The following is a 127,969-nucleotide window of genomic DNA, read 5'->3' on the forward strand; positions in this document are numbered from 1 at the left end:
AACATTTCAGGATTTCTAAATGTGGCTGTGTGGATGGAACACAATTCCTATTAAAGTTCCAAGTGTGAACGAAGGAGATTGATGCTGTGAAAAAAAATTCCTATTCAATGTGCAGGTAATGACAAAGGTTTAAGTGTCTAAGTCAAATCTTCATTTCAGATGGTAATGAAACTCATTCTCTATTGTCAAGATAATATGCAATGCCACCCACATCACAAATGTGGAAGCCAAATGGCCAAGGTCTGTACATGATTCAGGGGTGTTTCATGAGTCCACCTTGTACAACAGCGCAGTGCCACTACAACCTGGCTGACTGCAGGAGAAGAGCCAGAGTGGAGATGACCATTGGCATCCTCAAGGCCCAGTTCCACTGCCTGCGTGGGCTCAGGGTCACTCCAGAGGGGGCATGTGACATTTTGGCAAGTGTGGTGTTACACAATATTGCCACAATAAGACGAGAAAGATGCTCACCTGCAATTGTAGAACAAGATGATGCACCCCCCTGCCACCTTCCTGACAACCGAGATGGCTGGACTGTGAGGGACATGATTTGCAACAACCAGTTCAACTGAGTGCAACATCACCCCAACTGCAGTTTTTTTAAATTTTTTTTGTGCATGCTCAATGAATACAGCAGTTTGTCAGGAGGTTCTAGTAGTATTTTCATTTTATGATTTCAGTTAGAGACATGGGTGATAGAGGCATATGAAAAGCTATTCTTACTGTGCTAAGACGTTCTCTGGAGTTGAATAGATTCCTCCCCAGGGGAAGGGGAACAGCCAGCCATGGTCTGACAGGACAATGACAAGCAAGATTTTAATCTGTGACCAAATAATTAGAAGTTACCCCTCTCAGAATTTAAGGAATACCTCTATGGGCCTCTCTGTAAATGCTGAGAGTCTCATCTTCATCCTCGAACACAAAATGTTTTACATGTAGGCTGCTTGAAACCTATGCATTAGGCAAAATCTGTTGAAAATGAGGCACTTACTGATAGAAGAATGTCCAGAAGATTGAGGACTCCTTCAGTCACTGGAGATTAAGGTGGTTAGATGCAAAAGTATTCATCAGCAATCAGCCTTTATTCAAATATGATAAACCTACCATTTATATAGGCGCTTGTGTCCTGGGGAGTAGTTGGCCCTGATGAGCTACCCCCCTGGAATGCCATCCATAAATGGTCTTTCTGCATTCTGGCTAACTGCCAGCTCTTCAGCCAGGGTGAAAGGTGATGGTGGGCACCCTCCACCTGTTTTACGGGCCTCTACCTTCTTCTTGTTGGCTACAAAGTAAAACCTAGGCCTAGGCCTACATTTACAATTAAGGAAACAAATTGGCTATAAAGCAAATAAAATATTAATTTTATTTAATACTATTAAATACAAAGTGCATTTCACATCACTGGGGTTACATTTGATTCAAAAACATAAAATGCATTCAGTATTATAGTGTACAATGCAGGCAAAATTACATTTTCTCAAGTTACTTTAAATACTGAATGCAACATAACTACTTTACACAACTTGATAATCTTATGTCAGCAATTATTTTGCCACGCCATTTCCCTTTCCTTTGCTGCTGTCGCCGTATTACTTCTCTTTAAGAATATTTGCCGGTAGTCTTGGTGTGCTGTCATGACTACATGACCCCCCCCCCCCCCCCCCCCCCCAAAAAAAATCCATTTTCTCATTCCATTCTTCTACAGTTTAGTGATAGAGATTGTAACATGGTATATGTTGAAGAAAATGTCTTCTATGATTTGTTTTTGAATTTCTCTAATTGCCTAGTTTGCCACCACCATGTTGAACCAACACCACCAACATATTGAAATATTGATATATTGGGCTACAATATCCAGTTTTACATGTATGTAAAGTACTATGCTATGCTTCATTTCAGTTGATCGCTTTTTGAATTCACCTACATGCTCTTGCATATTGTATGTTACTACACATAACAACACAGTGCACAACAGAGCAGATCACTGGCTAATGTCCCCTTACCTATTCTTATTTTAAAATGTCCAAATAAATAATGGTCACAGTGAAATGGCTCTAACTGGACTGCACCTGCTGTTCTAGCCTGCCTCATGCTCAACCTGTAGCTGGTGAAACAATCACTCAGCACTGCACAAATGTTATTGTAGTAGTTTTACTGTCTTTTGGTCAAGCTCTTTCTCTTCCCCCTACCACTTCCTCTGCCCCTCTCTACTCCATTTCATTGTTATTCAGTAAGGAAGAATTCATGACCCCTTTTATTCATGACAAAGCACTGACAGTTATTGAATAGTTCAACATTCTGAGTATGCAACAGGTGAAGCCTGAATTAGGCCAATTGGTAATTAGAGTTTGGTATGTGCCAGCATGTTTCCCAAATGAAGACATGACGCTTCATTTTGAAAACTGTGCTGCAAGTCGAGCTGTATGTGAAATGTTTCACAAAACAATGACATGGAATTGCAATACGAGTAAATACAAGTGAAATGTGCTTGTAGTTTTGCAGCAGTGGGTTTGGGCACTGATTCTCAATTCTGCTCCTGTGGGCCCCCTGCTCCACATGTTTCCCCTGCTCCATCTTTCCTTGCTCTACCCACCTGACTGAACTCATCAGTGGCACTTTTGATTAGCTGAGAACACCTGACGAGAGCGTGTTAATCACACTACTTTCCATCAGGTGTGTTTAGAGCAAGGATGGATAGAAGATATGCAGGACAGTGGGCCTCCAGGAGTAGGATTGAGAAACACTGGGTTTTGATGTATGAGCTTCAGCTTTTACTCTTTGTGTGTATACTTGCAGTCACTGTGCATAAATAATTGAGAAAAAGTATAATGCTGAGGATCACTTCCTCTGATTCACACAAAGCGAGCAAACTCTTGAGTGATGTTAATTAATGCAGTGCAATTTTACATCCAGTTAGAGTGCATGTTATTGTAAGATAAATAAATGATATATTTACCTAAGATTCCAAATGAATAGATTAAGGTGTCTTCATCTGTATCATCCACCACTGATCTGAATGCAACAAATACATGTCATTTAAAAGAGTGGTGGTCATTATCTTGCTTTAAGCTTGATATTTCCCCCTAACTTTTTTCGGTTAGAGCGAGAATAGAAAATTCTTGTTTACATCATTATCCTGAAGAGTACATGCTGTACAAATAATGTGAGGATGTGTGTGCTCCTGTGTGTACACCTGTGCGTGTATTGCATGTTATGTCTGTGTATGTGTGTATTTGTTTGTGTATGCATGTGTGTGTGTATGTGTGTTTCCCTTCAGGAGGTCCAGGGCACAGTGAGGAAGTAAGGAATACCTCTCTGTCTCCCTCCCTCCCATCCTTCCCCTCCCTCCCCACCTAAAGGCTAGTGTACCCAGGAGTTCTGAATCAGGATCTTCCATCTCTGGTTAGGACTGCTCAAAGCAATCCTTCACTCTCTCTCTCTCTCTCGTGCTCTCTCTTTCCCACACACACACAATGAATATAGTTACATGTACACAAAGGCATGCAAACACTCACGTACACACACACACACATGAAAATATGCACACACATACACACACTGTGGTTTTCCCAGGTCTTAGCAATGGCTAGGTTGGTGCAGGTGGGCCGAGATGACCTCTGGACAAGGTTGCATGGCAGCTGAAGCATGTCCTGGTCTCAGGTGATGCCCCTGGACTGTATGAAGAGGCTGTGCCCTCTGGTGACCTCTTGTGACAGGATGACACAGCACAGCCCTGACGGTCCCCAACAGAGGATGATGGAGCGCTGTCTGGACAACTCACACTGCAGACCAACACAGCCTGCAGAGCTCATGTACCCCAGACCTAGCAGCTGGCAGTGGGCAAATTGACCTCTGGATCATCTAAGAGACTGAGGACCATGATTTCCCCTGGTTCTGGGCAGTGACCCCCTGGTGGCTGTGCCACTCACAGCTTCCCCAGTCTGAGCACACAGAGTAGCTATGGTTAGCCTCCCCACAGCACTCACACCAACGATGGGCATGCAGACATGTGCCAGTAGTGAGCTAGCTGCTTGCAAGCTCATCACATGGATGTGATATTCTGTACTGTGCACCAGTACAGTTAGTGATACTGATGAGCACCATGCAGTTAGTGATACTGATGAGTTGTAAGGTTATTGAGCATGTTATACAGTGAGATAAGAAATATAATCTTGTCCTGGCAACCCCTTTCAATCTGTGGCTCAATAAAAAGTCAGCTAATTAACTGACCATACCGTAACACAACTGAAGGTGGGTTGGTGGATTGCAGTATTTCTTATATCTCAGCACAACTATTAAATCCATGTATGACTTATTGAATACCCCTCGAGGGTGTTCAGGGTGTTGTGTTGAACTTAGTGGCAGCTGGTGAGCTGGAAACAGGGGAAGCTGAAACATTACCTTTAAATCTATCATTACTTTCAACCTGTTCCCCTTTATCCTCCTTGATTAACAATAAAACAAAAAATTCACAGAATAACTGACACCAATCGCGTAAATGGAGTAAATGATTATGCTCGCGAAACAGCGCAGATTGTCTGTAGTTTGTCTACTTTTGAAAGGTACAACGTGACATTGTTAAATTAACAAGGATGGCATTTATCAATTTAAATTACGTTAAATGCTCATGACACAGGTCTGTGTTCTAAACGATATTGTTCATTGCACTCAATCTAACCTAAAAGTTTATTCTCAGTAATTTAAATCGATCTAACTAAATTTAGCTTCGTTTTGTAATTTGAATTTTGTAACACAAGAAACCTATAATGTGCAACATTTAAGAGAAAGCTTTGGGATTACTTTCCACTTAACTGTTCAAACTGCCATCCTTGTTAATTAAACAAAACCTCATGCTGTAACTTTCACAATAGCACACAAACTAGACAATCAGCGCTGTTTCGCGAGCATAATCATTTACTCTATTTACGCGATTGGTGTCAGTTATTGTGTGAATTATTTGTTTTATTGTTAATCAAGAAGGATAAAGGGGAACAGGTTGAAAGAAATAATAGATTTAAAGGAAAAGTTTCAGCTTCCCCTGTTTCCAGCTCACCAGCCGCCACTGCAACTTTGGGCTGATTACTTCAAACAGCGAGAGGCTATGACTTCACTGTGAGGTTCACCTTGTCTCTTTGTTTTGTACTCTGTAGCACCATCTGGTGGTGAAGTGTGCTTTTGATAATTCTGTAAAAATGCAAGATGCCAGGCAATCAGCTACAGGTTATGACTACATCCATGTCTGTCTGTTTTGTGCTCTGTAGCACCACCTGGTGCTGAAGTGTATTTTTGATAATTCTGTAAGAATGCAAGGCTGTACCTCAGTACCTCAACCCTAACTCCTTAACATGGTCCTGCTCCACTCTGTGGGTTTTATAGCCTCCACATTAGTGACCTGGGTCTTTTGGCATAGTGGGCTGAGGGACTTATTTGATATGACACACTGTATGTGTGTGAATGCAATATGGTCAATCCCATCAGCTACGCTGGCTATTTTGGCAAATATTTACTAATATTTTTTTCTGCTTACTTTTTCTTAGCATCAGGAAGGCAATCCTGGCCAAATTCCCAATCAGGCACCTAGTTTTATTGCAATTTCCCAGATAATTCACTCCCTCTCCACATCAGCTAACGCATGGTCCCCATTCTGACACAAAATGGCTGCCGTGCACCACACAGGTGGGTGTTAACCCTTTCCTGCATACAGGCAAACGAGTGTGATCATTCTAGAGTGGTCCGTAGAGTGTACAGTCAAACTGGTGTGATTAGAACACTAGATTAGAACAGCTATTTACAAGTGATGTACCAAAGCAACATTCGTTCTAAACCAACTGCTTTTTCAAATAAAAACATTCCACAAATGCAATATGTTTTTTTTTTCCCAATGCCAATTCGCATAAGTTGCAACATAAGCAGCATAACACAGTTCTGACTCCCAAATCTGAAAAAAATCTGGCTAATGTTAGCGGAAAAAGTATATGAATATTTGCTATATGAAATCTATATCATATTATGCATTCTTAAAATTATATTTTGAAATGTTATTATGATGTCATAACCAAATTCTTGAAGAGCAATTGTGCACAAGCTGAACTAAGTCATGCTGGGGGGCAGTTGGAAACATTTTAGAACTTATGTGTGAAAATGATTGCTTTCTGACACTGTATCACTGCACAAGGGTACCAATTCAAAGCTCCAGTCACATTCTATAAAAATAACAGAGAGGGCGGGAGAAGGACAGGAAGGTGATGCTTTTTGTCAGGGTGCAGGCGCGGACTCAGACGCAGAACGCAGACCAAGTGAGTACGGGTTTCACAGGCTTTAATGAAATCGCTGGGCAGGCTCGAGGTAGCAGTAGACAGTTCAAGTAAACACAAACCGGGAGCGGGGATCAGGAACGGGAACAGGCTGGGTCGGAGCCAGGTGGTCAGTCAGATCAGGCGACCAAGGCAGGAGTGGCAGGCAGAGACGAGGTCCGAGGTCGAGCAGGAGTCAAAACAGAATACAGCAGCATGGAAAACAAGCAGGTACGAAACAGTGAAAAACACTGGAACAAACTAGCAACAAGACAGAAACAAGCAGGATATAAATAGGTCTGGGCTGATGAGGCGATGGGATGCAGGTGAGCAGGCAAGCAGGTGGATCTGGAAATCAGGTGGGCAGGGGGAGGGCGGATAGCGCCACATGTCCGGTGATTCACTGGTGTGATACCACTTTAATGCATGTGGCCACCAGTGTGTGACAGCTGATACTCAACCGGTCGCCACAGGGTTGTTTGCTGATCCGTTGTGGTCCCCAGGGGAGGGGTTTTCGTATCACCCTCCCCGACACTCACGTTACCTCATCAGTCACAGACTGTTGAGGCTTTTTGTCCCAGGAAAGAGGGTCAGCCATGGCTCACACCTCCCCAGTCAGTCTCCAAGCGAGTGTGTAGTGATGCATGTCACTCACCTGCTAGCCCCTGCCTTTGGTAAGGTGCTGAAGGTAAAGTCTCTCTGAAGATGGATTGTATGTCTACCTGCAGGATCAGCTGAATGCGCTCATCAGCAGAACTTAACTTCCCACTCAGGCTTATGTGTCCAGTGTCATTTGGACAACAGGCATTTTACAGTCAAGTTCACAGTTACAATATACTGGAACAAGATATGGAACAAGATGGTATATAAAGTACATACACACACACACACACACACGTGTGTGTGTGTGTGTGTGTGTGTGTGTGTGAATGCATTCAAACACACAGGGCCCTCCACATTTATTCAGAGCCTTAATTAAATAAGAACAAAAACTATAACAAAAAATATGATAATACTGGGTCATTTCTTTTCTGAAAAGTTTTTAAAAGACAGAAGCGCCAACTGGGATCTTGTCTCATGGCACTCCTCAAAGTTGCTATGGCATTTAAGAAAGATTAGGGGTGTTAACCCAGGTGTCTAGGTTACCCTCAAGCCCCCCCATCACCCCCCCCCCCCCCCAGCCCACAGTTGATGTTTGCATTCTGAGCCCATCTTCATTCCCCAACCCGTCACTGCAAAAGTGAATGGAGTCCGCAGCTGACCCTCCTATTTAAAGGAAAGCTAAATGGAGGCAAAACCAGAGGCAGTGGGAGTCTGCCGTGACAGAATGCACAGACGCAGTACCCTACCTCCACTATTAATCATGACCGGCTGTTTCAGCTCTTCCCTGTTCACTGCCTACGGATTACCTCTTCCACACAGGTTTCTTTGGCAAACAGCAGAAATTACCAGCAATACCTCAGCAGGCTGCAAGCGAGGGGCCACAAAGCCTGCGCTAACCTGCTTCATCTTCTGACACTAAGCAGGGCAGAGCATGTGTACTGGCTCAACTGTTGTCTTTATGGAATTTTGTGTATCGCTTTTAAATGAGCGTTACATTTATTTTTATTATTAATAATTACTAGTAACTTACTAGTGCTGCCAGAAAATGGAAGATCTTTGCTGAACTGACCTGTTAATTAGTTTGTAAGGGCAGAAAATTCTTTTGTTTCTGTGCATCCAGCATTGACAAAGCCAAAAATATCAAACAGGTCTAAACCAATGTATAACAGTAATTTAGCAAACACTATTATTCAAGTAATCTGGAAACCATCTTTGTCCAGAGAGACTTGTATTACGATAGGCACTAGAGCTGATATGTAGACTTGATATGGCTACAAACAAATATTCACAGCATATTGCATAAAACCTTGAGGTAAAATTACACAATGCAAGACAGTAAACAATACTATAATGACACAAGTTAAAGCCCAGGGGTCTGCTTTGTTTTCTGCATGGTGGACTTGTCTCTGTAGATCTGTGGGCCTGTCAATGCCAGCATAATTGAGGGTGCTTTCTGAATGTGCTTCAAACAAAGGAATTTATGTATGAATACAACACACACACACACACACATGCCATTTTCTGCCAAATAACTATCTGCTAAAATCTTTCTCCCATGCAATCTTGAAAAAGTGGGTTGGGAAGTCTGGGCATGCATACCTCTAACAGCTCTATGTATCTCTGAAAATGGTGTTATTTCAAGTAGGGGTTGAAACTGAAATTGAACATCGACTGAGATGGCGAATCCTCTGCATTTTAACTCAGATCTCACTAAAAAAAAATATTTTTGAGCTTTTGGAAGCCAAGCTTGGATGTACTTTGAGGATACTGCAGCTCTGCCAAACTTTAATTCAAATGTATGTTTTATACTATGAATACAGTTCATAAATAAACTTCTCCCTGTTGGTTAAATGCAGTTTACCCAACGACAGTAAACAGGTAGAGCATGGGTATGTGCCTCTTGCTTGTTCAGATCTGCTGTTTTCAATCAATTTTATGGTTTATCAAACTGTAATGTTCTTAATTTTACCGTTTCCTATGTCTTACTCGCTTGTTGGCCCGAGTTGTTACCAATGCTACCGAAATGGAAATGTATGCACCTGCTGCCTTAATGTTACCGTTTCAATGCAACATCAAAAAGCAAATTCTTAATAAGTGACTAGTGACTATTTATTGTCTACCAGTCGTTATATACAACGTTCGACATGGAGAGCAACCTATTAGGCTATATGGTGGGAGCAGGAGTTGCAAAGACACGGTGTTGTTCTCGGATTCATTATCATTACTTAACGCTTTGAAAACCCAGGGGTCATTTGAACACAGTTCAGTGTATTCGACGAGCAGAACCTACACCTGCAATTTGGGATGAGGGATGGGTATGGGGCTTGTTTGTTGGTGTAGGCTACCTCAACAAGCCTGTCTGTATGCGCGTTTGCGTATGATCTATGTTTGAGACTGCGTAAATTCCATCCATGCCAAAGCTGAATCTTCATGTGTTGTGATCCGTCACACATCGAGGACAAAAGCTTGTTTCATTGCAGACAGCTATTTATGTCGTCCCTCCTGTGCCCCGCACCCTACTTTTTTTCCTCGCTCCGTGTCATTTTTGTCTTTCTTTTCATTAATTTGTTGTTCCTCACGTACTCCCACAGCATCTCCTCCTCATTACTTACTGCGATGACCTGGCTCCCTCTAGAGCTTCAATATCCCTTTATGGCTCCCGCGTCGCTTTCTCTATCCCTCTACTTTCTTTTCCTAATCCGACAATCTCCCTTCCCCTCCCCTCCCCTCCCCTCCCTCTCTCTCTCTCTCTCTCTCTCTCTCGCCCTCTCTCTCTCCCTCCCTCTCTCACTTCTGTTCCTCTCTCTCTCTCTCTCTCTCTCTCTCTCTCTCTCTCTCTCTCTCTCTGCGCGGTGACGTCATTCTCCAGAAGAAGATGGCGGCGTGTAAGAAGGCGGAAGGTGAGGAGGATCCAGGGTTTCTTATGCTTCTTTTTCTGCTTTGCTTTTATCTATATTTACTGTCACTATTACCCGACTGGCTTTAGCCGAGGTTCCGTTTTGTATGCGTTTGTGTTCCACAACAGGATCGTGTAATTTCGCTGCGCTAGGAGGCATGCTAATTTATAGAATATTGGTCGATATGCTGGTTGGCTATATAAATAATGAAATATGATAATTTGAACGGGCACCATCTGAATTTCTATCGCAAATAAATGGACAGAGTCTTGTGTTATGATGGTGCGTTAATGGATTAATTTCTTGGGTAATCACCCATGCAATAACTGTTGCCATTAAGATAGCTAATACTTAAAATGGTCTCTGTCAGTCCACCATGGGTAGCTGTGTGAATTGATCCCTTCTCTGCTGGCGATGGGGGCTCCAGATGGAGGGGCACCAGCTTACGACAGGCGCCGGATCGGGCCTATGTCAACGACTGTCTTCACAGCAACGTGTATATAAACGAGTATGAATATTATAGGTTGACATCGTTTGCTAGCGGGCTAGCTAATGTCGCGTGAGTAAATTGACTGACGCGCTGAGCATAAATTAGACGCGTGCGGTTTTTTTTATTCCGGTCAGTTTTTTCCCCGTTTTCACACAAGTTATCTAGATAGGTAGCCAGCTAGCTAACACAGCTGCACCTACAAGCGATTGTTTAAATGACAGCACCGATCGAGCTTGTCGTAAATATTACCTAGTGTCATTCAATAAAACCACAGTCTGCTAGCTATCATCAAAACATCGCAGAGGCATTGTTTATTTTGCTCTGATGTTTTTGGCAGGCTGATTAGCTCGCTAGCTTGCCGGGTAACTTATCTGATGTGTGTCTGTCCAAATAGAAAGGAAATGTTCAAGGTATCCGACCGGCTAGCCTTTAGATATTTTCATGTGTCAAGTCCCGTTCAATGCTGTTTCATCCTAATGACAGGAAGGTCGCGGGTTATAGCCTACGTAAATTAGACCCAATGGCTCTTTGGAAAATGGTGTGTACTGTCTCATTACATACAAAATTAATTTGTATGGCTGCTTTACAGATAGCTGTAATATTCTGCTCGGGGGCGTTTCTTCGGTCTGATTATGTTCTTGTGAACAGACTGAGAAAACATTTATCATGGCCAACTGCGTTTAAAGTGTTTTTACTGTGTAGTGTTCACTGAGCAGGGGCAAGTGGTTGATATTTTCTCGTCGCTTATGTCATTTATCTGTATACCAAGACCTATCAAGTAATTAATAATTTTTAAATAAGAATTTGTGTTAATAATCACAAGCATGATTATACTTGTATTATTTACAAATAAGCAACACTTAACAAAAATAAAGTCAAATGGGAATAATTTTGGAAATTATAATACTATAGTACCCATGATTGGCCAATGGTCAAACAAATTTAATTGCTTGTTTCATTATATTACGTGACTACAGAGTGAAACATTTTGATGCAGCATTTGAGAGGCCAGACTGAAAATGCTGCCAAAGTTGATCCATAAATCTGTGAACATGAACATGAACATGAGTTAGCGCTTGCAGATCTCTTTGGTCTTGCAATATAGTGGACATCAACAGTGAAATGACACTGTAAATTTTCAACATTGTCTTATGAAGGGAGTGCAACCAACAGGATGGGAATCCTGCCACATCTGTTTTCCTGGATGTGACGAGGTGTCCCAGAATGCCCTCTTTGTTCACATACCTGTGAAGGGTGCTTTGAAAACCTCGATAGGCAACAAAAACGATAGTTGGTTGGAACAATAGATATGTGAAACAAGCTTGTAAAGTCACTGGGAGATTCACCCTGACCACTGACCACTGTTCAAGAAGACCACAACACAGTAACTGGTGGACCGCAACAGGCTCTCATGACAGTTGTCTTGTTCAGACATCAAGGGGTGGCAGTGAGGCATAGTGGTAAGGAGTGGGGCTCATAACTGAAAGGTTGCTGGTTCAGTTCCCCACTGGGGCACACCTACTGTACCCTTGTGCAGGGTACTTAACCCACAATTGCCTCAGTAAATATCCAGCTGTATAAATGGATAACATGTAAAAATTGTAAACTGTGTAAGACAAGCTGGACAAGAGCATCTACTAAAAGACAGTAATGTAAATGTACGGGTAGTGGATAAAATGACATTGATTGCAGGCTGTCCTGATTGTTTTTGTTGGAGCTATTATAGGTAAGAAAAGGGCGACTAAGCTGGCTGTCATTTTGTTTGTTTCGTGATGGTGACACTACCTGTGTGTGTGGTACATCAGCTAATTGACAGAAGAGGATAGAGTTACGGTGCTGTGAGGTGAGCTGTCCTCTCCTTGTCGTTCGGTGTCAGCGTGTATCACGTTCGGCTTTCATTAATGATTCAGACCAATGCAAGGGTGCGATGCGGTAACTGTCGCACTTGCGAATGCCTCATAAATTCACTTTATACCTGCACTGTGTTTGTCCTTTTTCCTTATCGAGGTGCTGTTGTGATTCCTTGTTCAGAGTGAAATGAAGCACACGCACAGTGACCCAGCTACAAGGTTTCAGTAATATGCCCTATGCAAGCAACTCATTAATGCCGAAAGCGTTGTCTGGCTGGCCAGTGTTGTCTGTTATTTACGAGGACCATATGACATAGAGCCTAAATTTTACATAACAGACAAGGTAATAAGGACACTTTTCAAATCTGGAAATGTTTGCAACAGCACCATTGTAACACGCTTATTTGTAGTGCATGCGGTGAAGGTCAGGATGGGTAGCTGGAAGTGGAACTCCAATTGCAATGTGGCATGAACCTGCCACTGAATTTTAGAGAGTTCAGTGTGTACTGGTGAAAATGCCCCTGTGGGGCGTTTGCTAGACTCTGGTTTAATACTGTGTGTAAATGTGCTTTAAGGTTATCAGTGTCTTAAATGACTTAAAAGCAGGTAATTTCAGGCCAAGTCAGACTGCTTGCAGTTGTATTCCTTTTTAATGATGTAACCTGTGTTCTAAGATGGAATTTCATTGGAGGAGCTGAGCTGAAGTGCTTGGCCAATCGCAATAGGAGCAGCGCTTGCCTGTGAAGGCTCGGACTCAAATCCTCCAGTCCGGAGTACTGTGCAGACTGGTTGGAAGGGCTATAAGCAGGTCCAATGGTGTCACTTTGTATGCAAACGAACCAACTCAAGGGGAGTTAAAGATCAGCGTGCATGTGAGCAATACATCGTCATACACCTGAAAAACGTAGGATGACGGTTTTTTTCCCAAAACCAAGTGGGGTCCAGCACTCTCTGCTGTGTAACCCCCGTGCTGGCACTGCTGTTGAGTCACAGTTTGACTCATTTCCTTCCTCTGCCACACAGGCATGGCAAGGAGACGGGAGGGGAGGGCAGGGGAGGGGAGGGGAGGGGGGTGTAGTGGAGACTCGATTTATCGAGATGAAAATTTAATCTAAGGCAGAAACTGGGCGGCGTGGCGTGACGTTACAGTACGCGGTTTCGCCGTGCTATTTGCGGAGACGGGAATGAGAAATGAAGCACATGAATAAATTAGAAGGCGGCGGACATTGGAATTAAGCCAGCTGCGACCCTCCTGCCCCCACCCACATCCTTGTCCCCAACCCTGCCACCCAAAAGTCCACCAATCATGTTCATGTTTGTGGGCTGGCCCCTTCCTGGGCAAGCTGTTGCAAAACAAAACCTCATCGAAACGTTACAAACTTCAAATGGGGGTCAGGCGAAAAGGTCTGACACGCGGTCAGAACCAAGGTGGGCGGCTGTGTTCTTTCCTTCTACATTATCAAGCCTTCTCTCTCTCTCCCACTCACTCTATAAAGGGCTTCACATAGTTTAAACACCAGAGCAAAATGGAGGTCTAATTAGAAATACTTCTCATGTTCTGTCATTTAAAAACTGGGTCAGCTCGGCTAATGGAGTGCTGTCATTTCCGTCCGGATCGTGCGGGGTGTATGAATCAGTGGGACCTGGCCCTGGCCTCAGACGGTTGCTGTCCAATGTCTTGTCCTTCCTCTGAGGTCAACCTCCTAATTATGCTAATAGTAGCCTCAATTGAATGAATTCATGCACTCTTCTGCACTCTGAGTTGAAGGGAGTTTCTTTACCCTCTGCACATTTGGGTGAAGACAGACAACTTTCGTTCTCTGTGTAAATCAGATAAAGAGCTTGGAACAGGAATAAATGTGAGTGTCTGTTGGCTGACATGAGACAGAACACGTAGATTTCACCACAACATGAAGTTATAATGGTTGTCAGGCTAAGCTTTATCATTGGACAGCTTCAGGACCCCCAATGGGGAAGTCAGACGTCCACCCTCATTATGGATAGCTAAGAGCTATGTGACACTTCAGGGTGCTGCCACTAATGGTTTTTAACTTTTTTTAAGTGGCGGGTTACTTCCTGCTTCACATGTGCAGGCTGCTTGCCTCAGATTGGCCCTTTGGCTAAATCCCACCAGCTTGTTGAGCTGACCGAGAAATGTCAATCCACAGCATGGTGCCATGTTAGTGACTGTGTGATTGTACCCTTTGTAACTGTACAGGATCTCAACGCACGTTCAAACCCATGTTGCGTCTTCCCAGAGTTCTACGTGTTTTGAATGACATCTCAGACATGTCACAGAGGGCTGGGCTGCATGTTGATTTTGTTTCTGTTTCATTCAGCGTTCAGTTTTGGACCATCATTAGGGTTTCAGTTTTTCACCAAAGGGGGACTTTATTTTTCAGAATTCATTTTGATCCCTTGAATAACGCCAACAGGCACATCAAAAGAAAAGATCAAAAGGAAAATCTGCAACAAAATACTTTGAAACCCGGGTGTGTGTTAAATCCGGCTCATTTGAATCGGACAAATTTAGACTCTCATAAATTAGTTGGAGGGAGATCTTGTGTGCCACTCATTCAGGACCTCTGGTCTACATCATCCATCACTGAGTGCAACAAGCAAAGCCATACAGGGTAATAAGATGAATAATTTTGTGAGTACAGTATGGCAGTGCAGGGATTTTGTGAAGGGAAAATCAACTCACTGGGGCCTGTCAGATCTGGCTTTGCCAACACTTGGCTGTAGAACCCAGAGGATTTGCCAGTGTGCTCCATTTTTAGTGCTGATTAGTAGTAGCAAACTGTTGAATAGAGTCGCTTTGGCATAGCCATGAACTGTGTGACTGTTTACTGTGCCATTTGGTTGGGTTTGCTACGCGACAGTCATGTGTGGCTGGCTGTTTGGTAAAATGTTTTAAAAAGCTTGTAACAAAAAGCCATGTCAAGTTAGCAACCTTTTTGATGAAGACTTTGAGACTGTAAGAAGATGCTGTGAAGACTTGAAGAAATGGTTAGAGCTGGCTATGGGAATTGGGCTTGGGGGGAGGGACAACAGCCAAACAAATTATCCAAGTGGAAAGATGAAACGTTACAGTCAAAGGGGAGTGCAACACAGCAATGCAGTTGCCCTCGATTTGGGGGGGGGGGGGGGGGGGAGTTTGGACAATGGGATTCATAATTGACGAAATTGATTAATTATGGCAGTATTGTGCCTGTAGTTGTTGTGCTTAATGTACTCTGCCACTCACACGCCAGCTTGAGGGCCTAATTGGGCTTTGACAAATGACAAATACAGCATCAAGACCCCACGTTGCCGGGGTAATGGCATGGTTAGTGGCAGTGTTGTAATAATACGGTAATTGGGACAGTGTGGAAATTCAGGTTCTGACTCAGAAACCGACCCAGTTACCTCTGCCTCTGTCATCCTTACCCTCATATCCCTGCTCTTTGGCACTTTTTTCCCCTGTGAATTGGTATAGCTCTGTACTGTGATACACTTGTGGCAGCAGCCGTTGTGGTCTCCCTCCCTCTTTCTCTCCCTCTGTCTCGTCTCTCTCCCTTCGTCCTGTTTTACTTTTTTCCTCAGTGACTGTCTGCCCTTACATTACATGGTGTTATTGTCATTTAGCAGATGCTCTTGTCCAGAGCCACTTACAATATTATCCATTTATACAGCTGGATAATTTCTGAGGCAGTTGTGGATTAAGTACCTTACCAAGGGTACAGCAGCACTGTCCCAGTGTGGAATCGAACTAGCGACCTTTTGATTATTAGCCCTGCTCCTTAATACTATACTACACAGCTGCCCCCTCCTTCTCCTTATGTTCTCCTCTCCATCATTCAGACCTATTCAAATGTCTGATGATTTGCCTCAGTGGCACGTAGAGTCCAACAGTGCCAGATCTTTCAAAATGGAGCACAGAAATGCCATGTAACATGGCGAGGAATGGGTGGACTCCATTCACCCGCCCCCCTCTGCCTCCATCAGATTCCTCCAACATCCCTCCATCCCACAGCTGACACCAACTCACCCGCGCCTCATATCTACACTGAGTCTCTCAGTCAGTGCTTATCCATATTCTCCTCCCGCTGTTTGACTTGCAAATGCGATGCATGCAGAGAGTCCTCAAGTTGGATTGCAGTGGTATTGCCCACACACACACACAGGCTGACAAAGCAGATATCAGTTTGAGAGTGAAAGTTATTCATTTAATTTTTTGGGGGATGGAGGGTGTTGTCATGGTTACCAGTGATGCTGTGCATCAGGTCCATCAGGTCTTTTTTTTGTGTTCACTGGGAGGCATCAGGGTGCATGTGAGACCTTGGCTGCTCTTTAAGAGGTTTTGCGTGTCAGCTGAGGCCTTGTTTCATGTTCCAGTCAGCACAGCAGCAAAGGTAGTGGCAATGAATACAATATCTGACTTCATCCATCTTGCTGATGCACATTGAATCGTGGGAGCAAGGAGGACTGAAACTGTTATGTTTGTGTATATGTGGCACCAGGGCTGCTCTAGCACCTTAGAACCTTCCTCTAAGATAACATTGTCCCTTTGAGCTCCGTATCACGTGCATACAGGGTGTTATTTGCAGAGGAAGCTAAGTAACATAAAATGTCACGTTTTGTTCAAAGCCTGAAGAGGAATCATCAAAAGAGTTGCATGGGTGAGCCTGTATCCTCAAACTGTGAGCATCTGGCGTGCGTGAGTTAACTGCAGAAAGGATCCTTGGACAAACAAACTTCATTTTCTATGCTGTTTGAGTGTTAGAAATTCCAACGAAATGCAGATACCAGCACTGATGCAGACATGATACTACTATAAGGTTTCAGTATCTGGGGGTATTTTGTATTTGTTACCAAAAAAAATAACCCCTGAAATTACGGGCAATGCTGCATTCTCTAAGAAAACTCTAGTGTTACTGTTACTGTACTGACTGAGCTAAGTGTCCAAAGACTCTTTGGGGTGTGGCACAAGCATGTATCACATTTATTCAGCGAGGTTGTGAAAGTATTTCCTCTGTCTTCTCATCTTAGCTTTCTCTCTGTCTCTCTTCTTGTTTTTTATGCTCTTAGTTCCTCCCTGTGTTATTTTTCATTATCTATCTCTCTCGCACTCTTGCTCTCTCACTCTCTCTCTCGCAAAGACGTGGGAGAGAACTCCGGAAGATTCTGCACCTACCGATGTGGTATCTAGGCAACAGAGAGCAATGGAGAGGGTTGGGGGGGGGGGGGGGTGGGGCGTGCCAGGATGGAGAGTTCTGTAGGCTTGCTGTTCTTTGGTGATAGTCTGGACCGTACATTTCAGGACCCAGAAGGTCCCTGTCTTTACATCCACATGAATAGGCCTAAACTAATTTTACTCAAATTCCACTGATGAGGAACTCCAGTTAAACTGGGCCTGAAAAGAATTCTCAACATGGAAAGAATTCTAAAAGAAGGAATTTGCACACATATATACACATACACACCCGCATACACATAGATCAAAGCAATAAAAATAACAAAACTAATTTAGTTGCTGTATCAGTTTGCTATGCTGATTTGCTGAACACATTGAGCTTGTGGCTGCCATTTTTTCATTCATGACCCATCATAAGCAGCCCTTTATCGTGTTCAGCTTGTGTGACAAGAATGAAAACGAGTGAGCGGAGGTGTGGTTCGAAATAATGGTGCCTTTGTCTCTCTTTCCCAGCACACGTCAATAGTACTGAGACCAACGCGTATCTCAGGCAGCCCTTGCCATTTAAACGCTGATGTTTAACCTCCCTCCCCACTCTTTCTCTGTGTCTGTGACAGTGTCAATGTGCGGGCCACCCTGGAGTGTGTGAGCGCCCCCTGCTGCCTGGAGGAGCTGGGCGTCGCCGCTGCAGCTTCACCATGAACAACAAGGAAAGCACGACCGAGTCCGGTGAGACTGGGGAAGGGAGCGGTGGCCGTGCGCCGTCCGCATGAGGAAAAGGCGCGTTGCCACAGTGATGGCGGTGTAAACATCTTGTTTTTTTTTTTCTACTCCTGTATCTCTGTGCAGAGAATAACAGCCAGATGAAGGTGTTTCTGCCCAACAAACTCCTGGAGTGCCTGCCACGCATCTCCACCTTACCCAAGGAGAGACTGCGCTGGAACACCAATGAGGTGAGGAGGGGGGTGGGGGTCGGCATGGGAGGGGGCATGGTGTAGATGGGATGTAGCAGGTTAGAGGGGTAAAATAAAGGATGAGAGAGATTGGGGTGAATTCAGAAGGGCAGAAGAGTAGGTGACCAGGAGAAGGAGAGGGGGAAGGAGGCAGGGAAAGGGAAAATAAATGATAGAAGAAGGAGAGGAAGAAGAAAAGGGAGAGGCTGGAGGTAAGGAGAGAGAAAGCAGAGAGGAAGGAGTGGAAAGGTGAGACCAGGCCTTAGTCTAGGCCCACCCCCTTCCCCCTTCACTTAGGCCCTTCTTGGCTCCCCTTCAACGATCTGAAAGGATCGGGTGGGTAGCAGCAATATGGTAATAGCTCCACCCAGACCTCTGATTGGTCAATTGGATAGGTGAAACCTATCCAACCAGTCCTTTCAGATCTGTGAGCGGAAATCCTGTGGGGCCAATGGGGGGGGTGTTTCTGGACTGGGCCTGGCTAGTGTGAAGAAATGGGTCGGTCATTACGGCTCCAGCATGGCGAGAAAGATCCTGCTTCCTTTTGCGGATCTATGTTTTAGCAGCTAATTTATAGCTGCAGTCCTGACAGATGTGAGCCCTATCCACACAAGGGACTTTAACAAAGGCAATTAACATTGGACGTGGAATAAAAAGCTTAAATTCTCACCAGCTCATGCTGAGAAAGGAGGACCGTCTCAGTGCTTCAGCTGATTGGTTTCAGTCATTTTGAGAGACAGGAAAAAGGCAAGGGCAGATGGGTTTGCTAAACTGACCCCAGATCAGTGTGACGGGTGAGGGAGAGAGTGGTGCGGGGGAAGACGAACGATGGTGAGAAAAGGGCCTAGTGTTGTGATAGCAAAGCCCAGAGGACTGTTTACGAGCTGCAAGTGGTGACAGCAACTGGAAAGTAACAGAGCAATCCACTCTGCACTTCAGTTAATCAGTTCAGCACCTCAATACATTCTTTCAGATGAATCTTGGGAATGGCTAAACGATACTATGGCATCGGCTATAATGATGGAATGCTCTGGTGGTATTATTTGTAGTTGTGTGAGAGAAATGGTTCAGTCAACATAGTGCAGTGAAGACCCCAAAGTCTGTCAGTAATATGCTATTTCTCACCTTGTATGTGGAAAAAGTGCTGAGAGAGAGCAGTTGACATGAGGTGAAAAGTGCAGATATTTGTGCCTGTGCCATGATGAGTCAATGACTTCCACAGCTCAAAACTAAGTATAAACTGTAAATATAAAATGCGTCCTTCTGAAATTGAGAGTTTGTAGTTGTTTGAAATTGAGAGTGGCGCAGTTGCTGAGGAGGAGGGTGTGACTGTGGTGGGGCCGGCTGACTTTGGTTTGTTTTCGCAGGAGATCGCATCCTACCTGATCTCGTTCGACAGACACGAAGAGTGGCTTTCCTGCACACTCAAGACCAGGTGACCGCCCATTCCCGTAACCCGTACTCTGTACCCTATCAACCCGTGTGTAGATGACGCTGTATGCAGCAGTCACCTGGCAGATTCATTGGCCAGTTTGTAGCACTTTGAATTCACGTAAAATTGGCGCCAAAAGTAGCAGAACAGCTAACAATGCGTTTTGGCACACAGCCGGTTTTGCGAACGTCGCTGTTAGCCCCAAATCTGCCATCCGCACCGGGTGATAACCCTAGGCATGGTAGCCTGGAGGGCATCTCAGCGCTTTTGCATACGACGGGAAAGCATTTCGCGGTAGAAGGTGGACATTTATTCTGTTTACCTCAGAACTAAAGCATTATACCTACGGCAAAAAAAGAATGAGTGGGTTTGCATATGTTTCACTTCAGAAGAAAACCTTCCGTGGAAATTTGATCTGATGCGTCCATGGGGAGAAGGGCAGCGTGTGTGCACTCGCTTGCTTTTGCAGGCATATAAATACGATTCAACAGCAAAGTGTTTATTAGACTCACTCATAAAAGTTGCTTGTACTGTCTGTCTTGGCACAAACCACTAAAAGCAGATTAGGTTGAAAAATAATGGAAGTCTTTAAATAGCACATTCGATTTGAGTAGGGATTTTTTATATGTGATTCGAAAATGTGCGCATGTGCGTTTACTGCAAAAGTGGGCAATGATGAAATTGATGGGCAATAAAGTAAGTGTATCATGTTAAATGACCAAAAGGTTTATGTGTTTGAGTAAAGTTTTGCTTTTGTTCTGATGGCTAGAGGGAAGCTTCCTATTTTAGAGCCCAAAGAGAGTGCCTGAACAGTTAAGGTAGAGCGAGTCCATGAATGCAGGCTCTAGATCCGGCCTTGTTGTTCATCACCTCTTTGTTATAAAGAGAAATCTGTTTCTAGTCCAGCACATGGGGCTTTCTCTGAGGTTTATGTACCTCTGTCAGCTGCACGCATAACAGTCAATCAGGTTTTGAGAAGCAACACTATAAAATAATTCACCTTGCTGGCAATAAAATTTTAAATAGATTGTATGAAAAAAAAACTCAGAAACGTATAGGCAGGCCAACCGGTGTTCAGGCAGGAGAGGAGAGCGCGTTGAAGGTCGCGGTGAATTAGCGCGGGACACCTCTGTAAGAATCTAATTACACTGGGTGGAATTGATTCTCCAGAGAGGAGCTCTGTCTGCAGCTCCCTGCCTCTGGTGTCTCGGCCCTGCTGTTTGGTGCAGGGTCACACACAGTATGTTCTGTCCTTACTGCTCCCCCCTGTGCTCCCTGTGGAGTGTAATCCCTCTGTACCGACTCTCTCTCCCTCCCTGTGTCTCTCTCCCACTTTCTCTCTATCGCTGTCTCTCTTACTAGACACAGATGTTGTCTGTTGTAATGATAGGGTATTTAATTATTTTTATTTATTTTTTTCTTTTGGGGGAGCAAATGTGATACTTATGTTTTTGTATACATTTTAACCAGTGTGCGAAATACCCGGTGGCAATCGGGGAGTCCCCCCTACCCATACATGCCAACATTTAGGTATCAAATACCGGAGGTTTTTTCGCCGGGGGGGTGAACAGTAAATAAGTAATTGTATGTAGTGTGTGGATTGTGTATGTAGATTGTGTTTCATTGACGATCTGGCAACTTGGGTAACGTCAGACAAACATACAAAACTTATGGATCCATGTATGACAGTTATTCATAATAAAGTTTTTTATTACTCGACATTACTCGGATTACTCGACAACGCTTTGTCGCATAGAGAAACAACTGGTATCATCAGAAAGGGTGAGTTCTTCTGCTGTTTATTTTGATATGCGGCACGTTGTGAAGCGATAGGGACTTCGTGACTTATTCAACCGAGAAGCAGGAGTGTGAAAAAAGGGTGAAGAAATTAGTTCAGAAATTACTTTGCAGAAGTTTGATCTGTCTTCATACGTGATTACTTCGGTATGTGTACAAATATGTGACTACTGTCATTACAAAGCTCCGGTTCGGCTCTTTCATGTGATATGTGCTCCATATCTAGCTATGCAATGACAAGTTCATGAGTAATTCAAACAAGAGTAATGGGTGTGGAGATGGGCGCAGAGCTATATGCAGATTGTAACTGTGATTAAATTTGATGCAAGTTCAAAATTATTTTGAATGTATCTCTCCAACACTTCGTTGCATAGACAATCAACTAGCATCATTAGCAATGAATACTTTGTGAGCAATTCAACCAAGAAGAAGGGATGTGAATTTGGACGTGGGCTGCATCTGTCAAACTTTAAGGGTTAAAAGATATTTTTAGTGACAATTGCAAGTGACAAATAATTTTTTAACGATTTTTCCAGAGACCCCCCCCCCAAAATTTTGCTGTTGAGGCTTTCAGGGGGTCTCAAGTGTCAATCAAGGGGTCTCGGACCCCCCCAGGACCCTGTGTATTTCGCACCCTGATTTTAACACTTTGATGGGTTGCTCCTTTTGGGTGGTCTATGTAATGTGGCTGTTTGTAAAAGTACTGAGTACTGAAAAAGTACTGAAAGTACTGAATCTTATGTTTCAGTAAAGGGGCATTGAAGGTCTCTCTCTTTCCCTCTCCATCTCTCGCTTCCTCTCACTCTCGCTTGCTCGCTCTCTCTCTCTCTCCTCCCCTAGGCCCCTGAATGGCTCCATCATACTGTACAACAGGAAGAAGGTAAAGTACCGGAAGGATGGGTACTGCTGGAAGAAGAGGAAAGATGGGAAGACGACAAGAGAGGATCACATGAAGCTGAAGGTGCAGGGAATGGAGGTGAGCGCCCTCTGCTGGACAGACCAGGAGGTCGCATCAACGCTCACTTGCAAACTGATACTCGATGCTCTCTGTTCTAACCATGATGCTTCTGAAGAAGGTTACGGGGGCACACAACAATACGATAGAACCAGACCCCCCTTTCAGATTCAAACTTAAGCCATGTACCACATTAAGAAAACTCCCAGTTTGAATTATATGCCTGATGTTACTGCACGTAGTTATGGATTTACAAGCTGTACACTAAGAACAAAAGATCACTTTTCATATTATTGGAAAATTTTCAGAAAAGTCTTGGCCTTCAATGACACAGGCAGTCCTGAAAGCTAGATTTGTATTTGTATAATGTGATGCAAAAATTTCTTATGTTTTTTTAAATTTCATTTTGATCCTTACAGTGTCAGGACTGCAATGCCGGTTTATAGGCAGCTGTAGAAAAGTCAGACAAAACTGTTGACTGAACATGATCAGTTTCTTCTTTGAACCATTTAATTATTTGGATGAAATCAATTACCTACCAAAGCAAACTGATATTGCTTATATATTAATAACAAGATAACTCTTACTATTAAAGATGTGCCTTATAACAGTAATTGTTTGGAGGTGCAGGTCAGAATAAAACTGCCTTTGTTGGGTAACCTCAGAATTACACCCAAGACACTTTTTCGACTGTATAGAGAGAAGTCATCATGGAGATTGCTTTTTATTACATTGGCTTAGTCAACACCTCCTCTAGAGGGTGCTCATTTCATTTCACTTTGAGATAATGCATAGTAAGTAATGGAATATAACTAGATTAAAAGCCAGGCAGTTCTGTGCTATTAGTATTCTTCTTGATAGCTAGGTTTCACTAACACAGTGGGGGAAAAGTTCTGAGTTGTCAAATAATGTCTTCGTGCTGCTAGAGTCAGGCCCAGAACTACATGCTGAAACTGAATGAGAGATATGAGTAAAAAAGAATTGAATGAATGAATAAATAATTGAATGAGGAAAACAAGTTGAACTTTAAATAGCATGAAGACAGAAGCTTGTTCAAAAAAAGTTCATGTTGATATCACCCTGACTGAGAGAACACATTTACCTTTAACTGCATAAAGTAGCTTGATGTGTGCCCTTGCTGTAAGTCCAGGCAATGATGCAGGGAGGCTTAGTGTTGCAGTTGCCCTGCTTGGAGAAAGAGGCTTGATTTGGGCACTTCTGTGTGTCCAAGCGTAATGTCACATTGGGAAGTGTTGTGCACAATGGAATCCTTTCGGAGAACAGTGGTTGAATGACACATGTGGATCTTAATGGAACATTGGTCCAAAATTGTCCTCTGTCTTCCCCCCAGTGTCTTTATGGTTGCTACGTCCATTCCTCCATCGTCCCAACATTCCACAGGAGGTGCTACTGGCTCTTGCAGGTAAGGGACGTGCACCTCATTTCCTACACCAGAAGTAAGCCTAACTCCTCCTGTAGATTTACATGCACTGAACTCCTCACAGTTACCGTGATGTGTCCATCTGGATATGCTAGATTGATTTGTGTCCATTTGTTGATGAATGTAGTTGTTAACATAATGGTAGAGCATGAACTAGAAATGTTGAGGTTTTTTTTATTATTTTTGCCTTTATGTGAATGGGCTCTTGATAGTATTCATGTAGTATTGCAACACTAAAGTTGTAATGGCCGTAATAGTACACTGTGCTTATTATGAAAGAATCCTGTGCAACACGATACACAACATTACAGTTTTACATAACATGCACTCTGTTTGAAACTATGTTACACTGGCAATTGTATAGATTAGGATTGTTTTATACATTATCTATTTATATAGCTGGATATTTACTAAGGTAGTCTGAGTTGAGCACCTTGCCCAAGGGAATTGAACTGGCAGCCTTTGGCTTAACAGCCCTGCTTCTTATGACTGTACCACACTGTTGCCCACCAGGATGATATACATGAAACAGGAAATAAGCCACATGGGCAGAGGTTGTGAAATGGGTGGAGTGGGTGTGATTGCTGCCAAGTGATTTGCAAGTTACTCTTTCAGTAGAATCTCGCAGCAGACCTGGTTTTAGGCGGTGTGTACAAACATGTAGCATCCTTTTGTGTTTCCCTATCCAGATGGATGGAATATCAGTTGAACCTAGTGTACCACAGTATGACGTCAGCGGGTGTCCACAGCTGTAGGAATACTCATGTTGCCTTGCGAATCTAAGAAAGCAAATGATTTTCAGTTGGCTGAAACAAACATTTGTTGTCATCATATTCAGCATATGGTGTCCAGGCTACTCAGACAGGACAGGGCTGGGTGGCAGACAATTTGCAGTAGTGTAATGGCAGGAAAAAATAAGGTGTAGCAGGAGAAGCAGAAAAGGAGGAAGGAAATTCCGCATTGCCCAGATTTGGCCATCTATTATCTGGCCCTACGAAGCTGTGACCAGACTTGTGTTTAAATGAGGTCTGGACAGAAGAAAAGTAAGCGTTTGCAAGTGAGGACTAAAAGCTGATCAAAAATACCCAGGTACTTTGCGGTGGCAGGCAGTGTGAAGCTAACGAGTAACTTAGGTTTGTTACAAAAAGTGCGTAACAGCACAGTCAGTGCGGATATTCTTGCTTTTGTCGCAGCAGTGGAACACAATGGACAGCACGTTAACTAGGTCCGAGCATGAGAGCACATGGGGACACAAATGTTTCTCAGTGTGTAAGGAGAACAGGGGCAGCAGTGAGGTGTAGTGGTAAGGAGCAGGAACTCATAACTGAAAGGTTTCCCACTGGAGCGCTGCTGTTGTACCCTTGGGCAATGTACTTAACCCAGAATTGTCTCAGTAAGTTGTATCCAATTGTATAATTTTAAGGATGAAACAGTAACCTATGTAAGTCACTCTCGATAAGAACGTCTGCTAAATTACAATAATGTAATGTAATGAGAATGAATAATCACAACAATGCAAGCTATTAGTTTTGACATATTAACATTAGTAATCTGATCAGGCATGAAGACACTTTGTAATACAACAGGAATAGCAGAATAAATTGTTGGTGTGCCAATGGAAAAAAGAAGTTTTATTGTCAGACAACAATACGTATGGTAGCCCACCTGAAAAAAATGTCACATCTTGAACAGGCCAACAGGTGCTTACACCACAAGAAAGAAGTAGATATACTACTGAACTGATAACGTGAAACCCAATAGTGCATGTGAAGGCAGATTGTTTTATGTAGTGTGCAGTGGGCTGACCTGTTCAATGGCAGTATTCCATGCCATTTTACTTTTAGTGCATCGTAGTCTGTGCCTAGAATGTTCTCCAGGGTAAATCTGAAGAAGCTCAAAATACCATTCATGCAAGCAAAATGTTGAGGGTCAGATCAAAATGGGCTTAAATCCTGGTTTTGTATACAGTCCCAGTCAAAAGTGTTGACGTACCTGATAATGGGAAACATGCATTCAAAGAAATTTTGATCTAAAGACATGCTTAAATATTTGAATTTTGTTTCTTAGGCTAATAGTAAAGTTGATGCCTATGTAGGAATTTCTTTCCAAAAAAGCTTTATTTTTTAAAAAATATTTTTTGGCTACTTTGAAGAATCTAAAATATAAGATTTAACACTTTTTTGGTCATTGCATAATTCCATTTGTGTTATTTGATAGTTTTAATGTCTTTACTATTATTCTAAAATGTGGAAAAAGGCATACCCATGACCCAAGCTTACACTCCTAGACGCAGTAGTAGATCCAACCCAGAATGTCGTACTACTTTGCTCTCAATAAATTTTTTTATTGAATTTTTCAGTCACCCTGGTAGCTATTACAATGAGCTGTTCTCTTTAACAGTGTGCCAGAATAGCTTGATGTGTACTGATTTCACCTTGGACTACCGCAGAGTGCTAAGATGTTAAAATTTGCAGTGGTAGGCATTGGACTGTTAGGCTACATAATAACGATCTGAATTGGTGTATAAGGATTTTTTATTGGTCCAGCCTAGGTTCTTATAGCCAGCCAGACCCATAAAAGTTTAGCTGCTATAGTTTTGTATTTTTTGAATTATTGTACAATGGTCCTAAGATCTATACTTTTACTGTCGCAGTGCTACACTAATACTATTGAAAGGTTCACATGCCGGGTTTGTTAACCAAACGCATAGTGTAGCGCGGATAGTCTAAAGAGAAGGCCCAATAATGAACTGTTAATGATAGAGCTTGTTATTATATGACTGTGTTTGGTGTGCAGTAGTGCGGTGTAGTGGTAAGGAGCAGGGCTTGTAACTGAGAAGTTGAAGGTTTAGTTTTCTGTCGGGACAATACTCCTGTCCCCTTTGGCAAGGTCAGGGCTCCAGAATGCAACCAACTGAGCCAGTGAAGAAGAAAAAGTACTACTTTCAACCACAGTAGCTAACGCAGTACCCGTGGTTGCAGTACGAGAGAAACTTAATGTTCAGATTAAAATATTTTGCAAATATCAAGTCTTGAGTCACTGTCAATCTGTACATCAATGCAAAACTATGTTATGCAAATTAAGACAACTGTTCATCAGCATGCAAGGTCACTGATTAATACCATGCTCCGCCAAAAAAAGGGTGTGACCAAATCATGTGCTGGTGCGACCAACTGAGGAAGTTGGTAGCACCACGGGCGCCTGCAGCTGTACGGCTGTACGCACTGTGTGTACCATGAGATTTCTGATTTGTGAGCACTCCACGAGAGAGAGAGAGAAATGTGTATGTGTATATTTGTCATGCCAATAAAGCTATTTGGAATTGAAATTTGAAATTGAAAATTGAGAGAGAGAGAAAGAGAGAGAGAGAGAGGTGTGTCAGAGACATTAAAAAGGAGGAGACAGACCACTCATTGAAATATGAATGACATTGGCCGTAATGCTCAATGTGGTGGTTGTATCAAGGGATGTCCCGCTTTTACAAACGGCCAATCGCTTTGTTGGTGAAGGCGTAACCCAGAAAAAGGCAGGCCTATCGTATTCTTAAGGCAAAAAATGAATGCTCACAGCCCACTCTACTGTCACAATTATAGCTACACAGCACACAAACGGGGCAAATCTACACAATGAGTAATATTAGGTACCAAGCTAACGTCCTATATAATGTCTCTGATAGAGATCGGCGCATTAGTGCACCAGCTTTTCCTCCAGATATTACATGTAAAAGACGACACAATTGTATCTGACAGAATTAAGGTATAGACCATTTTTGGATTGTATGATTGTAATAGCGTGAGAATTTATTAACATTTGGAATTTATTGTGCTTTATTCAATTTCTAACGAAGTAGAAATTAGCTTGCTAACTAGGTGGATCAATTAGCTAGCTTGCAAGCTAAAGTTAGCTTACAGCACACTGGAAAAGTAGCTATAAAACAAGCAACAAACTGTGATGTACCGACTTTATTAAGTACCAGGCATAAGGAAAAGGCTTAATGTAAGATAACGACCATATTCCTTGGATTTCGGTTTTGATTTTTTGATATGTGAAAGTGTTTATGGTAAGAGCTGTGTGAGAGAAATTTGGACTTCTTTGATCGATGTTTAGGTAGGCTACATCAAGCCACGTTAACCCTGTTTCTTATAATGGCAGAAAAGCAATAAGGAACATTAAGGCAACAGTAGGTCTACACATTGCTGATCATCACCCCAAGTGTGTGCCTGTAGCTGAAGTGATGTAATGCCGGGTTCAGAGTTAGACTATACGATTTCAGCCCAATTTTGACACGATTTTGTCATAGGCGTCAAATTTCCAGCGTCGGGCCCAAATGTGAACATCGAGAATGACGCTGAACGACGAGCGGGTCTTGTGATGTGACATAATTGACGAACAGCGATGTGGCGTCTGGGACGCCCCACGACACCCTGGCGAAAAGTCTAGCATGTCAGAATTGTTTTTAGAATCTCCTACGACGTGTTCCGAAGTTGACCAATAGGATGACAGAGTGCTCTCTGCAAACATGGAAATTAGGAATAGTAACAGCATATTAATGTTAAATGTCAGTAATATTATTGTAATTGTGGTTACGCATAAACTGTTACAGTAACTGTCAGTTGTATGGTGTTACAGCAATAACAGTAGTCAGTATTATTATTATCATATTTGTCAAACTTACAACTATATTTACACTAGATGTAGAAATTGTGTACTAGAGACGACGAGACACATTCTGTATCTGCGATTTACGAGCTGATAGCCAACACTCTCCAGCAGTTAACGTCGCCAGGACAACAATGTCAACAATAGGGAAATAAGCCACATTAAAATCACATTCATCTAGGGACAGGATCGCTGTGAATGATCTCCAGCTACACTGTATATTCACTGTCACTAACAACTTATTGATCAATAGCAAATTTATTTCAAAATAGAAAATGTTACACTTCATAACGGATTATTCATGACACGAGGTATGGGCTGGATCCAGATTGACTTGCTGTTCGGTCCAGATGCAGATCGAGGTCCGGACTTTGAGAAGCCCTGCCCTAGGGCTATGTGACGTTTGTATGTAAACTTAACGCATATGCTGTCACTTCAGGCGGTGGTCAATGAAAAGAACTACAGCTGTATTTACCGTTTTCTTGATTTCAGTTATAGTGATTCCACCTGATATTAAAACATATCTTTGTATCTTCATTTACCAGAGAGAGTATACAATTGCCAAAACCCAATCATTTTTCCTCCACGAGACCTTCTGTGTACAGCGAAAGTTGGTTGGTCGGGGTCAAACTTGTAGTGTTGCCAGTCTCCCGACCAAGACACGGCAAGATTTTATGGTACAATGACTGCCTAGTCTGACATGGTGACTGTTGTGAAAGACAAAAAAATTGTGTGGTCTGAACCTGGCATAAGAGGTTAAACATGAATATTTGCGTTAAGCTATTCCCAATGGGCCAACTGTAGGGCAGCCGCAAACAGTGTCTTTATAATGCGTTTCTTTGGGGGAAACTTCAATGAAAACGTCAGTGTTTATATTAAACCCATGGGGTCGTCGTATTGGTTCTTGAATGTGGTCATGATCAGAAACGTGTTAGAGAAGTGTAGTCCTGATAAGTCGCTGTTTTGGTCTATAATTCTATGTTAAGATTTTTCCTTATAATGGGGGTCAATGGAGAAGAAACGGCTTAATGCAAGATAGTTACCCCTTTCATTGGATTTCAATTTTGCTTTTTTGATAGGAGATAGTGTTTATGACATGTGAGATGTCAGAAAGATTTGGTGACCTTTGATCACAGTTTTGGAACATTAAGCCACGTTAAGCGTTTTAGAATGTCCCGAAATATTTCTGCTCCGGCTAAACGCTCTTCAATTAGGGTATGTGATCAAAGGTCTGTGAGGAAGTGCTCAAACAGTTCTGTGCGACCGGGAGAAGGAGAGTAAACTTCAAATAGGTATGCCAGATTTAATTATTCATTAATCAGTCAGTGGCGTTTCTCTCTCTCAGCTCTCTCTCGATGTGTGTGTGTGTGTGCGTGCGTGCGTGATCAAGTTTTTGTGTGTATCCTAAGATGAAATCCTGCAGGCGCCCCTGGGTAGCACCAGTGCTACCAGTGGAAAAGTTAGTCTGGAACCCTGAAGGTACTTTGCCTCAGTAAATATCCAACTGTATAAATAGATAAAATTGTGACCTGTGCACATCACTCTGGGTTCAAGCATTTGATAAATGTCAGTAATGTAATGTAATGTAATAATGGTGTCTGGCTCATTCCAGAACCCGGACATCGTGCTGGTGCACTACCTGAACGTGCCGTCCCTGGAGGATTGTGGGAAGGCGTGCGGGCCTCTGCTGTGCGCGGTGGCTGACCGGAGGGATAGCCTGCGTTGGACTCGAGAGGAGCTGCTGTCCCAGCTCAAACCCATGTGTGAGTGCCCCCTCTACTAACCCTCTGTCCTAATGTGTGAGTACCCACTCTACTAACCCTCCGTCCTAATGTGTGAGTACCCACTCTACTAACCCTCTGTCCTAATGTGTGAGTGCCTGTTTCCCTAACCAATGTGAGAGTTTCCACTGTCTTCCATGACATCCAAGCAGCTCAAAAGGTTCTCAGAGGAGCAGTCATCCTAGTTCTCTGGTCCGTCTCACACTACATGGTGAAAGGTGTTAAGTGGTAGTATGATTTCAGCATGCATGCTTTTAATTTCTGCAAAAAAATAGTAGCTTGTCACAGCTGTTTACAGTGATAAGTAGGGGTAAACTTTTGATACATGAACTACACTTTTAAGTGAGATAGCATGATAGCCACCTTGGTGAGATGTGCACACATCACCACTTGCAAAAATTTAAACCTCTTGCCACCTGGGACATTTATGAGGTGACCTCGTATTTTTGAGCCTTGGACAATCAGTACTTTGAACACTCATTACAATGTAGCTTTCACTAGCTTCAAAAGATTAACATTTCTGAGTCTGACAGGGAAAGGCTGTCAGTGGAGTGTTTTCCGCTGAAGAGTTCTTTTAGACATATGCTTCAAACATTAATATCACTGTTGGTTATAGTTACCTATGCGGTAGAAGTTGTTACAGGTGGAGATAAAAAGATCTCTTTTTATCAGTTAATATTTTTAATTTTGATAATAAAAGTATGAAAAATATTCATCAGTCTGACTTGAGACAATAGATTAATTTGGAGTGGGGCTATTGGGAAGTTGTCATCCTCCATCTCTTTGTCTAATTACCCACAGTTCCTGGTGATTTTCACGTATGCAGCCATTAGTTAATCTGAATTAGGAGCAGTAATCCTGAATATGATATTTAATATTCTGATGTGAGGAATACCCCACTTCCCTCATTTGGAATTGACATATTCAGAATAAGCTGTTCATGTGCTCAGGCTGAGTGAATAAGGCAGTAATGGTAAACTTCATTACTGTGCAGGTTTTTGATGCCTCTGTACGTGTGTGTGTGTGTGTGTGTGTGTGTTTCTGTATGGATGTGTGCATCCATCTCTCAGTTCACAGCATCAAGTGGTCCTGCAGCAACAGCAATGGCAGCTCGGAGTTCTCCATTGAGCAGCTGGTGCAGCACGTCCTGGACTCCCAGCAGACCAAGCCCCAGCCACGCACACACGCCTGCCTCTGCAGCACTGCCCTGGGTGAGCGGCGGGTGAGGGGCACATGAGGGGTGCTGTGGGCTGTTAGAGGGGAGGACTGGACTACAGGCAGAAGCGCTAATCTAGCATTAGTACTGCTGTTTACTTTATAATGGTCTAAGTTATAAGTGCAGTTGGGAAGTTTGAGTCTGAGTCAGTTTCTGCCTCAAAAAGAGACTTGGTAATTGAGGAAGAGAGGGGTGAAGAGCTAGAGGCGTGAGGGAGGTTGTGACAGAGGTTGGACAGGATGAATTGTCTGGGGCGGGAGAGAGAGGGAGACTATGGAAGGGAGTAGGAGCCGGAAGGAGCCAAGAGACAGTGAGAAGAGTGTGAGAGATGAGGGAAGAGATGGGGCAAGGGAAGAGGGAGATAGAGGAGTAGAATGGAAAGGAGGAACAGGTATGAGAGAGAGGAGAAAGGAAGGATGGAAGAGACAGAGAGAGATGGTGAAAGTTCTGGTTAAGGTCGTCAGGAGAAACGTCACACCTACACCTGCCTGTGAAAATAGCACCTTGCGAGAGGAGGCAGAGCAGGAGGAAAGGTGGAAATAGAAATGAAAGAGAATGATGTGTCTCTACTCATCCCTGGTTTTTTCCCTCCTTCACATCCAGCTTCCCCTGGAGCCAACATTCCTCACCGCTGCAACAGCACCAAACACCGCATCATCTCCCCAAAGCTGCCGGCACGCCCTTCCCCGTACCCCGCCCTCACAGAGGTCCAGAACCTGGCAACGGCTGAAGGGGCGGGCAATGGAAGCGGCCAGGAGGGAGGGCGTGGTGAGCTACTGGGTGGAGGAGGAGGAGGTGCAGGGATGGGAGGCGATCGGAAGGGCGCCCCCCCTCTTAACCAGCCTCAAGCCCCAGTGGTGGCCAAGCTGGGGGCACGGAGCCCGGCAGTGTCTCAGGACAGCGTGGGGCTGACAGGGGTGTCCTCCCCCTGCTCTGCCTCTTCCTCTTCCTCCTCCTCCTCCTCCAGCCCGCCTCAGCCACACCGAGCCACGCCCATAGCGCTCAGCAACGGGGGTACTGCCTGCAATGGTTTCTATGGCAACCAGCGGGGGCTAGCAACCGTCGCTCTGCCCCAGAATGCCGTGATCGTCATGACAACCGCCATCGGCCGGGGCGCGGAGGACTCAAAGGGCGAGCTGGGCTTCAGCGGGACCGGCACAGCATCGCCCCGCCTCTCGCTCACGCACTCTGGCCGCCTGGTGCTCTCCCCCATCCCCCCCAACCCCGAGACCTCGTCCCCACCCACAGTGGCCACCAGAGCCGCCCTGGCAGCCTCGCCGGCTCAGACCTCCGTCACGGCCACCGTCCCCAGCAGCGGGGCCGGCTCCCTTCCCCCATCCAGCGCCCCCGCCGCCTCCCACTCCATCTCACCCACCCCGGGCGTGGCCACTCTCAGCCTTACCCTGCTGTCCAGCCCTGTGGTTGGTGGCCTGCTGCTGACGGACAGGCTCATATCGGGGGCCGACCCTCCCGCCCCCTTGCTGCTCCCGCCCAGCTCCTCCCCCTCATCCACATCCCCCTCCCCCTCCCTCCTGCCCCCACCGGCCACGTCAGCCCCATCCCCATCCCTCCTCCCGCCCCCACCGTGCCCCCCATCCCCATCCATCCCCTCACCCAGCGCCCCTCCTGCCTTCGACCCAGACTCCTTTCTCAATAGCCCCAAGCGGGGCCAGACCTACGGCGGGCCTTCGCACCCCGACTCCCACCTGTCCCTCCCCCTTGCCACCTCCTGCTCCTCCCCGTCCCCGCCCTCCTCCTCCTCGCCGCAGCCCCCATCCCTTGCCCTCTCTCTCTCCCCCACCTCCCCCCCATCCTCCTCCTCACCCCCCTCCTCCCTCTCCTCCCTCTCGGCTGAGATGGAGCGTGGGCGGAGTGGGGAGAGGGAGGCGCCCCCGCTGGCCGCCCGCCCCGCCTCCACCCCCTCCTCCTCCCCCCTCTCCCCGTCCCTGTCCCTGTCCCCTTCCCGCTCCGCCGCGCCCCTCCTGCCTCTCTCCCTGGAGTCCACCCTCGGGCTAGACGCCCTGGGGGTTCTGACGGGCGATGCCCAGGACCAGGCACCCGAGAGGGGGCGGGGTGAGGGTGTCCTGGGCCCACCCCTGTCCCCGGGCCCAGAGGGCGTTCCTGCCGGGCCCCCCCTCCTCCAGTGCAACCCGCGGCCCCTTCCACAGACCCTCTGTGCCCCGCAGCCTTCACAGTTCCAGGGAAGGGCTGAGGGCAAGGACCAGCAGCAGAAGCAGCAGCAGCAGGTGCTCCTGCTCCGCCCGAAGCAGCTGCAGCAGCCCGGCCAGCCCCTGGTCCTGGTGCAGCCCGAGCAGCACACGCAGATGCTGCAGCCGCAGCTGCTGCCGGCGCAATCCCTGCAGCTGAAGGGCGGGCTCCTCTTCGTGGCCAGCGGGCAGGATGAGGCGGCGGCCCAGCCCGCCTCGCCTGATCCCCGGGTGCAGGTGAAGGAGGAGCAGTCGTCGCCCTTCTCTCCTTCCTCCTCTTCCTCCTCCTCTTCTTCCTCCTCGGGCCTGGGCCACTACGAGGCGGAGGAGACGCCCATGGACACCAACAGCCCTGGGGAGGGAGCCCAAGTGCACAGGGCGGAGGACGCAGACATCTCCGCCCTCATCCAGAAATGCGGGGGCAGGGCTGACGGGCCAGAGGTGGGGGGCGGCCCCCTCGAGATCTCCTTCGACAGCCAGTTTCCGGACCTGATTTCCGAGTTTATCGCCGAGGACGAGGATCACAATGTGGCAGGCTCCGCCCAGGCACAGGCTCCACCCCTGACCCAGACTGCCACCCTCTTCCCCGCTGGGGTGCGCTACATGGTGCCCCCCCAGCCATCCCCGGCGTCCTCCTTCCTGCCCTTCCCCACCCTGGCCCCGGCTTCCCCATCGACAGGCACAGGGGTGGAGGTGCGACGGCTGGCCACCATCACAGACTTCTCCCCTGAGTGGTCCTACCCGGAGGTGAGTCTGGGAAATAGGAGGGGAGGAGTTATTGGGTGTGTTGGTAGGGTTACTGAGTGTGTGGGTGGGGTTAATGGGTATGTTGATGGGGTTACTGAGCATGTGGGTGGGGTTAATGGGTCTGCGAGTAGGGTTTCTGAGTGTGTGGTTGGGGTTAATAGATCTGTGGTTAGAGCTTCTGAGGGTGTGGGTGTGGGTGTGGTTAATAGGTCTGTCTGTAGGGTTTCTGAGTGTGTGGGTGAGATTAATGGTTCTGTAAGTAGGGTTTCTGAGTGTGTGAGTGGGGTTAATAGGTCTGTGGGTAGGGTTTCTGTGGATGTGGGTGGGGTTAATAGGTCTGTGGGTAGGGTTTCTGAGTGTGTGGGTGGGGTTAATGGGTCTGTGGGTACGGTTTCTGAGTGTGTGGGTGGGGTTAATAGTTCTTCTAGTGGGTCTTTATGGTTGCAGGTCAGTTCTTCAGTTTTGCCTCCTGTAACTGAATGGGTCTTGTATTACACTGACATTAGCTGAACTGTGTGAGTTGAAGGAGAAAGTAATATATGGATTTTGTGGGGATGTTGGAATTATTGGAGACTGATGCAGAGCAGCTTCATGTGTGTGTGTGTGTGTGTGTAATGCTGTGGACCGGGGTGTAATATGAGGCCATGTAGGTTGGTAGTGATGTTTCCTGATGTGCTCTCTTCCAGGGTGGAGTGAAGGTGCTGATCACAGGTCCCTGGACAGAAGCTACAGGACGCTACTCCTGTGTGTTTGACCAGAGCACTGTCCCCGCCTCCCTGATTCAGCCTGGAGTGCTGCGCTGCTACTGTCCTGGTGAGACTACACACATTTCATACGCTCAGTCATACACACACAGACACACACCTTAAGTGCTTTTGACCAGTGCATCGACCTTTTTTCACTCACTTTTCAGGGAACATTTATTTCAACACCAGAGCTGATAGAATGTTTTAAGTGGTAGTTATTTTAAGATAAAAATTGCTGTTGGTAAATATAACTGGACTTGGATCTTCTGATAATGAGTGACAGTTCACTAAATTCAACCTTGTGCAACCACCACGGAAACATCACCCACTTTCATAAAGCCCTTAAGCTGGGGCAAGTGCCTGTCAAGCTGTTTCTTTCTCTAGATACACAGCAGGTTAATAGCTGTACAGCTTATTGTGCCCTACAAAAAGAGAATGTGAAAACAGTCTGGATATTGAGAATACCAGTGACCAATCATAAAATTCTTGCCATCTGCAATAATCACTGTGTACACTAGAGGGCAGTACAGGCAGTACAGTACAGAAAGAATTGAGAAGGCTTACCCAGGCTGACTACAGTGCTATATATATCAACTGTAGGTCATGTGAATCCTGCACCAGTTATAATAGTTACACAGACAAGAGCATATATACAGTAAGTGACTCTGTTGCCGCCTTCTCTCTTGCCTCTGTCTCCCCCCCTTCTCTCTCACTCCTTCCCTGTCACTCTATCCCTCTCTCTCCATCAGCTCATGAGGCAGGCTTAGTGGCCCTGCAGGTGCTGGAGGACATGGGCACCGCCTCCGCGGTCTCGTCCTCCGTGCTGTTTGAGTACCGCGCCCGCAACGCCTCCTCCCTGCCCAGCTCCCAGCTGGACTGGCTGTCCCTGGATGGTGAGTCTCAGCCTGCGCTCACTCACGTGTAGAACTCCCAGCGGTTTCTGCAGCGCAGGAGGGGTTGGCTCGCTGAGCGCCGATCAGACGTCAGCTTGGGGGTACATGTGGCTATGAAGGCTCTGTTCCACTCCTTGTATAACTGAGTCTTCACACGGCGAGGCTGAGAGACGAAGCTGCCGCTTCAGTGCAGACACACCCGGCAAACGCCCTGTTCAGTTAATGAGCGGGTGACCAGCCAGCTGAGAGGAGGGCGCTTTAACTACCTACCACTTAACAGTCAAAATGCACTCGTGAATCTAACAAAGGAAAAATACAACGATCACTTACATGAGCACTATATGTTATGCAAATCCTTGCAGTGCTGAGCAGCACACTGTTAAAATAGAACAGAATTTAACACAGTAACAACAAATGGTGCTTGGTAAGCGGTACTTACTTTACAGAGAGGATGGCCCCTGTTTTTTATTATAATAAATTCAATAATTATAATTATATAATTTCAGTTATAATTAAAATTGAAACGATCATTTTGTTCAAAAAGTTTCTTAAGAAGGCATTACAATGCTTCTTAGTGCGTTTAAAGCAGGGGTCTCCAACCTTTTTTCATCTAAGAAATGAAATGAAAGTGGCAGAGAGCTACTCATGTCTTATATTACTCACACTTATTCACATAACATATCAAAACACTTACATTAACCAGCTGAATTAAGCTACTTTTTGTATATACATGTAACAAATGTCAATATTGTCACGCCCTCCCTGAGCAGGGATGTTGCAAGCCTGTCAGCCTTGGCGGTCTACCTTCCTACAGATACGCCAGGTAATGTCGTTGTCTTAAGGGGTTATCGCTCTATCCCCGAAACCTCTCAGGGCGGCGTGCAGCTAGTACACATTCGGCTTGCTTAAATACAACAGAAAGAAATATAAGACTGACGTTACCTACGGTTTCAGACACGGACGCCAAAGCTTCGCCCTTTCCGTGGCCAGCCCGCACCAGTCGCCCCGCGACGGACAGCCCGGCCTCGGTGTAGCGAAGAGAGAGTAGCGTTCGCTGGCTTTCTTGCGTTTGCGTTGTTCAGTTTTAATATCTAAAAGGTCCTAGTTCACTTCTGTTGTGCTTGCTTGTGAGCGTTCTTCGGTTGGTCGCCTTCCCAGGACTTAACATATAGGAAAGGAGATCGCGCCAAAACGTTGCGGTAGAGTATTCAGCTTTCCCGCGGGAGGTCAGCTTCAGCAGTCCACATTGGTCCACAGTGGCAGCCACCCCGGTGCATGCGCAACCCCACCGGAAATAGCCTCATTCCATGGATCGCCCCGGGTGATAGGGTCAAACCACTCATTAATTAAGCAACGCCAACCCTCTTTTCATATTGTACCAAGCAAGCCGAAGTGTTCTAGGGACCCACTAATACTAACAAGGAAATTTACTCAAATAAATCTGACAAACAGGTATCAATAATAATAACAGGCTCATCTGGGGACTAATAAGATCTCCTGGCACTCTCAAGGGTCATTTCAGATCTCACAGGAAATGGCCTGTCCGTAACAATATCCAAAGCTCACATTTTGGATCAAAAGCAACATATATTCACATCAATAGCATGTCAAATGTATGTTCTGTATCCATATGTTTCAAATTTCAATGTGTCAAGCTCACTGTAGCGAAGGGCGAGAGCAGTCACCCCACCCGGCCTCGAACCCAGGTCTACGGGATACCAAACTGCAGCTTTGACCGAGATGCCAAAGAGCCAGGCTCGGTTCAGCAGTCATATGAGCGCATACTCAACCGTAGTGACAGCACTCTGTCACACACATCAAAATATCTTAAATTTACATCAAAGTCGTAGAAAACATAGAAAACATTACTACATGTTTATTATTACGACGTGAGATGTCAGACAAATTTGGTGATCATTGGACGCTATTTTGGAACATTAAGCCACGTTAAGCCTTTTCCTTATAATGGGTGTCAATAGAGAGGAAGATGCTTAATGTAAGATAACGTCCGTACTCATAGGATTTCGGTTTTGATTTCTTTTTTTTTATTTTGAAGTTGGAAGAGGTTTCCAGGGTGCATTTATTTGTTGTTGGATTTTTTTGTACATAATCTTGGAACCTTTTGGCGAGCTACTCAAAAATAGGCAGCGAGCTACCGGTAGCTCTGATTTAAAGTCACTGAGGCACACTCAGGAATTACAAAGGCTGAGGTTCAGGTTCAGAAAAAGACTGTTTACTCAGATAAGGTGTGCCTCCAGCTCAGTAGCTCCTCAGAGGGTCCTGGAGAAAGCCAGGGTTTACATGGGACCTTTTGGGGAGGGGTTCATCCCTTTGCTTAAGAACTTTCGTCTTCTTCATCTTGAAGCTGCGGTGCATTAAATATGCAACATATTCATTACTATGTGTGAGTATTTGTGTAAGCGCTGTGTAAGTTCTCACGTGCACGTATGGATCGTGTGGTCCGGCGGAGGTCCTCCTGTCTCTCTGACCTTCGTCCATCTCCCTGTGTGCTGGCAGGGGAACATGGAGGGGACTAAGATGTGCCCTCTCCCCACACAGCTGTGCCCTATCTCTCATGGCCAGCCACTAACTCTTGATAATTATCTGGGGCTCCTTGCAAGCCTGATGTTTGCCTCTGGCCTCTCATCCCACTCCCCACACATCTTGTGCTACAGGCATTCCTCAGCTCTCAGTGCCAGCTCACTCAAGAGGCCCCCTTGTTCGGTGCTCAGGGAAGGCGAGAGAAAGACGTAATTTCGTGACAAAGAATACATGCAATTTGCAGTATAACATGGGGCAAATATTCCATTGTATTGAAAGGAATAGAGTACCAAGGTGGCTACGTCACACCGGTGTCGGAAGTGAAATTCCCCATTAATTTTAGTCGTAGACATTTTTTAAAATGCACTTTTAAAGTACTTCTAGCGATTTATGGCTTACCATAGATTTCTAGATTATATATTGTGATCCCAACTTGCAACTTATGTTGTTTATTTTAATTGTTTAGAGCTAAATTGTACATAATTTAATTTTTTATTTTATATGCTATTACAACCACGGGCTAAAAACTACACGTCCCATGAAACCATGGAGATTTCTCATTCCCACTCTCTGGCCTTTCTAGCTAGAGTGTGGCTAATCATCGCTATCAGCTATTGCTATAGCAGCTAACTTGCAAGCATGTCTTTAGCAGTCATCGCTATCAGCAATAGCAAGCTCATCATTAGCAGCAATGGTGTCGCTTAGCCATATCCTCTTCTTTAAGGATGAGACCCGTTTTCCGAAGTTTTCAGTGGGGCGAAAAACCATTGTAAATGAGGGCATGTGGAGGAATTCAGTTGTTTTGAGGGCCATATCACCGGTTTGGCCAGGGCGAGCATGAGGGATAAGACCTACAGGGTGTCGGTGAGGGTAGGCCACGTAGGTTAGGCAGCATAGCTAACCAGCTAGCTAGCTAGCAAAGTCAGGTTACCACATCATCACCCATCGAGCTTGCTAAGTGGACTGATTGTTAGGCCACAATTTTGAATGATGAAAAACGCCCGAAGCCTTTGAGACATATATACAGAGTCAGAAACACCTTGATGTTTAAGCAAAAAGATAATTATGTTTACACATGTAGATTTGGGCAATCGACTTGAGTGAAAATGCACATTCCGTTAGCTACATTTGATAGACACATCTCTGGTGTGGTTACAGAGATAACCTTCACAGTTTCCATGATGTAAAACTATGCCATGGGGCATTTTGGAAACCTGAAAAATTTACAGTCGTTTACATATGTACGGTGGCTGCAGTCCGGGACAAAGCACTGAACCATTTTATAACAATTACGGTTGTTTGTTAGCTACTTGGCTACTGTGTCTTCCACTAGCAAACCTAGCTGGCTTCAGAGCCAACGGTTTTCTAAACCGAACATCCCAGAATGCCCGGATGAGATGGTGGTATCTGATTTGTCAGGCTGTTCCCCCCGCATTGCTCTGTTGGATATATCGTTCAAAAAGTGGACTACAAAACGAACTACAAGTCTTAAATCTTAACATTTTCGGAAAATATTGAAACATTTGACAAGTCCAAATATATCCCCATACCAAACAGGTTAATTCAGGAAATTCCCGGCTCCTGAAATGAATCTGAACTTGAGTAAAGATGGATAGTGTGCGAAGCCCATTGTAATTTTCCATAGGGAATTTACTTCTGACACCAGCGAAGAACCAGTGATGACTTACCCACCTCGGTACTCTATGCATATATTACATTACATTTCATTACATTACATTATATTACATTCATTTAGCAGATGTTCTTATCTAAAATGACTTCCAGTACAAGAGAACAGAAGTGTATCCATTCATGTGATATGAGCAGCAATGTCAGACCTGGCCACTCATGCATCCCCACAAGTTAACTTGTGCTACTAATCTGAAACTAGACAGCTTAGAAAACTATGGCTAACATGGCGATACTGTGAGTAAATACTTGAAGTGTTATATGGGTGTATATCAGACAGTGCCTTCTTAATTTCACCCAGCAGTTCCCCCTTCCATCCCCTCCAGCTGCAGATTGATAGTACTCACAGAACAGGGCAGGAAAGGTTAGCGTGAATCCTTCACCTGGTACTGCACATACAGGACCTAGATCTGACCCATCCTGCTGTTCCCAACTCTTTCCCCTGTCTGGGTCAGTTGGATAGGGAGGACATTATCCAGGTCTCCTCTTCTGCTCCCTTGTTGCCTAGACAATGGCCTTGGTTCCCAGACAATGGGGTGGTATCTGAGCCTAACGCAAGCAAAGCGATGTCTCCCCCTTTCTCACCTCACAGGGCTCACTGAATAATTATCACAAAAAGTTTCTCAGTAATGTTGCAGTAGAAATACATGCATTTGTGATTCCCTACCAGGCATGCATGGATATTCACTTTAACACCTTCTCTTAAGGTGTAGACTTTGATACCTTGTCTTAAGGTGTAGACTCAGTAGACTGTTGTCTACTGTTCTAATAACACTTGGGAATTTGTGGTCTCGTCCTCTCTGACTCATTTCCTTCATGTTGAGAAGTGGATTCTGTGCCTTAGAATAGTCACTGATGGCAGGGGGAGACAAACTCGCACACCGCTTGTTCTATGTTGGGAACACCCCACCCCCCACCCCCCGAATATCTAAACGAGTGCTGAAGTTGTATAACTCAGGCTCACCCTGGGGTCTGTATTGTTTGACCATTGGCTTGTGTCAAGATTTGAAAAGGGAGCTCACTTTAAATCTGTTGCTGGGGTGGGTGTGTAAGTATAGCGGAATTTACTGTGTCAGGCTCTCATCTTACACAGTTTAGTTGGCTGGAATTCCTAGCATTCCAGTGCCCATAGTCTGCTGCCTGTTACCTGTCAAATTGTTGGCCTTGGACCTGACCGCCAGCATTCTGAATGTGCTCATCAGTGGGAATGTTTTTTTTTTTTATGTGAGATGACACAATTTGAAAAATTTGTGGTATTAAGAACCATTTTCAGATTCTTTTGTGTCCACTAAACAGCAGCTGGGCCTATTACAAAACTTTGCTCAATTATCCTTTGAAGCAGGACAGCAGGAGTGCAAGCTGTCTCTCATACATCAGGTTTATAGCCTTTGGAAAGGCCTTTCAGAGAGTGCGCTGAGAATGGATCTGAAAATGTCTGACACATTTGGGATACCAGGGACGGCCCTCATAAAGGTACATTTCCATCAATCAATCAGTCAATCAGCTGGTATTTGATACAGCACCCTGTGCAATTAGACTGTAATAGTGTGCTTTGCAATGCATGATATTCAGAAGGAATCAAATAAGATGCAAAAAAAAAAGAAAAACGTACATCTGACCTCACTAGGGACAAAGTGAGGAGTAGCACATGGGACAGCTTGGGACGGCATTTAGGTAAAAGCAGGAGGGTGACAGATACCTTCTCTCATGGGAGGCAACAGGGGGAAGGTGGTCCCAATTAGGAGAGAAAAATTTAGCAGATGGCGGTGACTGATCAATTGCTTTGATATGCAGTGTGTCGTAGTGGTAGGGAGCGTGGCTCAGAAAAGTTACTGGTTCGATTCCCCACAGGGGTACTGCAGTTGTACCCTTGCGCAAGGTATTTAACCTAGCCTTTGTAAATAGCTGAATAATTGAATAAAATTGTAAGTCGCTCTGGATAAGTGCGTCTGCTAAATGACAATAATGTAATGCAATGACGCAGCACCTACCGTGGAGCTCTAAGCGTCTTACAGTGAGTTTCTGGTGTCAAGTCAACCACCACCAATGAGCCTGCACCATCTGGGGGGGCACCCGGCGGCCGTTTGGTGCGGCGCGAGTCAGCCAAGGAGGAGAGGAAGGGATTTGGCTTGCCGGTTAGGCTGGGAGGAGGGGCGGGGGCGATTAGGTGGCCAGATCGAGAGATTGGGAGTCCTGCCAGGACACAGGGGGAAAACACCTGGGTTTAGCGTCTCACCGGAACAGCGGGCGGGACGTCAAACCGTCGGATGATCGTGATAATGGCACGTTTTCCTTTTTGGAACCTTCTCTCTCGCACGCAAGGCAAAGCTGGCCTTCTTGAAACCACCTCTGCAGAGCAAGTCGCAAGGACAAGCAAAAACAAAACCTGTCCAAACCAGATAAAGCCCAAGGGAGCAGTGATCCTGCGCGGTGAGCGGGACGCTTTGAATATGACAGCGAAATACAGTGCCAACCCCCTTCACCCCCTTTGGTAATTTGGTATGAATATGGCATATCACAAGTGTGCAACATGTTCTGCCTATCTGACCGCACGCACATGAGATCCATCTTGCACATCAACCAAAAATAAAACTTTACTGGCACGTGTAGCTAATCTCTTGTGCATTTTGTTAACCCATAAGAGTCTATATTTTACCATGCATAAGTTTCAACACGTCCCTCTCCGCAGAAGTTTAGGCTATTGCTGTATATCACAACTTCACAAAAGCCAAGTTCTGATATTGTCTAAGTGCTCTTAACTACACTGACTGTTGTGCCGTGAACAGCTATGTTATCTTTGTTAACAGAAACATTCTACTGGTTAGCTAGTCTATTAAAAAATTCTGCCTGCTAGCTAGCCTGTTACAGCATTTTACCAGTTAGCTAGTCTATTATACAGTATCTTTCTGCCAGCTGGCTAGCCTGTTACAACATTCTACCAGTTAGCTAGCCTATTAGAACATTCCACCAGCTAGCTAGTCTGTCAAAATTTCGAAAGCTGTATTAGCGTCTAAAGGCAGATGGTTACTGGGTGGCTTTATGCATTTGTACCGAGCTGTGCTAGCTGGCAATGTGATGTATTGTTTTACAGTCCGTGTGCAGTCTGAGGTGCATACTAACCAGTGACCTGAAAATTGAGGCTCTGACCGAAACGTCATGATACACTTGCACTGCAGGTTCCTACAGTATGAAAGTAGAAAGTAGGCAGTATTACCCGTTCAAATTGACTGTAGGACTTCTCCCTGAATAAATGTGACCAAATATGAGTAAAGGGAAAAGGTTACTGGGAATGGGACTCAAATCAGGGTTTTCCACTCAGATGTCTGTGTATATGAGTGCCAAAATATGAATGGGTATGTTTGTATAAATGTTCATTGGCATGAGTGAGAGTGTGTATGTATTTGTATGGGTATGCATGTCTCCTTGACACAGCTCAGTGACCCAGTTGTATTAAGCTTGGTTCACTTCTTGCCCTCTGTCCCCCTGATTAAAGAGGCTGAATTAGAGCTGGTTATCACATCAGCTTCAGATTACCTGACTGCCGCTTCCACAGGAAGGATTACATAGCCACACACACACATGCGTGCCACTTACATTCACACACGCATGCGAGGGCATGCACACAATCACACACATGTACAAATGTTCACTGGATTGTCTGTGGTCCTTGGACATAAACACGCACCCATGCACACTCACTCTGTCATACATTCACTCTCATTTACTGCACTCAGTATCTTATGACACACTCACATTCCCTTACACTAATGTAAAATAGTACACATACCCTAGTAGGGCCAGTGAGAGGGCAGAGATCACACCGAGCGAGGCGCGTACCCCCACATTCTGTAAAGAGTGTGACCTTGCATTCAAAATCTCTGGTGCGAAAGGCCTGGATTAAGGGAAGAGACCCACACCCACAGAATCCCACAGAATGTTCCGCAGAAGCACTGGAACACTGGCAGTTTGGACTGGTACACATACACTGTCTCTTTTTTCTTTCTTTTCCTCCCTGTCACTTTCACTCTACCTCTCCTATTTATCTCTTTTACTCTCTCCACCTTTCTTTAAATTTTGAACTCTCTTAGGTCAATTCAAGTGCTTTGTTGTCATGGCCTAGACAGTTCATATTGCCAAAGCAGGAACAATGACTAGTGAAGGCACAAACTTAACCAGCCTCTCACTCTCCCTCTCTCTTCAGTGCAGTTGCATTTATTGAGACTATGAACTGAAAAAACTGTGTGGCATAACTATCAGTTGCATGATTGCTTAATAAATCTATAAACAAATAACCGTGGACTGGAAATGGAAGAGGTCACTTTGCCCCCGAATCGCTGACTGTCCCTTGGAGCATGCTACCAGCCCCCCCCCCCCCCCCCCCCCCCCCCCCCCAGGCAGAGGGGTGCAGGGCAGATGGTGTGGAGCAGCGGGGAGATTAGGGGTGCCAGGCCCGCGGTGGAGCGTGTGGAAAGCTGGGGGGATAGAGTGGGATTCCTGAGAAGAGAGAGTAGAGGGCAGGCGAGAGGGTGAGGTTATTTTCAGGCCTACACTGCTTTTGTTTCCTGTCATCTCTCCAGCTTTTATGCCCCCCCCCCCACCCCTGCCCCCCTCTGCCCCCCTCTGCCCCCTCGCTGGTGTAGCGCTGGTGTAGCAGAGGTGTAGCAGTGTGGTGAAGCTGAAACGGTGATGTTGTGTTGCAGTTGTGTAGCAGTGTGGTGAAGCTGACACAATGGTGTTGTGTTGCAGTTGTGTAGTAGTGTGGTGAAGCTGAAACAGTGATGTTGTGTTGCAGTTGTGTAGCAGTGTGGTGAAGCTGAAACAATGGTGTTGTGTTGCAGTTGTGTAGTAGTGTGGTGAAGCTGAAACAGTGATGTTGTGTTGCAGTTGTGTAGCAGTGTGGTGAAGCTGAAACAATGGTGTTGTGTTGCAGTTGTGTAGTAGTGTGGTGAAGCTGAAACAGTGATGTTGTGTTGCAGTTGTGTAGCAGTGTGGTGAAGCTGAAACAATGGTGTTGTGTTGCAGTGACATAGCAGTGTGGTGAAGCTGAAACAATGGTGTTGTGTTGCAGTTGTGTAGCAGTGTGGTGAAGCTGAAACAATGGTGTTGTGTTGCAGTTGTGTAATAGTGTGGTGAAGCTGAAATGGTGATGTTGTATTGCAGTTGTGTAGCAGTGTGGTGAAGCTGACACAATGGTGTTGTGTTGCAGTTGTGTAGTAGTGTGGTGAAGCTGAAACAGTGATGTTGTGTTGCAGTTGTGTAGCAGTGTGGTGAAGCTGAAACAATGGTGTTGTGTTGCAGTGACATAGCAGTGTGGTGAAGCTGAAACAATGGTGTTGTGTTGCAGTTGTGTAGCAGTGTGGTGAAGCTGAAACAATGGTGTTGTGTTGCAGTGACATAGCAGTGTGGTGAAGCTGAAACAATGGTGTTGTGTTGCAGTTGTGTAGCAGTGTGGTGAAGCTGAAACAATGGTGTTGTGTTGCAGTTGTGTAGTAGTGTGGTGAAGCTGAAACAGTGGTGTTGTGTTGCAGTTGTGTAGTAGTGTGGTGAAGCTGACACAATGGTGTTGTGTTGCAGTTGTGTAGCAGTGTGGTGAAGCTGAAACGGTGATGTTGTGTTGCAGTTGGGTAGCAGTGTGGTGAAGCTGAAACAATGGTGTTGTGTTGCAGTGACAGCAGTGTGGTGAAGCTGAAACAATGGTGTTGTGTTGCAGTTGTGTAGTAGTGTGGTGAAGCTGAAACAATGGTGTTGTATTGCAGTTGGGTAGCAGTGTGGTGAAGCTGAAACAGTGGTGTTGTGTTGCAGTTGTGTAGCAGTGTGGTGAAGCTGAAACAATGGTGTTGTGTTGCAGTTGTGTAGTAGTGTGGTGAAGCTGAAACGGTGATGTTGTGTTGCAGTTGTGTAGCAGTGTGGTGAAGCTGAAAGTATTGTTGTGTTGCATTGGTTTAGCAGGGTGGTATAATTGTGGTGTAGCAGCTAAGGATTGCATGTTGTGGGTTTAAATCTGGAGTGGAGCAGCACTATTGGAGTGTTTTAAAGTTCTGTATTTCAGCGGTATGGCTCAGTTTCGGCGTACCTAGCGTACCAAGCAGACTTTGCATGGCTGACTGGCCAAAGCATGGCACATTCAACCAGGGAACAACCTTGGGCTGCCTTTAACCAGCGAGCTGCAGCCTCTGAGTTCTGTTTGCTGGCCCGTTGGGTTCCGGTTCTGGTTCCACGCACTGGACACTGTGGACTGTGCTCCTTCAGACCTGAAATCACAGGTACTTTGACTTCCTGTCCAAATAAGGACTGAAATGAGTCTATCAACTGAAGAGTGAGGCGACAGATAGATTCCCAAAATCTGAGAATGTTGATGAGTGAGGGAGAGGGGGTGGGGGGGGTTATATTTTCCGAAGCGCAGTCACCCACCCCACACCCCTCCTCCCCCATTCTTAGTGATTGATAGGATGGAGCCATTTTCCACTGTCAACACCCCTTCTCCCACACTCACTCAAACTCACACACACACCCTGTCTCTCCCACACTCACTCACACTCACGCACACACACACACACACACACACACCCTGTCTCTTCCACACTTACTCACACTCACACACACACCCTGTCTGTCCCACACTCACTCACACTCACACACACCCCCTGTCTCTCCCACACTCACTGACACTCACACTCACATAAACCCCCCTCTCTCACTCTCTCAAACTCAAACCCCTCTCACTCACACATACACCCTCTCTCACTCATCCAGTCAATCTCATATACCACCTCTTACACACTCACTCAAATTCGCATAAACCCCTTCTATACCTCACTCACTCAAACTCACACACCCCCTCTCTTACACTCACTCAGACTTACTCTCTCCCACTGTCTCCCACACACACACACACACACGTGTGCGCACGCGCGCACTCACTTACTTCCAAAATGGAATTCTTACTGATGTAATTATTATCTGTTCATAATTAAAAAATAAAAGAATAAGCACACTGGTCTAATTCACTTTTTCCTGAACAGCATAAACTCACCCTTAACGTAAAACATAACTGTGACACAGTCTGTGAGAGTCGGGCTTTGTACACTGTGATTGTGACCATTTGAGTTGCCACTGTTTAGCTCTATGTGTGTGTCTGTTTGTGTGTGTTTGTGAGTGTGTCTGTGTGTGTATGTGTGTCTGTGTGTGTGTGCATGCGCGCATGCATGCGTGTGTGTGTTTGTGTGTGAGTGTGTCTCTGTGTGTGATATAGAATGCAGCTAGTTTGTCAGTGTGAGTGTTGTTGAAGTGAACAGCTCAGCCTGTTGCTATTCCTGACCCAGAGCTAAACCTATTTAAACCCCTGAGAAGGGGGGGGGTGGAGCAGAGGGGGGCCAAAGACGTCAGTGTCTAGTTTTATCTGAATGCACAGAATGCGCGCGAGATATGCTTCTACCCTTCTCCTTCTCCCTCTCTCTCTCTTTCTCTCCCTCTCTCTCTCTCTCTCTGTATCTATTTCTTTGTCGCTACCCTCCAATACCAAACCGCACCCCTCCTTTCCTATTCTAGCTCCGTCCCCCTGAGCTCAGCTCGTGCCTTCTTCCCTCCTCTAACCTCCTCAGGCGCTCTGTAACCCCCACCAGCCCCACCACGGGTTTGCGTGTGGTCCGCGAGGTATCGTCTCCACCTCCCCCCTCCCTTCTCTCTCTCTCTCTCTCTCTCTCTCTCTCTCTCTCTCTCTCTCTGTCCATCTTTCATCCCCCGCTGGCTGTCCCTCTGGCTGTTGCCCTCGGCTCAGACCGTGCACCAGCTGCCAGGAATGTAAGATGCATTAGGGGGTCGAGTCGCAGCCAGCGCAGGGAGAGACTCTCCGACCTCTGGGGCAGCAGGAGCCTCCAGTCGCCTCCAGAGCCGGGACTTTCCCCCCCTTCGGCAGAGCCCTTTTCTGCAGCGAACCTGAACAAACTTTTCCTTCGGATACCAGGACTGTTTAGCGGGAACACTGTCTTTCTCAGACCTACTTTCTGCTTGGATTGTTACTTTTTTTCCTTCTTTTTTTTGGTTCCGGAGTAGCTTTCTTCTTTTTGGCCTTGTTCCCCCTTTCCCTCCTCGCCTTTCGTTGTTTGTCTCTCTGGTTCTCCCTCTCACTCGCCCTTCCCGCTGCCTGTTGCCGTCTCTTGCCGTCTCTCGCTCTCGTTCTCATTCTCTCTCTCGTGAGGATTCCCAGACGGTATCTAACTCCGCTAACCCCTGCAGCCCCCCCCCCCCCTACCCCTCCCTCTGTGAGCGGGGTTGGCTTTTGTGTCAGCCCCTCTCCGTGCTCTAGCTGCCCCGTGATGTCCCCACGTGTGCCCCTGTCCCGCGTCTTCCCCGGCTGAGGGCAGGGGGCGGGGGGTGCGTCTGAAAGGGGGTCAGAGCATGGGGTTCTGAGAGGGGCCCACCCAGAGCCACGCGCCGCCTCCACCCTCTCAGCCGCATCCGCTTCCCCTCACCTCCCCTCCTCTCCTCTTTTTTCCTCTTCCTCTGCCGCATCGCCTTCCCCGCATCGCCTTCTTCTCGTCCTCCTCTGACCCCCGTGCCCCTGTTTTCTCGTCCTCCTCCGGCGAGCCTTCTGTTCCTCTCCTCCATTCCTCCCTCCTCTGCCAAAAAACTGTGAGTGCAGACCAGTCCTACTAACTCCCGATTTCTAATGCAGATATATACATACAGATAAGAATAGAGAATAACCTTTAAAGAGTCATTTTGCATGTTAGCATCTCTGGTAATACTATGGACCTGCTAGCATGGACTGGCTGTCGGGGGCTGGAAATTTAATTAACGAGAGGGACGCTGTTGATTTTGTCTGTAGCGACTAGCCTCCTAGTTAGCGGGAAAAAGCCCTTTTCGCAGGACCCCCGTTCTGTGGCACGCGCCCCGACATCTTGGTGCGGAGATGGCGCCCTGGCGCCACAGTGCATGGAAACGCTGAGGCCGAGCTGGGGAGGCGGAGCCAGACGGAGAACGAGAGAAAGAGAGGGATGAAGGGGTGATTCTGTGGCTTTATTCTCTTTTTTTGGATTTTTTTTGGGACCCCGTCCACGTCTCCCCTCACACCTCCGCCCCTACCACCCCTACTGCTCCCCCCACCCCCTCCCTGCTTCCCTGCTTAAACTATGCAATCAGAGGAGCTGGGGGAGTCAGACTCCCCACATCGTCTTTCAGCCGTGATGGAGAAGGACAATGACAAAGATGGCGTAGGTAGGCATGGCGACCGTCCACCTGAGTGGCTTTTGGCGCGGGGGAGGGGATTCATGCGGTCACAACTCAGACATGTGAGTGATGCTGTTGAGGGGGTATTACTAGGGGGGGTTCTGAGTTGTTTGTGGGGATGGAAAGATGTTGGGGACACAGTGCCATCAGAAGCCTGTCTCGACCCCCACCCCCATGTACACGCATGCACACCTGCCTCCAGGTAAGCTGATCAGGCTCGGCAGGTACCGCGCGGCTTTGAGACCCCAGGCTATGGCAGCTCTTCGATGGGCATTGAGGGGCTGCCCGCATTGTACAGAGTGTTCGGGTTGTTTTTGCATACTCCACGGCCCCAGAGGATTCTGGGCTCGGTGTTATATTGGGGAGTTCCCCTGACCCCCTCCTGTACCATCCTCAGATGTTTTGCATGGCTGTGGGTGCGGAGTGACAGAAGCTTGGACGGGGTGCTTATTTCTCTGTAAAGTGCTAGAGAGCAGTAGGGGGAGGCGACATCCATCTATCAGTGAGAAGGATGCCAAATAGCTGTCCATCACCGTTTTTAATGGACTCTCTTTAGCGTGCGCTAAATATGTCCGAACAAGCTCTGTCTGTGGGTTTAAACCAAGGGAACACCACTGGGGGCCAACACAGCAGGCAAGGCAAAGCCAAGCTTTTTGCGTGTACTCTGAACTAGCTGTGTAGGGGTGCCTGTCACAATTAGCAAAGCAACTCGTCCCTGGTTAGTTTCAATTACTCACTGGTTCACCAGGACAGTTTATTTGTTTCAGCTGAATATAGATGTATGGACCACCCAACCAGAAAGGGAATTTATTTATATTACGTTTTGCTTAGGCGATTCTCTTATCGAGAGTTACACAGCTTACAGTTTGTACACGGTGTCCGTTTATACGGTTGGATATTTATTGAGGCGGCTCAGGTGAAGTGCTTTGCCCAAGGGTACAACAGCACTGCTCTGCCTGGGGATTGAACCAGTAGCCTTTGGGTTAAGAGCCCCGCTCCTTACCGCTACACCACACTGCTACAGAGTTTGGCATGTTGGTATTCGCCTATAAAACCTAGAAAACATTTTTCCTCTGTGACTGTGGCAGTGTTGAGATGCATGATAGCAGGACTCATACGCAGGGCCTGATGCCTGTGGATCAGCGCAGGGGGGGTCGGCACACAAGGGTGCGGATGGGGAGAAATTCCGCCCCGGCGCCAGTAGTTCATTGATGTTGCTCCAGGGGCCCGGATCACATCACCTGCTGTTTTTCCCCAGCCGGTGAAGGTCAGATATTGTCAGATGCCTTACCTTGCAGATGTCGCCAGATCACATTTTCCGTTTGTGTCAAGCCCTCCTGGAGCGGTGCTGACACTACAGGACCACATACAGTAGTGAAGCCGCGGGGGCTTAGTGTAAATACTGTGTGGATCATTGGGCCCTGTAACATGTCTGCTCTGATTCAAATTCCTCTCTGAAAACGTATGTGAAATCTCTTTTGTGATTACTTATTATTGGTACCTTATTAGCAGTGATCATTTGTGTGACTCGGCTCTCTCTTATTGCAGCCCTGCTTTGATCTGACTCTCTCCAACTCTGCATTCTTCGACTGTGATGTTTTGGCGCTGTCCTCCTGTGACTTTTAGCTATCTGCCTGTCACTCTGCACCCCCTCCTGTGAATCTTCACCACCTGACTCTGGCAGAGGTGGTGGTGCTTTAAGGCAGTCAGTTGTGGAAGCTTGACTCTGTTGATTGTTAGCAAATATTCAGAATAATCGTGATAATCATCTCATGACCATTGGCTGACTATTTAAAAATGCTGACAGAAAGATTGATTGAATAATGACCAAAAACAAATTTTTTTCTTTGTCTTCAACAGCATTAAGGCAAATTCAGAGACCTAGATGTTGTGTTAAGTGCAGGGCCATGGGAAGTAGGCAGCACCCCCTTTTGGGAAAGGCAGACATCACAGCACTCTCTGCCAGGTGCAAAAAAATAACCGTATTAATAGCGTATTTTAAATAATTCTCATGTTGTTATTTACCTAAGAATTTAATGCTTGAGGAAGTCTGGAGAAATAATTAGCAATACTGAATAATTATTAATTATTAAAATAACGCCAAGCATCATGGTCAACGGACGTCAAGTAGCCTAGTCATCTAGTAGCTAGTAATGTTGCATAATTGAAGGTAGCTAGCTATCACAATCAGTGGTGGCAGGTGAGCTGGAAACAGGGGAAGCCCGAGCACTACCTTTAAATCTGTCATTACTTTCAAACTGTTCCCCTTTACCCTCCTTGATCAACAATAAAAAAAATAATTCACAGAATAATCGACACCAATCGTGTAATTAGAATAAATGATTAGGCTCGCCAATCACCACAGATGGTAGTTTGTGTGCTTGCGAAAGCTACAATGTGAGATTGTTTAATTAACAAGAATGGCATTTATCAATTTAAATTACTTTAAATGCTCATGACACATCACAGCTTTTGTGAGGTCTGTGTAACATTATTGTTCATTGCACTCAGCTAAACCTAAAAGTTTATTCTCAGTCATTTAAATTGATTTAACTGAATTTAGCTACGTTTTGTAATTTGTATTTTGTAACACAAGAAAGCTATAATATAAAACATTTAAGAGAAAGCTTCGGGATTACTTGCCACTTAATTATTCAAATTGCCATCCTTGTTAATTAAACAATCTCATGCTGTAGCTTTCGCAATAGCACACAAATTTCAGACAATCTGCGGTGTTTTGTGAGCATAATCATTTATTCTAATTACGCGCCTGATGTCTGCGCCCTGTCACAGAGCCAGAGGTTTAAATAATGTAATGCAATGTAATGTGTTTGTGCTGTTAAAATATTATGCGTATATTGATATGTTCGTGTCCACTGTGTTTGGACCTCTTTAACTATGTCTTGGCTATTTGTATGTTCTTGTGTGCTGTGTGCAACGGGGTCTGGTAGTTGCAAGACTGGCATATGTTTGATTCATATTATAATAACGTATGTTATATTAGAATGTGATGTTATGAGTGGAATTTTCACCAGAAAAAGCTTTTACTCAAACTCGTTAAATAAAAATTAACCTATGTGTAAGTAGCCTATAGTCTATTCATTGCGAATGCTAATCTTAACCCCCCCAGGGCTGGACACGGAAAAAAAACGCACCTCCCACTACAGCACCCCCAACTTAAAACCTCTTCCCACGGCCATGGTTAAGCGAAATGATACGTGGGTTGATCATTTTTAAATGCATTTACAGTAAAATAAAAATGTTTTGCCTTTTTACATAGTGGAAAATCGACCAGTTTTCTCAAGTGTAGAGAATACAGCACATATAAGATCATTGAGATGGAATTACTCCTGCTGACAGTTGCACAAATGACTTTTCCAGGTTTGCCAAAATCTGTTGCACCCTGTGTTATTATTAGTATTTTGCATTTTTCTCATGTTTCACCAACCATTTTGTGGCCAGTAATCTAACTGAACTTAGATTCACATTTACTACTGCAAAATCTATACATACCTGATGTGCAAAAAAGTATCTTCTTCATGTTAAATGACAAAAAAGGTGTGTGTGTTGAGGATGGATAGGGTGTCCTTCTGTGAAGTGAGTTGGAGGATATGTGCCCCTCCACTGACATCATCTGAGCAACTCGCAGCTGCCAGTCAAATCCCAGGGTGCTAAGAGGGGTGTGATGAGGGTTCATGGCCCACCTGCTCACCGCTCTTCCCAAGAAAGCCAGCTTGGGTATGGGGCTCCCAAGCACTGTTGGTAGGTTACATGGCCAGTTTGGAGCCAGGCCTTGCATCTTTGTGCTTGGAGCAAAAGCATTTGCTGCACTGTTAAACGACAAAAAGGTACATTTGTTGAAGGGGGAGGGGAGTGACCTTTTGGAAGGTTATTGTAGGAGGGCATGACATTTCTGCCTCCTCACTGTCAGAGGGACTTTGTGTTCTTTTGCTGTGAATCTCTTCTCTTGCTGTGACCCCCATCCCCCCCCCCTGCTCTCTCACTGTGACTCCGTGCTCTCACCCTCTGTGACTCTGCTCTTTGAGTAACCTGCCCTCTCGGTCTCCTCCTCAGATAACCAGTTCCGCATGTCCATCCTGGAGCGCCTGGAGCAGATGGAGAAGAGGATGGCAGAAATGACAGCTGCCAACAGCAACCACCACCAGCAGCAGCAGCAGCAGCAACAGCAGCAGAGCACTCAGAACACAGCCCAGCAGCCAGCGCCTGGCATGGAGGACAGGACCCAGGTACTGGCGCCAATGCTGAGGGGGGTGCTGGGAGAAAACATGAGAGGAACGGGGGGGTTTTTTGGGGATTTGGGGGGGCAGCAGACATGGGGGCATGAGGGCCAGAGGTGACAGGAGGAGAAAGATTCAGTTACAGAAAAATAATGTATTAGATGTTAATTGCATTGCACAATACAAAGTCTTATTGTTCAGAGATAATTAATTTAATTCCACAGACATATGAAGGTCACATTGTTCTTTCCCTGGAGTGAGTATTTTGGAAATCCCTCTCTGGCATTGACTCCTGTAGAGTGTTATGAGGTTCTGGCATCTCTGAGAGGGATCTTGGACCTCTCCTCTTAGTGGAATTGCTCTAGAGCCTTCAGATCTTTTGGTTTTTGTTTATGAATTGCATTCTAGAGAACAATGAGTGTTTGAATGGATTGGTCTGGAGACTGAGATGGTCAGTTGAGGACATTTTTTGATCAGGTACCGATTTCTTTGTAGATATGGATAGAGGCTTTGGGTCATTGCTGAGATGTCCATTTTAGGCCAAGCTTGAGAGTCTTGGCAAAGGGAGCCAGGTTTTTGGCCAAAATGCCCCAGTCCTGGGACATTATCACTGCCTCTGTCCTAACGAGGGCTCCAGGACCCAAAGTGATAGACACAAAATGACCCTGAAAAGGTGTAAATTGAGCTTTTTGTGAATTCTTTTATGTCCCAGCTTGTGACCATTCGCCTGGGGTTATGCGTGCAGCTCAGTGACCGTAACCATGATGATGCAGGCTACTAAAGAGTCAGTGCAGTTGTGTTGCTGGAAGTTGTGTTAAGGATTACACAAAGATTACCTTACGTACCTTGATGTTTGATGGTATAAAATTCCTTGTGAGCACAAAGCTCCATGCATTGTCATTGAGATTAAAATATAACTTTTTTATTTTAAGCAAAAAAGATTGAATACATTTTTTTTTTTCCTGTTATCTTATTCTTTCCTTATCAGTCAAGGATATGAATTTTTATGGAGGACACAGTTAGAGAGAGTGTGTGTTTGTGTGTGTACATACAAATACAAATATATTTATACATATATACACATACATTTTCTTAATGCGTTATATTTTGTATTTATCTGAAGCAGAAGTAAAGGACAGACTCTTGATCTGAGCGCAGCAGTGGCTGCCTCTCGGCCTCCTCCTTTATCTGTGTAATATCACTGTGAGGGAGTGCTCCCGGGCCTGTAGTGGAAGTGTTAAAATAGAGTGTGCGGGGGGAGCAGGGGGAGGTCAACGTTCGAGCGTCACTCACTCAGAGCACATCTAATTTAAACCCTTTCAAATCCCTTAATAACCCCCCCTCTATCTGACCCCCCCTCCCTGTTTTCCTCTCTTTCTGCCCCCATTATATTTTCCGTCCTTTCCCCTTGCCCTCCTCCTCACATTCCCTCCCCTCTCCCTCTCTCTGACCCTCCCTCTCACTCGCCCTCTTCCCTCTCCGGCTCTCTCTCTCTCACCATCTCTCTGTCCCCCCTCACCCTCTCTCTCTGCCCCCTCTCCCTCTCTCTTTTCCCCTCTCTCTTGCCCTCTATCTCTCCACTTTCCCCTCTCTCTCTCTATCTCTCTGTCTCTCTCGCCCTCTCCTCACTCTCTCCCTCTTTCCCCCTTCCCTCTCTCTTTCCTCCTCTCTCTCGCCCTTTCTCTCTCCACTCTCTCCCTCTCTCCCTCTCTCCTGGTGTCATGCTGCACATTTATAGTTGTCTCTGTGTGCGTCAGAGGTGAGGAGGGGAGGATTGAGAACACGGAAGAGGGGTACCGTGCCAGAGTGGGGGGGGGGGGGGGGGAGGGAAAAACGAGTGGGAGGGGTCAGGGCGTGTGGGGCATGGATGTAATGTTTCCTATCAGGTTGTCTGCAATGGAAAACCCACTTTACTCCTCCGACAGCGACAGTGAAAGAGGAGAAAGTGAGAAAAAAAGAAAAGAGAGAGAGAGATAGGTGGGGAGGGTAGAAAGATGGAATTAGGGAGGGGTGAAAATAATTTTGGGAGGGGGAGCTGGAAAGAATGAGGAGAGGGAGGGATACATTTCCAATGAACCGACTTGCAACACAGGAGCATGTTGAGTATCAGAGAAGAGGAGTTAGCATTACTGAGGCTCCATTTAAGACCACCTTAAAACTTAATGAGTTTGCGGCTGGAACCAGCAGTCTGATGTAGAGAGAGACCTGTTAAAGACGGATCAACAGGAATGGGAGTTTTGATATAAAGTACACATCGCCCGCTGTTTTCAGTCCATGCTTATCTGTGAGACAGTGTAACAAGCCGGAGTGTATCTATGTGTTCTGGGGCTGCTCTGTCCAAATGTAGATGTGAATTCCATCAGAATTTGACACATTCCCATTGATATTTCCCACTCATTTCTGTGTGCTTCTGAATGTGACAGTTCATATGGGTTTGATTTCATACTGTCATTTCCTAAGCAAACACCTTTGCAAACACATGAGGCTTTTATAATCTCTGATTGTCAGAAACATCAACAGAAATTAAAGTCTAAATGCAGTGAATGTCCAATGGAAAAGGGTTGAAAATGACATTAGGCTTTAAAAAAGTTTGCACTTTTTAAAACTGAAAACAGTAGCCACCCAGGTGTTGCAGATGGAGTTTCATTCATCGTTGGCCTGTCGATTTCTCACTGTGATTGGCAGTTTCTCTGTGTAACGCTGCATGGTTCAGTCATGTGTCACGCTGGCTGTAACGCGGGGGTTGCGTGTCTGTGTGTTTCAGCAGTCGGGCCCCTGGTTCGAGCGGCGTATTGTGGGGGTGTGTGAGCGGATGATGGCTGGGGGGCAATGGGGCGGAGGGGGAGAGAGGCTACTGCACTCTGTCCGGCACCGGGGCATGACCCTGCTCCACCTGGCAGCAGCACAGGGGTACACCCAGCTGATACACACCCTCATACACTGGAGGTAAGCGCACGCTTGCATGTACACATGTACATACACACATACATGTGTACATATTCCCACACACAGGAAGTAATTGCACTTGTGCATTTACACCCATACATGCTCACACACACACACACACACACACACACACTCACACATACACACACACTCTCACCGTGTCCCTCTGTGTCCCCGCTCTCAGGACGGTGAACTCAGACAGTCTGGATCTTGAGCAGGAGGTGGACCCCCTGAACGTGGATCACTTCTCCTGCACCCCGCTGGTGAGTTCACACGCCCTGCACTGCATTATCAGAACCCATGCTGCAAGGCGTTCAGGCCGATCTGAGCTGGAGATCGAGTATTTAATGGTTGATATCTTTCTTTCTCTCATTCTCTCTCTTTCACTCTGTCATTCTGCCCTATCTGTGGTCTCTGCCGCAGATGTGGGCGTGCGCCCTCGGCCACCAGGGGGCGGCGGTGCTGCTGTACCGCTGGAACAGCCTGGCCCTGGGCATCCCGGACTCGCTGGGGCGGCTGCCGCTGGCCGTGGCGCGCTCGCGGGGCCACACCCGCCTGGCCCGCTGCCTGGAGGAGCTGCACACACAGGGCGTGGCCCAGGAAAGGCGGGGTCAGGTCGGGGGGGAGAGGTCCGAGTGGGGCCACACCCACACCCCGGAGGATCCCCCGCCACCGCCTCCTCACCTGCCCCCCTCCCCCCTCTCCACCAGCCCTGACACAGGTGAGGGGGCATCAAGGGGTACAGAGCTAATGTGGGAGAAGCACCTGCAAAACCATTTCACATGCAGGGGCAGCTGCGACTGTTTAGGGCAAAAGTCAAAGGAGATTGAGTTCTGTTTGAAATGTGATATGTTTTTGTTGCTTTTTGTCTTTTTTACTTAAAACTTTAACTTAAGAGTTAGGAGTATCGCAAAGGATGCTTATGGAGTCATTCAGTAACTTTTATGCTTTGTTATTTGTCAGTAATATGGACAATCCCCACTGGGATCTTGTTTTTCTAAATGGGAGAATAACATAATGACACACAGAAGGTAGCATTATGTATTTGTGAGTATGAGTATTTGCCCAAAGGGAGTGAAAAGGAGTGAACATGCCCAACTTCTGTTGTCTACTCTGCAAATTCATCACAAATCATATTCATTGTCAAGTTTTTATATTACTGTTAATAAGTTCAAGTACATGTTGTATTGGCCATTACACCCTTCAGCTTTCACTACTGTGATTTTTCAGAGCACATCACTAAGAGATCTGGATGAAAAGTTGTTTTTTTATCTTTTAACATTTGATTTACTCCACTTCTAATCCCCCTCTTTCTGGTCCCCTAACTCATCCTTTTTTCCCCTCCTGCACTCCCTACTTTGTCTCCTCTTCTCCACCTCTCCCTCCCTCCCTCCACTCATCCTTCCTTCCCCCTGCCTTTCTGCCTCAGGTCTGAGCTCGTCCAGCAGCATCCCCTCCCCCAGCGACCCCCCGTCGCCCTCCCCTAGCTCCGCGTACTCCAGCGGCTCCGTCCCCCTGGGCTCACCCCTCTACAGCCCCCCGGACCCCATGGACACCTCGGACCCGTCTCTCTCGGCCTGCTCATCGCCCTCCTCCCTGCCCCTGTCCTCACCCTCCCCCTCCCTCCAGCTGCCCCTCCCCCTGCCCCCCTGGGGCGAGGCGTGTGAGGCTAGGGCCCCCAGTCTGTCTGCCGGCCGGGGCGAGCCCACCTTCCTGATGGAGTACGAGCCCACCTGCACCCCCTCACCGCCCCCGGGGCCCCCCCTCTCCCGACACTCCGCCTTCGAGGCAGAGCTGCTGAGCTACAGCGAGAACGCCGAGAACGAGGACTACCTGCCTGCGGTGGAGGATCTGCAGGTGTGGCACGCTGGCCTGCTCCTGAGCAAAGTCACACTCGTTGCTAAGCAAACTCACACTCATTACTGACGAAACTCACATTCATTACTGACTAAATTCACACTCATTACTGACCAAACTCACACTCACTCCTGACCAAACTCACACTCACTCCTGAGCAAACTCACGTTCATAACTGAGCAAACTCACACTCACTCCTGAGCAAACTCATGTTCACTCCTGAGCAAACTCATGTTCACTCTTCAGCAAACTCACGTTCATAACTGAGCAAACTCATGCTCATTACTGAGCAAACTCACACTCATTACTGACCAAACTCACACTCACTCCTGACCAAACTCACACTCACTCCTGAGCAAACTCACACTCACTCCTGAGCAAACTCACGTTCATAACTGAGCAAACTTACGTTCATAACTGAGCAAACTCACACTCACTCCTGAGCAAACTCACACTCTCTCCTGAGCAAACTCACACTCATTACTGACCAAACTCACATTCATTACTGACTAAACTCACACTCATTACTGACCAAACTCACACTCACTCCTGAGCAAACTCGCACTCACTCCTGAGCAAACTCACGTTCATAACTGAGCAAACTCATGCTCATTACTGAGCAAACTCACTCTCACTCCCTCACACACTCATGCACACTTCTGTAAAAACTGCTACACTTATCTGCAGACTCGTTAATTAGACTGCACAAACTCACAGATTCATGTATAATGTCATAGACTCCTGTACTACATCACACACACTCCCATAGAAACTCACACACAGTATCCTCAACATTTACTCACAATCATATGTAAAACCCATCTTCTCAACTTGTAAAGAACCGCACACACACACAGACTAACTCCAGTTATTTTGCTGCGATAACACACACTCCTGTACCATACCAGCGCACAAGCATACGCGCATCTGTACCCAGATAAACACACCTGTACACTGTATGCACATCGGCACACGGTACACACACCTGTACGCAGCCACACACGTGTCGCGGCAGGCATGCGTGAAGCTGGCCTCTCCTTCCTCCTCAGGTTGACATGGCAACTCTGGCGGAGCAGATAATCGAGGCCACGCCTGAGCGCATCAAGCAGGAGGAGTTTCCCCGGGAGGCGGAGTCTCCACTGCGCGAGAGACGAGACAACACTGCCATCCATGACACCATGCCCTGGCTGGCCACCTACCTGGACACGGTCGACACCCTGCCCACTCTGTCCCCGCCTAGGTACCACCCTGTCTGCCACAGCTGTCACCTGTCTGTGTCACTGTGCTGTCCCACTCCCTGTGTTACTGTGTCACTGTGCTTTACTGTGTCACTGTGTCACTGTGCTTTACTGTGTCACTGTGCTATCCCCAGTCTCTGTGTTATTGTGTCACTGTGCTTTACTGTGTCACTGTGCTATCCCCAGTCTCTGTGTTACTGTGTCACTGTGCTATCCCTAGTCTTTGTGTTACTGTGTCACTGTGCTTTACTGTGTCACTGTGCTATCCCCAGTCTCTGTGTTACTGTGTCACTGTGCTATCCCCAGTCTCTGTGTTACTGTGTCACTGTACTTTACTGTGTCACTGTGCTATCCCCAGTCTCTGTGTTACTGTGTTACTGTGCTATCCCCAGTCTCTGTGTTACTGTGTCACTGTGCTTTACTGTGTCACTGTGCTGTCCCCAGTCTCTGTGTTACTGTGTCACTGTGCTATCCCCAGTCTTTGTGTTACTGTGTCACTGTGCTGTCCCCAGTCTCTGTGTTACTGTGTCACTGTGCTATCCCCAGTCTTTGTGTTACTGTGTCACTGTGCTTTACTGTGTCACTGTGCTATCCCCAGTCTTTGTGTTATTGTGTCACTGTGCTTTACTGTGTCACTGTGCTATCCCCAGTCTCTGTGTTACTGTGTCACTGTGCTATCCCCAGTCTTTGTGTTACTGTGTCACTGTGCTTTACTGTGTTACTGTGCTATCCCCAGTCTCTGTGTTACTGTGTCACTGTGCTGTCTCCAGTCTCTGTGTTACTGTGTCACTGTGCTTTACTGTGTCACTGTGCTGTCCCCAGTCTCTGTGTTACTGTGTCACTGTGCTGTCCCCAGTCTCTGTGTTACTGTGCTGTCCCCAGTCTCTGTGTTACTGTGTCACTGTGCTGTCCCTTGTCTCTTTGTTCCCTGTGTCGTTGTGCTGTCCCCAGTCTTTGTTGGTCTGTGTCGTAGTGCTGTGTTATTGTCTGTGTTATTAATTGTGTCACTGTGTTGCTCTTAGTCACTGTGCGATCCCTGTTCTTTATGTTCCCTGTGTTACTCCCTGCCGCAGAGAATGAGAAATTTCCTCCACCACAAAGACTTCGTAGGGCCTTGGACTTGGTCTCGGTCACTCCCCATGGCATGCAGTATGTGATTGTGCCTCTGTTGTCACGGCACCCATAGTTATAATATCTTTAAGAGTCTCCCCCCTTCTGTCCCTCTCTCTTTCAGGTGTGTGTGCCCGACACCGCCCCCCTCGTCCCGCTCGCCGCAGCCCCCCTCGCCCCTCAGTGCCCTGGCCCTCCAGAGGCTCCGCCCACCCAGCAGCGCCGCCTGGGCGGAGTTTCTCAACGCCTCGGCCAACGGGCGCATGGAGCGTGACTTCGCCCTCCTCACCCTGACCGACAGCGAGCAGCGGGAGCTGTATGAGGCAGCCCGCATCATCCAGAACGCCTTCCGCAGATACAAGGTAGGCTGCCATGCTGTGGGTTTTCCTGTGTGTGCATACCCGGGGTCGCTATCCGATCAGATGTACTAATGACATAGCATTGTCATATGCAGCATGCCACTGAATACCTCAACTCCTATGACTCCAGTCTTTTTCCCTCCTCATGCTTTTTTTTTTATCCAAAACACTTCATTAAAAACGGTATTCTGTATCCTGAATACATTTGCTGACATACCATTTACATTACATTTACATTCATTTGGCAGACGCTTTTATCCAAAGCAACTTACAAGTGAGGTACAGTACAACACAAACGAAAAACCAGAGTCAACAATATTAGAAGTTTGGCCAGGTGAGATACCAACTTGCAGGTAAAGCTAGTCAGTGCGTTAAGCCATTACAACCAAACCATTACAACCAAACTGCTGCTCCTATGCTGTAGTCATTTTTAAATTGGAATATTGGAATTGGAGTACAATAGTTTGAGCTGCATTATCGCCATTATACTTGTAGGATGCTGCCGTGCTGTGGGTCTGAAATAAAGCTATGATTAATTCAGAGATTAATTCTCTCTCTCGCTCTTGCTCTCTCGCTCTCTCGCTCTCGCTCTCTCTCTCTCTGTCCTCCTCTCTCCCAGGGTCGGAGGTTGAAGGAGCAGCAGGACATGGCTGCTGCCGTCATTCAGAGGTGCTACCGGAAGTACAAACAGGTACAGTGAGATTCCCTCTGCCCCACTCCCTCCGGCCCCAGATCATGGGGAGCTGCCAGTCACCCCTGAGCATTGTGGGTCCTCATGTTCCCAGTCAGAGGTGATTCCTCAGAGTGAGCGTCAGAGGAGCATACATCTCGAAATTCATACACCCCATTTCCTTCTGTGACTTCACAAAGGCCAAGACAAACTGAATACATGATCCCTGACTTAAGTCATATTTACATCATCTTAACATTTACCTCAGTCACATTTGTCAAGCCAAGTACTAACTGAACACCTTTAGCTATTTTTTCACTTTTTGTTCAGATACATTTTGAGCGCTGGTAGATGCGCATTTCTACTGCAGAGTTTTGTTCTGCTGCTTTTTATCCCTCTAGTGCCTAGTGTCTCTGATAGGCTGGAATTCTGCCACATGACTCATCCCAATCACAGGACTGGCTTTTCTGTCCAATCCAGAAACTCACACCATTAAATACACCTCCACCCCTGTTCACTGATGCTTCTGACAACATAATGGGCATCTTATCCAATGAAAGCCTGAAAACACAAAGTTCAGAACATGTCGCCTAACAGGGAGACCTATCAGGTGCGATGCCTGAAAAACAATACCTCGTGTCACTCTGTATGCTTGACTTCAAAACAAACTGAATGGTTGTGGATCCAGTACCAGGTCTGATGTTTCTAGCTTTCATTAAGCAAGGTGCCCCTGGCAGTACTCAGTACTATTTGGGGGAACTTGAGGGAGCGTAGATGCTTTTGAGAATTTGGAAGTCGCGAAAGCCTCTACGGTTTGAAAGTTCAGTCCAGACAGCTGCCTTTATACCTGATGGTCATTAACCTCTTCTGCTTGTATTTTTTCAGTCTGCAGTTTTGGGGTTGGTGTGGGTGGTGGTGGTTACCTCTTGCTGCATGTTATCAATGTACCTGTGCTGTGTGCTGTGTGGTCTTTTTTGTTGTCAGTGGTTGGTCGTGTGCGTGCTTGCTAACACCTTGTCTCTCTGTGTGCGACTAACCCACACTAATACTTCCTGTCTCTCTCTCCCTCCTCCCTCTCCCTTTCTCTCTCTCTCTCTCCTCTTTAATTCCTCTGGCAAGCTAACATGGATAGCATTGAAGGTAACGTCTAACCTCTGTAGCCGCTTATTGCCTTTTTGGCTGTCTGTCATGTACAGGGGGTGGGGAGGGGACGTTCATAGGCTACCTCACAGTGAAGGGACTGAACACACAGTGCCCTTGTGCCTCATTTCCCTAACCTGTGGAGGTAGTGTACTGCCAGTGAAGGAGTCGCCCTACAGGGGACGAGAGGGATTATGCTTTCCTGAGAGCACCTCTCCAAAATGGATTTATCCATGACTCATATCACTCACTGGTGCTTTTGGACTATGAACTCACTTCTCCAGTCCATGTAGATACTCTCTGTGCCAATCACCTAGATGTGCATGCCTACACACACACACACACACAAATACAGATATCCTGACTTATAAATAGGCGATTTCTCTTAGTGACTTAGTGTCCTTTCTCGGTAAGCTGTCTGTCAGCTTTTGTGTGACTGTGTGTGGTCTTTCCTGTGTTGTTGTGATTGTGCATATGCCACACAGCTAGAAAGAAAAAGAACAGCAGAGTGTAATTTTTGTGTAATCATAACTGGGCTCATGCGTGTGTGTATGTGGTTGTGTGCATGCTGTGAGCATATGCGTGATTGTGCTCACGTGCGTGTGTCTGCCGTGCGTGTGTCACATGGATGTGTGACATTTCCGTTATGAAACTGATAATGCCCCTCCTTCTCCCTGCTCCTCCTTCTCCTGGCCTCAGTACGCCCTGTACAAGAAGATGACCCAGGCGGCCATCTTGATCCAGAGCAAGTTCCGCAGCTACTACGAGCAGAAGAAGTTCCAGCAGTCGCGGAGGGCGGCGGTTCTGATCCAGCAGTACTATCGCAGTTACAAGGAGTACGAGCGCCTGAAGCAGGGCCACCGCGGACCCACTGCGCTTAACACCAAGATCAAGTGAGAGCCGTTCTGCCGAGTGGGGGGTGGAGGCCAGGCACAGCTAGCTCGCGGAGAGATGTTGAGGCAAAGAGAGGAAACATAAAAAGAGAAGTCATCGCAAATACAGAGAGGAGTCAGACTACATATAAGGATAGGCCTGGAGGAAGACACACAAGGAGGAGGAGTCACAGCAAATATAGGGGAGGAATCACATAATACATAAAAGGGAAGAGGAGTCACAGAATGCATACAAGAAGGCAGAGTCACAGTACAGTAAACACATGCGGAGGAGGAATCGCTGCAGACATAGGGGGGAGAGTCACAGAACATATTTGGAGGGGGGGTCTCAGCCACTGCACTGAAAATGGGGCAGAAGGGAGTTGGGTGAAAATGCAGAGAGGAGGCTTCACTGTGGGAAAGAGACAGAAAGCACAGAGGAGGAGAGGTGTAGCAGATGTGGGCGTATTAGAAACCAGGGCCCATGCGGAACAATGTTCGGCAGCTCATTACACTTGTATCCTGGGCATTAACCTTTTCAAACCCGTCCAGAACTTTGACGATTATGATTAGTACATTGTCACATGATGGTGAAGTGTGCACTGGTATCCATTCAGCTGAGTCATGTTCAAAGGGGGTCACTAGTGACACACACATAGCACTGAGTGAACCCTAACAACCTCTCTCTCCCTAACTTTACCTCCCTTCTGTCTTCCTCCCAGGGGATCTTTTCTGACAAAGAAGCAAGATCAGGCCGCCCGCAAGATCATGAGGTTCCTGCGCCGCTGTCGCCACCGGTAACCGTCCAGCCCTCAGTCTGGCTCACTTCAGATTGCTTTATTTGCATGAATGTCATTCTTGTATGTATTTTCAAAGTTGGCGTAGTATGGATACAGTCAACAACAATAAAAACAATGCTAGTAAGATGAGCAACTGCCTGCATTTTACGTTGTTAGTTCATGGTAGGGGGATGAATAATAGCTTCTTCATGGGGTTAACATGTTGGTTTGAGTGTGTGCTCTCCTGCCTGTGTGTCCCTGCAGGATTAAAGAGCTGAAGCAGAGTAAGGAGCTGGAGATGATGCAGAAGAGAGGCCTCACCACCTAGAGCCCTCCTCCCTCTCCTCCTCCTCCTCCATCCCTCCATCCTCACTGAATGAGATGGCAGAGGAGAGAGGGATGGTGAAGGCTCCCGTATACACACGTGGATGCACACATGCACACACATACAGACACACACACAAACATATTGCACATGCACACACATCCCATACACATGCATAGACACATACACACAGACACATATAAACACACTGCACAGATGCATACATGTCCCTATACATGCATCCACACATGCACGCACACACATAAACAAAATGCACAGATGCACACATCCATACACACTTTCACGCATTAGTACCCACACACACATGCAAGGTGAACCCGCACGCTAAGAGTTCACCCGCTGCCTACCGAAACCCGCACGGCTGTGGCCATCTCCACGCTCGTCTTTCAAACTCTTCTCTCCTCTTTCAAACTTTACCCTCCATCCTGCATCTGTTCCCAAGAAAGAGAGAGAGAGGGATGACTGCGCAGCCCCTGTCCGTCAGTGGGTGACCCCCCCCCCCCCCTCCCCCCCCCGGGGCGGGGTCTCTGCCCCCTCCTCCACACGCCTGGAAGAGGGACAGCAGAAAGTCACGCTCACTCTCTCTCCACGCCCGTCACCGTTGCCTTCACGCCCGCTCGCCGCGAGAGGAGCACAATGGGAAGAGAGACTCCCGGCCTTATTCTTCGCCGTTCTTTCTAGACTAGAACACAAGCGCGAGGAGAGAAAAAAAGAAAAAGACTGACCTCTTTACAAGTCACTTTGTTCCTTCATTTCTGGGATTTTTCAGGTTTGTTTTTAGATTTTTTTTTGCTTTCCTTTGCAAAACAAAAATCAGACTGCAGCTTTTTCAGAATGTATTGTACTTTTGAGGTATACATATATAAACACATATATTCTATAAATATGAATTTATTGATGTCATTAACATTATTTATTTATTGAATTGACTTTTTTGAGGCATGTTTTGTAATACTGTACTTTCACCAGAAAAATACTCCCTTTGGATGAATGATTGACACTAACCGAAAGTTCAACGCACTGACTGCAACGATTGAAAAACACGAAAGTCTTAATCCCGCAAAAAAAAAAAAACAGAAAAAAAAGGAATGACACTAGGACTCACTCGCTCCCTAAGCACTGCTGACTACCGTGGTCATTTTAAGAATGTGAACCAGCATCCAAAGCTGCACGAAGGAGTCCGGAAATGTCTTCTGTCATCTAATTGTATCTGCTCAAGCAGCCCTGAATCTCCAGCACACTGTCAGAGTCACGCAGCTAAATGCTAACATCTTAGCATGAATCGGCATGTTTGGTGATGAGGTTTAATAGGCAAATGTTAAGCAAGCTAAAATAGATGCCATCGGTTAGTGAGGACTTTCACTGCATGCGATGAGATGTAGGGACGAGTGTGGGTTCATCATGCAGGTATACGGCACTTCTGTCTGTATGTTCCGTCTCTGAGATCAGTGGTGTGACCATGTTAATTAGGGATGCATGATGATGTCAGCACGACATCAGTATCGGCCGATAAAAACTTCAGAAGTTAATTATCAGCATCGGCAGATATGAAAATTTCTGCCAATGTGCCTGGCCGATAAGATCATGCAATGACTATGTGCGCGTGATGACGCTAAATGTTTATTATGACAGCCAGCAACAAGCTTCAACATGTCAGCTGTATGGAAGGATTTCAAAGTAGCCTATCTGAAACAGATAACAAAAGTGCTATTTGCAATGCTTGTAAAGCACCAGTGATGCGAGGAGGGGTAAAATATATAGCTAAGTTTCTCACTCTGGGAGGATGCTAGCTGTGTGCTGCTAAGCTTTCCTCTGCTTCTGGAGGGGCGTGAGACCATTTTTAAATAACATGGCTCCGTAAGGAGAGAATGCGATTTGAAATGAAACAAGACAGCCCGCGATCACCGAGCTTGTGCTTTGGGATTCGAACAGAGGTCCTAATGGTTTCGACCGACCCCTTGCCTAGGTTTCTCACCCTGGGAGGATGCTAGCTGTGTGCTGCTAAGCTTTTCTCTGCTTCTGGAGGGGGCGTGAGAAAAATTTTAAATAACGCGGCTCTGAAGCAGAGACGGCAATGGGAAATAAAACAAGTCAGTCCGCGATCGCCCAGTTCCTGCTTTGGGACTTGAACAGAGGGTGCCGCGTAATTTTTGTGTTTGTACACTTACACAACGACACTCGACAGTGAATAACGTTTTCTGTAACTTTATTGTGTCTCTGCTCATTCAAAATAAATAGCGGCTCCATAAGGAGAGAATGCAATGGGAAATAAGACAGCCCATGATCGCCAAGCTCGTGCTTTGGGACTTGAACAGAGGGCGTAATGGTTTTGACCGACCCCTAGCTAGGTTTCTCACCCTGTGAGGATTCTAGTTGTGTGTTCTCTCTGCTTCCGGAGGGGATTGAGACCATTTTTAAATTACGCGGCATCTATATGTATCGGCATTGGCAATCGGCCAAAATGAGTTTGAAAATACTGGCATATCGAATATCAGCAAAAATCCAATATCGTGCATCCCTAATGTTAATGCTGTGGACAGCAGTTGGTAGTATACAGTCATATGATTGACGTCTCTGTTGCCCAGCAGTGTTGTCTGCTCTGGGTGGGCCCCAGCCGTTTGTGTAGATGCTTGCCATTACCTGGCCCTGCCTGACTCCTGCTTCAGATGCATGGGCGTGCACATGTGATTCTGTCTGCTTGCGCTTTGTCGGCGGCTCTTCTTGCTTTCGTTTCGTGAAACTGTTCTTGGTGGCTGGGGATGTGTAACGCTGCTCCGCTTGGTAAACCAATCGGAGGAAAGAGACAGGGAGGTTAAAGGGGAGTGCAGTGTAAGAAAGGGCTCTGCTGATATTTTGCTGTATTTTCTGTGGAAAGGCTCAGCAGGCCACGCTGGTGATTGCGTTTCAAAGATGCCTTTGGTTTTCAGCTCCGCCCAAACCCTAAATCGTGAAGCCAGATCAATGATTCAGTTCGATTAACACATGGTAGATCTGTGCATGAGGCGTGGAGACACTGCAAAGCTTCTAAGAGGAAGAGCGTCACCTTTCTTCGATGTGTATCAGGCAAACAGGATTAGGAACCAGGCCAGAGAAGTGATGTGAGGTCTTGGCATGCATACAGCGGGACAGCAGTGTACTTTAGTTTTGCTCTGCCCCTTGGGTTTTGCACAACCACTTGACTGACTGACGCTCATGAGGTGAACCTGTGGTGTCAGGTCTGAGAGGTGGCTTAGATGAAGCCCCATTGTTCCTCCTGTCTTTCATAATGGTCTTTGTTTCTTAATCTATCCTCAAGACCAGTCAAGCTCACGGTAACCGTGGAGGGGAGGGCCTTAAACCCTGATTATCCCAGATCAAGAACTAAGTCACACATGTTGCCATGGTGATTGCCAGCCTAGTCCAAGATGAGATGTAATTGGAGTCTGGCGAAAACCCACCAGAGGCATCAGGCCGACTCGTTCCTGCATCTTTGGCACCTGACTTGTCAGTGTAATAGGGTGGTTGGAAGCGAAGGGGAGGCCATGGGGCATGTAGAATCCTGAACAGCAGTTGAGCACCCCTTACCTGGTCAGTGATTAAAGAGGTATCAAGAAAGTTAGGTGCAAGGTTTAGTGACAGTGGGAATACCGTTAAGACTGCACTGCACTGTGAAATAAATCAGAACAGAACAGAAGAGTACTGTAGTGTCACCTAGCTTGACCCTCTGTTTTGTTAAAAAAAGAGAAGTACTTGTAGGGATAATTGTAAAGAGGAGTTGTGGACGCCTTTCAAAACTCAGTGTAAAATGACATGAGAAAGTTGTCTGAGCAGAATGATGATTGTGCAGTGCTTGGTGAGTGATTGAAGAACCTCTTGGAATTAGCAGTAGCTACTCTCGTCCTGGTCTTGGTCTGCCACTCAGAAGTGGAAAAACAGAAGGAGTCAAACCAGGTGAACCAGTTGTAAACAGTCCCGCTGCTCTGGAGTGCTCGTTCTGTTCCTCTTGAAGGGACTGAGTGTGAGAGTCTTACCACAACCATGAGAGTAGTGCTGGAAGATACTGAAACGTGCACTCAAGCTGTCAGTGGGTGTGTGGCTCTGAAGAACTACCCGTGCAAGGAGGTAGTGGCTGTGTGGTCCTGTAACAACTCTCCCTTGTGAAACTGTGCAGTCTTAGGGACCTAACATCACAAAAGTCCCAGCTCTGACTTGGCAGGGCTCACTATCCTGGCCCTGTGATCTCCGATGCGGCATGTTTTAATGGGCAGTTTCTAACCAACTTCTAAGCAAAGATGAGGGTACAGCTCAACCCATCAGGCTCTTAACTGGTCCTACAGTGCTGCTGGGTGATTGGCCAAAATCCTGACCAGCCCTTGTCGGACTTGGACCACACTGGGTCACCCCTGGTCACAATTCAGGTGTAGGACTGCCCAGCCAAGGCTTAATGTTTCTGACATTATTTCTCCTGTGATGTAACGTTGTGAGAGTGTTCCACTAGCTATTTGCGCACTGCCTAAAGGGCCCTAGAATTCTCTAAACATTTCTTATGTAGACCGTGCCCAGGTGCTTAGGAGTGATGGCCCTTCTAGCAATTTTAGGAAATGTTTTAATTTGCCACAGACACGAGGTCCTTAATGTTCAGCACTTTTTACCAGTCTACAGTTTATAGCGGGAGCTTAAAGAGGGATACAATTCTTAGTCCCTTTCAAATAGTAAGATTCTTATATGTGATGCACATACGAGAAGAAAAAGGGAGCGATTTTTTTTCCAGAGATATCCTTTTAGTTGTTTTTAAATGTGCAGTGTCTCACAAAACCTCTCGCTTGATTGACCACAGAGTTGATGCACTCGACATCAGTAAGAGGGGAGGCAGTTAAAATGGGGCATTGTTATTGAAATATGGCTTTCTTTTTTTGTTTGTTTTTGAAATCACACTAGGTTTGGTTTTGGAATCGATACTGTTTACACTGTATTCGGCACAATGTGGAGTCACACCACTTTCCATATTCAAGCCCTGGGTATTTTTCAAAACATCACAGCAAACGAAATAAACTAACAGAGTTCCCTGTTTATACAACATATAATCCAGATTGAGATGCCGTATATATTGCATTTATATATTGCATTTAGTTATGTATCCAAATTAGTTGTTGGATTCAGGGTGTATATGTATTCAGTTCTCTGTCTGGTGATAAAATGAACAGGCACTGCACCTTTAAATAAGCCAAATATATTAAAAAAAAAAAAAAACTAAACAAAAAAAAAAAAACTAAATTACACTGTAATGATATTTGAATTTAGGACTGGGACTAGAGGATTGTATGAGGACTGAATTTCAACCGATATGCATTACGATGTACATAATGTAAAATATGAAGATGACAGTTGAGGATATATTTAAGATAAAAGAATAATAATGTGCTTGCTTTATTGAGAAAATTGTTGTTTTACTAATTATATGCTGGTGATGATGGAAATGCATGTTCATATTCATAGTTTGTTTTGACCTTTGCTTTTCAGAGAATGAGTATGAATTTATGGACTACAGTTTCATTATGTAAAATGCTTTGCATGAGTTTGTATCAGTTTGCATTGCCTAAAAAAAATAATATTAAGTACTCACGTGTCTATATCTTTTACTGCTGGTGTTTGAATACATCTATTTATATAATTTAAGAAATACCTTAAATGGTTGTTTGTTCCTGTAAATTGATTTAAGATTTTTTGCAAATGTTTGTTCAGACTGTTTTAATATTTCATAATGACAAGAATCATAATAAAAAATGAATAAAAACGCTTGTGTTTATTTGGTTCGAGGTAACAGGTTTATGGTAAATATTGACCTGATTGGTACAGCTGAAACATTGAAACATGGCTTTCTTTTTTTGTTTGCTTTTGAAATCACACTAGGTCTGGTTTTGGAATCGATACTGTTTACACTGTATTTGGCACAATGTGGAGTCACACCACTTTCCATATTTGGTTCGAGGTAACAGGTTTATGGTAAATATTGACCTGATTGGTACAGCTAATCATTTTTCCTCTTGATGTAGAGTAATGTTTTGTATAATAATGTAGAATAATTGTAGAATAATACTTTGTATAATATGACACTGAAGTCATAGTGACCCCTGGTGGTGAGTTACAGATCTTTTGCTTGTAAAATTATTATGATGTACTCCACTTACAAGACACCCTCATTCAGAATTAGCCACATACGGTGATCAGGAACACTGAATTTATGTGTTGTCGTTATATGTAGCGCTAATTAATGAAGCATGTAGCACATGAAATATTTTAAGGAATTTGCGGCTGAGAGTGCCTGGAAGACTACAGAGCAGAGCATGTTGCGGTTGCCAGTCTATGAGGCAAAAAAGGGAGATGCCTTCAACAGATCAACAACACCCTCATCTTTAGTCTAATCATTAAAACAGAGATGTAGCTCTGAAACTGGCCACTCCGTTGTCCACAAGATTTTACAGAACATTTTAAGGATTTTTAAGGATCTTGGAGAATGAAATTACATGAATGTGAACTGGAAAAACACCCTAACTGACTACCCAGTCACACCCAAAATTAATTTGAGTCAAATTATTTTATTGTTAAATTCAGTTAAAGACATACACTGTCCAAGGCATTGTAGACCACACAGCAATAACAATTTGTATGGTTACATTCAAATAATTGATATGAATCATTGAATTAAAGAGAAAAATCTTATTTGAAAGTGGAGCTCTAGATGTTTTAAGAATCAGCCACTTATAAGAATAAAATCACCCTGGAAAAATATGATTTAAAAGATATTTATTTAAAAATTATTTCGTATAATTCCTAATATTCAAGTTGTTTTTGTTTGTTTTCGTAGGGTATCACAAGGTGATTTCACTAATTAGCTCCTCTACCTGGCTGAAGAGTTGTGCTGATTAAATTCAGCATGCATATATATATATATATATATATATATATATATATATATATATATATATATATGCTGAATATAAGTTAATATAAGTTAGTGTCTTCAACTCGTAACTTGTTGTCAGGACTCAGTTGTTTGAAATGTTTGAAATTTCTCAGTTGTTTGCAATTTCAGAGGAGGGCTGAAGGCACCTCTTCAGACTCTACCTGAACTGACACCCTTGCCATTTGACCTTGTAAATCTAAGATTCTTGGCTCGTACTTGTAGCAAGTCACGTTGTATTTGTAGCACGTTTTGCCTAGGTAGTATAGCAGCACTTTATTGTCCCAGTGACTATTTGATATGTAACCTCAGATCAGATCAGTCTCGCTACACTGACCTTGCGCTCAGCTTCAGCACTATCTGCATTGTATGTCCTGTACAAATCTTGCCCTTGTGCCTGTTGTTTGCCCACTATTTGCACTTTTGTACGTCACTTTGGATAAAAGTGTCTGCTAAATAAATAAATGTAAATGTAAAATAACAAGCGTCTGGCCAAACAGTGTCTGGCCTGTCGTTCAGTTAATGGAAGCTGTCAATCAAGGTTCATGGAGGACGTGTGGGTGTGATTGCCTTGAAAGTGACCAATCATAAGAGGGCCAGTGACACCCTTGGTTTCCGCCCCCAAATTGTCATAACTCAGGCAAAGGGATACACCTGTTGATGTTGAAGGCCCAGGAGAGGTTGATGGCTGCTCAACAGGTGTGAAAAGCAGAAGCACTGACTCCTCTTTCTGTGCCTCCTCTGTAGCAATCACAACTTCCCCTGCCACATGCGCCACAACCTCCATATTGTGACTCTGTGGAGGAATGGTTGAATTTTCCATTCTTGCCTCATTTGCCAGGGCTCTTTCTGTCGTTTCACTTGGTGCGAAGCCATCAACGACGATGGCTTTGTTTAGGGGAAACATTCCTGTCGCTCTGGCCCACTTTAGCTAGCACATTCAGCTAAAATGGGACTGTGACAAAAATCACTTTTTTTGGTTTAAAACAATGAAACATACATTTTCCCCATAAAATTATTACTTTTTCTGTGTAAAATCATTTAAAAAGCAGTTCTGCATGTTGTGAATAAACTAGTATGGGGTTGGCACCCTTATAATTTACAACTGACAGATCACTTGTCAGTGGGCTTACTGTTCGTTTCTTAGGATTGGACCATATGCTTGGCTTAACCCCTCCCACACCTGTATCCTCAGACCAATCAAAAGCATCTTTGTTCATAAAGGACCACTGTCACAACCATTTAAGACTAGATTCCTTTATTGGTTGTTTGTAGGTGTATTGCCCTTTAAATATAATCTTATTTGTCCCAATTTACCTGATGTCCCACTTTTGCTGAATCGACCCTACCTGACAGCAAATAAAGTTTTCTGTAACTTTATTGTGTCTCTGCTCATTGAAAATAAATATTGCGGCTCCGTCAGCAGAGACTACGATGGGAAATAAAATCCCCGCTAGCAAAATGATGTCCTGGGGACATCCCCGAGATGTTATTTAATGTCCCCGGGACGTCGCAATGGAACGTCCTTAGAACGTCTTTTTGTAGGGTTCCATAGATGTTACGGAGGACGTCTTTTGGGGACATTCGGTGACATCCTGAGGACGTCCTCAGGACCTTGTATTAGCATTCCTTGGATGTCCTTTGAACGTTATAAATACCCACATTATTAGGGGCCAAGCAATGAAAGTGCTAGGCACCTATTGTAATTGTTAGAAATCTTCACTATTATTATTATACTTTCTGCCATGGGAGTCTATGGCAGCCCATAGATCCGTTCGTACACTTTTTATGAAATTTGGCACACTCACAGAGGACAGTCCCAGCTGTCCACTCACCAATTTTGGGGTCAGTAAATCAAGCCCTCTAGCACCATCATCAGGTCAAAGCTCAGCTAAAATTTTTGGCCATAACTCCTGACCATGTTGGAATTTTTTCAAAATTCTTTTTTTCCTAGATTTCTTAGGTCAAGCCGAGTCCAACGCCCCCATTGCCATCAAAATATTTTTTCGCTACTCCTCCTGCAAATTTTATCCAATCTTTACCAAATTTGGTAGATATCATCTTCAGACCATGCCTCACAAAAGTTATCCAAATATTTTAGATATTCCCAAGCATTCGCCCGTAACATGCAAATGAGTTTGACAACGGAGACACCAAACAGGAAGTGAGGTCATATCTCGCCGATGCTTTTGTGTCTTCACACCAAACTTGGTATATGGACTTCTTACACAGTCCTGAGAGTGTCCAAGAAGTTTTGTCTCATTACACCCCTAGGTGGTGCTATAACTAAAACAATTGAATTTCTGCTCATAACTTTTGATGTCTTTAGAATTATGATTATTTTTTTTTATTCTTTGGGTCATGTCAAGTTGAACAGATGTAAAATTTTCATTTCCACCATATTTGGTTGTCCGCCATTTTGAATGTTAATAAAAACAGTCTTTTCGCTACTCCTCCCACAAATTTTCTCCAATCCTCTCAAAAATTGAGTCAGAGCATATTGAGAGCATGCCACACAAAAGTTATCCATGATTTTTTATTTATGGAAAGCATTCACTAGTAATACGCTAACAAAGTCAACAGCGAAGACGCTAAACGAGTAGTGAGGCCATATCTACGCAATGCTTTTGTGTGCTGACACCAAGTTTGCTGCCTTTGTTTGCGACTATGCTTTGAGGGTGCCCAAGCGTTTTAGCATATTGCATATAATTTATATTTTAACATATTTTTTGAATTGCATGGCCTAAAATCATAATTCTTTCTTCTTCTGATTCCTTCAGTCATTCCAAGTTACACACATAATGGTTTCAATGTCTGCCATGTTGGATTGTCTGCCATTTTGAATTTTAATTAGGGCTGTCAATATTAACGCAGTAACGCTCATTCGTGATTAATCTGGAAACTTTAACGCGTTAATGTTTTAGCGCCAATTAATCATATTGTCAAGTTTGACCGCAACTTCCTTCCGTAACTTCAGCGCGGATATTTACCTGGCTGAATTACTGAAAGGCGTGGCAAACGCAGATGTGCTGAACGGCAAATGTCGTTTTAACCCTTTTTCATGTAACTTATTTGTTATGGTATGTAGCGCGTATGTTACCTTATATGGTTTGTTATGTTTTCCTTTGTGTTATTAGGTTTCTTATACATTTCAGTTAGCATTTGCTATATGTTTAGAGTTAAATCACTGTTTCGTCAAAGCTAAAATTAGCTAGAATTTCTCCAATCTAGTGTTCTAAACGCACCAGTTTTAGCATATGTGCTAAACGGCTAATCACACCGGTGGACCGTATGTGCGAAAGGGTTAAAACAAAATTTGCCGTTCAGCACATCTGCGTTTGCCACGCCTTTCAGTAATTCAGCCAGGTAAATATCCGCGCTGGAATTACGGAAGGAAGTTGCGGTCAAACTTTATAATATGATTAATTTGTGTTAAAACATTAATGCGTTAGTTTCGCGATTAATCTCGAACGAGCGTTAAGGCGTTAACGTTGACAGTCCTCATTTTAATGAAAACAATCTTTCTGCTACTCCTCCCACAAATGTTCTCCAGTCTTCACCAAAATTGAGTCAGAGCATAGTGAGAGTATGCCTCACAAGTTATCCATAGATTTTTGATTATTGAAAGTGTTATTGTAGCAAAACAGGCCCTCATTGTGCTTGGCCCCTCTATCACTGCTTGCAGATATATATTATTATTATTATTATTATTATTAGTAGTAGTAGTAGTAGTAGTAGTAGTATTGTTATTGTGGATGTTGTGGGTTTTGCTATGCTCTTGACCTGTGATGTTGGTAATTCATCTCTTTTAATCAGACATGACCAATCATGTGGGCTAAATTTGTTTATCGTTTGTTTATCACAGATCCCACTTCAAGGCGAGCGGGGGGAAGAATACATGACAACAGCGATTGTAGTTGGATGGGTTTTTATTAAATAAAAATGAATAAATAATAATTTGGGGAAAGAACTTAGATCTCCTCCTCCTCCTTCTCATCTTGGTCCACAATGTCATCACGCCGTGGAACCTTAAAGAAATGAAAAATAACAAAACATAGTTTTTTGCTGACTACGTGTGTGTGTGTGTGTGTGAGAGAGAGAGAGAGAGAGAGAGATTATGTAATTCACGAGTTTGTAAAGTCAACAAATGGTAGAAAATATCTGTTAACAAAGCACAAAACCCGCTCGTCCAAGGCAGCATTAAAAATGTTTTAACCATTAGGTGTTTCGCAATCTCGCCATCTTTGCTGGTGATGTGGTTTGCGCAAAGTATTGTGGTATGAAATGGAAACATTGAGAGAAAGCGATAGCTATCGCTAGATGAGAACCTATAGTGGTTTTACAATGGAGGCAGGCACAGATAACAGTTTTGAAAACTGGAAAATAGATGAATTAAGACATTATTGATTAGCTCGTCATGTTCCAGGACAGTAGGCCTATAAAATGAAGTGGAGAATCACAGGGTACGCTAGTTTTGTATTGTGGAGTAATTGGCCTTCCTGACCCTCATGAATTGTAGTTGGTAAAACAGTCCATTGAGCCATCCACATCAAAGTGATGTGGAGAATTACTTCAAAAAAAAAAAAATTCTTAATTCTTACGCAAATTTGTGCAGGCGAATAAAGTAAAGCTCGCTCTTTCCACTCAATTTACGTGCAGAAATATGTATGTGCAAACAGATTTAACTTTTGTATTGAAGTATCAAGGTGTTAAATTGACTCCCTAAGATGTTTAAAATGCTTCTGATGTTTTACTTTTACTGTAATTCGATGTTAAACTGTAGACATTCAAATTTGCTGTCTCAGAGACGCCTTCCAGATGAACAAAGGCTGTTTTAAATATCTACTATATGATGGTATATCATAATATATAATTATTGATAATTATTAATTATTAATAATAATTATTAATAATTATTGTTCTGTCCTCACTAGACGTAGGACTGGCTTGGTGTTCAAACTCAAATTCTTTACTTTGATTTGCTTCTTCAAATCACAGTTGTACATTAATTTCTTTGAGTTTGCTTTACATGTCTCTTTTTGCTTTTTCTCTTTTTTTTCTCTGTAAAAAGGCATATGTGGGCCACGATTTCACCGAGTGAAAGAAAACTGTGGATGCACTTCTGAATGAGCAACTGAAACTGACCTAGAGTCGCGTAAACACAAGCTGCTCGAATTCTAACCATGATACCATGGTGACCGCGAGAGGGCGCTAAAACCATGGAAACTATATCAAGCCCACAACACATTTAAAGCTGTACCAACACAATAATAATAGTCTTTATTTGTCTATCCAGCAGATAGCGGCGAGAATGTTATGCTTGGAGTCGGTCAGCATGTACAGTTACAAGGGAGTTGTTGGTTAGATGATGATGAAAAATCCAAAAAAATTCTAAAAAAAAGTCTTTACTTCTTCTTTGTGTAGGCTGTAATGCACACACCGAAGTCTTTTATGCAGACTTTGCTGAATGCCTTTTTGGCCTCATACCAAGTTCGAACCCAGTCATATTGTTTCTCACATTCCTGCCTGTACTAAGAGTCTCTTTGCGGCTGGTCCTTCCTCGGACTGCATTTTGACACCTAGCCTGCCTGCCTACAACGCACTCATTTGATTTTCCCTCGCAAAGTGTTTGGTCCGACTCTAAGCAAAAGATGTTTTTATGTGATACGTAACGTTATATTAATGAATAAAAGAGCTACATATCCTATCCCTCTACTGTTACATTAGGCTACGCAACTGTGCCATTGATCTACAGTAAAAGTCTTTTGGATCAGTGAGTTGCGCTACTCCCATGATAGAAAAAGAATGATTCACAGTGATGTCAGTAGAAAGTGCTTACTTTACAGCAACCAAAACTTAAACCTAATACTAATTTTCAGGTTAAGGGCTAACTACGTTGGTACATGGGACATGCCTCGAAAAATAGGGGCTATAGTGATTTAATCAATATGCCTGGTCACCGTAGTTGTAGGTGGTGATTCTTTAATAAGCCTATTTTTAGACTCGAAATCACAAAAGCAAGAATTTCTGAATGGCCATGTAACTGAAAGGTTTCATGTAACTTCACTAGTTAATTTTGTGTGTTATTTATAAAATTAAAATACTTTCCTACAACTCACCAGTGACCAATCTAAAGCCTTTAGCACAGATATTATAGTTCATATTTAACTCACACTGATGTTTGTTGTCCGACGGTGTGGAGCACGCTTGAGGGTTACTGCAATGCAGTCCACCTTTGGATAGGCCTTGGAACAGGCACCTGCAATGATATAAATATATGGATCAATGTAAATTATTAACAGTGTACACTCCACTTACAATAAGAAAATATCTTATATGTTCTTTAAATATGTCTGATTACATTCAGTTTTAATGCTATAAATGCTTATTTCTATCCATTTCACTTTTCAATCATTTATTTTTACTTCACTCCGAGATTTCTTTCATGTCCTTCCACAATAAACCAGCTAAAAAGAAATTTTAATACCACCCCTCTCAAATATTGGGACCAGCATTACAGAGGTTTCAAAGTAATTAAGGAGATCCCGATAGTTTGATCTGATTTATTTTTCAATTAATTGACAACATATTAAAGAACAAACAGTGTATAGAGCATAATGAGAATTTGCTCAAAGGTTAATGCATCAAAATGTACAGCGTGCCCCAGAAATATGAAGAAAAATTACAAATATCCCCCCTAAAATATGTAGCATAATTATTGGCTGTCCTCCAGATTTCACCTAATCAAGGGTGCCAAAAAAGCACACCTAGCATAATTTGTTTCTGGTTTTTGAAATTTAAACATTTTCTACCCTTAAATATGAGACATGGCCACAAGCCTGTGTTACTGGCACATACCAGTTTCTTTTTGAATGTGCTGTTAGTTAGCCTGGCTGTAGTGAAGGGCTAGAGCAGTTACCCCACCCAGCCTCAAACCCAGGTCTATTGGGTACCAACCATGCCACTTTGACTGCGATGCCAAAGAGCCAGGCTCGTTGGTATGGCAGTCAGAGCGCATACTCAACCGTAGTGACGGCACTCCGTCACACTGGCACACAGGTCCTTGAGCTCTGCTGCTGTCTCACATGGCCTCTCCAAAATCTCATTTTGTGCCATGGTGTCCATACTGTGTCCTTGGGGGCGCTCCTCTAACAGTGTAAGCATCCGCTCCACTGAGGTGTGAATATCATTCTGGAAACTTTTCAGGTTCCGCATTATTCTTCGCTCAATTGCAGACACTAAGTTGTAGATGTCTGAAAAAAATATAGCACTTACAGTAACATACTGTATCTACGCAATGTTTGTACCCCTGAATAGTACTCTGACATGCACTTAAAACAGCACTTTGAACAGTAGTTTGGACCACTTTGCTGTCAATTCAATGCAATTTAAGATTGAGGTATAATATTCATATGTTCTGTACAGATATTATGGGATGATTTTTTTTATTTAAATATCTTGAGCTGGAAGAGGTTTAGTGGCTGATGTTTTCAGAGGACTGTCTACTGTATTCACGTTTATTGAGTACTAATTTTGTAATATAAGCAAATGTAATAATTTGAAAACTTATGTGTGTGCATAGTTTTACATTGTATTACATGGTATGTACACATTATTACATTGTGTCATTCTGAGACAAGAGCCAAGTCAGGTGCCAGGAGAACTTTTACATTGAATTGTTGTTAGAAAAGGGCCCCACCTTAATAATATATGCTCAACAAAAGCAGAACATAGCAGAACAATAGCAGAACATTTAATATTAATAACAACATTATGGGGAAAGCATCTAATCTCTTTTGTTTTGCTTTTCCTTTTTTTGTATTGAAATACCTTGTGGGAGTCCAGAATGCACATGTGTTCCACCTAAGATATGCAAAAAGTCACATGGGTGTAAAGTTTACTTTATTAACAAATTCTGTAAATCTCTCTATTCTATCATAACACCCTAAATAAACTGAACTGCCTTAATGGAAATTCACTTACAAAAAAGAATAGCAGCTCTCACCTTGAAATATTTCAGTGTTTGACAGGTGGGCACTGCTATGTGGAGACACTGCATAAAGAAAACATTTGGAGTTTTGGTTTTGCTCCTCATTTTCAGCATGCCACTCTCATTTATACTTAACTTCCTCTTTCTGTGAAAGACAATTATATATTGGAGAGTGCACAATGAATGTTTGTTAATGACAGCTATTCATAAACTTAGCCTCTATAGATCTTGTCACATGTGGATGATATTCATCCTCATCTTGAATAGACAAAAACAATTAAGCCGTTTTCACATATGAACACCGGACAAGGTCCGGAGAATCAGGTCCAGAACTTGGCCAGAATTGCTCTTTCACACATGTAGCACACAACAGGAGATTGTCCGTGACAAACGCGTTCTCACCTACAGGAAATACTCTGCTTTGGTTTAGGTGAGGGGTGGCGCCTGGGTAGAGCGTGCAGGAAGCAGGACATGAAGCATTTACATTTACAGCACGTACAGCACGTACGCTGCAGAAATCGCAGTGGCTGTATTCGAAACCGCCTACTATGTACTACACAAGTATATACTGTATACTGCATGCTATTTTTCAGTGTAGTACCCAGTATGTGACAATGTAACATACTACATTTGTAGTATGTTACATTGTCGCTTGAAATCATTGCGAGTTTAGAAACGACCAGATTTCCTTGTGGTATTTTCCAGTTAGACTTGCATTTTCACGAGTGAAAAGTGTTGACGAGTTCATGAAAAGCATTCGCGAGTTGAAGTGTTTTCTTTTCAATATCTTACCTTTCGGTGGTACGGGCACATAATGCGGCACGGAGGAGGAGCAGGCAAACATAGCTATTGTACTTTTGGGTAGCCTATAAAAAAATCACACATAGCCATCCAAATGATGCTACCGGTACACATAATTTATTATTAATTATACATTTATTATAACAGGAAGGTAAGTTTTTGTTGTTTGCTATGTCATGTTAGGTCACCAGTTCACCTATCTCACTATGCCTATCACTGTTAGCTACAGCTTAGCTAGCTACTAACCAGATAATAAGCTACTAACCAACGTTATTGATCATCGTAAGAGACAGGTTTTGGCAGTATAACTATAGCTTATTATCTCTTTAACGATCATTGGACTCAAAATAGCATGTATTTGGACGTATCCGCAATGTCAACGGAACAGTGGAATATACAGGCACGCAGAAAAGACTACGAGGCAGATGTTCGTATTCGTCCGGTTTTGCGCCAGTCACATGACAGAAACGTCATCAACACGCCCACTCGCTCGCGGTGGATTCTCCGGAACATTGCCTGCTGTATTCACACATGGGCTCATTACTAGGGAGCTGGCAGAACGAAGTCCGTCACATGTCCGGTCCGACTGATTCGGACATTTGCGTTCTCACATACAGCTCCTCCGGCTAAGGACCCGATACGTTCCGTCGTCCAGTGCATTTGTGAAAGGGGCTATAGAGGGAATTACCAATGTAAATGCAGCATGGTCGGACATTTGCTATTGTATTAGGCTTTATCATACATTTGTAGCTGTAAGAAAACACACTTACTATCTTCTTTATTTTGGCCAGTGACATCAAGCATTTCTTCTTCAGTGAAGGCAAAAAAGAGTAAGAATGTTTTGTTACTTTTCAAAACAATCAAAAAAAAAAATCATATGTTCTATAATATTTATGAAGACAAGATACCCTGTTGAATCTTGCTGTTGTCCACCCATGATGCACTTGGTATGACTATACAACACAAACAAATACAACCATGGTGTCACAGTATACAATGTCTTTTGGACATAATGCCAGTAGTGATAAAATTAAATACAAAATACAAAGGACTGGAGCTTACATTCAGGGGCTTTGGGGAGGTTTTTAGTGTTGTGCTTCATCTTAATCTTCTTAAGTCCATGTGTATCTGGAAAACATATTTAAGATACATTAACTGTAAAGCTAAATGCATTTAGTTCAGTAAATCCAGGGATTGATATGGAATATTATCCTACGAAATCAGATAATGTAATGAAATAGGCTATTTCTGTATTTTTACGTTTATTTATTTATGCATTTCTACATTTATTTATTTCTGTATTTCTACATTTATATATTTATGTATTTCTACATTTATTCATTTATTTAATTATGCATTTCTACATGTATTTATTTATTTTTGTTTTTCTACATTTCTACATTTCCACATTTATTTTCCACTATACTTCTGTGTCCGTATGTTAATTGAGTGGGTGGTCCTATACCTCAGTCTAAAGCCGGATTGGTTATAGCGCTGCGATTGGATCTAGACTAGACTAGCAAGACTGCCTTTACTTGACCGGGCTTATGCATGTGACATCACAGTCCGCGGAGTCACTGCGGCTTCCACCCACTGAGTGGCAGAAAGACTTACTGAATGGCAGCGTTACCGTTCAGCTGTTGACTGTACAAATAGATTTAACAAGAAATCGGAGCTCTCTTTTTACAGACTGCCGAAAGCTAAAGAAAAGAGAAGCAAATGGATCGCTGCAATTCGCAGAAACAACTGGAATCCAGGCACCGAAACGTGTAGCTTACAGTTTTCCGAATAAAAGTTGTAATAAAATAAAAATATTTGTACAAACCACATACAACCAGAATATGCATTTGTGTCCTCGTCACTTTAATTTCGCCAACAAATCCCCCCTTGAAGTAGGCTAGCCTACGACCAAGCGTCTTTTGCGAGCTCTTGCGGACATTCTAAAACGCTTACGTGAAACGGCTTAACGTGGCTTAATATTCCAAAACAGTGATCAATGATCACCAAATTTCTCTCGGACATCTCTTGTCATAAACACTTCCACCTGTCAAAAAATCAAAACCGAAATCCTATGAGCATGGACGTTATCTTACATTAAGCGTTTTCCTCTCCATTGACGCCCATTACAAGGAAAGGGCTTAAGGTGGCTTAATGTTCCAAAATAGCGTCCAATGCTCACCAAATTTGTCTGACATCTCACATGTCATAAACACCATCTCCTATCAAAAAAGCAAAACTAAAATCAAAGCAATATGGTAGTTAGGCCGACGTTACGTTCAGCGCTGTGCTCTCAGTTTTGCTTTTTTGTTAGTTGATCGCTGTTCGGAAAATTAGGCTAAGATACGAAGCGTTTTCCATATAATGGGCGTCAATGGAGAGGAAAACGCTTAACGTGAGATAACGACCACACTCCTAGGATTTCGGTTTTGATTTTTTAACAGGAGGAAATGTTTCTGACAAGAGATGTCCGAGAGAAATTTGGTGATCACTGATCGCAGTTTTGGAACATTAAGCCACGTTAGGCGTTTTAGAATGTCCCAGCTTTTGTATGCCTTCAGGCTTTGCTTTGTGCACTTCCCTGGCGTCGAAACCAGGTACATGTCAGGAAACCCCGATTCCTGGCCACGTGTCAATGTCCATGCACCACTGGTTCATTGGTAAGTTGTAAGGATCACTGTCAAGTTCAACTGCCTTTAATTTAGGCAGATAATTGTTTGTTTTACTCCCGGCTTCGCAGGTCACAGATGCTGTGAGATGATCGTCGAATTAACCTTGGAGATACCCCATTCGGCTAAATGGGCAAATGAAGGTCTCTTTGGCCGTAATCACCATAAGAGAGAGGAACAATTGTTCTGAAAATCACTGAGTATGTGTGGTTGATGGTTTTTTCGTTGCTTCCTGCATTTTCCAATGCTGCTCACTAAAGAAAGAGGATGCTTACAGCTGTCATTTTTAATGCTTTGCTTAACTGTGATTATACTCATGGCTTCGATTCACCATCCTCAAAAGTTTTAAGTATGATGCTGATGTTTATGTTTGAACAGGCGTGACAGACGTGACTGTCAACAAGGGTGAAACGGCATGTTTAAAGAGTTCTTCGAATGTTTGGGTTCTTTGAAGTGCTTCATTAGCAAGAATGATGAAAATATTCCTATATGCTGCCTTGGGTCAAATCGCCCAACACATTGAAACCCGTACTGAGCTGCACTCGTCTTTTTGTCGTTCACTCCTCCCTCCATCCTCCCTTTGACTTCAATTCATTTTTCCAAGTCTTACCGTTCGGTCACCTTTTAGCCTACAGTCATAGTACATCATATACTGCTTCAGGTCATGCCACCCAACACTCATTGAAAGCCATACTGACCCCGCACTCGTCCTTTACTCGTTTATTCATCCTCCTTTCCTCCCGTTCACTTCAGTGAATTTCTCAAAGCCTTACCACTCGGTCACTAGTTGACCAATAGCCACGGGACCTGACTTGGTGCTTTGGGTCATGTGACCCAACACTCGCCAAAGTGGGGTGTGTCCCTAGCAACCATATTGTTTACCCTAGCAACCGCCTAGCATGCACTTACTAACACCCTAGCAACTGCCTAGCAACCACTTAGCAACACTTTGGCAACCACCCAGCAATGCCCTAGCAACGCCCAGCGACCATATTGTTTACCCTAGGAACCACTTAGCAACACCCTAGCAACGTCATAGCAACGTCATAGCAATGCCCCAGCGACCATATTGTTTACCTTAGCAACCTTCTAGCAACCACTTAGCAACACCCTAGCAACCACCCAACAACGCACTAGCACCCAAATCATACATCTTAGTAACCATCTAGCAACGCCCTAGTAACCACCAAGCAACACCCTAGCAATGACCTTATATACCTTAGCAACCACCTAGCAACAGCACAGCAACCACCTAGTAACGCCCTGGCAACCAACTAGCAACAGCCTAGCAACCATCCAGCAACACCCTAGAAACCACTTAGCAACATCCTAGCAACCACCTAGCAACACCCTAGCAACCACCTAGCAACAGCCTACCAACCGCTTAGCCACTCGTTCTCAGGTTTTTGTCGTTTTTTCATCCCTTTTTTTCCCCATAGACTCCCATTCATTTTCAAAATCACCCCCCTCACACTTCATGACCTTCCCACTCGGTCACTTTTCACCCCATATCCACCATACCTCACATGGTGTCTCAGGACAAATCATCCAACACACATCAAAGACTGTCTTGACCCGCACTCGTCTTTTTGTCATTTTTTCATCAGTGTTTTTACTCATTTATTCATCTCTCCATCCTGCCATTGACTTCAATTCATTTTTCAAAGCCCTGTCACACGGTTACACTTAGGCCGTCAGCAAACGTACCTCATATGCTGGCTCAGGTCATACCATCCAACACGCACTGAAATCCATACTGACCCGCACTCGTCTTTTACTCGTTTATTCATCCCTCCATCCTCCCATTGACCTCAATTCATTTTTCAAAGTCTTACCGCTCGGTCACCTTTGGCCAGACAGCCACCGTACCATATACGCTGCCTCAGGTCAAATCACCCAACTGTCATTGAAATCCATACTGACCTGCACTCGTCTTTTTGTCGTTAACGCCTCCTTCCATCCTCCCTTTGACTTCAATTCATTTTTCAAAGTCTTACTGCTCGGTCACCTTTCGGCCTACGGTCACAGTACCTCATATGCTGGCTCAGGTCATGGCACCCAACACTCATTGAAAGCCATACTGACCTGCACTCGTCCTTTACTCGTTTATTCATCCCTCCATCCTCCCATTCGCTTCAGTGAATTTCTCAAAGCCTTACCGCTCGGTCACTATTTGACCAATAGCCACGGGACCTGATTTGGTGCTTTGGGTCATGTGACCCAACACTCACCAAAGGTGGGTGTTTCCCTAGCAACCACCTAGCAACACACTAGCAACTACCTAGCAACACCCTAGCAACCACCTAGCAACAGCCTAGCACTAGAAGCGCCGAGCGGCGGTCATTTGACCGCTGTGACTTCCTACTAATAGTGCCGGGCTGGGTTTACCTACTTAAAGTGCGGCTAGGCGGTCAAAAGACCGCCGAGTCATTAGACAAGGACACTGTTACTGACACATAATGATCGCTCGATGGCGCTTCTTGCACAAAGCAAATAGTTTGCTTACAAGATCAACTTGAGCTCGCCCAATGTATCATTTCCGTGTAGATAGTCGGTGATTTTTTCATTAGAACGTTTGTTGTCCAGCCCTTCCATCATTCAGCATAATGTTTTTACTGAGAAAACCATCTGAACAACACTAAGCAAGACTAGTTCAGGCAACTTTTTCATAGTATTTTTATTTAATATTTAGTCTTCTGCCTTGGAGAATTAATTTATTATTAGAGATGCCACACACACAACAGCAGTTGGTCAGTTGGTCTGTAAATGCGTAGCCCAGCTTTATAAACATTCAGTTGTCGACTGACATCATGTCGTTGTCCCTAGTCTTTCATTTATTGTAAGGGCACGGTCCAACTAGTACAAAAATTATTGTTGCGACAAATTACAGATTTGGACATTCTAATTGTTGGGCGAGGTGTCGGGTGACGGGGTTATAAATCGCATCACAGGGTTATAAGACCTCACGCTTATTCAGTAGAACAGCCTATCGGAATGACAAGACAGGCAGCATTTGGTTGAGAATTACAATTTGTGTAAATTGAAACAAGTTTAGAGTGTGAGAGTCCTTTGGGTGGCACTGGAGAAGTAGGCTAAAGTGTTTCAGTTCCAAACTCGTCTGTCTCTTTGAAATTATCGCTTACACCACACAATAAGCCCTCCCGAGGATATAAAGCTTTACATTTGCATTTGAATAAATTAGTCATCTACCACAACTAACAGATAAAGCAAACACTACACTTTTCAAGGCATTCAGTCAACCTAGGTGTACATTATATTTGCGTTTGTAACATAGACTATTATTGAAAAGTGACCGGTACGTTTCAAATGTGTCCGGTAAAATAAATTTCTTCCGTATATATGTATACGTATGTATATATGTATTATATATATATAGGCTGTATATGTATTTTATAGATAGATAGATAGATAGATAGATAGATAGATAGATAGATATGAACTATACATACTATGCTGCTATAAATACAAATCTTATTCACATATCTGAATGACAGACAACTAGTACGAGTGAATCCTTGCGACATCTGCTGCAAGAAAAGAGAATAGCAGCCTTGAAAGGCAGGAAACAACATGGCCGAACGCGAGGCTGGCAGTAGTTTCGCACAAATAGGAGCAAAATAGCTTTAAACTAGCTTGTACCGGTGTGATTTTGAAAATTCAAAGATGCTAGGTGATAACACGCACAAATCTAGGAAAAGTCATGAAAGGAGGAGTGCAGAGAATTTTTTTTTTTTTGGTCGCTGCGGTCAGATGACTGCCGCTCGGCACTTCTAGGTATAAGTGGGTCACACCAGCACGGCGCTTCTAGTGCTAGCAACTATCCAGCAACAGCCTAGCAACCACTTAGCCACATCCTAGCGATCGTCGCTGCCGGGTTGCAAGCGCACACTGCATTTTCTTCAGGAAATGCACTTTTCTAGTTGTCATTTAGCAGACGCTCTTATCCAGAGCAACTTGCACAGTGCGTCTGTGTCTTTTGTGTGTATGCATCCCCTGAGTGTCTTTTATGCATGCATATGTCTTTATGTGTATGTCCTTGTGTGTCTTTGCTTGTATGTACTTCTTTAGGTATGCTTTTTTTTCTCTCTGTTTGTGCCTGCCGAAGCCACCGTCACGCCTCACCCTTCCTCTTTTTAAACTTTCTTTTTTGATCTCCCTCAGAGAGTGTTCATGTCTGTATCGCAGAGAGACGATTTTGGGTGACTGGTCTCCACCACCAACTACAATATCAGCCGACTGCACCCTGACATGCGGCAGATCTTTGACGACCCTGTAGTATGATTTCCACTCTTTCACACACACATACACACGCACACACACACACATGCATGTGCACATGCCCACACACACACACACGCTCAAACAAACACACACTCACCCATAGCACATCAGACACACATAAACACACACATACACACACTGGCTTGGGTCCTCCAGGGAATGGAATCTAGCACCCTTTGACTCATCAGACTCCTGTAGCTTTCTTGGAAGCCAGCAGTGAGGCCACACCCATCCTGTAGTTGGCATTGGGCTCACAGCTGCACGCTGGGCGGTTATGAAACAGTTGGTATGTGAGCGTATCGGTATATTACATCCGCTGTGCCCCTGTACTCACCTCTTAGTGCAGTCATTGCCGTGTTGAGGCAAACATAACATATCCAGATGACTGCACACAGGGGAAAGAGAATAGTAATAAATAGAAAGGAACATCTGATGACAAACTGATTTGGCATGAAAAAGCACGTTAGTCGCTACTAGTTCCAAGTTTTGGTCTGTATCTGTGACTGCTGTAGCAGGCCCATCGTGACATCAGCTGCATATGTTAGAATGGTCCGATTTTGAGCATTCTGTCCATGTTAGTCAGATGGGAAATATCTGCATGTAAAGTCATATTTTTATATATATATATATATATATATATATATATATATATATATGTATAATGTGTGTGTGTGTGTGTGTGTGTAAAAATATTGCTTTATTGCCTGCAAAAGCACAAGCAACAAAGTTTCATACCAGCTGAAGGTATCAGCGAAGTTTTGTAAGTGTAGCTGAAAAGCCACATTAGCAGTTATGTACAGATAATGGATATAATAATAAGAAATAGGAAGAACATTAAAATGGCTTTTTTTAGGCTAACTTAATTAAAAAAAAAAAAACTTATAGACCGATGGATTCAGAGGGGCAAATGCACAAACACACAGATAATAGTGTTGTGCTGTAGCTTGTGTAATGGGATGCATGCTGGTGTAGTCACTGCACACATTATTAACAGAGCACTGCTCTGCACTGGTATAATGGCGGGCATGCTCGGCAGAGCGTCATCACCTTAATGATTCCCTCCCCCCTCTTTAGGACTGGAGGGAGAAGTATGTCCACGAGAACTACTCCAAGATCCTCGACGAGGATGACAGCATTGTGGAGTAGGTAAGGAATGAGCACTGCCTCCAGGTGTGCCAAAGGGAGGGGGGGTCATGGAAAGCACTGAGCGTTCAGATCTCTCTCCCCCACAACAGCTGAGTTGTGTTTGGCCTCCTTCCATCAGGTGAACTAGACCTTGAATAGGGTTCTAAACGAGAATTTAGAATGATACCAGCCAGGCACAGGAGGAGGGTTCACACCCGAGGCAGCCGCTTCTGTGGATGACCGTTTGACGGGTGTTGGGAAGGGGGCTGGGGTGGAAAGCGTCAAGTCTGTTTAGCGAGAGAATTTGGCAGCCGTTTTTTTCTCACTAAACTAGTGAGAGGATGGGTTTTCTGGGTGGCGTGCTTTGCTTTTCCTGACAGCGGTGAAGCCGTCAGGCTGATTGAGGTGTAAAACTGAAACTGAACAGCTCTTTCCGCAGGCTAACACATGCAGCCCTAAGCAACCTGGAAATGACATGTCTGATGTGTCTGAAAACCACTGAGGAGGAGAAGGGTTATATGGTTTATGTTAGCTAGGAAACCAAGAGCCAGTTTGTGTATGAACCAGGCCATATCAAACTAGCATGTCCTAATACAGAAACAGGTGCAGATATGGAAGTTGCAGGGGAAGAAAATGGGCAGCTGAGCACTGAAGTATTAAAAAAATCTAAGAGAACAAAGAAGCAGGCTGGAATGGTTACAGGAAGTAGTTTCTTTCTTCTGTTCAGTTGTAAACAAAGGTGCAACAGTAGTGAATTGCCACTCTTTCATCGCAGTTGATTTTCCTGCTGTAGTCCTCCGAAAGCAATGCTTTCTGAGGGCTACAGCAATGTTTGGCTGTGAAAACGTATAGAAAACAGTACAATGTGCATACAGGACATTTCAGGATGGAGATCCGTTCACACTAATGTTGAATATGGGCCATGACTGTTATTTTTTTGTACAGAAAGAAGACAAGTGGCACGATTTTGCAAGAAATCAATGCAATGCAGTGATTTTTCTCTCTCTCACTCACTCTCTTTCTTTCTTTCTTTCTTTCTCATTCCCTCCTACCCTTCACTCTCTCCCACTCTCTGTCACTATCCCTCTCTCTCTCACTTTCTCATTCCCTCTCTCTCCCTCTCTCCAGCCCTGCTCCGATCTGTACTGGTTTCCAGCCTTCTCAGACACAATGTGTGATGAGCTGGTGGAGACTACGGAGGACTTTGGCCAGTGGTCTGGAGGGAAGCACAAGGTACAATGAACCCCACCCTGCCTCTGCAGGTCCTTTACCGCAAGTGATATCTGCTGCTATCTGTATGGACTGTGCTGTCAGTGCCTTTCTCCTGGTCTGTATAATTAATGTTGGTGTGTACGTACAGTCTGTGTTGTTACTATTTCAGATCAACAAGTGGTCTGTATGTCTGCCTATTTCTGAGTCTTTGCAACTTTACTCTGGACTAAGGTACATGTGTGTCTATGTGTCTGTGAGTGTGTGCAGTCCCGACTCTGCAGTGACCTCCCTGTATGTGTGTGTGACAGGACGAGCACCTATCTGGGGGTTATGAGAACGTGCCTACGGTGGACATCCACATGAACCAGATCAGCTACGAGAAGGAGTGGCTCAAATTCCTCAAGGAGTACATTGTCCCTGTCACCGAGAAACTCTACCCTGGCTACTATCCCAAGGTGAGGCTGTCACTGTTGCGCAACATGTCTGGGTCGAATCATCCTCAAGACTACTCACAGCGAATGGGGAGACCCACAGCCAAGTTGGAGATTCCAAAACAGGACATCCCGCTCCAGCCTTACTGCCAAGCATTTGATCCTGTTTGATCTTACTGCCGAGCTTTAAACGCACTGATGGTTTTCCAGTTGTCAATCTCAAAAATGTAGGCCAACTAGCCATGGTGGAAGCATTTCACTAACACTCAGTTAAAGCTTGTTATAATTTAACAGGCCGTACAGATGATGCCTTATCTGTATCTTCATCTGTATTTGTTGAAAGAGAAGTTGAACAGAAAGTGCTTGTGATTAATTTAGGAAGTGACACACAGAGCATTCTGATTGTAGAACCACAGCCAGAGGTGGTGGCTGCTCTAACTCCTCCTCCCTGTCTCCCCCCTGCTTGTTGGACCAGGCCCAGGCCGTGATGAACTTTGTGGTGCGATACCGGCCTGACGAGCAGCCCTCCCTGCGGCCCCACCACGACTCGTCCACCTTCACCATCAACATCGCCCTCAACAGCAAGGGCAAGGACTTCCAGGTGCGAAGATAACAATCACACTGTCCCTCGTCACACCGAACAGTGCTGTCCGATATGTCGCGTCTTTCAGGTGCCAGTTTGCTTTGGCAGTGCTGACATCAGATTCACAGCTCCTTCTGCTACACAGATGCACTTGTGTCCTCTCTGGCAGGGCTGCCTCTACCAGCAGCCCTTCACTTTTTTGTAATAGAGTTTTGTAGCCATCTTCCAACCTGTAGATGGGGGCTCCCACTAGGTAAGGTAACATGTGCTTGTGTGTTGTTTTTCAGGGTGGGGGATGCAGGTTCCTGCACTACTGCACTGCAACTGTGACTGCAAAGTAGAGGCTCCACGGAAGGGCTGGTCCTTCATGCACCCCGGCCGCCTCACGCACTACCACGAGGGGCTGCCCACCACCCAGGGAACGCGCTACATCATGGTCTCCTTTGTCGACCCATAATGCATTGGGGCAGGGGGCTAAGGACTTTGTGATCTGGTCTGGTTGCAGGCGGAGGGCAGTGTAAAATAATTATCGTGTGTGATGGGGGGGCCCTAGTTGCCTAAAATATTTTAAGCAACTCGCCCATCTAATGTAGGCAGGCCCTTATGACAGTGTTTATGTTAGGGTGGGGTTAAAACCATTTCACTTGCAGTTGTGAATGTTTTAAGTTATTTTAAAGAAATAAGCTTATTTTGGGGGAAGTATATCTTTTTTTATTTTTGTGATGGTTAGCAACACCTCTCAAAGATGGGCAACCCAGAGTGTCAACCACTAGCCTTGTAGAACAGTTACTAGTAATATTAGACTGCCAGGAAATGTTCTCATCTTTGTACAAGTAATTCTGAAGGTTTTAGTGAGGCTGTTTTTATGAAACTGTTCACAGGAATTGGCATGAGGCCCTTACAGATGCAGAGAAAAAGAGCCAAAATGAGAGGTATAGGATCACTTTTGTTTATGATTAATCATCATGATGTTGTTTTTGTGGGTAAACATTGAAACCAGGAGCCATTTTGGCTCAAAATCTTTGTAGCCTTGGTCCTAAATCATTTCAGCGCATTCTTTGTGTAGCAAAATGTAACCATGACTACAAGATGAATTGGTGGGGCCAGAACCCAGCGTCTCACAGGTATCTCTGGATTGCTAGGTGGCTTTAATGTTTTCCATTTGACGAAACTGGTGCAATAATGGCCACCAGTACGGCACAGTTGGGAAAAGGTAGAGAGCGTCGGCTCTGGTTGGTTCATTCTTAGTTTTACACACCAGCACAGTATCCATGCAGCACACACACATTACAGTTCTGTTCTTTTTGCAGAATTTACTAAACCAGATAGAGATTATTCGAGGAGTCATAGTCTGTTGTTTACAAGACTCAGAGCATTGAGAGCATGATGCTGATGCCACCACTCCTGAAAAATGCACTTCACTTAGAAGAGCTAAGCCTGTCCAGCAAAGTCTGTGCACCAGTGGTGCTGATTCTCTTGCCCTTTCCAATGTCCAGAACAGTGATGATTGCAGTTGAGGAACCTTTCTGTACCAGCTCACTCCTGATACAGGAGGTTTCAGCTTTTAAATGCTGCTAAAATTCTAAATGATTCAGAGGGTGAACCTCAGATTGACCAATTTACAAATGGTATTAAGAGCAGGGTGTATTAACAGGAATGCTTGAGTGGATGGTGGAAACCAATGACATGCCTAGATTTTTTTTTTCTGATTTTTTTTTTCAGTAACGTTGCGCAGACAGACCTGTGAATGTCACAACAGTGATTTATCTGCAAATAAATGGATTTTTGTAAACATTCCCAATGGGCAAACTGGTGTGTAAAACATGGACTGGATTATACCAGTTTGAGATGGCCAGCTCCTGTCCTTATCAAATTCTGTGCCCAACTGGACTCCGTAGGTGGGCTCATCTTGCTTTATGCATCGATTTTAAAAACACATATAAGGAACACTGAATGAAAGTCAAACATTCTTGAAATTCACCATGCAGCCTTTGAACTTAATATCACATTATTTCAGTGGTTGAAATATAGAATAAAGTTTTGAAATAAAATAGTTTCATGTGGATGTATTAGTGATGTCACACGCCAACAATTAAAAATCGTCAGTAAATTGTAATTACATGTATTAATAATATTGCCTAGCTGACACTCTTATCCAAGCAAGTGACTTGCTTTGCTTACAGTTTTACATACTACAGCAGGATATTTACTGAGATTAAGAGTGCAACAGCAGTGGCCCATTCAGGAATTGAACCAACAACCTTCAGGCTATAAGCCCTGATCCTTGCCACTGCACCACACTGCTGTTCTGCAGCTTCGCACCCTTGCCTGACAGTCTCAGCCGTTGTGCAGGATTGCTAAAGCGAGACGAATGTGACCCTCGCATATATACCCAAATCACATGCAATCTGGTGGCTGTTTTACGCACTACAAGTCCCATAGTGCATCATCGAGCGGTCCCATATTTCCCCAGTGGATTGACCTCCTGTTCTTTTATTTGGGCCACAGATGGTGCTTGGAGGCAGTAAGTGTAGGGCTGCTGTGTGGCTCTGAGGTTAAAGCACTTGCAGATATGGAAGGGTGAGGTGAAGTTAAAATAAAGGAACAAAACAAAACCAAACAAGATAGCGGATGTTAAAATAACACCTTCAGGCAAGATAACGGCAATGAAAGCCGTGGGATTAGGTGTGGGCCTATAGACTGGCTACATAGTGCAAGCACTCTTAGTTTTTAAATATGTGTATATAGGCACATACTTGCTAGGCAGAGAATCTCCCTGGCTGGTGAACGGGGGCCAGAGGAGGGCAGATTGAGTCAAAGTGCTAGCAGCCTTGCTCTCAACAAACAAGGATTCCCCTGAAATTAGGATTAGTGGCAATTTCCCCAGTGGCTGCAGAATCATGTCCATCATGGCTAATTATAGGCGCACTGATGGAGCCTCGCTGTTGCCTACTACAGATGGAGACGGAGGCCCACAATGCGGATGGCTCCTGCCCACCTGCAAAGCAGCCCAGCACAGCAGACAGCTGCCGGACGGCTGCCAGAGCAGAGGATTCTGGGCCTCTCTCAGGCCCAGCATAAGCTCTGGAACACATGCTGTTATAACATCAAGTGCCTGTCACGCTTGCTTCTTGGAATTTTTCAGCTCGTCCTGCCCCTACTTAAATAGGGATGGCCAACAGATTCAGAACAGGGGTCATCAACGTCCCTTTTCAGGTGAAGGAGGCCTGAACACAGTAACCGTGATTGAGGTACACGCACAGCTGGCACGGGTGGCACCAGTGGGTACAGGCTGAAGTCACAGCTTTAAAGGGGACCTAGAATGGAAATCCGTTTTTTACCTTGGCTTTGTTGAATAAGGAGAGCTCGGTGCATGGCCACAACACTACGTGAACCTGAAACAATGTTGCTTCCTCCTTCATATGAAAATTTCGTACTTTGAAACGAGGGATAAAAAATGGGCGAGTCGAGACATCAACAGACTGTGACGTTGATACAGACTGTGACGCAGACCATTAGCTCTCATCACCGCCCCTTCTACACCTCCACCTCCAAAGTAATTTGCACATGCCTACCCACTTTCACACACTGAAGTAAAGAGAAGAGCAAATCTCTGAAGTAGCAGTTTCGTTGTTTTTCAGGCGAAATGGCGGATCACGCTCCTCCTTGATGTACTGTGCAAGGGTGTGCAAGCGGTGACCATACATTTCACACCGATTCTGGCTCAAACATATGTGGTTCAATGTGTGCGCGCTCCATGGTTCTATTGCCCCAGTAAACGGTGGTGTACTGGCCATCGAGCATACCGGGACAAATCCCAGTGGGCCGCCGCATCGGTGGGCCGGTGGAAGGTCAAAAAATCCAAAGTTTTTACCGGCCCTCTCTGTGTGCCTATCATCTGATGAAATGGTTCAATTGGGAGGAGTCAGAAATGAATGTTTATTTCAATAACAAGATACTATAATTTCATGAATGCTTTCACTGTTAAGGCATGTTGTACAGCAGTTTTCAGTGACACGTTAGTTTGTAATCCTTTACTTTGATACTGACAAAGTCACGTCACGATTAGTTCAAGCAGAGGTTAGGTGCGTAAGCGTACCAACAACGCGGTCATCTAACCTAAATAAATATTGCATCGTAACTACTGTTTGTTAAATTAACGCTACATAAAACGAGACACGTTTTCAATGTTCGCTGTGTGCCGTTATCAAGGCAAGCAAGCTAACTGGCGACCTAGCAGGTTAAAGGGAACTTCAGGACCGCTGATGTCCAAGTTGTACCTAGCTAGCTAGCTACATATGATACGCGATGATATAAAACTTGCTATGTGACGTATATTCAGAAGAATATAATCGTTTGTAAAGTCCACGCACATTAACTAATTAAGAGGCAGTCTCAGTTGTAGACAGACCTTGAGAATCGTAGCCAAATGTACTTTAATTGATACGGGACAAAATGTGCCGTTTTATTCCAAGGCCAAATTATAGGGTTGTAAATGGCCTTGTAAATTATCACCCGAGCTGTTTTGTGACAAACCAAAGTTGCATGCCTTCTATGTTAACATCAGAGAACAAGGTAAAATACTCCGTTCATCCATTCTATGTCATCTTTGAGGGGCTAAATCCAAACAGCTGTATGTAGTAACAACAGCCAAGGTTGTAGGTTTGATTTGTAAAGTGGTGGGGACATAAATTTGTCAGGGAGTCTGGGGGTCCTACCCCAGAAAATTTTGGAATTTTTCATTGCATTTCCTGAAATTCTACACAATATACTACGACTGTATAGTACTTTCTTGAACACAATAAAAGGTGAGAAATTATCAGTACAATTTTTACACAGCATCTTAACCTTTAAACAATTAAATTCATAATATAACTGGTGTTGATACAAACATGCACATCATTTAGCTTTGATAAATTTTGTGTCATGGCCATTTTATTATTTTTTCTATCAGATGGAAAAGCAACAGCACAATAAATGAAGTTTTACTCTATACAGCAGCTTTAAATCAACACATATTTCTTTGTCTACCTCAACATGGCCCCATGTCTCTGTCTTCTTTCCCCTCCCATATTATTACATGAACCCACAAGTTCATGTGTATGACCCAAAAACATGTCTTCACCTCTCACTGATAGACACAAATTGTCAAGGTTCAAGGTTATCTTTATTGTCCCACTATGGGGAAAATGTATTGCAGCCAGGATTCACATCCAACAAAATAAAAAGGACAACATTGACTACAACATGAGCACACAAATCATACTACCCACTACGCTACATATTGCCTTGAGATCCAGTTTGTCCATCATGTTCCTATGTACATGGCAGACTGCAGCATGGTTTAGATGCTCTTGATTGTAATGTTAACTATAGTAGCCCTAGGCTGTAGCCACACAGATGGGATTTGAAACTGGAGAAGACAAAATAGCAAACTAGCAATCCTGGAAGAATTACTAACGCTCTTCTTGTTTAGTCAACAGGTATAATGCAAACACGAGAAAAACAAGAACAGTTAATGTTACTCAAGTCAAAAGTCATAGCACAAAATCACCCTACAGCACACCCTGTCACAACAACATTTAGTGTGCTAGCTAACTACGTTATCTGTTAATGTTAGCTAAGTATACTAGCTACTAGTATAACGTTAATATGCCTAACTATTTTTGTTCCTACAGTGCTAATGTTAGCAAGGCTATTACAATTCCTTGTCTGTATGCCCAGGACAGCTGCCTGTGTCTTTCATATCACTGAACAATCAACGTTACATGTTTAATTTGATACCGGTACCATAATGTTATGATCACAGAAGGCAAAGCACCTGCAATAGACACATGGCCTTTCGCACTGTTACCTTGAATGTGGGGGAAACAACTGCAGTGAGAGCTAGCGAAGGACAGCGCTCATTACTCAATAAGGAACACACACTCGTAGAACCCCACCAAGCTGGCAATGGTGCTATTTTTTTAGAAGCAACAAAAATATTTGCAGCTTCACACCTCCTAGCTCGAAAGAGCAGAGCACTGTGCTTGTCAGGCCTTGTGCCCAGTTCCCCAAAGGGTCGAGAAAAAAGCTATCCCTTACAAAAAGGAAGTTTATTCAAGTGTGCTATTAGTATGCTTCTTTTAAACTAAAAATAAGTGAGAATGCTTTCAGTTTACTTTTTATGTACTTATCAGAGATATACTAAACAAAATTATACTTAAGTATACATGCCTTATACTGACAAGTATACAGAAAAGTTTAATTATATTTGGCCTATACTTGTACTTAATCTTTTGATCAAGATATACTTAAGAAAAGAATAATTACATATTTTTGCCTTATACATAAAGTTTAAGTATACTTGGCTTGTAGTTGTGCATACTCTTTTGATAGAGTAGCCTATTAAATACTTATTTCACACATATTGGCTTCTTTGAGGTAATACTCCAGCATATCTTTTACATACTGTCTTATAAACTTACATGTTCAGTTTTATAGTAACAAGTCAGCTTTGGGGTGGAATAGCTTAGAGTAAATAGTACATGGGTGGAACTGGACCTGATCTTTTATGTACACAGTGTTATTAACCCACACAGAAACAGATAAACATTTGGCTGATTTTATTGACAATTCTTCCAAGGTGTGAGAGTTAGAGCCCGACCGATACAGAATTTTTAAGACCGATGCCGATTTCGATATTTGAGGATTTAAAAATCCGATAATGATATATCACTGATATTCTTTTCTTTTTTTCAGAAACACATAACATAGTCAAAGATTTTCTTTAACATTTGTTATATGTAGCTATTTAAGAGTCCTCACCAAGATAACATGACAATGCAATTTAAAAGTAAACTTGTTTTATTGTCATAAATAGTACTTTGAACAAAAGTACAACAGAATATATTAAAGTTTTGATAAATAAGAGTCAAATGTATAAAAATCCAAAAAGGTTTTAAAAAATATCATGCCATCTTAAACTATGCAGTAAACTGATACAGTGACCTAGAGTCAACGCTGCCATCGAATGCATCTACATGACTGTCTGCAAGGAGGACTTGTGACTTTGGGATTTCACACTATGTTTGAAAGAGAAGCTGGACAGCTTTTTTGGCTACCAAGCCATGTTATACTTTTTCAGCTCACGTTTATTCATGTGTCCCCTCTGGTTTCACCCTTTCGCATGTAGCTTAACTTATTTTTTATGCTATGTAGCGCGCGTGTTATGTTACATGGTTCGTTATGTTTTCATTAGCATTATTAAGCTTCTCATAGTTTTCAGTTAGCATTTGCTATTTTTTTAGAGATAAATCACTGTTTCCTCAAAGCTAAAATTAGCTAGAACTTCTCCAATCTAGTGTTTTAATTGCACCAGTTTTTAGCATATACGCTAAATTGCTAATCACACCATTGTGACCCTACGTGCGAAAGAGTTAATAATTTCCAATGCACCAACTGTAGTCGCAGATATATTTACCATTGCTTCATTTAGGCAGAATAAGTTAAATGCTATAGTTTAACCACTCATTAACGTTAGCGGTCTTCCACTGATAAACATGGCATTAGCTAGCTTTGTGGGTAACCTAACCCAGCTAGCAAATGTTGTTAATTCAACATTGAGTTATGGTCAAAAAGGTTGATATTTTGTTAAGGTAAAAAATCCATGGTGGATCAACCTTTTAATAGTTTAAATATTGAAAAGATGTCATTGAATCAACATTGTATTATGGTTAAATTTGACAATTGAAATGCCATCATCAATACTGCCAACATTTCATCAATAGCCTACTTCAGGATGGTTAACGGCCCCTTGGCTTCGCCACAGGGCCCACATCACACCACCCTATTGTGGTTTATTTCCATAGAACTGCACCTCCACTCATGGTTTATTCCTTACTTAGAAACTGTCTGGTTATAGTTCCATGGTGTGAATAGTGTCAAAGAACGTTAGCTGACATAGTTTGCTCGGGATTATCGGCTAATGTTAGCTTTCTGAGCTAGTCTGCTTGCACAGTTGCCAGCTAAGGAGTTAACTGATGCACTTTATTATTTTAGTTAAAGTAGTCACAATGTTTCTTATTCTAATAGAATTGGGCTGCATGGTAGATTTACAGTACATTTGAAGCATTATTATTATACACTACAATAGACCACCCGACTAATTACAGTAGGTTGCTTTTGAAGGTAACATTGTGTACCTAACTGAATTGAGGTTTGCCAAAGTGAAAGGGGTTGAATACTTTTGCAAACAGCATATTCAATTTTTTGTTTTCTTAAAAAATATTTTGTGGTGTAAAACTCGTATTACTTACTCATTCATTAAAAGTATTATTGTTGTAAATTAAAATATCATATATAGAAAAATATTAATTAATTGTTATTCAGTGAAATGAGTGATTTAGCAGGGGGGTTGAACACTTTTGCAAGGCACTGTATGCATGTCATAATTCTCATTAGGGGCTGAGCCCCCCTTAAAGGTCTGATCCTAGAATCTTCCCTGACATACACAAACCCTACACTGGTCCCTGCCTTGTGTACCCAGTACAGGAAGACTAACACATGACATTACATTACAGCCATTTAGCGGATGCTCACCTACATAGTAGGGTACAAGTTTATCCATTTATGCAACTGGATATTTACTGAGGCAATTGTGGGTTAAGTACTTTGCCTAAGGGTACAAGAGCTGTGTCCCAGCGGCGAATCGTGCCCCCTTCAGTTACAAGTCCTGCTCATTACCACCGCACCGCAGTGCTGCCCTAACATGTCTTGAGACCACATTAGTACGTTCCGGCAAATGCACGTCCCTTATCGCGGTGAGCACTGCTGTGGAGTTAGAGCAGTCAGCTACAGACGGCAGAGAAACCTCCTCAGCCCCCTCTAATGCCCAATAAATTACCATGATCCCCCCTCCGTCCTGTCAGATGTTCACCTTTTGATGCCTAATTGAAAGAGAGGCTGTTTCAAGCTGCATAATGACAATACCAGCACGTACCACATCAAAGAAACAAAAAACCGTGCCTGTGACACCAATCCTAATATCTTTTATTTAATTTTGTTCTTCTTCGTGAAACATACATATATTAAACAACACTGTAAAAACAAACAAAAGTATTTTGCAGACAGATTTATCTGAGATCAATCTGAGCAATTTATATAGGCTACGATCACATTTAAAATAACGTTCTTGGACAATCTTATACATATTATTTTATGTGATATACAATTCACTTTTTAATTTTTCAAATGCAGTAATCAGTCTAAGAAGGTAATGTTAGACAGAGATAAAGAGAGAGAGAGATTAAAATTAATTCTGGGACACGTCGACAAGAGAGAAACGCTCGCTGCGAACGCTCGAAAGGGAAAAAAAATATCTGATATCGTCACCTGTTTCTGAAATTCAGACATGCCTCTGTGAGCTCTATCTGACTTACCATGCGCGCTATCAGAGGCGAGTCACGCACGCCTGTCTGCTGGTCGCCAGACAGCGCCACCCAAGCGGAAGAAACGGCGCTGCGAATATGAGCCATAAGGGCAAAATTCCCGAACCCCCTGCTCGAGTTGAGAGAAATGTCCATCGCTTCCATGAAGCCACCTCGGACAGCATGTTTTATACGATTATTATTATTATTATTTCTCACGACAGCTATATTAATGTTTTTCCTTCTCAGCTGTCAAAACATGTAAGTACGATGGTCATATTTATATTTGATACGCACTCATTGTGAGCTGTTAACGAGCTAATCTGACTTTATCCTTGAAATGGGCTACGTTACACTCGTTTAATCTTGCTCTTATGTCACTGTCAGCAAGGCAGGATAGCGTTTTCATGCTATGTACTTTTTGAAACGGAATGTTTTTTTTTTTAATTATAACGTTTTAAAGATTAAATACGGCATCCAAATTAGTTCAAAATTAATCCTAAACTTGTGAGTTGATTATTTAAGAAGCTGACACGCAAAGCTGTCACTTTTAAAATAACTCGTAAATGAAAAATCCAAGTCAACTGTGCTTAGTTTGCACTGCATGGCGTCTTTATTTTATTTCTTACTGCAGTCTTTGTTCTAATTAATGTATTTGGCCACCTCCCATAGCTGCTATGTGAATGTGAAAGTATACTGGCGTTCACGAGAAAGCCCGTGTAGGGGATTGGGACACCTTACGGTTATTAATTCATAAAGTTGTATGAGTGATGTAACCTTTAAGAAAGTTTTTTTTTATTTCATATGAAGCATACTGCGTATTCAAATATTGCGTATGAAAACGTGTGACTCGCGCACAGAACCACAGTCGATATTACATGTCCTCGTTTATCCAAACGAAAATATGTTACAGCATCAAGATTTTCGGTTGTTAATTTTAGAAATCTTTTGCATGATGGACTGGCTTTTCCATTATGTATCTTTGAAATTCTCAACATTTGTTAAATACCTGCTCCTCATAAAAAAAATGTTTTCTTTGGCAATAGTCAATGTGATTTTATTTTGTAGTTTTAGAAACCTGGAGATCTTGTTTAGTTGGCAGAAGTTGGTAGAAATTTTTGGCAGGGCAGCTGCTACGGATTTCTTTTCGGAAAAAAACTGGTTATGCTAGATGTTTCATCCTTTGAATTATTCATGTTTGTTATGAACAAACCTTTCCCTGCCCTCTTTGCTGTTATGTATCAGCCACCAAAGTCAAGTCCCTTCTTCCTACTCTAGTTTTTATCTTTCACTCAGTTGTGACATAATTTTATTACATGATTTAAATTCCCATACAGGTAATCGATCAAAATCACAGGCCACAGAGATTTAAATACAAGTACTTAAAATAAATATCACACTACATGTGTGAAAAACCGTAACATTGGTGTGTGTGTGTGTGTGTGGAGGATTGCAAGTGCTAAAATGTGGAAAACCTTTTTCCTGTGACCCTGTGAATTCTGTGGACACCACAGTGCAGAAGAATATGCTCCATCCTCCAGAAAAGGGATGCTGCAGTGCCTTAAACGGCACCCCAACTTTATGACCATGAAGACTCTGAAGAGGTAAGAATTCCAGCCCCCCTATGGTTAGGTAAGAAGGGGCACCCCCCCCCCCCCCCTCAAAAACAGGTCTCTTCCCAGCTGAGTGTTGGCTGCCTAGCCTCAGAAAGTTTGTGTATGTGTGCAAGTAACAAAAATGCCACAGAATGGCCAATAATGTAAAAAACGTAATGCCTGAAATTTCAGGGGGCAACCAGTCCACCAAAAGCCCAAGAAGCACTACATGACATTCATTAAATCACTGTCATTTCAGAGGTGCTCAAATGTGAACAAGTGTCAGTGCCAAATACGGTGCTGAGGTCGCAAGTGTGTGCTTTGATCAACATAATGTTGTGCTTATTGGCCAATACCTGCAATCTTGGTGGATGGATCTAGAATGAATCCTTTGCTTGAGGATTCTCTCTCTGGTTCAACTCCTCCCTGTAAAAGTTTGGCAAGATGTTTCATGGGTGACTGTCTCCACCATCCTCTGAGTGCCTTAGTTGTGTGGCTGTCAGGAAAAACAGGATTGCTGACATAACTTCTTGTCCAGCACTCACACTTGTTCATATGTGGTTTGTGGTGTCCTGTCTGTGTGACATCTCACACTGCTTTATCAGATGCACTTTGTAAGTTGCTGTAGGTAAGACTGTCTGTGAAATGCCATCAATGTAATGAGTGCAATGTAAGGATTATTGAGAGTCTTGGCAAAATGGGTGTGTGATTAATTACCTATAGACAGTCAACAGGCTCAACTGCCAGAAGACTCAGAGGACTGTTGTTGACTGCAGACAAACATTGTTCCATTGTTCTTTGATGTTGGTGGATGTGTTGCTGGTCTGTGGGGGCTTCTAAAATACCATTTTTTGTGCTTGCCATCTGTATCTGAGTCCTTATCCCAGTCTCTTTCCCAGTGTACAGAATTACACCGAGTTCTTCATGGAGGTGCAGACGGTGATGGACTGCCCACGGGAGAGCAACTTCACCAAGCAAGAACTTTATAGGTCAGAGAGACACATTTTGCAATATGTCAGCACACTTATAAGATGCTATTCCCCTTGTTAACAAAATGACCAAAATGCATCCCCCTTGTTAACCTGCCATCCTCCCTCTCCATCCCCTGGTTATTAGCAGAGAGAGTGCTGTGTGTGCATCTGCCATCCCCCCTGTTAAAAATTAACAAATCACCTACTGCTAGGGACCATTCAGAACAGCATGCAGACTCAGAGACACATGCTTGCCCACTCTGTATCTTGGTGCTCACACACTCATACACACACACACACACACACACACACACACACAGCAGTGGCTTTGGCAGCAGTGCATAGAAATATGTTTTAAGTTGGTCTGAGGTCAACTACATAAGAGCAGAGCTGGTAAGAGTAAGCACAGCCAGGATGCATATCTCCTTGAAGAAGGGGGCAATGTTATCTGGAACTAACAGACATGAAGATAATTTCTCTCTAGCAGATGAAAAATAACATGGTAACAGTGTGCTTTTTCATATTTTGTCACTGTTCTTAATAACCAGTGGTGGTGTAAGCCACGTTGTGCTTTATTCTTGGTATGGTGCCTGCTTGGTTTTCCCTCAATACTTGCACTCGAGATTTAACAGAAATTAACAACCTCCAAAGACATTGTGTTCACTAGCTGGCTAAATCTGGAAGCTCGTGCACTTTTCCAACATGGTTGAATTTTCAAGGCATTTAGTGTTGTTACTTAATGTAGCACTCGTGCCTCAGCTGGTTGAGGAAAGCCAATGAGATGGGGCAAAAAGGAAAGGGTAAGGGGTGAATTGCTTGCCCTGGTGATCCTCTTCAAGACCTGCACAGATATTTAAAATGAAACATTCTGAAGCCTTTATGGTTTTGAAGAGTGTTTTCAACATTTTTGGATGGGCCCTGGTGCATTTACTGGGCACAATACTGCCTATGACACTAACACATACACATATACACACAGACACACAAGGCACAAGACATACTCACATACACTGGCACGCACACACATGCACACATTCATACACAGACAAATACATGCATACACAAACGCACACAGTCACACACCCTATCTCTGTTGCAGGATGGAGTTGCGCTTCTGCTGCAATGCCAGTCAGAGACTGTTCCTGACGCAGGAGAACACACGGGTGGGTCAGCGCATCACTTACGAAGCAGAGAGGGCGTTCACCAAAACTGTGGACCAGGAGGTCTTCCACATGCTACCAAAGGTGACTCTCACTGTCAGCCTTTTTAGCACAAATAAATGAGAATATTATGACATTAGCATTTTCCATAATGTGCTTTTCCATCCCCAACTTTCCCATAGGATTTAAGAACATTGACTGTGATGGAATACCCAAAATATAATCAGACAGGGGCTTCATGAAAAAGAGTTCATTTTTGGGGTTTTTGCACAGTGTTAAGGGTATGGTGTTAGTGGAAGTGAACAAAAATGTAAATTAAACTATTAAAAAGGGAATTTTTACATTTTTTAATGCGTAACAATAAGGTGGCAGTGACCTCAAGTGAACGGAAAGCCTGTGCAGATTAAATAAGGAAACGTTTTTGTCCGTTCTCTGTTGATTCTTGTGTTTTGATTATTCTGCTTTGTTTGGCTTGCCCTGTTTGTCTCTGTCTCTGCTAGACTGCCCCATGGTGGACAGAAAGTAATCTTCAGCGCTGTGCGGTGGTGGGGAACGGGGGGATTCTCAGGAACAGCAGCTGTGGGGACGAGATTGACTCCGCCGACTTCATCATCAGGTTTGAGACGGCTTCTAGATCGGCACGGCTCAGTTTAAAACTCCACCCTCCATCCACCAAGCTTCTCCCAGAGGTGCGATGGATATAGAATGAATCCTTCCCTTGAGGATTCTCGCTCTGGTTCATCTCCTCCCTGTAAAAGTTTGGCAAGATGTTTCATGGGTGACTGTCTCCACCATCCTCTGAGTGCCTTAGTTGTGCGGCGGTCAGGAAAAACAAGATTGCTGACATAACTTCTTCTATTGTTATATCCCCTTTGCATTCGACTCACACAGCAGCAGCACAAACCAACAGTCTGCCACTTTGTAGAAAGCACGCAGCCCAGGATAGTTCAGTTTATCACAGGGATCTAACATTGCATTAAACCTGTATGACTGCAGAGACAGACAGTGGAGAAACTAACCCCAGCAGTTCGAGTAATGGTTCTATCAAGAGTTCAGAAGTGAGCATCAGTGAATATTAAATATGATAAATGTGAGGGCTGCTGCTTTGTTGTAATATTATGCTATTATAGAATTATAATATTGTGACAATGTAACAATAATAGTTGCTGCTTAACTGGTAAATGTGACCACAAAAAGTCTTGGTTTCATGCCAACCCAGTTTATAGTGATCCATGTCAAGAAAAGGGAAATAATTTACATATTTTCAATATACTGATTTACCAAAAAATATATTCTCAATTTATAATTTTTTGTATGGGGTAATTGTATGTCAACACACAATCCTGATTTAGTTTTTAACAGAGCTCTGAGCAAATTTTCAGTCAATTGGGTTAAATTGAACTTGACAATGATGTCCTGTATCCTAATTTTCAAAGCCTGGACTGTCTCCGTCTTCCCACAGTTTCTGCTGGATAGCATGTAAATTGCAGCTAAGACTCTTAACAAAACTGTGCTTAACTTCTCGGTAGTGTTCTGTCAAAGTATGTATACAAGACGAAATACTCAAAAATTGTAAGCATTCAACCCGTTTGTTAAAAAAAATACAGGAATGATTCAAAGCTTAAAATATTTTAGAAATATATAGTGGGCCCAAGTTTTGAGAAAGAATGACTGTCACAATGACTGTCTCAGTAATCCTGAGAAAAAAAGGTTCCCAAACAAAGAATCTGCAAACAGACAGGAACATTTACATTAAATGAACCTAAGGATTTCAATATGTTCTGGAAATCAAACAGGAAATTTGTGCATCTGATAATTTTAAGTGGCGTTTTGCCAGTACATTCTGTTACCAGCCTGGGGTGTGTCTTAGACAATCAGTTGAAACTGAAACATACAATGAGAGAAGGCATATTTGCTGTGGCTTTGAGCAACAGCTTCAGTTAGTTATTGAGGCGAAGACCATAACTTACCTATATATTGCTTCTGTAATGACGTGGCCTCTTGAGACAGCTAAAGTTAATTTCACATTAACAGTAGACTGTGGTAGAACTGGAACTCACAATAAAAAAATCATAAATTAAAACACCTATACTCTGTTCTTCTTTAACCTCAACTTTCTTAACCTGCTACACTCTTCCCCTCTTTAAGAACTGGCTCCTGTCATTTCTGTCTTCAGGGTACTGGTGGATGAAATAGTGATTTTATATCATTACTGATACAATTTCAGCTGTGATATCCTTTTTCACACAAATCATGGGGATCACCCTTCAAAAGTTTCTGAAAAGCTACTCTGGGTATGAGTGCTGACCAGCTAATATACTTACCATCATTGCTTGCTTTGAAATCCTTCCAACGACTAGTATGGAAGTCGTTGGAAGTTTCAGTCTAAGACGAGCAGCTGAAACTGAAGAAAAATGACAGTAGGAAGAAGAAAAAAATGACAGCAGTATTACATAGCATTACATTATATCAATTTAATCGACACTATTATCCAGAGCCACTTCCAGCACAAGAGAACAGAATTATAATTGACATTAATAAAATCAAGAATGTGGGTAGGGTAAAGGCTATGAGTCCAAACACTCAGCTCATGGACAGCCTCTCCTTTCAATCAGAGCTGAGCTCCCTACGCCACTGATTTTAACCAGTGAGAATTAGGCTACTCACATTCATACAGCAAAGCCTTTTATTCAAAGCTGATAAGCGTAGCCTTCCATTTCTTAATACCATTTGAGGACAAGCAAGAAAGTTGTGTAGCGTTGAGAAATCAATACATATTTACTGCTTTATTGTTGATTTGTGGTCATTATTTTTGCTTGATGGTTTACTGTATTTTTTCAGCTGTCTGTTTGGGACATTTAATGATAAATAAATGATAAACCAATCAATTAGCTTGTGTGATCATTGCAGCTATCAAGTCAATGCATGAGATACCATGTAAAATAACCAACAAGCTAACTGCACTCAGAATTAATGTAAGTTAGCTAGCAATCATTTACGTTGACTTAATTTGAAGTTACTGTCACTGATCTGTTAGTTGCTGTAGCTAATGCTTGTACCAGTCAGCTTTCATCTGGCAATGAATATAATGCCACTGGAACCATCGCAGAAAGAAATACATAGAGCGTATTGAGTCTGTATGTACCTTTGTATGTCTTTCAGGTTGAATTTGCCTCCGATGAACTACAGCTCTGATATTGGTGTCATGACCCACCTGGTAACAATCAACCCTTCTCAGATTACCAACAGGTAACTAGTGTTCATTAAGCTTCACTTGTGGCACAGAGTGCGGTTTCACAAAAACACATGACTTGTATAGATGCGTATTTTGCAGAGAAAAAAACAATATTGAAAATTATGCACACAGAATCACTCAGTTGGACATAAGAATTTGGATTGCTCATGGCTTCCAAAAAGCTTCACATACACATTAGAAGTCTTTCACCAATTATGTGGATAAGTTGAAAACCATTATTAAGAGGCATATGTCGTTTTGGAAGGTGAATATTTTGAATTTATCTTGAAGGATGTCAAATATATCACTTGTGTTGAAGATAATATGTCAGTATGTTGTTCCTGTGAGGTACACACTATGGGCTACATGTAGTTTTAGACAGAAAAGAGCGCTCAGGGGAAGTTGGTTGTGTGATGAGGCAATGGTCTTCTATGGAATGACGGCATGAAATGGGTTCTTGAGGGCATGCATTAGCCACAATCCAGGTTCCTTTCTTCTCCTCTCAAAAGCAGTGTTACTATCCACAGACTGGAATCACTATCATATTGCTCTCCCATGATTTTTTCCCGCAGCTTCAGGGGCCTTAAGTACTCACGGAAGAGCTTTGTGAAGCAGGCGGCCTCGTATGGGCGCGCCGCCTTGATGACGGCTGCTTTCTCATACACGGCCAACACGGACATCGCCTTCCGTGTCCTCCACACCATGAGGGACATGAGGCCCCAGCAGGAGGTGCTGTTCATAAACCCAGACTATCTATTCAATCTGGACCGCTTCTGGCGGCAGAAAGGGCACGCGGCGATACGCCTGTCCTCAGGGTTCATGCTGGTAAACACAGCCCTGGAGCTGTGCCAGAAGGTGGACCTCTACGGCTTCTGGCCCTTCAGCGTCACCCCTCAGCAGCAGAGTCTGCTGCATCACTACTACGACAACGTTGGGCCGGTGAAAGGGGTGCATCAAATGACGGAAGAATTCCTGAGGCTGCTGCAGATGCATAATGAGGGGGTGCTGCAGGTGCACGTCGGAGAGTGCCACTGACATACTCATAGCTCAGGTCTTGGGACTGGTATTTCTCAATGCCTTATTGGTCTTTCATTTTTCATCCACATAGTTTTGGACTGTTCAGTTTTTCAAGATGTAATATGTATGTATATATAGGTATAGGTATAGTTAATATGTTTTTGATTGAATCTGTGGAAGGCTTGGAGTGTTTTTCCATAGATGAGTCTTTAACTACACATCTCTTCAGTGGGATTACTTTAGTCCTGATTGTCCCTTTGTAGAAAACAAACACTCTACCTTCACTGAGCTTTGTTATGTGGCATGAGGTGCCGTTTACCTAATAAAAACCTGAAAAAACGTGAAGTACATAATGAAAATAGGATATCTGGCTTGGAAGGAGAAACATGAAAGGTCAATTCAGTTCAGCTCATGAAACATGTCAGTTGGTCCTGTTTCAGTGAACTCCTCTCTGGTTATTCACTTAGGAGTCAATATCATAGGTGTTTTTTCTTTTTTTCCAACTTTCATTGTCATGGCCTAATTCCCAGTCTGCCTCTCTCAAATCTGGCTAAATATGCAATCACATTGGTATAATTGGCTGTTTAGGTTCCTCATATCCAATGGTGTAACATCCAGGTGGTTGCTGCACATTGATAGTAGTTGGGGTGATCCCCCTGCTCCCACTGTAATGGGGTTTTATATCCATGAAAAGTGCCATTTAAATTAATGCCATTGACATTATTAATGTACAAGGAACACTGTATGTCGTAAAACCTTAATGTAGATGGATCTCAGGATCTCTGGGTCATTTTCCCAAGGCTTGAGAAAACATTAGCTCGTATAATGAGTGCAGCCAAAGACATTTTGATTTCACCCTCTCCATTCCTTCTGTCCTCTTTGTGCCTTTTTAGAAGTATAGAATTGGGCACTGAGCACTGGGAAATTCATCTTTGTCTTTTGTCTTCTATGGAAAATTGCACTGACCAGGTCGAAACAATGTATTTCTACGAGTAAACTGTGGAATGTGTGTGTATAGTATACACGTTGATATATGGATGTAGAGTTCCTGTCAAACGCTGTATCAAAAGAATGTCATGAGAAATGCAGGTACTGCATTTTGATCTGACACTTATGTCTGTCATACAGTGTCAGATCGAAGTGTAGTACCTGCATTTCCTTTTACAGAAAGGGACATTTTGTTCCTTTCACTCAGTTGTTTTTATTAAAGCTGTACTTTAATACAGAGCATATCTGTGACAGAGGGCTCTGTCCCAGGCTGCAAGCGGCACTCATACCCCCACACCAGCCTGACCAAATAGGTATACAGTGCCTGTTTGTTTGTGCTCAGTTATGTGTACATTTCTCATACATCCCGCTAACGCACCCGTTTTGCTAAAATAGGGGTGCACACCTGGAGCAGGCAGCAGGCTACCCGGTTACATACACACAAACATCTCCAATCCAAATTCACTATCCAACAGTTTAAATCACTAGCTAGCATCACAAACACACCCAACTATGCATAAATGTTTGTTATCATCTTTATTGTATTTGTGTTGCAATGTCCCGTATTGTTAGCTGTCGCTGTCTCTCTCTGTCTTCTCTGTTTGTTTGTTTGTTTGAATGTGCCGCAAGGAGGTAACACATCCAGAGCAGGGGAGGGCGGACCAAACAGAGGTGCAGTAACTTGGGCTAACTTATCTGTGCCCAACCTGAGTTGCACATGCGTGGTGTAGCATGGGAATGGGCCAGACCACCGGCAAACGGGTTTCAGATGGAAATGTCAAGAATTGTGGAGACTACAGGGAAATGTACAATAATGATTGCATAATTGTGCAGAATGAATATGTAATGTGATTGTGTCTATCTGAGTTATTGTGAACCTTAGTAATGTTGTAGATTTTCAAAGAGCAGCTGGTATGTTCCAGGGGGAGGGGCTTATTGTTGAAAAGGGGGGTTCAGTTGTTGTGTGGGGGAGAGAGAGTAAGGACAGTTATTGACAGAGTGTAGCTGCGAGGTTTCAGAGTAGTTGTGGTTGGTTCTTTTCTTTGTTGTTCTTTTTTGTACTTTTTTGTAAATACTTATTGCACTGTGTATATTGTATATTACAATGTGACAATTTTTCACTATTTTTGCACTTGGGGGTTGGGATTGTGGATTTTTGCACTGTAAATTAAACATCTTGCACTAGTGCAAGTGCTGTGCAAGTGCTGTTTGCGGTGGAGCCAGTTTTTGTGTTTCGGGGCAACCTGAACCCCTTTACAGCCTATCTTAGACCATAATATCACATAGCTGTGTGGAATGGAAAATGGCTTATGTCTTACTCTGCAGTTACGGCGTTCTAATGTGCTCATTTATTATGTTATGAAATCATATAAAGCTGGGTGTGACGGATGTACCTATATCATACATGAACAGAGAAAAGGCCATTTGTGTACAACATATGGTGCCACTGTTGATGGCAGTTAGTAAATCACCATTCTCACAACTATGCTTTAAATAGTCAGCAAAGTCACCTGCCATTCAGATGAATCTGGCCCCATGTCCAGTTGTTCATTGGTAATTGGTAACTCTTGGGTTTGCAGAATCCCCCCCCCAATCAATTTCAGTCTAAGACAATCGTCTGAAACTGAAACGTATAACGACAGAACACAAATCACTTTGCTGTGGCGTTGAGTAATGGTTTCAGGTTGTTAATGAAGCTAAGACCACAGTTTAAGTACAGATTCTAGTCACGATGGTGACTGCGCCATCTTGAGGAACGTGCATGTAACTGCACATTAACAATAATTGTAGACTAGGGTCTCTCAACGGTAAACATTTTATTTTGTGGAGATTCCAGACACCCCTCTGGATGGCCCTCCTCTGAACTTGCATCGTCAGCCCTGCCCTCTGCTCAATGCTCAATATTTCAGGTAATAATTTTACTTAACAGGCATGAAATGATGCAATAAATCATCAAGTGACTCTCCTGTTTTCATCCTTGGTCCATAATGTCTTGAGGAGACAATGGGAGAGAAGAACAAAGAAGGTTGGAGGAGAGAGGACAAAAAGATGGATTGACAAAGACTGCAGGAACAAGGGCATCTGTTGTGTGGAAACATAAAGCATAGAGTATTGTAGATGTTTATGTAATAGTTCATTCAGCAATATACATTTAAGCAACATCAAAAATGGGCAATTCAGGAGGTTCCAGAGAACCCTAACACCACCTTGAAAAGGAAATGGGAAGTACCTTTCCAGCTGCAGGCTTACCGACAGGTAGAGGTGGGCAACAGGTCAAAGGCTTTGTGCAGAATGGACACACCAAGACGGCTATATCAAATGAACTGAACACAGAAGGAAGTTCAGTAGCTATTTTTCAGCATATTATGGATCAGGTTCTGCAAGGATTTATTGTAAGTCTAATAACAGGCCAAACTACTGTGGGGTATGTAAACATGGTGGCGCCAGCGCTAACACAAAACCGAAACTTTAATCCAAAAGATTAGAAGCATGTGGATTAAGAGTAATCAGGCAGTCATGTGCATTGTTCCACATAATTGCCACCTGCATTGGGTTTCACAAAAACCAAGCCATAGGCAACACCCCAGCACTAATTGAAAGCATGTTCAGCATAGCAAAGCTTCACGAAGCTGACAGAAGAATAAAAAAATCTCAAAGAAGGAAAATCTCAGAAGGATCTACACCAAAAGGGAAAACATTGAGATAGCCAGTGGCCTTACACAATTTATCACTTTTGTTGCTGTGCACTAACACCACTGCTGTACTGTAACAGAGCATTAAGCATGCTTCTTTATGGAGCATGATTCCTGACAATTACTGACAACAGCTGGAAAAAAATAGCAAATTGTAGTGGTATGTTCAAATGTCTATTACCATAAACATTGTAGAAATTAATGAAGACAGGTCTCTATGAAGGTTGGGGGGAATGGGGAAGTGGGGATGGCAAAGACTGTCAGAGAACTATCAGGAACTGATTTAATTTATTCAACACAGACTTCCAAAGACTCACCACTGGGTAGTTGCCAGTGATTGGGACTGTGCAAGAATTGCATTTATCTGTGTCAGAAAAATCCATTTTAAATATTTGCATTGTACATGGTTGTGGACTGTATCAACTGAATTAGTGTTAGTAGGCATGAAAAAATATTGAAAAGGGTTCTCCAATTGGATCGAGCACCCGTGAGAAATCTGTATGGTCTGGATTATGGATGTCTGATATTGATATTGCCTTGTAATTTTACAATTAAAGGTTATGGTTCCTCAGTCAAATTGACTGTTTACATCTTATGGATTCCTTTAGTTGAAAGTAAAAAATCTCGAGATGGAAAGTCAGACTTTCTCTGGATATTGTGGTAATGTAATGGATATTTTCAAATAAATGACTGAGATCAGCAATGTCCCTTTCTAACTGGAAAACAGAATATATTTGCAAACAGGTTTGCTCTGAATAGTAAAGTCAGGATCTAACCAGATTGGTATTCATTTGTAGTTGTTTATACTGTATCCCAAAAGTAACCTTTTAGAAAGGCATTAATAGTTGTGAATATTAAAGTGTAAAGTCCAAAACACTGAGGCTTACTTGCTGTGGTTGCTCGGGTATGGTATGCCAGTTAGAGGAATATATTCACAACATGTTCTAGTTGATGCCATGAGGAAGTACACCAAGGTTTGATCCAACACTGCAGCTGTACTTCCAAGAAATCGTTTTATTGTTATGTGTTGGATTAGTGAATAGGTGTTTTTGTTCTGTTTTTTTTTTTTTTTTTTCCCAGTAGCGGCAACTTTTAGCACAAGAGCACAAGTGTATGCATCCACGTTATGAGCAGTAGTGCCAGACCTGGTTAAGAACGTACCATGACCAGCAAGTGCATGCACAACACCATTCAAGTATCACCAGTATTCATCACAAGCACTTTTTCAGTAGTAGTTTCTTATCTTTTTGTGAAGTGCTGCAAACCATTTGGAATGTGAGTATACTGTGGTCACCGAGAATGCATATGTGATTTTAGTAGGTATGCTTGTTTTGATGGTGCTGATCTTCCCATTCTCTCTCTGTGGGTTATATTATATTGATTTAAGATTCATTGATTTTAAATTCAGCTAGGGAACATTTGGATCCAAACATGTAAGTCTTGACTCTGGCAACTTAAAAGGTATGTCCTGGGCCCGGCCTTTTTCAGTGGCTGAATCTTAGGTTTAGACCAGTTTACTGGTTATCCTGACAATGTAGAGAAATACAGCACTTACTCTCCTTGTGGCCATGTTTTCTAAAATGGCACAATATTTTAAGGATTGGTGTAGTTCAAGTATCTGTGCAGCTAATTACCTGACTTCTTCTAAGTGGCTCTGGATAAGAGCACAGTCAGATGAATGAATGCAAATGCAAAATGGTTTATAATAGCAGACAGATGTGTTTTGGATATTTAGTGAAAAGTACAATATCATCTGAATAAAGACAAATAAAGTTTTATGACATGACATCCCCGTTTGGATTCTGTACACTTGGTGTTAGTGAATTTCATTTGCTACTGCTGCTGACTAACATAAAGAAAGTGAATAATAAGGATGACCATAACAGGTAACCAATGTAGGGAGAGATATGTGATGTGACAGTAACTCGGTTGGTTGTAGAATGGCTGAGCTGCTACATTCTGCATCAGCTGGAGAGGTCAGATGGCACTTTCAGGGAGACCAGTGAGAAGAGTATTCTCACAGTGTCACTGTGTCACAGTGTCATTCTCACATTGCAAAGAAGAATTGCAATAATCCAGTTTAGAGAGCAGGTGATCCTGCACCAAGAATTGTGTTGACTTCGTAGTCAGGAACAGATGGATTTTTCCAGGCATAACTCCATGTCACTGATGTTATGTTGTCTTTGAAGGACAGGTTATTTTTTAGCATCACACCCAGGTACTCATGACCTGGCATGCTGACACAGTCATGCTACCAAAGGTAAAAGAAGCGTCCTGCAGTGGTGAGGACCCAGCTAATGTGTGGATCAGTTCAGAGAGATTGAGCCTGAGATGTTTGTTGATCGTCCAGTTTGATCTATCATTGAGGTGTGACTGAATGCATGAGATGATACACTCATTAAGTGGATTTGAAATAGAGATACAGTTGTGCATTGTCTGCAAAGCAATGGGAGGAGAAGCTCTAGGAGGAAATGAAAAAAATTGGATATAGGGAGAAGAGGAGGGTCCAAGGATGGATCCCTGGGGATCCCCTATGGAAAAGAGGCGTGCTTCTGAGACAGTCATGACAAATTACCTGGTAAGACTGTGGAGACTACTTGAGAGGTAAAAAAATAAATAAATAAAATGAAACACTCATGGACAGTGTGTGAAATGTTCAGTTCAGTTAGAGGGAACAAGAGGACCTCAGGGTCAGCTGTATTGAATGCAGCAGACAGATTGAAGAATATCTGCACAGAAGACAATAAGGTAGCTTTAGCAGGGCTGAATTCTTATTTGTCATGGCATGGAAAATTTTTAAGGTCTTCAGATGTTATTGGAGAGGCAGTTATTTTTGTCTGGTTCTCTATCAGTTTGGGAAGATTCCGTTGACTGAGACAGGTGAGAATCCAATTTATTATATTCATGCTCTTGTTCATAAAGATTTGAGAAAAATAATTTAAAAATGTAAAATTTCCTTAATGTTCTTGGATTAATGTTGTATATTACCTACCAGTGCATATATTCAAGTCACATGCAGTACTATGATCTGGCTCAGGAGTGATTCCGCTGGGGGTCAGAGGAAAAGTTTTCTAGTCTGAGAACTGGCAAATATTGTATTGTACAGGCTCTCAATGGCTCTCTATCCTGAGTCCACCAAGATAATAGACAGATTAAAAGCAAACAGAAAACTAGTTTCTCTTGTCCCATTTCTTTGAACCTTTGCTGCTGGTGTCTGTTTTCTCCTTCTCACTGAGAGCAGACAGGAATGGCATCAGTCACCTTCAACCTGCCCAGGTGTTCTGGGTCTGCAAACATACAGGAGGGGAAGGGGTAAAGCCCTGCTTACCCATGCCTACATGTCATGATTCATTTGCAAGAAATGAACTTATATCATCCATGATGCTTTCTGGTTTTGTCAGTTCCTCCTGCAAAATGTTCTCTGCAAAGCACCTTGTGATAGTACGATTGTTAAAGTGTACCATAAAAAATACATTTTGATTGAATGACATAACACAATCCACATCATATTTACCAGCCACCACCTTTTCAGAGCATACATTAACAATGTTGAATCAATCTATTCCTTGCACACATGGGTAACTGACTTTCAGCATGTGACCACATTTGCAAATGTAAACAACATGCAAAGTGAGTAACTGTAACCTCCATAGCACATGACAAATGCACCAGACCAAAGACATGTATACCTTTAAAATGCACATATAGGTATAGAAAGGCTGCTTGAGCAATGATACCTGAAGATCAAATGAAGATCCTTTCCTTATTTGCATAGTTGTTCAGGTTGCAGCAGGGAGTCAGGGGTGCAGATTCTTTTTTTTGCAACATCTGAAGGATCCGCCCCGACCACGTTATGTATTCAACACAGTTCCTACTTCAGGCCCTGGTCCTCTCACGTCTGAACTACTGTCACTCCCTCTTTGCTTGCCTTTCTGCCTGTGCAATCAAACCCCTAAAACTAATCTATAATGCAGCTGCATGACTTGTCACCCTAAATGTAAAGTTACTCCTGTCCTCACTTCACTTCATTGGCTTCTTGTCATCGCTCGCATCAAGGTCAAAACCTTGGTGCTGGCACACAGGACAGTGAACGGGACAGCCCCCTCATACCTATGACCAGTTTTCAAACCCTATTTTCTGTCAAGATCGCTACGCTCTGCATCTACAGGGCAACTGACTGTCCCATCCCGACAGGGTCATTCCTGTCAGACACGATCCCTGTCTGTCCTGGTCCCTTGGCGGTTGAATGAACTCCCCAAGGAGGTCAGGACAGCGGAGAAATGTGAAGGTCAGTGTAACCTGAGATTCCAACATTCTTTTCTCTTGACTGTCCCCAAAGCCAGGGCAGAGAAGGGCAGGAAAGCCTTGCATGGAGGCACCCTCTGCACGGAACAGCTTGTAAAAATGACTTGAAACTGAAGAAAACTGGTTCCTGGAAGAATGGAGTCTATTGAAGCTGTCAATGCTTTGAATGAGGTTCTTTCTGCTCTATCTCTCTCTCTCTCTCCCTCCATCACTGTGGATTCGCTCTCTCTCTCTGCCTCATTTTCTTTTCCCTTTCTCTCTGTTACAACCCCCGGTGTAGGGTCAAGGCTCGTAACTTAAAATGGTGAGTTTAGTATCCTTTCTCCTGTCCCCAGCACTAACCATGTCAGCGACAATAAAGAAAATTTATTTTTCTTATGAAGCAAAATCAAATGCAAAACTTATGGAGGTGGAAATGCCAAAACAATTAAACATTAAAATACATCTATGTATTCATTTCAGGCATCCACTGACCTAACAACAAAAAGTAACATAAACAACAGAAAACTTAACCTCCCTAATTAACATAAACAGGGGAAAACGTAGAGACCAAACAAAAAGAAAAAAACAGCTCCTACCTCCCTCAGAGCTTCCAAGATTTAAGTAGTTATTTACAATATATAAAAAAAAATATACAAGGAAAGCAATAATTCTTTTGCAACCAACAGGCAACTTTCTTTTCAAACGATCACTCATGTTTGAAGTGGGAGAGGGGAAACCTGACCTTTGACCCCACGGATGCTGCTTTATCTCCCGCGCCTGCAAAAGGCAACCACTGGGAACCCGCAGCCAGGAGAGAGGGAGGGACAAACACAAGGGGAAATACAACCGCCTCTGCGTCCTTAACACTCTCTCTCATCTCTTCTGTGCTCCTATCTCTCTCTTTTATTGGTATATTGTGATCGCCTTTTAATGTTTTATACTGAGTGGTTTTTTTGTTTATAACTATATGCTGCTGCCTTCTTGGCCAGGTGTGCCTTGGAAAAGAGATTTTTATACCCAGTTAAAAAAAAAGTTATGTAAAAATGAGTCGGAGGAAGACACTTCATGTGCATCTTTATCCAGGTAGACTTGTAGGCGCAAGGCTGAACTGGAGGGGTTGCTGGTGTGTGATCAAATGGCTAACTTTGGCTGAGCTACCCATCCTTCTCTCTGGCAGAACGGGGAAAACTCTTTCCGCTCCAAGGCATTTTTAGAGCTGAGCTTGCATTCAAAGCGAATGCCTTGGGAGCCCAATTTTTTTTAAAATCTATTTCATATTTTTAGGTGTGAGTTGGAGCTTGCATTAAAATGTAGGGGCCAATTACCATGACCTTAGCAGGGGCTTTGCAGACCACTCAGCTCTATGACAAATGGGACAGGAGTTCTTAAGAAATGAGATAAGGGACAGTATAATACAGAACAGTATATCACAACATAGCAGCGTGTCACTACAATAGCAATCCTGGCTTGTTAAGTATTAATGACTATATGTTATTATATTTTAATAAAATACTAATTGTTTAAGATTTAAACAGTAAACTACAGCCTACTAGTTTGACAACATGTTAACTAGCATTCCCAATATGTACATCCAAATAGCAAAAGCTAGCTAAATGTAGTCATTGGTTGGATATGTTTACCATCTTGGAGGATAAGTGGTGTTTCAGAAGCTCTGCCTGTTTGAAAGGAAAAGGCAGCCAGTGTGCACGTGTTGAATAATCATAGATAAAATTACTGGGGTTCAAAGGCGGGAGTTTCTTTATCACTAGTATTCAGATTAGTCTCACTGCATTTCAAAAATTATTAGCTTTGCACCAGTCGTAAAATGGAAAACAGCCGACATGTAGTGATGCATTGGTTTCGCTGTTATTTAAGGGGAAGTGGCAAAATGTTTTGAATATCAGAAAGATGCAAACGCCACCACATAACGAGGACTGAATCCTCCCTTATTCTTTCACGAGGAATATTGATGTTGTTATAACGGGCCTTTACTTTACACAACTGCCTCGAATCGTGCAGGACTGAGACGCCCTAAAGAAAGCGGACAGGGCAAATTGTAAAGCGCTTAGAAAAAAAATCAAATCAAACTTTGGGTATTATACAGTAACCACGAGTATTAGACTAAGCATAAGGAACTGAGTGAGCAAGCCCCATGTGGCGCCGTTTGACTGGTCACCGGACAGCCCCACCACAGCCAGGGTCACACATGCTGTGAGATGATCGCCGAATTAACCTTGGAGACGCCCCGTTCGGCTAAATGGGCAAATGAAGGTCTCTTTGGCCGTAATCACCATAAGAGAGAGGAACAATTGTTCTGAAAATCACTAAGTATGTGTGGTTGATGGTTTTTTCGTTGCTTCCTGCATTTTCCAATGGCGCTCACTAAAGAAAGAGGATGCTTACAGCTATCAATATTAATGCTTTGCTTAACTGTGATTATACTCATGGCTTCGATTCACCATCCTCAAAAGTTGTAAGTACGATGCTGATGTTTATGTTTGAACAGGATTTTCTGACATGGTTAGCACGTTAACGTTAATTAACATGAATTAGCAAGCTTGAGAGTCCATATGTTAAGTGCTTCCGTTATTAGTTTTTTTTATTTTATTTTATTTTTTTTTTGCAAGCGCTATCTCAAGTTGCCTTCAAGCTTTTCATGTCTGAAGCTGCAGGTGATATGAATTATATGATCTATGACATCATCAGTAATCATTAATTTTTGATTATTTTAAAATTCCTTTTTTCTCTTTAAATTATACTTTCTACATTGATAAGCTGGACCGATCGTGCCAACAGTTCAATGTATTCTTCATTGTTCGTGTGTTTTTGTAACTAGCGTATTTCGGCTTTTACCTTCACTCGGTTCTTGATGAGCTGAATCAATGCACGCGTTACACCACTCCAAAACTACGAGGAGTGGAAAAAGTTGCAGGAAGTTAATGTTACACTTCTTAATAGTCGTTGTTGTATAATATAGTTTTCCAAAGATTTGTTTACCGAAATTAAGAAAATGGCTAATATGCCAGTGAGCATTTTGATCATATTATAGTTGTTCGGACATTTTTAAAGAATAGTTTAAAAACGAAATGTTTGAAATTACTTTCATGTTGCAATTTGATGGTGATTTTCAAACATTACCGTGGAGTGTTAGGACTCAGTTCAGGGCATTCTCTTGCATCCACGCTTTCCCTTACTTAGCCTGCACATACATCGGGTTTGTTTTGGGTACGCTGCGTTTGATGTCACTGTACAGCTCGGGGCAGGTAGCTCTAAAAGAGATTGAAAGGGATGGGGGGTGACGAACTTGACCGGGAATTACACAGTATGTACGGGGAAGAAGCGAGTATTGTGGGCGGTTGTCCAGTTTGCTTGGCATTCTTTGCAATGCAAAGAATAAATGTTCATCCTTATTTACATGCCCCTGTTTCCTCCTGTAGGCATCAGTCCTGCTTGTAGCTGACGTGAACAGTCCTGCAATTACTCATTTTCAGTTACCCTTTCTAAGTATCAGATCTGTTTGGAACCCACATGAACGGTCACCTGCTGTTCATTTTCTGTTCCCTGTTTCATTGTTACACAAATGCACTGAGCAGAAGAGGTGAGATCCACCCCGTCTGATCTCCTCCCCTTTGTTCACCATCATCTGTAGTCAACGCAAAGGCTGTATATGACAGCAACACAGTGTGTTTGCTCTTACACCGGCTTAAGGCTTCAGCTTTTAAACCTTTGTCTGTACTAGCAGGCCTTTTCTTTTTTGCCAACTATGTAACATTCTGGGCAACTCTGCTTTAAGTGGCCAGGTGTCACCTATCTTTTCTGGTGTTATTAATGTCTTTTACGTACCAACCCAAAGGCTTTTTCCATCTCTTGAATATCATATTACAATTGCATATGCACATTTGCATATTTAGAGCCTACATAACTTACACTGATAACTTGCTTACCGTTTTGCATGTTATTCAGTAATGCAGCTGGGTTAAGCACCTTCCCCAAGGGTACAACGGCAGTGGGAATCAAGCCAGCAACCATTGCTGCCAAATACATTCTGGGGCCTCGTTTATATTGATCTTAAAATGTGCGTACGCTCAAATCCACGCCAAAGTTCAGATTTATAAAAACGGTCTTTGACGTGGAAAAGTACTTAGCTCCATATCAGGTTCCAACTTGGCGTACGCACTTTTCCTTGTGGCGATGTTGGGTATGGAGGACAAAAAATGACATAAGCATAAATAAAGAAATAAATAAAATAAATGCATAAATAGATAAATACATACATAAATAAATGAAAAATAAATACATTTTGGGAATGAAAAAGGCAATTTCTGTATTTCTATATTTATTTATTTATTTATGCTTTTCTACATTTCCACATTTATTTATTTCTATATTTCTGTGTCCGTATGTTAATTGAGTGGGTGGTCCTATACCTCAGTCTAAAGCCGGATTGGTTATAGCGCTGCGATTGGATCTACTGCTACTGCCTGGACTTGAATGGGCTTATGCATGTGACGTCACAGTAGGCGGAGTCAGTGCGGCTTCCACCCACTGAGCGGCAGAAAGAGGCTAATGAGTGGCAGCGTTACCGTTCAGCTTGAATGCTGCGAAAACACAAAAACACATCTAAAATGGGAAAGAGCTGTTGTGCGATTGGCTGTACAAATAGATTCAACAAGAAATCGGAGCTGTCTTTTTACAGACTGCCGAAAGCCAAAGAAAAGAGAAGCAAATGGATCGCTGCAATTCGCGGAAAAAAATGGAATCCGGGCACCGAAACGTGTAGCTTACAGTTTTCCAAATAAAAGTTGTAATCAAATAAAAATATTTGTACAAACCACATACTACCAGAATACCCATTGGTGTTCTCATCACTTTAATTTCGCCAACATATCCCGCCTTGAAGTAGGCTAGCCTACGACCAAGCGTCAAGGCTTTTGCAGACATTCTAAAATGCTTAGGCCTACGTGAAACTTCTTAAAGTTCCAAAACAGCGTCCAATGATCACCAAATTTGTCTGTCATCTCACATGTCATAAACACCACCTCCTATCAAAAAAGCAAAATTATGCTACGAAGCGTTTTCCTTACTATGGGCGTCAATGGAGAACGCTTTACGTGAGATAACGACCATGCTCCTAGGATTTCGGTTTTGATTTTTTTTTTTTTTTTTTTTGACAAGAAAAAATGTTTCTGACAATAAATGTCCGAGAGAAATTTGGTGATCACTGATCGCAGTTTTGGAACATTAAGCCACGTTAAGCGTTTTAGAATGTCCCGGCTTTTGTATACCTTCAGGCTTTGCCTTGTGTATTTCCCCGGCGTCGAAATCAAGTACATATAAATGTCAGGAAACCCCGATTCCTGGCCACATGTCAATGTCCATTGACTACTGGTACTTTGGTAAGTTGTAAGGATCACTGTCAAGTCCAACTGCCTTTAATTTAGCCAGATAATCATTTGTTTTACTCCCGGCTTCGGGTTTCCCCTACTACATGCAGGCAGCCAAGTCGCAGCATGTTTTGCCACTCAGTCCGACTGAGGGGGCGTATTCCGGTGGGAAAGTGACGTCAGTGCATACCCTCTATACGGGAGGTTTGCCTTTAGCTCGCTACTAGCCGCTCAGCTAAACTGAGTTGTCGACATTTAGTTTTAATGTAGTCTTGTGTTATTGATGGAACGTTTTGTGCGAGCCATTGCGTGGAGTTAGCACCAAGGTTAGCTAACTAGCTTGTGTAATATAGATATTATAGGAATCGTTTGCTTCTGTCTGGTTCGCCCAGCTGACCAATCCGGCTTTAGACTGAGGTATAGGACCACCCACTCAATTAATGTACGGACACAGAAATAAATAAATGTGGAAATGTAGAAATACAGAAATAAAAATGTAGAAATGCATAAATAAATAAATGTATAAATGTAATAAATAAACAAACTAGTACACCTAGTTTGACGAAAGAATGACAACGACCTCAAATCAGTTCGGCTATTTAATGAACAGTAACGATTAAACAAAACGAACAGTAACGATTGAGCAAAACCTCAACATTAGTTGAGGTTAGTTAGCTAGCTATTTTGGACAATTTGTGAATCATTACACACCTACCCTACGGTTTACAACACAATTAGCTCCCTCTGAGCCGATTAGGCCTACAACTTTGTCCAGGTTCTAGTCCTGCACGAGCTCCGTTATTCGCGTCAAATCTGAGCTACTGACTAGATCAAGTAACTTAAAAGGTAGGACAAATATCAGAATGACACCTTTAAGTTATATATAAAGCGCATTTATTTTTGTGTGTTTATTGCCAGCGTTAATGTATTATTTTACCTAACGTTAATGACACAACGTTAATTACCTTGACGGCTACTATGTAACTAACGTTAACCAGCTAGTTAGCTAATGCAACTCAGGCCTTGTAAGTAATAGTAATAAATAGTAAAAAAAGAGCTACAAGTGCTTGTCATTTTTAAGTGTTGGATATTTCCAAATAGCGCTGCAACATAAGTTTACTGGGATCCCATGTAATGTTATTGCTCTTGGCATTGAAGCGCTCTGTGTAGGCCTATCAGGAAATAATGTCATGCCAAAGTTTTTCTTCAGGGCACCAACCAGCAAAACGTTGCACAGTAGAAGCCACTTTCTTCGTTATGGAGAAAGCAGCGTTCTGGAAGTTGTCACAGAATTTTTGCCATGAAGTACAGTGTTTATCCAAAGCATGATCGCACGAACGAAAATTATCATGGCACAAACCAGCACAGACGTAGCAGAAACTAACGTGACCATTTGAGAGCAATTCGGAGAAGGTTGGGGTGCTGGGTGACGTCATCGCCAAAAATTATAATGTTTATATCTACAAATCCATAGCAGCACAAACAAAAAATTGAAGACACACCTCTTCAGATTCTACCTGGACTGACACCCTTGCCACTTTGACATTGTAGATCTGAGATTCTTGGCTTGTACTTGTAGTTCTATCTCTTACCTTGTATTTGTAGCACGTCTTTGCCTAGGTAGTATAGCGGTACTTTATTGTCCCAGTGATTGTATTCCATATATGTACCCTTAGATCAGATTAGTTCTGTCTCGCTACACTTACCTTGTGCTCAGCTTCAGCACTGTCTGCTTTGTATGACCTGTACACATCTTGCCCTTGTGCCTGTGCCTGTTTGCCCACTATATGCACTTTTGTACATCGCTTTGGATAAAAGCGTCTGCTAAATGAATAAATGTAAATGTAAATGTGACCATGTTTTGGTTTTTAAAAAAGAGGACAGTAGTTAGTAGACACTAAAATGTTACGCACTGCTGATAGGCTCTCGTTGTTCTTATCCCTCTGACTATCAGATGTGACAGAAACATGGTCGCTTATCACTGAGGAATAAGTTCTGTTTGGCTGAAATAAGTCTTATTTGACGGATCGATAAGACCATAGGGCCTACAGAGAATTCGCTCAGATTTGTTGACAGTTCTGCCTAGGCTATGCTCTAATATTAGCCTAATAGATGGATCGGCAGGGGGATTTATAACGATGTCAAAACACTTTCATTCACAAAATAAAATTATGTTCATTCACACACACGTATAATGCAAAACGTCAGCCTCAGAGGGAAAAAATTACTGAGGTCCAGACCTTGGCGACCTCATAGCTGGCTACGGGGCTGCTTGCATCAAAATGCAGTTAACGTCTGTTACAGTGCGCATGCGCACGAACGTGACACCAGCTCTGACAGAGGCAGCGGGAATTGATTAAATCAGTAGTATTAGTTAGCCAGTCCGTTAACATAATATTGTGTTTTTGTATGATTACCGTTGACATAATATGACAGGGGTTCTCAAACTTTTTGGGGCCAGGGACCTCCTACAAGGGGAGAAAATTTTCCAAGGACCCCCTCATAATCGTAACACAGATTAAGCATATGCTTATTACCATTTGTACTCTTAAATGCCATTGGAACTATTTGTATTCTACAACTTTTCAACCTAAATAGGCCCACTTCAGACCTGTTCATAGTGATAAACAGAAACAGATTTCAATTTGAATCATGTTAATACCACTTATATACTTTTAAACAGAGGGTCATTTTATTCAAATTGCATTTTTGGACTCGGCAGCATTTAAACTTTTCAAGTAATTGATCTTAAAAGCTTTCAGAAAATGAACAGTAGCAAGACTGGCATAGTCCTAATAAACTCGGACATTTAAAATTACCGGTCTTAAACTGACTTTCAGTAAGTGCTTCAGCTTTAAAATAATGAACTTATTGCTCCTTATTCAAATGGCAGAAAGCTCTGAACAAATCATAACAAGTTATCATAAGTGTTACAGAACACATCATAGTAATTAAGCCTATTCAGAAAATTTTGATTGGAATATTTGCATTAGGCTGCTACATCACATTCTTATCTCACACAATTCACAATAATTCACTTTATGAGATCAATATCCATGTTTTCTGGCGTGTGAGCGTGTTCTTGTTCTTTCAACAGAAAAATAAGTTTGTTTTGCCCTTATATTCCGGGTGCTTTGTGATCACATGTCACTTTAGCTTGGCTGGCTTCGTGGCTTCGTTCGCTAGCACCTGAAGACACATGATGCATTTTGGTGTCCTGTTGCTGTTCTCAATAAAACCAAACTCGATATAACTGTCGTCATATTCTCTCAATTTAGCTAGTTTGGGCTTAGCGTCACTTGATGATATGGACTGACTCAAATATTTCTCAATGCTTGCCAGCTAACTAGCTGGCTAATAAGCCAAACTGAGCAGCAGCAGGAACAGTTCGTTGCACACTGACTGAAGTGAGTGATTCATGGCAGATTGACGTGATGTGTCACAATCATATCAGAGTTTCTATTGGCCCAAAGTTAATGTGGGTGGGGGTAATGGACACAATATGCTTGTTTTATTGGCCCCATCTGTAAATATGCATTTTTTAATGATAAAGCACAATTTTATCATTTATTGCAAATTATTTCAGACCCCCTGGCTATGGGTCGCGAACCCTCAACAAGGGTCCGGGGACCCCACTTTGAGAACCACTGTAATATGATATATCACAATAAATAAATAACATTTCAAACTCTTTTGTGGGATGTTTCGAGCGCTCTTGGGGGCCCTAAGCAGGTGCTTAGTTCGCTTATGCCTACGATCCCTTTTCAAACCCTATGTTCCCTCAAGATTGCTGCGCTCTGCATCGACAGGGCAACTAACTGTCCTGAACCGACGGGATCGCTCTTCTCAGACACGATCACTGTCTGTAGCCTACTGGTCCCTCAGTGGTGGAATGAACTTCCCACGGGGATTGGGCCCCACCTCTACAGACTGCATCTTGGTTCCACCCATAGGCGGAGTTTGCGGGGAGGCAGGGTGGGCATTGCCCCCCCCCCCCCCCCCCAAGCAGCTGAAATATATCACTACATTGAGTCTAAAATAGGTCCAAAATTAATCTGTTTAATTACAAGCTTTGTGATTAAGTAATCTAAATTAATCGCATATATCAATATTTACCGTGAGGAGCATTTAAAACTGTTTATGTGTTGCTTCATAGCACGTATAAATGTAACCCTGAAGGAACCATTTTTGTCGATTAAATGACAAAAACATAATTTGTTGCCTCAAATTTTGATAAAACAGCATTGTTTGTAGAGCTGTTGTATAAAAGCAATATCACACTCGAGGTCCTGCTGTTATACTGAATATCAGCACGGCTGTGATTCGGTCGTAGGTACAAGGCTGCAAGCCGAGTGCCTAAGATAATCATATTCAGTACAACAGCACTCCCTCTCGTGTGATATTACTTAAATGCACAGTGACGTATGGGGTCAAGGGGCATAATAGAGTGCGATTTTTTGACACGTTATTTTTTCTATAATTAATTAGTCGAAATTAACGCGTTATTTTGACAACCCTACAGTAATGCAATAAAGTAAAATAAAATGATTGTAAGAAATAAATCTGAATTATATTATGTTTGGTTTTGTAATAAATTCATTTTTGAGCCTTCACACTGAGGACGACATAACAGCAAACCTATCATCTGAGAAGATAGTGGACATATACGCAGAACTCAAAAAAAAAAAAAAAAAAACGTTGCGTTTACTTCTACACTAGGTAGGACACTGGTTATTATTTTACAAGCCTACTGTAACAACAGGCGACACTGTTGGTGAGCATTTTCTAATTGTGTGTGTGTGCGCGCGCTATAAGTTGGATATGAGTGAGTATGCATATTTCATAGTTTTCAATTTAATTTAAATTTTCAATTTTAATTTCTTCAGACTGCATCTCGGTTCCACTTTTATGCCAACCGTAAACGTAAACGTAAAGGGAGTGCCTCATCTGTTTCGCTTTCACTGTTTCCCCCCAAGAACAAGAGAGCACCCATCGAAAGAGAGTGATCCTATTCTGTGTTGTTTATGCACCATATGCTATGATGTGGTCACACTTTTTCACCGTTTGCCCAGTCTTGACATGCTTTGGCAAGTGTCGTTTGCTGCCATTGTCAAAGCTCACCTGAACAGAGCAGAGAGACAGAGGGAAAAAAGAACGGTCTAAAGAAAAACTGGTCTGGGAATATTTATCTGCCATTTTTTGTCCGTTATGTTGTTTGAATAAAAAGAGTGAAAGTTAGGAATAAATGAAAAAACACCCACTGAATTTTATTACACCCATTCATGTAAAATCAAATCAATATTTTGGAACTTGTTTATTAGTGTTTGCGTTTCTTTTTCCCTTTATTACCAATTGCCAATGTTTCCATGCGATCCTAAGCACTTTGAGCCTCACACGCGTACACACATAACATGTAGGACAAGATGAGGTGTACATACTAGGTAGGTGAGGTGACTGGATAGGAAGTGTATACTGATAAAACAGTTGTTGACAATGCAATTGAACGATATGTTGGCTGTGCCACTCCAGTATTATAGCATTGATTTTTTTTAAAGCAAGACCCATTATCATTTTAAAAAGAAGAACCTCTAGTATAAGTATAGCTGTCAAGGAAATGTTATAGGCCTATTTATCGAGATTAGTAAGCGTTCGTTACTGATAACTACATTGCTTTGTATAATAACCATAAAAATCATACTGTTTTTATTTTATTTATAATAGTTTATTGTATATACTATAGATGTATGTACCAAACATTCTCTTGAAAATGCAATTCATTTGAAAGGCAGGTTATTCAGTAATTGTTGCGTCGATATTTAATGTGTTATTCACAAACAATCCAAATGCCGCGTATAAATAACAATAAATAAAACATGTGATAATATGTCTAGATTGTTTCCGTAAGAGATAGTTGATATCTGAAATGTGGTACCAAACGAATATGAAGCATCATGTTAACTTTGGTAAGGTAAGAACAGACAGGTATTTCACAAGACCTCATCAGCTTGTTGCTCTGTATGCTGGAGTAGGAAGC

General features: G+C 43.5%; 2 protein-coding genes across 4 annotated transcripts; both read left to right on the forward strand.

Annotated features, from left to right (window-relative positions):
* The first annotated feature begins 9,749 nt into the window (after positions 1-9,749).
* On the forward strand, positions 9,750-65,253 carry camta2 (calmodulin binding transcription activator 2). 3 transcript variants are annotated; one of them, XM_036547895.1, is made up of 23 exons: positions 9,750-9,796; positions 17,927-18,038; positions 18,159-18,262; positions 19,630-19,697; positions 22,332-22,467; positions 23,798-23,869; positions 30,159-30,309; positions 31,398-31,538; positions 32,147-34,497; positions 35,184-35,310; positions 35,993-36,136; positions 53,669-53,841; positions 56,597-56,778; positions 56,963-57,041; positions 57,202-57,499; positions 58,208-58,635; positions 59,685-59,875; positions 61,108-61,345; positions 61,962-62,033; positions 63,132-63,152; positions 63,852-64,045; positions 64,747-64,821; positions 65,068-65,253. In XM_036547895.1, the coding sequence occupies exons 2-23, from the start codon at positions 18,008-18,010 to the stop codon at positions 65,129-65,131; spliced, it is 5,340 nt and encodes a 1,779-aa protein (XP_036403788.1). In that variant the 5' UTR covers positions 9,750-9,796; positions 17,927-18,007; the 3' UTR covers positions 65,132-65,253. The 3 variants fall into 3 exon arrangements, with proteins under 3 accessions (XP_036403788.1, XP_036403789.1, XP_036403790.1); XM_036547896.1 differs by having other exon boundaries at positions 56,600-56,778; XM_036547897.1 differs by lacking the exon at positions 63,132-63,152.
* Positions 65,254-102,106: 36,853 nt separating this feature from the next.
* LOC118791562 (alpha-2,8-sialyltransferase 8E-like) lies at positions 102,107-108,602 on the forward strand. The gene is made up of 6 exons (XM_036548961.1): positions 102,107-102,210; positions 103,101-103,190; positions 104,272-104,416; positions 104,833-104,948; positions 107,495-107,581; positions 108,140-108,602. Exons 1-6 carry the CDS (start codon positions 102,155-102,157, stop codon positions 108,600-108,602), a joined length of 957 nt encoding a protein of 318 aa, XP_036404854.1. The 5' UTR covers positions 102,107-102,154.
* The last annotated feature ends 19,367 nt before the right edge of the window (positions 108,603-127,969 follow it).

The sequence above is a fragment of the Megalops cyprinoides genome, chromosome 16, assembly GCF_013368585.1.
Source record: "Megalops cyprinoides isolate fMegCyp1 chromosome 16, fMegCyp1.pri, whole genome shotgun sequence".
NCBI classification, from domain to species: domain Eukaryota; kingdom Metazoa; phylum Chordata; class Actinopteri; order Elopiformes; family Megalopidae; genus Megalops; species Megalops cyprinoides.

Bases quoted from the DNA above. Each gene is read 5' to 3' on its own strand.
- camta2 (XM_036547895.1), top strand. From the start codon at position 18,008: ATGAACAACAAGGAAAGCACGACCGAGTCCG. The intron at 23,870-30,158 runs GTAAGGGACGTG...GGCTCATTCCAG, and splicing joins GGTGCTACTGGCTCTTGCAG to AACCCGGACATCGTGCTGGT. The intron at 58,636-59,684 runs GTGTGGCACGCT...CTTCCTCCTCAG, and splicing joins CTGCGGTGGAGGATCTGCAG to GTTGACATGGCAACTCTGGC.
- LOC118791562 (XM_036548961.1), top strand. From the start codon at position 102,155: ATGCTGCAGTGCCTTAAACGGCACCCCAACTTTATGACCATGAAGACT. The intron at 102,211-103,100 runs GTAAGAATTCCA...TCTCTTTCCCAG, and splicing joins ACCATGAAGACTCTGAAGAG to TGTACAGAATTACACCGAGT. The intron at 104,949-107,494 runs GTTTGAGACGGC...TATGTCTTTCAG, and splicing joins TCCGCCGACTTCATCATCAG to GTTGAATTTGCCTCCGATGA.